Consider the following 140,549-nt stretch of genomic DNA (forward strand, 5'->3'; position numbering starts at 1 on the left):
GCCTAGAGTGTTTATGCTCCTTGGCCTCTTCTACGCGGGCCTCCTGCCCTTCGTTCCCCTCAAGGAGCAGTTTCTGGAGATCCCTATGCCTTCCATCATCACCAAGTATGGATGTGATTACATAAATAAACTACACACACACACACCTCCATGCGTGTCTGCATGTATGGAGTTGAATCAGCATACTGCTCAGAGCTAAGCAGCAGGCGACTGTCATTTGTTTGAGGTGTCCTTTAAAAGTGAAGTGGAGAGCAGAGAACACTGTGGTTTTAAATTAAACCACACTGTAAATGTTGATTTTAGATACAATCTACCTGCTATTTAACAATATTTTCCTTTCTATTCATTTGATGGATAATCAAAATCTGTTTGTTTTTTTAAACAAATAATCAGAGCCCATAATTAGAGCCATAATTAACTTTGGTAGTACTGTGCTATTTTACAACACCTGACAGAAATACTGGTATCTCATTGTCTCTCTCTGTCTGTCGGCTCAGTGCTTTGTTCAGCTTTGTGATTTTGAACAGGCTGTTGTTTGAAAAGTAATTTCTGGACATAACTGCCGTAAAGAATATGCACAATAGGTCACCAGGACAGTGGTGTGCTTTTTAGGAACCAGTTCACGAAGCAGAATTATGCATGGGCTCATTTATTATTGTTATAATTTATAAATACATATATAATTAGGCTACCTTCTCATGTCATATCTGCAGTGTTTGAATAATTATGTATTCAACAAGATTTAGAAGTCTTGTGATTAAAAGGTATTAACCTTTGTAATAACTCAACGTCCAGATGTCTGAAGCTTGTTTTTCTGTTTCCCAGACTGAAGGACAGTGACAGACTTTCAAGGAGCAAGCGTGTCATTATCTGGCTGGCTGATACGTACGTAGGCATCTCTCCCACGCTCTCCAACACTTTCAAACATCCACTTCATTGCTAAGTTATTGCATTTGTGCAACCATTTTTGCATATTTACAAGTATAGCTACTGTTAGACAATATTATAGTCATGTTAAAAAAAATGTGTCAGGCGCATTGGTAGTCAATGTGAATTATTTGATTTAATGTTTATTCCCCTTGCAGCTTGCTGATGAGGAAAGCTCTGTTTGACCACCTAACAGCAAGAGGAATACAGGTGGGCCCCCTGCTGCCAGCCCTGGTGCACCTGAGTGTCTCCTTTGTTGTTTCTCTGCTTTGTAAGTAACCAGTGGCTGTACTTGCAGGTGTATGTGTGGGTGTTGAATGACGAGGAGGACTTCAAGAGGGCATTCGACTTGGGTGCCACAGGGGTAATGACCGACTTCCCCACAAAGCTGAAAGACTTCATGGACAAAAATGCCATTGCAAAGTGACCTGCCAAACTCCCGTAGGCCTATCCTCAATCCCCTCCACCCCTAACAGAGACTCTGCTGCCAGGGCAGCCCAGCTGCTCCAGTACTGCAGGATCTCCAGCCTGGTATTTCAGGTGATGTGTACCTTCAGAACACGTTATCTTGAGCCATCCTCTATCAGAGTTGGGCCAGTATAGACACAGCACATCTGAAGCACCCTCAGACACTAGCTTTTAGCTCTGCTAATGATTGACTCATAGTGACTGACCAAAGTAATGTTTTGTTGGATATTGTAATGGCCAACTTTAGTGCAGTATTACTGGAAATCACACAAACAGGACAGGACAGTGGTGAAACAATCAGTATCTTCATCATTTGTTATTGGCCTCCTTCAACAGGGTCCAGTTTAACCGTTGATCTTAATCTATGGGTTATGAACCGACAGAGATACAAAGGTGGAGTCAATCAATTAATGAACATATATTACATAAATGTACATAAATACACGATTTTAATTTACATTTGTTGCATTATAAATTCAATTCTTGAAGTGTGGGTATTTTTTATTAATTATGAGAATAGACTGCATCCAAGTTGGTTATGGCACATAACAATTAAACACCTAACAATTGATTGTAAAAGACTATTCTAGAGAAACAGAGGGACACATTCTAATACTCAAGTTACAGGTGCAAGCAGCTACCATTGTCTACAGGAACATTTGTTTAGATTGATCAGACATCCTTAATCCTATCTCTGTAATAGGCCTTCAAAGTGATATGATGTTCTAGGAGGAAGAACCAAATACTTCTCTTCTGAAGTGTGATACATTTTATTGTTCTGTAACTATAATTTGTTTTCCTGACAATGTGTAGCACTTATCTGGATAGGACCAAAATAGTCTATCACAGCAGAGGGTGTCATTGCTCTAATTGATGTATGATTGATTGGTTGCCAACTGATACATTTGCAATGACAGAACATCACCTGTTATGTTGAACACTGAATTATTTTTGTATTTATGTATGAAGAGTGCAAGTTTTAGCTTTTGTAAAAAGAAAAATTGTGATTGAATAGATTGTGGACATTGTACTTTTCTGGGTGTTGTATAGCTTTTCTGGGTGTAATTCGTTTGTAAGTTAACATTCAGACCTTGCCTTGGTGTTTCACTGAATATTTGCCACATTGGAATTCAGTTTGTGTTCTCTTTGATTCACACCAATAAAATGCTGTAGTGTTATGAGAGAAAGCCACCATGTCATTCTTTAAACCGTGTTTTATTTTATATATGTAGCAAAAGTATTGTTACAGAAGGTCTCTGTGGCGGGAAAGTCACGCTTCGTAATGGATGCAGTTGATACGAGATGGCGCTGTTGACCACGTTCAGAGAACCAGAGCTTGTGTGTGAGACATGACATGTGCAGAGTTGTAAATTACGCACTTCGTTCTTAAAATATACATTTTGGATTGACTTGTTAGGAAAACACTTAACATTATAAAAATACTGATGCTTGTGGCTACATTATAAATAGGCTATGTGTAGGATGGTGAGTGAATGTTAAGCTGATACAGTTTACAGTTAGTGTTAAGACGTCATAGGCAGCCATCTGCAGTTCATTCAACTGATTACAACAAAATATTTCTCCAAATGAAATGATTCACGCAAGATGTCCTTTCATAAATTTCCAGGCACCTATTGTGCGTTTGCTTGTTTGATGACTATGTCTAATTACAGCCAATGGCGTTGTGTTGCTATGCCTTATCGCTTTGATGGTTGGTGGACACAGCTGTCAATTTGTCCCGTACAAGTACAGTGTGATTCAGAGCCCTTTCATCAAACCTGTTTGGGTAAAGCACTTCAAAACATTACGTCTGCACGACTTGCCAGGGCGCAGTAGACAATTCTTCTGGAGGAAAATGCATCGCAGGATTTAGAATTGGCGTTCTCACGAGTAAAAAGCTACTTTTCTTCCTGAAGAACGTATTTTTCTTTTTTTCAAAGGTAAAACTGATATATCTGAAATTTCTTGTCAACTTAATTGTTTTTAACAGTTCTTGTCAAACAACTCATGTAACTGCTGCCTTGCAAGGCTCTGTTATAAACTACAGTATTTGGTCGGTTTAATGTCTCGTCCAGGTGGTTTTAAACAGAGGCTACTGGCTGGTTGTTATTGTTTTGGAAATGTGATGGCGAGGTCTGCTGCAGAGCAGGTTTGTTATTAGACACCCTTCTTAAAGCGTGGCGTGATCCTGCGCCATATGCAGCATAGATTCAGGGGACCATCACGGTTCTGCGTGCGTCAATGTCTAATCTGTTGGATCTGAAATCAATACTGAATCATATGACCATGTAGACAGGGCTGAGGCACCGTTACGTCATATCATTATTACAATCGTGATACTTTTTGCTTTGATCAACTGCATTCAAATAATTCCCAAATCCCACAGTAAAAGTATTATAAGGTCTGGTTTCTGTGTGTTTGGGTTAGTGGCAACCCCACCATCTGTGTTCTGTAGTGTCTGAACATCTGGCCCAGAGAGGGTGCCTACTTCTGTTAGTGACCTAATTCATGTGTGCTGCTACACACACGCCCAAAATAAACATGTCTCACTTACATACCACTAACATGCATGTGCAGTCATACAGTCATGCTAGTGTGAACAAGTGGTGGTTGATATCAGGGGGAATCCCTTTCAACGACACTTGTTATGCATTATGTTTAAAAGTCAAGCGTTCACATGTGTACATTATTTAGGCAGTGGTTTTTACTTAATCTGTTGTATTCCATAAAGCTGTCAATTACATTTTGTAAGCCAAATCCAGTTCAGTAAGTAGTGAACATCACAGTAGGGGCAAAAAGCCCTATAGGGACAGTTGATTTGTTTTCCAAAAATTGTAGTGGACCAAATCAAAAGCATGGTTTGTGAGAGGCCAGAGCAAGCCACATGCAAACAGGTCTGGAGAACCCTACTCTGAGACAATGTCTCAAACAAGGTATGACGAGTGGGCTTGTGACGTGCCTGGTGTTGTCAGTTAGTGATGTAATGCCCCCCCCCTCCTACTCCCCCCTGAAAAATACTTAAGGACAGCATTCACCGTGAACAAGGCCTCTGGGTGGATCTTTGGGCAGTATGTTAGAAAGGACATGGTTACCACAAGGACACACACTCCCTCTTTCGGTTGCCACAACTATCCCTCATCTCCATGGTTGCAGCGTCAGCAGCAGCAGCGGTTATGTAACGGTGGTTGTTGTTGTGTGATAGCAGACCCTTTGGCTGATAGCGTTTTGGGGTATGTTTTCCTGCATGGGAGGAGAATGAGGAAGACGGGCCGTGGTACAAGCTCAGCCTGACGATCACTCTGTCTGTTGTGCTATACAAATCAAGTTGGATTTGAAAGGCCTGTTAGGAGATCAGTTACAATATGCTACCATCCTGTGATACGTTCTCGTATCCTATATTACCTACCAGATTATTTGTTGAGACCCAACAAATAGTCCAAGACAATGAAGGAGAATTTGTACACAGAAGTAGACTGGAGTTCCTGTCTGTGTCAGTGTATCAAGCTGGGAACACATACAATTTTTTTGTTCTTTGAAAATAATAATTCTTTTTGGAGTTGTTTGAAGAGTGGTTTGAAAACATAACCAGCCTGTCATTGAGGTAGTAGCAGATGAAACAGAAGTTGAAATACAACAGGTGATTTTCTAGTTATCTTATTTTATTCTTTGGCTATCCTGTACTCACTTCATTACACACAATCGTTGTTACACCAGCATGGAAGCTATATCGATCTGCTGTTCTCAAGCACCATGTAGGCTACTCGGCACTGGGCATGTTGCATAGGATTCAAACCTCACAGGCTAGGCTTCTAGAGATTATGCTTTTATTTGTGCAATTATGCATTAATGATGTAGCCTTGTGCAGTGATATGCTTTTGCCTAAATTTAATGGTTACATGCCAAGAAGACACAGATAATTGAATGGTCCATTATGGAGTGTGGTCAACTGTCAATGCATTAGGCCTAGGAGTGGGCTTGTGACAATGTCCCTATGTTTGTTGTCCAGCATGTGAAAGAATTGACCAGATCAGAACCTCTGGGCTGCTAAGCATGTTGAGCCTCACACAACTGGCAGCCCACTTGTAGTCATATCTGTTGAGATCACTTGGATCAAAGCTTACATCTTTTACTCTTGTTTGTCATTACAGTGCAACAGCTGTCAACGCGTGCGTGGGTCGATGTATGTGCTGTGTGTGTGTTTGTGCGCATTTGTGTCTCTGAGTGGTCTCTGAATGCCCCTAAACAACCCTGTTGGACGACAGTCATCAGAGAACTCAGGGTCATGCCTCACAGATGTATTTATATCTCTCTCTCTCTCTCTCTCTCTCTCTCTCTCTCTGTCTCTGTCTGTCTCTCTGTCTGTCTCTCTCTCTCTCTCTCTCTCTCTCTCTCTCTCTCTCTCTCTGTCTCTGTCTCTGTCTCTGTCTGTCTCTCTCTCTCTGTCTCTGTCTGTCTCTCTCTCTCTCTCTCTCTCTCTCTCTCTCTCTCTCTCTCTCTCTCTCTCTCTCTCTCTCTCTCTCTCTCTCTCTCTCTCTCTCTCTCTCTCTCTCTCTCTCACCCCCATGTGTGACATAGTACAAAACAGTCTGAAGCACTGCAGCACATTGTGCATTTGACTGTATACGAAAAGAATCCATCGATTGTGACTCTGCGATTTGTACCAACTCCCTTCCTGTCCCTGTATGCCCATGTCCCCGCCCCGCCCTCCCTCCAGGTGTGTGCCTCCCGCCCCGCCCCCCACCACGGCCCTCACCTGCGTGCTGCGGTGCTTCCCCTGCGAGCCGACCTGGGCTGGCAGCCCCTTCCTGCACCGTCCCCCGACCCCGCCCATGGTCAGGATGACGCGCTCCAAGACCTTCCAGGCCTACCTGCCCAGCTGCCACCGCACCTACAGCTGCATCCACTGCAGAGCTCACCTGGCCAACCACGACGAGCTCATCTCCAAGGTACGACCCGAGGGGCGTGTCGATGAACTTCCAAACCTAGCGCCTGTACTGTCGTCCAGACAGACAGACAGGCATACAGGTTCGACACACTCTAAGAGAGTTTGTAGAGCTGCCTTTACCAACTCCACCTCTGTACCTCGGCGGGCCTACTTGCACAGTTTGCATGGATGCTGAAAATCTGACGAGGGATTGAGATTACTTCCACAGTTTAAATGGATGCTAAAAATCGGCATTGAGGTGATGGTCCTTTTTTCCATGAGTTATGTACGTAAACCCACACTGTAGTCTCTCCGTCTGTCCGGCCTCAATGGGGGGGTGGTGTCTAACCCTGTCCTCTGCTCTCTCCTCCAGTCCTTCCAGGGTAGCCAAGGAAGAGCATATCTCTTCAACTCTGTGTGAGTATCAACAATATACCACACCACAACTCGAGTTAGTCCTAGCCTCTTCTCTCTTGCCAACACCACTATTACAGTCTCGCTAAACCTGGGTCGGAATGACAGGTTCCTTCCTGTCCTCTCCCAGGGTGAACGTGGGCTGTGGACCTGCTGAGGAGAGGGTGCTGCTCACTGGCCTGCACGCTGTGGCAGACATCTACTGTGAGAACTGCAAGACCACACTGGGGTGGAAATACGTGAGTATGGCTGTTCGGAACGGGCCAGGATTCAAACAATGGCCACACACAGATTGTGTTTAGATAAGAGAGACCTTAAAAGGCTCTTCTGATTGCAACGCCATGGTCTCTCGTTTTGACCCTAATTCTATTTTGGGCGCATTGTTCTCAATGAACTTGTCCTGTTACCATGGCACCTCGACCCAGTGGATGAAGGCTGTAATCCTTATTTTATAGGCAGGGCATCATTCTCAAATTCCTCCGCTAGACTTCTAGCAATTAACTCTTAGAATCTGAATGAAGTCTTATTCCCATATTAACTGAACCCCCTGACCACCTTCCCTCAGTTGAAAGCTGCCAGACTCCTGGAAGGTAGCTCTACCAAGACCAGAAGGAGTTGAGCTGCCCCACACAGCCTCTAGGAGGATTAGACTGTTTGAACCATATCAACTACAGCACAGGCTCGTTCTCATCACAAAAGTAAGATGGCGTCTGATCTGTGCGGGGCGTGCAGTACTTAGTCAAGGTGGTATGTGTGGCAGCGGTTTGTTGTCAGGATAACCAGCCGCCATCTGAGAGAGACGTTAGGGGACTGATATATACACTCTCACACACACACACACACACACACACACACACACGGCATAGTCATGAAAGCCCAGGTCTAAATGAACGAGGGCAGCCATTAATATCCACAGCGCAGATGTTTTTATGGCATGGTCACATATTTGGCAGATGCCTGACCCAGTGCGTTGCTAGGCCTGGGTCATGTGATCAGGGCTCTCTTCCTGGCCTCAGCCCAAACCCAGCCGGATGCTGTACAGTGACTGAACCTCCTGCTAGATGTAAGATGTGGAGATCAAGGTGTTATCCTGGCTCTCAATAATATAGCGGTGGATTTTTGTTCTCCACCCCCCCCCCCCCCTCCTGCTCCTCCCTACCTCCTTCTTTCTCCCTCCCTGGCTCCCTCCCTCTCCTTCTCACCCTCCTCTCCCTCTCTGCCTCCCCACTCTGCCCGTCACTGCAGGAGCATGCCTTTGAGAGCAGTCAGAAGTATAAGGAGGGCAAGTTCATCATCGAGCTGGCTCACATGATCAAGGACAACGGCTGGGACTGACAAACGAGCCGTGGAGACACATTGGGAAGGGTGACGGGGGCGGGGCGGGGGCGGGGGGGGGGGTTGTTAGGTTGCGGGAATAGAGAGAGGGAGGACGTCGATGAGTGTGTGATTTTGGTTGGGTTGGTTTACCATGACCTCTGTCCCCCACCCCTGCCCCCACCCGTCTGCCGCCTCGCCTCCTGACTGCCGGGGGGGGGGGGGGGGGTTGCATTAGGCGAGTGGTGCTAGGGGTGTGGTGTTGAGGGGGGGGGGGTGTAGGGCGTTGTCAGACCTCCCTCTCTGGGTGTTTTGTGTGTATGGAGGATGTCACTGGGGTTGAATACCATTAGACACACACCTCCTCACAGACACACACTCAAAACACACAACTACCACATCCCATGATCCCAGCCTGACAGGTAGCTGTTCAGATAGACCTGAGTAGCAGTGATAAGGGAGCTGGCTGGATGGTTGACCCCCTAACTGGTTCAATGGCTGTTGTGAGAAAGGCCAGGCTTTGGCGGGCAGCCCTTGTTAAGGAGCTGATTGGAGCTCTGTTGTTTGTGTGAATGAGAATGTTTAAGATGATTATCTCAAATCCAGCTGATCCAGTTCATGCCAGCTGGGTGAGGAATGAGGCCGGGGGGGGGGGGGGGCGGGCGCTGCCAGGGAAGGACAGGAGGGGAGCAGAGAGAGGGGAATGGGGGAGGGGAGATTGGGCAGACAAGGAAAGTGAAATAAAGGGCAGAGAGACAGCAAGGAGGGGCCATACAGCCTGGGGGGGGGGTCTGTCAAGTCAGCATGACAGCAGCAGTGGGGCCCGGGCCAGACTTCAGCAGCAGTAGACCTAGGCTGGGGCTAAACGGTAGCTGGTCGCGGCCAGGTCTGAGCAGAATCAGTACTCAGCAGTCCTGACTAAACAAACGTGTCAAGCACTTACTCACAGCTGGAGGCAGTTTGAGCTCACGGGGGTGATATCAGTTATGTGGTCGTCCCTTGTCCATCCTTACTTACATAATGTAAAACTGACATTCTCCATTTGGTTTTGTATGATGTTTAAAATGCATCCCAATGGAGTATCGAATTGGAAATGAAGTTGAGAGATTTAAATTAGAACGTGTTCTGACTTGGAACAGGTTTTTGGGTTATTTTTACTGGTGGTCCAGGTGACTGTTTACTGAACTGAGGTGAGGACCTGATCTGAAACTGTCTCAGTGTGGGATGGCTGTTTCTCTGTCACTAAGCACCCAACTGTGCAGTCCTGTCGGAGATCTTAGCTAACATGCGTAATCTTAATTCAGATTTAAATTTCCCTCTGGTAATTGAGTGGTAGTTCAGACCGCAAGTCCTTAGCTGTGCATCCTCAGCACCACCAAAGAACGCACCCATCTTCTATGACTCGACCAAACAAAAGATTTGCTTGGGCAAAATGTTGCAAAACATGGTTTTGCAAATAATGAAAGCCATGATTATTGATGGCTTTCTTGTGACGTAATTTCATAATTATTTTGTGAATAACAGATCTTAATATATAAATACTGATATTCATTTTGAGAAGGATAATATATGTCAACCTCTGTTACAAAGTGTAAATATTCCACTGTAATTTCTCTGTGTGTAGTATAATAATGGAGATTATTGAAGTTCATGCCAAGCTTTCTCTCTGGTGAACCTTGCGGGCTGTACGATAATAACTGTTTTTTTTACTGTCAGTGTTTAAATTTGACTGTATTTAATCATGTTCATGTGTACAACATAACTGTAAATTCCTCAATTAAAATCATCATATCTAAATGGATGTTGTTTTGTACAGAACTATTTTCAGTAGTAAACTGAATGTCGTGTTTGGATACTGTTTGGGGGTTTCTTCCATACAGGACGGGTGCTCAGTCCGGCAGGTCTATGGGCATGACGGAGCATTGTGCGCAGTCTTTTGATTGTTTCAAAGCTGGATCTTTCCATTGTAGATGGTTGTGGAAAAACAAAATGGCAGCTTGTTTTCCACCAGCTGCTTTCACCATCTAAAACACAAGGATGATCCCAAGGCCATATCACTTTCTTTTGCGGGTGGGGGTCGAGGGGGGATTAGGGGCTACATATCACACCTGTGATGTGTGTGTTTGTCTGTCCTCTAGCTGGCCCCTCCCACTTTCCAAGCTCTGGAGTTTTTTCTTTTTTTTCCAGGGAGCATTCCAGGTTGATAAGGCGTTGCTGCCATCCGGCTTCACATCACTGCTGCAGATGGTGCTGTGTTTGCATTGGACTGGGTCTCCTAGCAACCCGGCTCTCCTAGAGCAGTGGGCTGGTGCAGGGTTGTCTGGACGAGGTCTGAACCCACAGCCAGGACAGCACTACACATGACCGGACTCGCTCCTACAGCACCACACATCAGTGGACTTGCTCCTACAGCACCACACCTCACAGGACTCGCTCCTACAGCCAGGACAGCACCACACCCCACAGGACTCGCTCCTACAGCCAAGACAGTACTACACATCACAGGACTCGCTCCTACAGCCAGGACTGCACCACACCTCACAGGACTCGCTCCTACAGCCAGGACAGCACCACACCTCACAGGACTCGCTCCTACAGCCAGGACAGCACCACACCTCACAGGACTCGCTCCTACAGCCAGGACAGCACCACATCACAGGACTCGCTCCTACAGCCAGGACAGCACCACACCTCACAGGACTCGCTCCTACAGCCAGGACAGCACCACACATCACAGGACTCGCTCAGACCTACATTCATATCACACTCCCCCGGACCACTGCTGGTCCTACAGCATATCAATACATCAAAGGTGGAATGTCTGTGGATTGTTATCACCGTGTTCACTTCATTAGCTCATCGACTCCTTGGAGCAGCAGGCCTCAGATGACCTGAAGGGAAATGAGGACATGCATCCTGCCTTTGCACAGCGCCTACTGTCTCCCTGACCTCACTCGAGGCCAAGCTACACAGACTGCGTGGGCCTATGGAACAATACACAAGGCCAGCTATGCTTTCACCTCATTTTCCTGAATCTTTTCAAGTCTACTGCACGGGCTTCTACAGAGAGCACATGAAAGGCATCCCTCTCCATCACACTTGCGTGCCCTTAGTAAAGATCCGTGCCTTTCATTTTTGTCTTAAATTTGACTCGTGGCTTCTTCCCGTGCAGCACTTGCTTGGGACAGACTAGCAACCAAAAGCTGTCAGACAAACGGGAGCCATTCTGTTTGTGTGCCTGGTGGGGAAACACGAGCCTAGAGAAGAACAGTTTGTTTACTTAAACAGCCCAGCCCAAAGAGGAGTCTTTTCTGATCCAGTGACCTCATGTCTCCGTCAGGCACTTCAAATGGGGAGAAGAGGAGCACAATGTGTAAGACAAGCAAAAACAACGTAATCAAAGGCACCCAGTGAGGCGGGCGGAGTGATGTCGGTGTATTGTTCATATGGCTGACACCCATCTCCACACTGACAGAGAACACATTCATTTGGCTTCACAATAAAGGTCCCCTTTCTCTCTCTCTCAACACTGACTCTGTAGGACTAGAGGATTGATTCTTGTAGATGCTCAGTGTGGCAGGTTCAGTCTTTTCCTCATTTACAGAACCAAGAAAGATGCAAACCTGACATTTAATATTACCGATTGTCACAGAGGGCAATCTATTCCCTCCGAGCCACATAACTGAATGGGTTAGCTAACTGTAAATGTACACATGGCCTGCATAAAATAATTGTAGGAGAGAACACTACTGTATTTGTTGTGCAGTTTCCTGGTGACAGCCAAAGAGTTCCCCAGAAGTGATAAGTGGTTCTCTGAATGGGGGACAGACATTTCAAGACTATGGGCTGGCCAGGGAGTCTAGTCTAAGAACATGGGCTGGCAAGGGAGACTAGTCTAAGACTATGGGCTAGCCAGAGAGACTAGTCTTAGAACATGGGCTGTCCAGAGAGACTATAGTCTAAGTCAGTGCCCAGAGAGGCTGCTGCCAGGAGACCTACTGGAGCACCAGCTCCCTATTGCAGGAACTATTAATAGCCCATCCTCTCTCTGGGACAGGAATCTCCCCTCCCTAATGCCCTGCACAGACACACAGCACAGATCAGCTCTCTATGCAGCAGAGGCAAAATACAGGGCCAGATCTCCCTGCAGCACATACACAACACTGACCCAGCACTCCACAGAGCACACACAACTCAACTACAGCACTACATGATGACTTTATAGAATTTGTGAGTTTTGAGGCATTGCTGTAATCCCCACATTTGTCAGATTTGATCACCTGACTCATCCCAAAATCAAACTTTTTATATTAGATTCTCCTCTTTGGTACAGACATGACATTTGCAGAGCACATCCCATTGCCCAAAACAATACCTGGAAACAATGGATTTATGTGACAGGTATCATGGAAATGTATCAAGAAATCAATACAGTCCATTAGTCCCTATAGCTGCAGTATAAAGTGTTACTGGAAGGAATGCTACCCCTCCCTCCACCACCTCTAGTCCTTTTGTCTCAGAATTGAAGCAATGAACTAAATGGGATTAAGTAATCGTATTACCACTAACTGTAGGAGCTTGCAACGTTTAAAATGACTCAATCTTATGGATGAATCCTGTCCCCAGTCCCAAATAACCACTAGCCAGAGGCATCCAACCAAGAGCACTCTTCTTAATGCTCTTTACCCTGGACACCTTCCACTGGAAGCATGAAAACAGGACGACAAGGAGGGATAGACACAACAGAACATAATATTCCCTAACATTATTTAAATTATACATTTTCCAAGGCATTGGGTAAATATACATTCAACATTTACTATATATGGAAGAAATGTTTTGAGAAGGAGGCTGAACACAAGATCAAGTGGAAGACTATAACTTGAATGAGTCGAATATTTATTTAAAAACTGAAAAAAATAAAACAACCCCACATACACAGTTTTAGTATATCATCGTACAAAGACATATTTAAATGTTATTTGAGTGTTTTCTTGTTTCCTTGACTACAGTGCGAGGCAGTTGAAAGGCTGGCTGAGCTGGTACGACTACAGACACAAACCCAAGGTGAGAGGTTAATACTCAGGAAGTCACTGATGAACACTGCTAAACCATTAAATACCCAGTGTCACAACTTTAGAAAACACAGCCAAAGCGTCCAAACTAAAATGGTCATTAAAACACAAGAGGAACACAACCTCACACACACAAACACACGACCCACCTCTTCAGGGAAGAACATTGAAGCCCTCAAATATGCAGCACCTACACGTGGAGGAGGTGCAACCAAACATTGTGAAGCATTTCTTGCATCGCATCTTTTCTCTGTGAACCGTAAATCACCATTTGAGGTCAATTTGACATATGTATTGTTAAGGCGCTCGGCCCTTCATTCTAATCATGTGGTTTGGCTCTCATTGCTCTGCGATAGCAAAATAGGGTCCACAAACAAGGTTTCTGTGGTGGGTACCAAAAATACTACCAGTCTAACTCCTGGTTTATTTTACAACTCATATACAGGCATTTCATTCTTTTCAGAAAACTTTAATTGAGTCGTACTGTATTTGTAACTACAGACAAAAGAGGGACGAACAGGTCTCCAAGGAGCGCCGCGTTCCGCCTGGTGGCTGTAATGCACCAGTCATGGTTCCCCCTGGGCATGGGTAGTGTCGACAGGGTTCGATTATGAAAGGCGTTCAGCTACATAGTGTCACGGTCTGGGAGGTTGTATGTATGTACGTGTGAGTGTCTTCCTTCTCCCGATGCCAGAGCCCCAAACACGGGCCAGGCAGGCAGCCCACGGGTCTACTGACCAGGCAGCTGAAACTGGAGGATAAAACCGGCAGACCTCCAGAAGCCCACCCCCTCGGCCCCTGGGACGCCCCCCCGCCCCGGTACTGCCGCCCTGGCCGACCGGTCCAAACCCTGCGGAGGGGGCTCAGAGGGAGGTCCATCTGGTGAGTCCATGGAAGCTCTACAGTGATCGACGGCTGGTGTGACGTGGGGGACAGGAGGCGGTGATATACAGCCGTCTGGGAGAGGGAGACTCCTCCAGTTCTAGACTCACTACACTAGTGTTGGGCAATTCCACTCTACTCTTATTCTGAAAGGACGCCGACGCAGCTGGACTAACGGGAGCTCGTTGGAGAGCCCATGGCTGAATGCTAGTGAGCGAGGAGGGATTGCAAACAGTCAACAGCCACCTCACCTAACAGTCATGGTCATAAACACAAGAGGGGAAGGCAAGAATATAGGCATAGGTATTTATGTTGTGTTAAAGGGGTTAAGGAACTCACAGTGAGAGAGCAACCAAGACATTTGAGCTGGGGGAAGGGGAGTGAGTGGCGGGGGGGGCAGGGGTGAAAGTAGACAGGAGCTCTCACTGACGCACAACAAGTGGGTGCTGCGACATAGAACGTAGCACTAACGTTAGGAGAGGACATGCATGCCATCTATGATGTACAGAAGACACTGTTTGGGGTAGGGTTCTTGAAGGGCCGCCGTCACGGTTAAAAACATGTCTCCCTCTGGCGAAGGGACGGGCCCCTGTGCAGTGCATCCTGGGACGTCTCGTGAAGAACTTGTGCTCCCGGGTCCTGCTTGGGGACACGGGGTGCTCCCTTTTGGAATCATGGGGCAAATTCAATAAATAAATCAGAATAGATCGTCAGGCCATCGGCCCTGCTACACAGACAGGTCTGCAGCTGTCAATCACCGTGCCTCTTCTCTGGCCCTTATCAACACTGTCCTCGTGGAAGCATCCGGAAACTGGAGCAGGAGCATTTAGAAAAGCACCTTTTTATTTGGCTTGGATTTTTTACGATGAAGAGAAAAACTGAAGTGTGTTTGAATGTGGAGAGGCAGAAGGCGGCATTCAGGTCAGGTGACCAACGGCTGTGGGTCTTAACCTGTACCTAAGGGGGCGGGGGAGAGAAAGAGGGAATTTAACATGCTGGAAGATAAAACACACAGACACACACAGAGACACACCTGCTGGCTAACTCACCCTCCTCCTCCTCGCCCCAGCCCTCAGCTACGCCCGCCAGCTCGTAGTGTTTCTTCCTCAGCTCTCCCAGACGCTCTCTCTCCCTCTGCAGTCGAGTCTCCAACTCTAGAACCTGGACCTGAGCACACAAACACACACACTGTTGATACACACACACTAACACCTCCTTCTGCAGTACACACCTGTGAAACACACCAACACACACACGTATGTGAATGAGGGCCGTTTCCTACCTGGGAGTCCATCTCCTGGCGTTTGATCTGGGTGAGGGTCATGCTGGAGAAGTCCATGGTGTCTGGAGAGAGAAATACATCAACACCAGCCCTTTACAGAGGGACAGTGGACACGTTCACCAGCCCTTTACAGAGGGACAGTGGACACGTTCACCAGCCCTTTAAGGACAGTGGACACGTTCACCAGCCCTTTACAGAGGGACAGTGGACACGTTCACCAGCCCTTTAAGGACAGTGGACACGTTCACCAGCCCTTTACAGAGGGACAGTGGACACGTTCACCAGCCCTTTAAGGACAGTGGACACGTTCACCAGCCCCTTAAGGACAGTGGACACGTTCACCAGCCCTTTAAGGACAGTGGACACGTTCACCAGCCCTTTAAGGACAGTGGACACGTTCACCAGCCCTTTAAGGACAGTGGACACGTTCACCAGCCCTTTAAGGACAGTGGACACGTTCACCAGCCCTTTAAGGACAGTGGACACGTTCACCAGCCCCTTAAGGACAGTGGACACGTTCACCAGCCCTTTAAGGACAGTGGACACGTTCACCAGCCCTTTAAGGACAGTGGACACGTTCACCAGCCCTTTAAGGACAGTGGACACGTTCACCAGCCCCTTAAGGACAGTGGACACGTTCACCAGCCCTTTAAGGACAGTGGACACGTTCACCAGCCCCTTAAGGACAGTGGACACGTTCACCAGCCCTTTAAGGACAGTGGACACGTTCACCAGCCCTTTAAGGACAGTGGACACGTTCACCAGCCCTTTAAGGACAGTGGACACGTTCACCAGCCCTTTAAGGACAGTGGACACGTTCACCAGCCCTTTAAGGACAGTGGACACGTTCACCAGCCCTTTAAGGACAGTGGACACTTTCTGTAAACATGCAAGAACCGCAAGGACTGACGTCACTATATTGTCAATGGCGCGTATGATCAGATGACAGAGGAAGCGTCTGGGAAGCACTGTAGGGCATTGTTCTGGAGGCCCCGCCCTAGTGGTCAGATCTATCTGCGGTCTGGGAGTCTCCCGTCTCTCTCTCTCTCTCTCTCTGTCTCTCTCTCTCTCTCTCCCGTGTCTCTCTCTCTCTCCCGTGTCTCTCTCTCTCTCTCTCCCGTCTCTCTCTCTTTGATGAAAGCCTAACGCCTGCTTGTGGTGGTTTTCTGAAGGCCTGTTTCTAACAGGGATGGCGACGCAGTCTACTCTGGCTGCATCACTGCTCCGCCATGTGTCGACACTAGCCCGCTCACCCTTCTCCTCGATCTGGGACTTCCCAGACTTGGTGGAGGCGACCACCCCCGCGGTGGCCTGGGTCACCCCCCGGGACGCCTGCTGCAGTCGCACCAGGTTGGTGCTGTCCTTGTCTGCCTTCACCTGGAGGAAAGGGGGGGGGGGGGGGAGCCGTTAGGAATTTTGCGGGTCGGAGAGATGTGCATCGGACGGCGTTTGTGACTCCATCTTACTTTGGATGCAGCCACCAGCTGAGCGGTGCTGGCTGCTATCTCGTGGGAACACACCATCAGCTCCTCGTACTTGCCCTTCCCCTGCACCACCAGATCCGCGGCGTCCCTGAGACACGACCACAACAGCACCGTCACCACGCCACCCCCAACACAGCTCCGACCCAGCCTCGACACGGTCTACACACAGCCCCAACAGAACCACAGCTCACCGAGCCACAGGGGAGAGCGCTCAAGTGAACTTACACCATCACTGTGGCTCCCCAGCCCACCGCTTTAGAAGCTGAGATGAGGCCTTCCGTCCAGCGAGAGTTCTTGACATAGAACTCCTTCATGGAGGCTGCCCCCTGGTGGAGACAAGAGGGAACACATGCGTTTGAGTTATGTTTTGTACTTGTTATGCCTGGGTCAGCTCTTAAAAGTACAATAGGTAAGATTAGTTTCTGAGGTAAACAATGAAGCCCTCTGAGAATTGTTAAGCAACACAGCTCAGTGCCAGTGGAATGTTGTTTTCTTATTTTGGAGCGGTCCACTACTTTCCTGGCAATTATGTTCCAGCTATCCTGTTCCAGCCAATCACCTTTGGCGAGGTGGGAATTCCACCTTGGTTTCTTTTATGAAACCACTGTCAATTCGACTTAAGCGGGAGTAAAGGGTTGAAGTTTAAATGAGAATTCTGAGTGCTGTTTCTCATTTTTGAGATAGCTGCCTGCACCCGACCAAAATCTTTTCAAAGATGTGTTCTCAAAGCAGAGTTTCAAACTGACAATCATTTGGTTCTGCTTCTACCAAAAGTGGAGACATTGTCGAAAAGAAGTCTGTGCTGGTCTATTTCCAGACGTTCTCAGCTTTTGGGACGGTGCACAGTAGATAAGCTGCATTTGAAGGAAATTGTACGTTATAGCCCAGAATTTGGCCACACATGGATGATAATATGAAACTTTTTCAATTCATATTACACTCCCCCCCCCCACCTTGGCCCTCACCAGGGAACACATTCTTATATCCCTCCAGCCCACCATGTACACTTGGGGACGTTCTAATCTAACCTGGTGCATCACCAGAGTGTGTGTGTCCTCACCCTGCCGCTTTCCACAATGTCCCTCTGCAGATCTTTGGAAGACAGCACCAGCACCTTGATGGCCTGCATCAGCTCTGTACAGGACGCCAGGATCCTGCGGGGGGCGACAAAGAGCATTCTGGATCCCAGCTCACGTTTCATGGGCGGCGTTTCCGATTACATCCTGCGGCCGCAAACCGCAAGGCCTGCCAGTCAGAACACTCACTTCTCATTCACCTCCATCTTAATCCCGCTGTCCACCGCACGGGACTTGTTGAGCATTTCCTGCCGATGAGACAAAGAGACGGTCAACAAGACCCTGAGGTGTTTGGCATGGGCGTCATGGCGTGACGGTGGATTATCTACAGCTGCCCCGACGGACAGACCCACCTCAATCCTGGCGGCGGCCGACTCCACCGCGGCCGAGGTGGCGGCCATCTCCTGCTCCACCAGGTCTCCCAGCTCCCCCTGCTGCAGCTCCAGACCCTTGGGACGCAGCGTCTACACACCGGGGAGACAGGCGCCGTCACACCCGTGTCCACGCCTTCAAAACCTCAACCCCTCAAGTTTAACAACAACAGAAATAACGTTTTTTTTTTTGGGGGGGGGGTTCATATGAACGGAGAGGCTCACTTGAGCGGTGGCTAAGATGGCGTCCAGCGCTCCCCTCAGGGTGTTGCTGTCTGCAGCGGCCAGGCTGTCCTCCTGTTTCATCTGACCCAGCAAGGCCAGAGTCTCCGCCCCGCACGCCTTCACACTGTCCGACAGGGCTGGACCACACGGACAGGGTCAAGGGTCAGAGCAGATACAGGGACACGGGCAAACGGGGTCGGGGCTCAGACATTCACAGTTTTGGGGGACTAACACACATGCTTGGGGGGCTGGGATACACACACACACGGTCAGGGGATAGAAACAGGGACACTCACAGAGGGTGAAGCCAGACAGAGACATGCACACACAGAGCTAGGGCTGATTGTATGCACATGCCTGTAAACACATATACTGAGTGAGTCGTATGCTGTGTAGACCAGTGTGTGTGAACTGACCAGTGTGTGTGAACTGACCAGTGTGTGTGGACCAGTATGTATAGACCAGTGTGTGTGGACCAGTATGTATGGACCAGTCTGTATGGACCAGTATGTGTGGACCAGTCTGTATGGACCAGTATGTATAGACCAGTTTGTGTGGACCAGTATGTGTGGACCAGTCTGTATGGACCAGTATGTGTGGACCAGTATGTGTGGACCAGTATGTATAGACCAGTTTGTGTGGACCAGTATGTATGGACCAGTATGTATGGACCAGTATGTGTGGACCAGTATGTGTGGACCAGTATGTATGGACCATGAGAGGGTCTGGTAGTCAGACCAGGCCTGACTGTGTTGCTGGTCTGAAGGAGCAGGGTTTGCCAGCAGCGGAGACCCCCCCCCCCCCCTTACCGTCCGCCTGCTCCACCGGCACCATGTGGGAGGTGGCGCTGCCCTGGACGATGGTGTCCCCCACCAGGTGGGCCAGCTGGGTGAGGGCGCGCACCAGCTCAGACGCCCCTGCAGAGCCACAGGGAGACACGGGGGTCAGCACACACCAGCCGCCCAGAGTCTGGCCTCGTACCGTTAAAGAGATGGGACTGAGAATGAGGAAGACGTACTGTGGGAAGAGAAAGAGAGGCCGAGAAAGACAGAGAGAGAGAGAGATGGGGTGGGAGGGCACAGGGAGCTCATCTCACCCGTGTGGTCCGCTAGGTACCCGTCTCTGGCAGAGTGAAGTCTATCCACACAGACCAGGGAGGACTGACACCTGGACGCCAGGTAGTCTGCACAGAGAAGACATGCTGCAGGGTCAGAGCTACATGTTTTAGGGTGTGGACAACAACAAGAGAAATCAGATGACCACCACAGCCCTAACTCAAGCGATGCACAGCAGAGGTGTGCACCACGGCCCCTGGGCTCAGGGGCTACAGAGATCCAGGCTCCCGCGTTACCAGGGCAACAGCTGCCATCAACACAAACTGTATCCCTCTTCCTTCTGTTGTTGCAGTTTGTGATTTAACTTGACTCTACTTCTGGTTGGAACTGCTGCACTTTGTAAACTTGATGTTTGCTTTCACTAATGGTCTATAGTGTGTTTGTGGTGGTAGGTACAGCGTGTTTGTGTTGTGTTGTTTATGCTGCACCACCACTGCCCTCCGGGGACAGTATAGATTTGATTGACTAACGGACGGATGGATGGCATCGATCCATCCCACAGTGTGTCCGACCTGCAGAGCTGGTGCAGCTGATGTGCGCTGGGTCATCTATCTGGGTCAGGGAGTCCTGGACGATCCTCTCGGCCTCCTCCACGGCCCCCTGCAGGGCGGCCCAGCGCGTGGCCAGCAGCTGGCTCTCCAGAACCTGCTCCCTGCTCTCCTACACACACAGAGAGAGACAGAGACACAGAAAGAGAGAGAGGGGAGAGAGAGAGAGACAGCGGCACAGACAGAGAGAGAGGAGAGAGAGGGCTTTAGCAACAACACACAAACACACACCGGCCACGACCGACGCGGCCAGGTCTTTTATTCAGTTCCATTTCGAGGCACCGCCAGCAGCTGTCGGCTTGCCTCACACCGACAGCCTCGCCAGTGGAACAACAACAGCACCTTCTCGTTCAGCTGGTTCTGCAGGGCCTCGGCCGCCTTCACGCCGCTCTCCCTCTCATTGGTCAGCGCGCTCTGAGCGTGCTCCAGCTGTTCCCCCAGGCCGGTAAGCTCCACCTCTTTCTGGGGACAGCGTCTGCGCGAGCTCCGCCTTCTGGGCCTCCAGGCCCGACAGCTGAGAGGCTAGCTCCTCGCTCGACTGGCAGAAAGGGGGAGGAGGGAGAGAGGCACGGTCAGGTGACAGGCTGCGTGGGCAACATAAGCAGAGGTTTGACAGGGAAAGAGAGAGCGGTAGTTGCAGGTGGTTGGTAGAGGGTGAGAGGGTGTTAGGTGGTTGGTAGGGGGTGAGAGGGTGTTAGGTGGTTGGTAGGGGGTGATGAAGAAAGTGTTTTGTCCGTCTCTTCATAAACGGAGTGACTAAGTTCAGTTGAGTTCTGGATTTCAATAAGTATTATCAATCTGCAGATTGGGAGAGAAAATCGGACCTCTGACCATAAATGACAACACAACACCAGGCTTAGGTCTCAATCATGTCTCTCTCAGCCCTGAAGGCTGGAGGACCATCTTTTATAGGGCACAAGAATGTAAACATAGATAGTGACAGTCAGGCAGTAATGACGTTACAACAGTCTCAGAGGAAAAGATTCACAGCTCCCAACACATGACCACTCAGCCTAGAGAGTTCATAGTTGGAGCTCTCCTTGTAGCCATAACAAGGAACATTTAGCCAGCACTTTCTCCTGACCCCGAACATCTATTAACCCTGACACATAGACACAATCTACTCTTATTAATAGCAAGCTTACATGAGAACATACTAACTAGTATCCAATGACTAGTTCTATTGATTAGTGAATAATGTAAGCACACAGGAAATCGCAATTTCTTCCACAGGGGTGAGAGGGTGTTAGGTGGTTGGTAGAGGGTGAGAGGGTGTTAGGTGGTTGGTAGGGGGTGAGAGGGTGTTAGGTGGTTGGTAGAGGGTGAGAGGGTGTTAGGTGGTTGGTAGGGGGTGAGAGGGTGTTAGGTGGTTGGTAGGGGGTGAGAGGGTGTTAGGTGGTTGGTAGGGGGTGAGAGGGTGTTAGGTGGTTGGTAGAGGGTGAGAGGGTGTTAGGTGGTAGGTCGGGGGTTAAGGAGCGAGCGAGCCACCTTTTGGGAGGAGGTGACGGTGTTCCTGAGGCCGTCCAGCTCTGCTCTGCTGGACAGCAGCTCTCTCTGCAGCTCCTGAAGCTGCTGCACCTGATCCAGCTCCTGCAGGGTGGGATGGAAGGAGGACAGCAGGGAGACAGAGAGAGACAGAGACAGAGAGACAGAGAGACAGAGAGAGAGAGAGAGAGAGAGAGAGAGAGAGAGAGACATGGAGGGGGGGGGGGCATTAGGAGGGAGAGAGCGACTCTGACAGACCAAACCCCCCCTGGCAGAGAGGACACCCGTGACCCCCCATCCCCCCGCAGGTGCGTCTCTCCCTCACCTGTTTGTCGGCTGCCTCCTGAGTGGCCTTCACCTTCTCCTGCATCTCCCTCCGCACGGCCTCCACCTCGTCCTGCACCGCCTGCGCCACCGTCATCTGCCGGGTCACCTCGGCGTTCTGCACGGGCCACACAGACAACCATCACACACGCGGGGACACGCGGCCCAGCGTGGCAGGGCGTGCTGATTGGCTGGGGACGGCGGGGGGGGGGGGACGGCGGGGGGGGGGGGGGGACGGGGTGGAAGAGGCGGGGTGTGTGTGTGTGGAGAGATGGAGAGAGCTGTGCGGTACCTTCCTCAGCAGGTCGGCGTGACTCTGCACCAGCTCGGTGTACTTCTCCTTCAGCTTGGTGTAGCGCTGCTCGTTAGCTTGGGCCTTCCCTGGCGCACACAAACACACACACACGTGCACAAAGACACAGCGTCAAACTGGCTTTTCCCTTCCAAATCAAGTGCACAGTGGGACTTCATTCCTTCCTGTGAACCGGCCTGAAGACCGGTTCACGCCACAGCAGTAGCTGTGAATGGCAGAGGGGGGAGATGGGCCGAGTGCTCACTCTCGATCTCCGTCAGGCTGCGCTGCTCCTTCTCCGTGTCCTCCCTGACCCGGCGCAGGTCCTCCAGCTCGGCCCGCAGGAACTCGCTCTCCCCCAGGGCCTGCATCCTCAGGTGGCTCTGCTCCGCCAGCTCCGCCTCCAGCTCGCTGACGCGCCCGCGCAGCGCCTGGCACAGCCTGCCGCTCTGGTGGAGGAGGGGGGGGGGACGCACAGCAGAACACGTGACTATGCATTCCAGAAGCGTCTCTTTTAGTGTTTCAAGTGCACATTCACACCCACAGCCTGTGGGTTTGAATAACTCTCGGGTTCCCTACCTCCAGTTTGAAGGACTCCAGCTCCTCCTTCAAAGCCTGGATCTCTCTGGTCAGCTGCTCAATCACACGGTCCCTGAAGGAGACACACACACACACACACAACACTCATCGATACACCGCGCACACATCTAAACACGACACACATCTACGCGCCACAGTCCAGACACATCGGTGCCGGTACCGTCACGAATGGCACATTAATCTGAAAGTTGAAAGCAGGCTCCAGACGGCCTCCCAGCAGCCACCCTGCTGGGGAGAAAGGACGAGCATGTCGGAGGAAAACAGCTCGAGGTCGGGCCTCACTTGTCGTCCTTGCGCAGGCCGTTCTGGCTGTTGAAGTTGAAGGGGTCGGTAGCAGCCGAGGTGCCGAACAGGTCGTCAAACTGGGTCTCCACGGCAACCTGGGGCCATAAAGACAACATTCAGAGCGTCCTTTTAAAGACGCAGCACTACCAATGCTGCACAGAAATGCTTTCTCAATGATTCTCAACTATTCTATGGGTCACGGTTGCATGTGTAAGGCTGGGTGTCAAACCTGCCCCCACCTCTCATATGCTAAAGTCTGGAGTTTCTGGACGGTCTCAACTTGATGGCTCTCACACCCCATTCAAGATGTGGTCTGATTGGTTGTTCTTGTGTATAAAGGGAATTGTAATGCATTGTTCTTTGGATTCTTCATCTCCTGAGACCTTCTCCTCAGTTCTGCCTTGTCCTACTGTCCTACTCCTTCCTCACCTCTTGCTTTCTCTCTGATTTACAATGATCATGGTAGAGTAGGTAAGATTGAAAACTTTCATATTGTAACATGTTTGCCTTGTAATTGATTTCATTCATTTGCAAAGTTATTAAATACCTATTTCACTTAACCGTACTTTGACCATTCTTGCTCTGATTTAACCCATAGAGTCAAATACCTGGAATTCTATTGGTATTGGCATTATTTAGTTCATGCTAATACACTGTTCAGTTTCCCATCTTCCTTTAAACCATAGGGGAATTAGTTTTGGTTGTTTGGACAATATTTACCCCCCTACAGTTTTGGTGTACCCTTGCGACGTGATCCTGTGAGCTGGCTCCGGAATCAACGGAACTGGGAATTAATTGGATTATTGTATTTTCTATGTTGTCTCTCCTGGGGTAAGCATATTTCTACAATTCCTATCAGCAAAGGATTGAGGGATACTCAGGATACGTATAGAAATTTCTGTTTAGTATTGTTGTTTTCCATTTTATTCCATCTCAAGGACAAAGAACATGGTTTTTCAGGGACATGACAGTATGAGTGTAGGACAGGGACAAGACACCTTCCTAAACTTATGGTCACTCAGTGTGCACAAAACGCTAGTCCGTTTAACCGAAAAAGGTCATCACATTTATTCTGCGGATAATGATACACTCATGAAGTGGTTTGCGGAAACGGGCTGTAAACTTGACAAAAAACCCACATTCGAAAAACTAAAGATAAAGTCTGCCCTGGGATACTTAATGCATCGTAATATGTGCCAAACTGTCGATAGGATTCAAACTACTTTGACAAATATTCTACAGCTAGAAACAGCACGCTCTGTCGAAATGCAAAAACTACGACTAAAAGTTGAAGGATTTGATTATGACAAGCAAACGTGGGCTAGGCAAAGTATTGCATTCCACAAAGAGATAACCGAGCTGCAGAATCAGCTCCAAAACGACAAGGGCTATAAAACTAAGCTGGAAGAATGTTGCAACAATGTAGGTTTTCCGGTAGCCTCGCTGAAACAATCTATTTTGGATTCTATACGCCGTGAACAGGACAGTTCCGACGATGATATAGCTTCAGCAATCACCGCAGTCAGAAGGGCCAGGGGCAGACATGTCGAGGAACGGGAAGTCAGTGAACAGCCTAGTCTTGCCTCCAATGTTCGCGATCGTAGCCCAATGCGTAGGCCTACTAAATCAGTCAAGAAACAGACAACCAGCCATGCCTCTAATGTTCGCGATCGTAGCCCAATGCGTACTAGATCACTCGAGAAACAGACAACCTTTGATAATTCGGCTCAGGTATCTGTGATCAAAACCATAGTTGGGCCAAATGATACACGAACAACAGTCAGTCGTACACTAACTTGTGATGAATGTAATGCACACAAAAACGTTATAGGCAATCTACCTCGTAAGGAACCTTTTGAACCGTATTGGCACGCTCTACTAGCACAGACTAACACGTTCAACCTTGAATTGCGCGATGTATGGCAAATTGTTATGGTCACAATCCCAAGAGAGCTAAAATGCAAACTTTCGCCAGAATTAACTGATGGTACGATCATGAATAAAAGAGCATTCGAGGAGGACAGCGACGTTTTAGAACGGTTAAAACAGGCTCTTATTGCTGTTAGAGGGCCAACACACACCGCATGGGGCATGATACTTAACCTAAAACAGGAAAGCGAAGAACCGTTTGAAACATTTGCTAGGCGTTTATGGACCGTGTTTAATGAATATTCTGGAATCAATAACCCAGACCACGACAATGCAGTGTTACTTCAGCTTCTAAAAGAAAATGCAGGACCTCACGTCCAAAAGGCAATCGCAGTCGGGTCAGGCCCACCTCAAAATACATTTGACGCCATTGTTAGATGGGTAACAGACATGGAACGGTGCCAGATTAACATGCAGGGACGGGTTGCAGCCACTAACTGGGTAACTGAAGGGCAACAAACAGTGAGGACTTACAAGCCTACTCGGTCTGAAGTTAACCTTCCTTCATGCAGTTATTGTAAAAGACCAGGACATAAAACTGAAGATTGTTTTAAACTGCAAAACAAACCTAACTATAGACGAGAACTAAATTATACGCCTAGTAAGCCGTCTGCGCCAAAAGAGAATAGAGTTGAGTCGGATGAAATGCTCTATATTAGGAAAACCATATCGCAACTAACCAAAAGGATGCATGAGATCAGCAATGACAAAATGCATATAAGTCCGCAATAGGGGTGCGTGGCCTCCATTTCAATAGGGAGCGTGATTAACAGTGGGGACCGTATCAAAGTTAGAGCCAACCTCGGAGGCCGGTTATGTGATATGCTCGTAGATACTGGTACCGCTTGCTCCCGCACAGACATTCCTATACCCCTAACTAGCGAGACAATGGAAATAGTTGGTATAGGCGATACAAAAATGACTGCAACTCGCACAAAAAACGCACGTTTGGACTTAGGTCCAGTTGTGATCAACGAACCATTTTGGTATTTACCTAACAATAGCGAGGGAACAGTTATGGGTATGGACATGAAACATGGTGTGGACCAGAAACATGGTTTTGTTATAGATTGCCCAGAGAGGCAAATTGAAATCATGACAGACAAAACCACAAGGAGAGGCTCCTCCTCAAACAAAGCCAGTGTTGTGTCACTTTCCATTCCAGACCCTGTTCAAATGCTAATGCTTAGGCACGAAAACCTATGGGCCAAAGACAAAAACGACCACATCGTTGATCAACTTGGTAAACTAACAGCTTTGAAAAGCCAACTCTGGCATCGAAACATACCTTTGCCCACACATGTCAATGCGATCAAGACCGCCCCTGTGGATCTGAAAGAGTATCAGAAAGAACTCTGGACATCAGACAGGGAGTTGACACCACATTTACAGCACAATGCTCTCGTTACAGTGGTTGAAGGCCTTGTACTGCGAGTTGGGAAGTATGTATTTGACCCAGGGTCCGAGACACTCTTCACTGAAGGTGACATGATAATGATCCTTGTTAGACCCAAACAGGTGGTTCAACTCCACCAACATGAAAAATATTCATTACGCTGAGTAATTGTCCACTGTAATGATGTATGACAATAATGAATGTGAAGGTTGTATTGGTTTTTATGTGACTTTTTAATTTATACACCCCAACCAAGTTTTTCCAAATTCCACTACCATACGCTCCCTGGGCGTCATTGTTAAAGACCAAATTATTAAGTGGGACCATATTACCGGCTATATGACTGTTAAGGGTAATGTTTTTTTTTAAATTATTATTGTTTTTTTTTTTTTTTTTTTATACCACTCCTTGCTGTCATGAGACTTCAAGTTATGTTATTTGTACATGTAACACATTACTGCTTGTGTACCTTGTTCAAGTGTTGCTATTTTCAAGCATCTCATTAATTTTCTCCAAACAGCCATGGTCACTACTTTAATTTGTGTTCCCCTGAACTTTTCTGTGTTCCATGGGAACAAAAGGGGGAAACTGTAGGGCTGTTTTGGCAGCCCCTTTGTCACTGGTCACCCAGACACTCGTCTGGGACAGTTGTTGATTTGCATGAATGCTAAAATGACAATCACACCTTGATGACACACCTCTGGAGAGGTGGTCTCAACAGTTGAAGAGGAAGGTGGACAGAGGAAGACTCTGAAATTATCATTAAAAGTTGTGTTCTTGAAAATAAGGTTCTAAACAGCTTTAAATGTCATGTTTGATATGCTTTTGTTTCTTATTTTGTGTGTTACATTCTAGTAATAATTTTAACACTGTAACATGTACATGTACAGGGTTTACAGAGTTTGTGCCTGCAGCAGACCAACATATGTTTAACATATTCCCTTGTCTTGCAAGGGCACCACTTGGTCTACTGCAGTCTTGATTAATGATCCAATTTGAATTTGTATGCGTTCGACAACTTTTCTGTCACATGACCGGTGTCCCCATTTTAGTCAGGTTTGGGTGTATATAGGAAGAAGTTTTTACCAATCACTTCGAGTTCTGTTTACGATACAGCTCCGGTGCGTTAGGCGCCTAGTCCTCATTGTGAATACCTTTGTTAACCATTGCTCTGAAGGTATGTTTTGTACTTGATGATATTTCATTATCATTGTATTGATTATCTTGCTATTTAGATAATAAACTATTAATGTGTGCATTTTAAAGTTACTTGTTCTCCTTGAAACGTATCTATCAAGCTACGGCGGTGAAAACTTTGATCTAGCCTGGTTGATGCGGCTAACTGATTATAAACATAGACTTTTGGAGTAGGTTTTAACTTAAGGCCTCTGAGTCACTTACAGTGGATCTCCACGCTCCGAAGGAATTTACCGGAGCCTCTGAGTGATCGATTACATATCCTACTAGGTCTACTATGGTTAAAATCCATATTATAGTAGAGATAAACGACTGTTTAGTGAACACGCATACTTTAGGGTCGGTGCTCTGATCAAGCAGACGATTTTTACCTACGTCAGAGTTTCATGTCATTAACTGTTTAGCGCTCAAGGTTACAGGTAACGCACTTGTGCACATTGTCAAAAATTGGAGTCAGATATTAACGAGTCAATTATCTCCCTGAGAATCTAACTAAAGGTGACTTGTGGTTCCCAAGCCAGGGACAAACACCAAGCGCGTCTCTGGCCTTTCGATTCACAGCCTACACATGAAATGTGCATATGTTATCATTAGTGGTGGGCCGTTATCGGCGTTAATGTGCTGCGTTAACGTGAGACTCTTATTGGGCGATGGAAAAAATGGAAAAAATATTGCCGTTAATCTATTCTCAAAGTTGGGTTGGGAGCTGGATTGATACTACGCAAGCTAGGATGACTTTCACCTTGATATTTTAGCGCGGATGTATACCTAGCCGAATTGCACTGTAGGGGGCGAGAACGAGTCTTCGAACCTGTGTGTATGCCTTGTGTATGAAATTGTGACGTGACGTGCAAACATGACGTGCTAACACGGATGCAGCTATGAAGCCGCCGGGTTTGCTTCAGGGAAAATGTATTTTTAAGAAGCTTCCCAATTGAAACCTCGACAAGAGTAAGGTTGTGGAATTAGTTTACTGTACAAGTTCTTCCAGTCTCAAATACCACCTTATGCAAAGCATCCCTTAGCTAATGCGGAAGATGCCGGGCCAAGCACTGATGTAGTGCAGGGGAAGAGTCATTGTCAAACTACTATGTTTGAGTGCAACCGAGGCAAGCCCGTCAGCACAGCTCTATCAGCCAAGCTGACTGATCTCCTCGCTTACCTGGCTTGAGAAACCCTTTCTCAAAGACTTACTTTTAGTCATTATTGGGGTAGCACGCATTCTGAATGCCTTCGGCAGAATTCAAATGAGCCATTTTAATCTAGATTAATTCCAAGTTTACAGTGAGATGAATCTCGATTAAAACAATGAATCTATGCCCACCACTAGTTATAACCAATAGTTTACAGAGATTAGAAAGAGAGGCAACCTGAACCTGATTTGGCGCTACCTGGACGGGGATGTCTGTGTCCACCAGGTCCTCCGTTTCCACCATGTGCTCCGTCTCCGGGGACGACGCCTCGGCAGGGATCACCACCACCGGGCTGATGTGCTCCGACAGGGCCGAAGCTCGCAGGAAGTTTGGAGGATTCTGACAGGAAGGAGGAAGCAAGGACAGGGATGACAGGGAGCCCTTTAAATGGCAACTGCGGCGGAATGTTCCACAGCCTAGTCCGACCACAGCAGAAGGTACTGGAGGACAGGTGAACAGTTTCTCAGCCTTGGATAGGGCCGCCACTTCATGAGCAGAGGGAGTTATTTCAGCTGACTGAGAGACTTTAGAAGACGTTGGAGGGAACAGACTGCGAGCGACTCACCTCAGGAAGCTGTGGGATCTGGATCAGACGCTTGAAGTATTGCAGGTTACTGGAGCGATAAAACAGACTCTTCAACCTGGCAAGGTGGAACACACACGTCTACATTATTATACCTGACTGTTATAGCCACAGGTATACGTGTGTGGGGGTTTATATTGTATATAATACATGTCGTGTATAATAAATTGTTGTGTTGTCTTCCCTTCTGTTTCTCCCCGCACACTCATTCATACATTCAGCTGTCCCGTCTGTGATTGGTTGGTCTAGCTCCTTCATCATCATTAACACAACTGCGCCTGACCGATGCCCATCGACATCGTCTCCTGTTCGTCAGCCGACTGTGTGTGTCAGCCATTCTGTGCCACTTAGTGTTTGCCATAGTTACAGTATATTTACAGTTTAGCTTTGCATTGTTTTGAATGTGTTTTGTGCTCAGACATGGTATGGTGGTTTCTGTTCACTGTTGGTTCTTTATGCTGGGGCAAGAAGCTGCTTCCACCCAACCCTATTTCCCTCCTGCATTCTTGGAGTACATGTCAGGCTCTACTCTCCCTCCCTAAACGGAGGCAGCCCCTCTTAAGGGGGGTTGGCCACTCAACAACACACTCCTCCCAATAACCCTGGGATCTCCCATGTCCACCAGAGACCCAAGTCTCACTTTTTAAACTGCTCCTGGAAGCGGTCTCTGTGGCCCTGGAGGGTGTCAGCTGGAAGGCCTGGGAGGAGGACAGAGAGAGACAAAGACAGAGAGATAGATAGATAGAGAGAGAGAGACACACACAGTCAGTAACCAACTGACCTGGAGGATTCTGAAGTGTATTGATTGCAGTTTGTATAACCTTTGAGTGTGTCTATTACAGTGTGTTTGTGTCTGTAGTTGTGTGGTGGCTATGTGTCTGCATGCTGTGTGACCAGCAGAGGGAGCCACTCACAGGAGTGCAGCTTGAAGAGCAGCTTGACCGTGTAGTCGTACAGGTGGCTGCTGTCCAGGATCACCTGGATGAGAGGAGCAAGCCGACACTGCCCTGCAGCCGTCACCGACACTGACCGAGACATGTCCAGAGAGCTGAATACTGGAAGAAACACACACACACACACCTGTCACAAAGAGGCTATCGCACTTGTGCCAAGTCATAACTGAGAGTAATTACAACAACAACCATTTTTCTATCGCATGACATCACTTTTCCATGCCCCCCTCCCCCTCATCCCCCCCCTGCCCCCCCCCAGGTCCCGGTGGTTTCCTGTGCAGCCTGTCCCAATCCCCAGCCCCAGCCCCCGCCCAGCAACAGTAACCAAGGCCCAGTCCTTGGGGCTCCATGACGGGAGTGTTTCCAGAGTGGCCTACCGTTCAGGAACAGGTTCAGCTCACACTCCAGGTAATCAAACATCTCCACCGTCAACTGGAAGCTGGAGGGAACCACACACATGCACACAGCCGGGGGGTGAACACCAACACACACAGGCTTGGGGAGAGATTCCCATTTAGAGACGAACTTCAGCGACAGGAACAATCTGAAACCGACGCCTTGTTTTCTCTATGTGTACCCTTGGTGGCAGAGCCCTGAACTCCGTGAGTACAGCGGTCCTGCGAGGAAGCCCCTGCTCAGAGGACAAAGACGCACTCACAAGTTGTTGACGTCGCTCTCTCCTGCCTCGTCGAGCTGTCGGTTGGACATCTGAAGGTTGCCAGGGAAACGGGGATTCTGGGGAGACAGGAGAAGATCAGATGAGTGCTGGGTGCTCAGTAGGTATCACTGCTCAGAGACAGGAGGAATGCACACACACACACTTCCCAGTCCATCTCAGTAAGCCCAGTAGTCTATAAAGCACACTTGAACGCAGGCTGTTAGTGTCCCAGCGTCCTGGGTCTACACTCGTGAGGACATGAAGAGATGGTGAGAGATGGAGGACACCGGACGACTCGACGGGCCAGCATACTCACTTTGATGTGGAACTCCATCTTGGTGATGAGCAGTTTAAGGTAGATACTGCACAGCTTTCCATATCCCTCACTCAGGTGACCCTGGGGGTCAGAGGGAAGAAGGGTGGAAGAGAGGAGGAGTGGGAGACAGGGTGAGGAGGAGATCTAGATCCGGTAGCTGGAGAATATACACTGACATTTAAGAAGATGCTCTTGGCGAGGTCAACACGTCTACACTTCTGCTTTCTCAGCTCTGTGAGTGAGTGATGTCACAACAGGAAGGGCAGAGCACGGAGTGAGACCTGATCTTGGAAGTACACTGTTAGTTGGTGGAATCGGAACAATTGAGAATCATTTTTTTTTCAGCACACTTTTATCAAAAGCATCATACAGTGCGGGGGGGGGGGGGGGGGGGATTTTGATCTGCGTGATCTGCAGTCAATTTGTGTCGAAACACACTCGTTTCCAGATAAGCTGTGACCTCGGTGGAAACACGGCTGGCCTAAAACCCCTCGGCTGATAAAGAGGTGACCCAGCCAATGCCATTGTCAGTCGTGATGTCACACAGCAGTGTTGAGTCTGGCAGGGCTCGGGGCCTGTGTCTGTGTCTGGACAGGAGGCTGGCGAGAAGACACCAAGCTGTGATGAGGCCTGCGGGCACGGCCGCAACAACTTATTGCTTACCCACATCCTGCTCATGTCGCTGAGGTCGGATTTGTTCCTCATGGAGTCCTTTATCACCTGCAAGGAAGGACAGACGGGGGAGACAGAGAAGAGAGAAAACGGTGAGGAGAATTAGAGGAGAGGAGAGAGAGGAGAAAGAGAGAATGGCAACCAAACCAACCGCGACCAAACAATGGCAGCTACAGCCAACTAAACACTCATGTTAGCATGCTCAATTTCAGCAGGAGACCTGCTTAGAGCTGCCTCTGGGGATAGATGTTGACAGAACAAATTTACTGAACACCGTAACCGCAACGTAACACTAGCTCGATGCTATCGGACCACCAGACTGGGGTCCAGCGAGTCTTGAGGTTCCCAGAGGCTCCCAGGTTCCCTGTTACCCAGACCTTGAGGTTCTGGGTAACACAGTACTTGGTTGGAGGGCTTTCTGGGTCCAATACTCACGTTGGGATGTCCGTCTCGCAGGAGCTTGTGGAAGACGTGGCAGAACTTCCAGCAGAGCACTGCGTTGCTGGACAGGGGCAGACGGTTGACTGCTGCCCAGAACGTATGGGCCCCCTTCTCATGGTGGGTCCCCAAGATACAGGGTGAGAGAGTCAGTCAAGGAAATAACAGACAGGAGACAGCCATGTCATAACGGCACACTGGAGAGCTTAGGATGTGTAGACATCAAATAATATTTATACGCACACACACACACAGACATAACTACAAAAGGATATTCCTGGCATGCTTCTCTTTGACGGCCACTTCCTGTATGTTGATTGCCTTGTTGATGCTCACAGCCTGTGGAGGAAACAGAACAGAACCTATTCAGAGCAGGGCTAATCCAGGACCAAAGATATTCCACTGAAATGACAACAGAGAGCCTTAAAAATGGACAGTAGTGCAGCCAGGATGTGCTGTGGGAGCTTCGGCAGCTTGTTGATATTCAGAGGCGCAGCCTCGTGAGGAGAGAGCCCAGAGAGGCTCCTTGTTTGGTTGTGTGAGGGGGTCACCCCAAAGATGCTGAGGCAGTCCCACAGAAGGGGGGGAGGGGGCTAGAGGGGTCCCTTGTTTGGTGGTGGTGGTGTGTGTGTGTGTCACCACAGATGGGCTAAGGCAGTCCAACAGACAGGAGCAGCAAAAAGGGCCTGCTTGTACACAGATACAGGACTCTCAGTAACTCTCAGATGTATAACATTTGGTCGTAGATTTTCATTAGCTATAGAACATGAACATGAAGTCCTCCTTCGATCACAAACCCGTTGATTTAAAGTCAGAGTCCGAGAAAAAATTCCAGCGTGAATATGCAAACCGTTCACTTTTTATCCATGTTGCTCAACCCCATATCCATCAAACACCATTCCTGGAATGCTTCTTTTTCTTTCTTTCGCCCCCTCCTTTCAAAACCAAGGTGGGCACGTGACGTGCCGTCTCGCACGTCCAGTGTGCTGAGGAGCAGTGATACAGAGCCTGAGGTGAACCACTGGGGTCAATAGGGGACAGGCTCACTTCATAATCTCACTTCCCCCAGATGTCCCAAGTCCTCCATGGGAGCTTGGGAAAGGAAGGGGACGAGCGAAAATCTCCTGCAGTAAGGGAGTACGCATACATAAGAGAACAACATGCTGAGCGTGGCATGAACAGGAATGTCCACTGCACTTGGCATACTTGAGAGGCCAAGACTGAAAACACGGAAGACATTCCAGGCAGTCCATATAGGCCTTCGGCCTTGGTTTTAGAGTTTTGTCTTTGACAGTCAACAGTGCAAGCCTTTTCGGGCCCTCCCTAATTTAAATAACATACCAACAGCTCAAGGTGACAAAGACAGGCATTGTATCGACAAGATCGATTTTCGTACTGCCTGTCTAATTAAGTCACAGCTGTGCCTTCTCAGACGAGAGGAGGCCGAGGGAGTTGGAATGTCATGCTGGCCTGTGGCCTCACAACACCAGCCCTGGTTCCAATTCAACTCCACCCATGAATCTGGGCTTGACTCGTAGTCCTGCTACTGAGGAGCCATTCGATCCTCCTCGTGTCGGCGAGCCAAGCGACGCGGGATTAACTATCCATGGGGATGGAGGCGCTGTCGCATCACGCAGCGTGTGTAGCGGCTGCTCGCAAACCTGCTACCATTCAGCCTTCTGACAGTGCTCGTGTGCGTACGCTCAAGCCATGACGAGCGCCAGAGAACGAGCGGCCATCTTTAGGTGTCTCTGTTCCCAGATGAGAGTCCCCAGCAGGACGAAGGTATGCAACCCCAGCCCAGGAAGTTGGCCAGCCACAACACCTGGTATTACATCCCAACGTTTCAGTCAAACACTGTCAAAATTGTTTCGTGAAGCAATCTGAACACCCTGGAACCATCGCAAGACCGAGCACCTTGAGCAAGCCGTTCCCACACAGGAACGACCCAATGGGTTCGCTGTGAGACTGTGCGGTGCGTACAGTGCGTGTGAATGAGGAAGCCAGCTGCCCAGGACTGCTGGCAAGGCTGCTGCTGCTGCTCACTGGAATCAGCGAGCCACTAGCTCCTCTCAGCATGGACCTATGACGAAGTGAAATGACGACCGCTTGAGCAAATCCAATTAGAGGTGAGTATGTGGTGAAGAGGGAAGAGGCTAGGAGGGAGAGTGGGCGGGAGAAGGATCCATCTTCTCCCAGCTGGCCTGCTCCAATCACATGTAACCGGCGTGAATCGGTGAAACTCACTCCTCAGGTATGTTACGGGCCACCCGCGTCAACGAAGAGCCAGCTTTTTGTTGGCGTGGTTGGTAGTGGTGGCACTTGGGGACTCAGAGGTGGCAGGTTCGACTCCTGGTGGGAGAGGACAGTGGCCCACATGCCTCTGAAGGAGCTTGCAAGACCACGTCTGTTACACACGCACGCTCGACAAAGTCATTCAGGGGAAGGGTTACAGTCTGCATTGATATGCTGCTCCTTGCTCTACCGTCTACCACAGGGCCGGCATGGCCAGCCACTTAAAGGGATACGGAGAATTTGTAATGATTAAGCAATATAATCATTGTTGAGTCATATTTCGTTGGCTAGGCCTGGTTTTTGGAAATGTTTCACACTAACATGTGACTAATGCTTCATTTCTTGAAATTCATACGCATGTTTTTTTCCTGTTACAATATAAATGAATCGTTTTCTCTCCAAATGGAGCCCAAGTTCCCAGGGGGTTAAGGCATAGCTCTCCTGACATGACGTTATGGTTGAGTCATTAGAGCAGAGATCAATGTCAGACACTGCTGATGATGTGGTCATAAGGAGTGCTTCAGATGACGGCCTGTTGAAATCACACAACATACACCTCCCTGTTCTCTCCTTGCCAAGTCTTTCACTTGATTCCACACATTTTCATTTCTCCAAAGATTTGTAAATTTGATTTCAGTTAAGCATCTTAATAACACATTTATGTCCGACGTGTAGCGTCTGCATGAGATCACACGCTGTGATTACCTCAGAATGTACAACAGCCTGACCAGTTGTGTCTGTGGTGCTGCCGTCCCACAAGGGGAGCCAGTCATGGTGAAGGTGCTGGGCTGGGCTGGGACTTGCCATCCTACATAGGAATGGGTAAACACGGAGGACGGCGGGAGGAATGGAAACAGGAAACACGCGTGGCTGGCTATGAATGTGCCTGCTATGTATACCAAGGTACTTTGGTGGTGGGTCACTTAGACATGACTGGGGGGGGGGGGGCACTCAGTCAGGCTTCCTGTCTTGGCATACCCCGTCCTGCCCATTTCCTGCCTGCTGAAATCTGCCCAGCTCCGCCCTTCTTCCCCCTCAGCTTTGTAACCAGGCAACTCTACCTCTCGGGCCCAGCTCCTGCTCTCTCATTCACATGAACCACTTCCTCCAGGTGCCCTCAGCGCTAAGCTGAAAAAACCTAGATCACCATCGAATTACAGGCTTACATATCACTTAGTACACCCCCTTGTTCTGCTCTTGTAAGGATACTTGTAATTTCTAAACTTACTTCCCACTTCCTCAAAAGCTCTCATACATCTGTGACCAAACAGCTAAAACACAACACACTCCTCCATACCAACTCTGCTATTATTACTCAAGAAACCACATCTCCAAGTCCAAAGTCTTCAAATGGAAACAGTTAGCCAGTCTGTTTCTTCAGGTTCAACATCACGCTTCTCTAAAGGTCGCCCTGCTAGAAAGGAGCCTCTGTGCTGCTTGGCTAAGGACTATTTTAGAAATGTACTCACATCTGACTTACACATCCGCTTTAATGGAACACTCACTCCACACCTCTAAAAGAGCCAGACGAGGAGACCGCAATCTTTTCATCCCGGTCCCTCTCCCTGAGCGAGACCTGAACTATCACAAACAGGCAACATCCAGACAACACTCAACTCCAACAGGGAAACAACTTCAAAGGAAGGGAGAAATAACCTGCACAATGCATTCAGGATGATGTACATTCTGGATGAAGGGAAACAGCTGCTTCGGGGAATGATGATGTCTTTGAAGAGTCCATTGTAATAAGCATCCAAACGCGGCTGGTCAAAGCCTGGAACCTCAGACCAGCAGTAGCCTTTGTTCATGTGGTTGGGCTGGAGGTCAGCAGGTGGTTGAAAAGACTCACTGACCATTGAGTGGGCTCTAGGGGACAGGCCAAAAGACTATGCTAATAAAACCTTAAGAGCCCATGGCCAGTTTACAAGCCATTGAACAGGATGGCTTTAAGTAGATTCCTGTTAGGGAAAGGCCTTCTAAAAACCCAATAAGCTTAATGTGACGAGCAGACCTTCCTGAAGAGCTGTTGTTGTCATAAAGAAGTCGTAAAAACACATCTGCCGCCTAGTCTCCTTATCATGTCCATCCACTGAACATAGGAATAAATAGGCATAATGCCTACTGTCGGGACAAGGAATAGCCTTCTCCTGTCTTGAAAACCTGCCATGTTATTTTAAAGTAGCCTATAATGCAAGAATGTTCATACTTTGGCTCTTATGACAAATTACCAAATCCGTGTGCCGGGCAGCACAATCAAATTGCTTTTTCACATCTCCGAAAGAGTTAAGTAGCCAGTAGACACCGTTTTGGGGCAGATGTTCGGCCCACCTGCTGCTCAATACTCAAACCGTGTCCACAGTGATGTTAGCCTGTTATACATTTACAATTACAAACCCTATGTAATACACAGTAAACAATGACGATACAATGCGTTAGCAATATTTTGAAATTCACTAACTGGGTAGAAAGCATTACTTTGCCGTAGGCTACTGCCGAAGCCCTTGGCCAACAACAAGATGATGGGCTGCTACACCAACTTACTTCAAAACGCAATAATTCATCCGTCTGACAGAACTAATATAAAAACAATATATAGCCCACATATTACTTAACCTACTGCAAACCTTACTTTGTAGTTACTTGAGTTAATGCTCACACTTCCCAATAACCATATGCTCGATAATTGGCACCAGATTGTGTAAAGGAAGAGACGTGGGCGCCGACGTAACCTAAGCTGTTGATTTAATCGTGTCTATCTTGTTAAATGTATTGTGATGATAACTAAAAAACATTTGTCAATAGCGTCTTTATTAGATAAATTACAGCCCTGGAAAAAATTCAAGAATTTGTACCCACATTCCTCCTACACCGATATGCATATTGTATAGCTGTTGCACTTTCCCAGTATGTTTGCTGCAAAGGACGTCTGAAAACCTACCATTTTACCGAGATCCATGGTTGTCCCCGGGAAATGTAGCGGGTTTGTATAAAACCAAAGCGACTCGGTCGCTGGTAACAAAAAAAACCTTCGTCAGAATGGCTATAACGGAAAGAAGGAATCGCTTTCAGTGGAGTGTTAAAATGGGCCGTTAGCTCAACATGTGTCCAGATTTGGTATCAAATCCTCGCCAATTCCTTTCGTGTTGGTTCTCGTATTAGGCTATCTACTGGTCCTACGTGCTCAGTTCGTGGGGTCTAGCTGTATCTGACTAGTGAGACGCGGAACCGAAATATATAGAAAAGATAGGCCACGCCAGGCTACTCCAAAAAGTCAAATGTTTTTCTTTTTTAGAGTCGCACATTGTATCCCTTTTCGTTTGCCTATATGTAGCCTGTTTCTTGACTGATGTGTGAAGCTGAAGCTTATTTAGTGCAAAACTGCGCGCTCTCAAGAGTCAGACAATGGCTGCGGAGGGGGAAGGCACAACCCCCGCCCAAACTTTACCTAAATTAGTAGGATATAGCCTACCTCTACAAGTAACATAACAAAACAAAACAGCCTGCACTCAGTAGAACACAAATACATAAGCAGAGCGTCCAACGTTCGTCGAACTGTGACAATCTGTCGTTTACGTGTTATTCAGTAGTTGGTTAAATTGCTGACCAAATGTAGGCTATATTTAGCCCATGTTTAGTGGTCCATCTTAAAATACAATTTATTGCTGATCGTGAGATGAAAACAAACTAAATATAGTATTTTGGTTATCAGATCTGAATGATAGGCTACACTTTAGTAGGCCAGCCTACAGAAACCTTACAAATAGGCCTACGCTATAGCCTACAAGCAACCCATCTTGCCTACCCATCTGTTTACCTAACATGTTGGTTAGTCAACTTAAGTAGCCTGTAGGCTACAGATGCTGGGAAGTGGCTTGCCTCATGTTGGCAAATTGTTGTCAATAGTGCCCCCATCTGGTTTTTCTCTGAGGCACAGCCGAAACCATAACCGACTTGAGATTGAAACGACAGACAGAAACACGACTCAATTTCTAAGCTGGACGCACATTGACACCTTTGGCACGTTTAGGCGCTAGACTAAGGTGCCTAGGTGTGGGGGGTTTGAGCTGTCAGGACCTGCCTGGTCGTCGGTCTACCAACGCTGGACCAGGTTGTCAACCAGAATCCAATCTCCATGACGGCCGACAGCGAGTTTCCCGGTCCCATCCAACGTCTATAAAGCCGAACAATGGATTTTGGTGTTTCAAAACCCATTGACACTGTATGACTATGTTTAGCTTGTGTTCTGCTCCTCTCTCTTACCAACCGCCTCTGGAGGAGAAGATCCCTCTCTGAATTGCTCCTCTCAAGGTTTCTTCAATTTTTTCTCCCGTTGGGAGTTTTGCCTTGTCTTTCTTGAGGGTTTAGGTTGGTTGAGGGGCAGTTCTATGGGCGTATGTGAAGCCCTCTGTGACATGCTTGCGTGTAAAAAGGGCTACACAAATACATTTGATTTGAGACTCCCACAGACATGTCATTTAATGCATTTTTCCTTCGAAATATCCAGTAGGCTTTTACACATTTGAAATATAAAAAATAGACAGATTATTTTACTCCAATTAATGTGTCGAGCAAAAATGAAACTGCATGCCTCTTATACATGGGCGGTTGTACACGGGGGCCTACAGGGGCCAGTGCCCCTGTAAAAATGTCCCTGCCCCCCCCCCCCCCCCCCCGTGGCCCCCCTGAGCTGCCCAAGCCTTACAGTGGGCCTTATGTGTAACTCGAGATATATAATTGGCCAGCTATGAGTTGGAAGCAGAGGGCTCACTGATTGTGAAATTGTCCTTCTAGCGTTTCTATAGTATGTATACATCATAAGCTGATGCATTTGAACTGAGGCACAGTAATCAATCAGTGACTTATTATCCTGCTGACATACTGGATGCTCAAAACAAACAATCTCTCTACAGACAATGCCAGCTCTTTTCACAGAGTCCTTCCACTTCCTGGTACTGCATGGGTCCACTAAACACGGCTCGATGGACTAGCAACATTTTCTCACACAGGCCTACATTATTCCTACTCAGTCTCTCTGCCCCACAGCCTCCATATAGGTGCTGATAGGCCCAGAACACATGTCTGAGAATCATTTCTAACTGCCCACACCCCCTCCCGCCCTCCCCTTGCTGGTCGGAGTACATGGCCTTGTACAATGATTAGTACCAAGCCATGCAAAACGAAACACAGACAGTGGACTTTACGCCATGTCCTCATAACTTTCAATTCAATCAAGCTAGTGATGACAGTTCAATATCCCTATCAGTAATTCTCTGGAGGTCATAAATCAGTCTGTAATTACAGAAGTTCTAAAATGTAAAATTTACTTTTGAACTCCAACCATACTCCAACAGTATGGTTTTTGTTATGGTTAAAATCCCATATCATTATGTCCTCATTGTTGCACGTTAGCTGAATGAGTTGCTACTCATGTACAGGACTAATCCATAGCCAATGTAGAGTCCACGGGCCAGTGCCTGCTCTTTCTGCTGCCTCACTGCTTTTATTGGCCATCCCATTTGCATGGCCTCACTGTGTGTGAGTGTGTGTGTCTCGTTCATTTGGCTATTCATCTTTTGTGGCTGTTATTTGGTGATGATAACCACAAAGTTTTATGTTACAGGACGGTATAAAGTGGATGAGGAAAACAGCAATGCACAGTTATGGAGTTGGACAGAGACAAACAGGGGGGGGGGGGGGGGGTAGAGATTAAGAGTGCTAGTTTGGGTCCACCCTGTTATGTACTGCTTGTGCCCGAGGGACACAGCCCATGCTCCTCCCCCAAATTCCACAGCTGCCAGGGCACTGCAGGACTAAAGGGGGCACAGGCTGGGGGGCAGCACCAATTACCACAGGACCAGAGACACACACCTTGCCTGCCTGCAACAGCATGGGAAGGAGGACTGGAGACTGGCAGATGGGCTCTCTGAGTTTAAATTTAAGGTCTTAATTATGCAAGACATGTGGCTGAGTTGTGGAGGCACTCCGTATCCCTTACATAAACACCCCACTATGGGACTTGCATCCTCGGACTGGGTGTAACTAAAGCTATGTTTTTATTGTTGTTTCCTTCCAGACACGCTGACATAGTTAAAGATATTCTGATTTCTGGCCATAAAAGTAGTCTTTAATTAATACGTTGCAATCACATAAAAATACAAGTCTCTTGAGAGCATGAAATCTAAGAGTATGTTATTAGTTTGTTTGGCATTCTTTGCCAAACAAATCTTTATACAAGTTAATTGATGTCAAGAGACATCAGACAAAACAAGCGCAACATAGTAAATAATAAAAATAAATCCTCTAAACTGTTGATCAAAGAGGGAATTACCAGACCATAAGATGTAACATGTAATTACACATAAACAGTGTGTTATCTTGTCCCAGGCATACTATTTTTATAACCCTGTGGACAAATAGGGCTTTGAACACACCCTTGTTATTTATGCAACTTTCTCAAATAGGAACTCTGGTACATACTAGTTCACATAAAAACCTTGTTCAGTCGACAGCCTTGTTCAATGAACATTCAGTGCTATCAATGCACATTTCTCTGTATTGTAAAATCTATAGACCAGATGTAGCTGCTAGTGGAGTGCTTATGCCTGAATAGAGGACCCAGGTAGAGGTCTATAAGCACACAGACAAGCTGGTAGTTTCTCTCAGAGGTGAAAGGCAGCAGATTTAGGCAGCTCAGGGCACAACAGATCAGATCAGATTAACTCCCCCTGATCCCTGTAAACCACACACTGGTTTCATTGATTTTTTTCACCATATAGCTCTGGGTCTCTGTTAAAGATCCAAATCAGACAAAAACCACAAACATGAAATCTGTTTTCAGTGATACTACTAAAATTATTATCATAAATTCACAAAGATCTTACACAAGAAGCTCATGATGTTAATGACTAGTGACCCAACACACCTTCCTGAAAGCAGGATCTCTGGAGACTGACTTAGTGAGCAGGCCTGACACACACACACACACACATACGACCCAGTGGAGGGGTCAGATGGTTGAGCGGTTAGGGAATTGGGCTATTAATCCAAAGGTTGCTGGTTCGATTCCTGGCCGTGCAATGACGTTGTGTCCTTGGGCAAGGCACTTCACCCTACTTGCCTCGGGGGAATGTCCCTGTACTTACTTTAAGTCGCTTTGGATAAGAGCGTCTGCTAAATGACTAAATGTAAATGGGTGCTCTGAACCTGGACAGCCAAACTTGTCCTGTACCATAAGTACACAGTGAGGGGTGAGCTTTGTCTTGCTGCATTTAGCAGCAAATGTAGACTTAAAAGGCAGGTTGTAACCGCTCTGCTGCACACCTTCCAGAAGGACAATCTAGCCAGGCTTGATTTATCTGACCTACTTTACTTATTTTCTGGTCTGGGCAGACAGGAACAGCCCACCAGACAGGAAGTAGGCCTATCAATGTGAGCAGTCTTCTCTTACAACTGCATGTCTCAAGTCATGTAGAGTATGACAACATCTAAGATTTGTGGAATCCTTTATTATTGTGCAAACGTGACAATATCAGGAAGCCTTTAAAAAGACCCAGCTTTCACGCACCCTGTATTCCAGTAGCACTTTCCCGAACCCATCACTAACCACTCAGGCCATTTGCTAACGTAACTCCCACTAGTATCTAAAAGCCTTTTACTGCAGGTCAATACATGACGGTACAAATGGATATTTCAGACACAGCGCATTTCGTCCTCTGAAACCTACAATTCTATCATCTGAATTATTTCTAAATACATAAATCAGCTCGCTTAACTGACCCACATTTCACCAGTTCTTTTGTTGCACAGATTTGTGTCTGACTAGGGTGGTTGAAAGGTTGGGCAGATGTCTGTTACTGTCAGTGGTCCAGCCTATATTTAATTGTGCAGCAAACGAATTAATAATATACAATTTGAAGCCTATCTGTTGATAGTTTGTCTTGTACGAGAACGATCGACATCGTGTTTCAAGAGTGCAAAGACATCACAAGGCCTACTTTATAATACACAATCGTAACACAACTAGCTCTAACTTCATGGTAGACTACACTTCAAACATGAATTCCATGCCAATGTCAGTGCCTACCTGGCTGCGCTCAAAGTTCTCCTTTTCAACTTCCAAACTGTTGGCAGCACCAGTGGTACGTCGGATCAAAGCTTTAGGAATTGCGTTCGGTACTTGCTGCATGGAGCTTTTCACACGATCCATTGTTGTCTATTTTGAATACCCACGATGACAAATGTATAGATGCAGATATGTTAAATTAAATGTTTGAAGTAGAACTAAAAACAGAGTAGCAGTAACCCATGCCGTCAACCAATTCAGCAGGTCATCTGGCCTGTCCACCGCCCCAGCGCGCGTCTGTCCGTAGGCTCCTATCATGTTTTTAAGCCCTGCTGTAGCCTACAATAGCGCTGCTGCATCGGCTGATCTTTAGAAGGCAAACATACACACTCTGGCGACTTACATCCTATCCCTATGCACTCTATATCAGTGTGCCTGCCAGGATACCAAAGTTTGACGCTAATGAACAAGGCTGATATTTGCCTAGAGACGCAGCAACTGTCAAAGACTCCTCCCATCATTGTCAACTGCTGGCTGTAATCCTGCATGTGCCCGCCCATTTCACCGTTATTTTGCATGTTTGTTTTGTCACTGTTGTAAATATTTTTGATAACATCACAGTCCATAAAATTACAAATGTTGTTTATTTTGCTTCTGTTCGGTCCACAAGACAAAACAAGGATTTGGAACTACACGTTTAGGCTACGCTTAGCCTAATAATATCCCTAATACAGTACCTAATATCAAAATCATAATTCAGAAGTCACGACTATCCCTCTAATCGTGATTCTACAGCATCCTTTGTTTTCTTCTCCTGTCTGGGCAGTAGTTCCTTTGCCGTGTAGCCTACTACCCTCTGCTGGTCAGTTGCCAAATATAGTCTACTGTATGTGGACTGGTGTTGTTTAGGCTTTCTTTGTGTTTGAAAGTACAACCTATGACTGCTTCAGTTACATGATCCGAACCATTTACAAATTCGAGCCCAAAGTAATCCCCCATGTAGAGCAGGAGGGTTACAATGATGTAGTCTTTTCATCAGCATGTAGGGCGGTCGCCTATATCGAGAGCCATTTTGACTAAATGACATGATGATGGAACACTGTCCAATGAGTTTGGAGTCATGTGGTTGGGTCAGAGCAGACCAGATATAGCTCTGCACTTCAGCCTTCATTCTGCAGCAGATTTCACTGATTACATCATGTATGGACACAAAGGAATGGGTTGCTCTGGCACTGCCTGGCAGACACAGTCACACAAGTACCACAAGGATTTTTTTTGCTCCACGCAAGAAAATGTTTGCCACATCTTTCATCTGGAGACAACTGTTTTAGGTATTGAGGGTTTCCTGCTAACTATTGACCATTACTGTTGTTGAGAATCACTATCATCCAGGTGGCTGATAATGCTATAGGTCTCTAAATATGGCAGTATGTTACACTTCTCCATCATCCTGAAGAGTTTTGCTTGGAGTCATTTGGATTGCTGAGCTCTAAATTAGTCTCCTTGTATGTTTCTAAATGGGCTTATGTGCCCCAATTGCTGTACTGTTATGTCTCTATCTTATTTGTTATTATTAATATTTATAATGCTTAACAAATAAAATAGCCTACTAATTGTTTTTGCCTACATATAGGGCCTACATGTTGGCCATGTATGCTCAGATGGGTGGATAAACACTTACCATGTTATGGTTTGCAATCTGTGCAAAACACAGTAATTTATGTTGTCAACTTTCTAATCATGTATAGAAGATGTACCAGTCATTGACCATGTTAATCACTGGGTCTGTAGATCAGCTCTCTATCAAACACTGGAGATGTTTTCTTGTTCCATTGCATTGGAGAAAAAATGGCTCTAGACTCCCTAATAATGTTGTTCGTGAACAATTAGTTCCTTTTGAACAAATCTTTATTTTGACTAGGGAATAGAGTAGTCTCAGAGAGTGATTTGTTCATTTTCTCTTGGCCGTCTGTGAGTCTGCTATCGGTGGTGAGCCGGTTGCACAAAACACCTTATATGAAGATTTTCAAGTCAGAGAGGAAGGTTTACTTCAAATAAGTTGCATAAAAAACCCTTAAGTCTTCTCTTTACGGTTTTCTTAAATGTTCACCTGAGTATTTAAGGTTTTCTTGAAAGGAATCTCTCAAAATTGTTGCACAAAATACCTTATTAACCAGAGTATTTACTTAAGAGGTACCTCTTATGGGCTGATGTTGATGTTCTCTGCTCCCTCAGTAATGTAAAAGACTCAACCCTGACCACCAGGCTTCTCCCAGGTCCACCCGGCCATGGAGACAGAGAGGTGAAACTAGACTGTGTACCTGGTCCAACCACAGGGAGGGATGTGTACCAGTCCAGCCTCAGGGAGGGATGTGTACCAGTCCAGCCTCAGGAGGACAGCTTTCCCCCCAAGGGTTTGGAGCCCCTCAAGGTTTCTTACATTTAGCAGACGATCTTATCCAGAGCGACTTACCGTAAGTACAGGGACATTCCCCTGAGGCAAGTAGGGTGAAGTGCCTTGCCCAAGGACACAACGTCATTCTGCATGACCAGGAATCGAACCAGCAACCTTCTAATTACTCGCCCAATTCCCTAACGGCACAGCCACCTGACTCGATTGAATTCTTCCTCCAAGGGAGTTTTTCCTTGCCACTGTCGCCCTACTCTGGGCTTGCCCTTGGGGGGTTGGTGTTACACAATAATGGTTTCAACCTCACCGGTCTCATGTGGTAGGAATTGCTTACTGTGTACAGGAGGTTGTAAGTGAGGTTTTGGGTTAGTAAATGTCAGAGTTGGATGAAAGCTGATTTGCGGGGATGATGGCTAGGCTCGATATTGAGGTGTAAGTAATCCGAAACTTCTTGTCAAATCCGAGCGATTCCTATGCAAATGTTCAAAGTTTCAAATAGACTGGCTGACCTACAGGTTATTTGTACATAATACTGTTAGTAATAGTGTTTACATCGCAATTCATGGAGAAAGCAAACACAAAAACACCATGTTTTTATTATACAGATGAATGTCAGTCAAATATCTGCTTAATACAGCATAAAACAGGTTGGCGCACACAGCAAAAATTGTTTTGTTATGAAGGCAGGACAATTATAAAACATACAGTCGAAGTTATTCCTTCATGTCTATAATATTAGAAAATATTTTACAGAAAAAGGCAAAAATGCTGGCTATATGCTGGCAATGGTTTCAATGTTAGTTCATAAATGTGAACCCTAATTGTTTCTGTCTGTGTATCAGTTCGACTGTATGTTATGGCTGACTCTGATGACAGTCAGTCATCTTACAGTCGAAACACTATTATCACAATAGATCGACATATCCTCTGGCATAGCATTCATGATCTCTTCAGGATCTGTAAAAAGGGCTTTCATGTTGCTTGGAGTGAGAAGGGCAAGTTTCTCCTTACTGTTCCCCCTCAGCTATAAAACAGATGAAAAATAAACGATGTTACAAAGATTCTAAAAGAGAGCGCGGGTGAGAAATATCTTACGCAAGGGTGTAAAGCCTCGCGAGATTGCAACGGAGGAGAAGCTTCAACGCTTCAAGTTTATGAGTTGCAGGCAACGAATTGTCTCCACAGAGAAATAAGTATCGTATTATGTCTGGGAGGTCAGGGCGCGCAGAAACTCGTAGTCGCGCTAAAGATGACATTAAAAAGGTTCTGGCAGCAATTGAAAAAGTGCGTAAATGGTAAGTAAATGATGTTTAACATACATATTTGCAAAGCCTCACTACAAATGTACTCGGAAAAAGTTCTGTAAGGATTAGCCAATAGAGAGCGCTGCTATTGGCAAGGAGGGACTAGCGGATTTGTTGCAGATGAGCTGTCAAAATGGCTACAACTATCACATGTCGAAACAATGTAACATGCAGTGTGATTATTAGTTGTAGTTGAAAACACACCTTAATTAAGATGTGATTAGAATGTATGTAACAATTGACAATTATTTTTGTGTTTGCTATCCCATAAAATGTTGTATGTATAAAGGTTTAGTTTAGGTTAGTTCAGGTTTTGCCATTTGTCCCAAGTAGGCTGCATGTACATTGGAATTATTTGCCACCTTTTGGCAATCCCTAGTAACTAACCAGTAATTGCTAACCTATATATGAGTTATTACTTTACAACAATAGTAGTTGGAATACCTTACCAATGATTGCATATTTGTAAGATTTGGACAGACTTTGCAATCTCTAACTGTTAGGGAGAAGAAGTGGGTCACAGTGGGAGACACCTCCCTGCGTATTTTCAAGTGGGTCCCTGTAACAGATACCAAACAGGTAATAACAATGTTGATAGTTCATTGAATTGTACTTACCCAGTACTTCCAAGTACTTGGACTTGGTCCAGTGATTTTACTGTTGTATTATCCCTTAGATTTACCGCAGCAAATCAACAGGTGGAGAGGTTCAAGGCCTGAAAGATGTTGTCTTAGAGAACACCAGCTCTGCCTTACTAGATTTTCAAGGTAAGACAGCCTGGTATCCCTTCCCCGGTCAGAATCATGTTGTCTGCAGAGCCATTTGAAAGCCAAAATAAACAAATCAACAGAAACCTCATGAGAAGTTGCTTTGCATTTTGCCACCTACATCAATACACTCAGTTCTGACTGCTCTGAAACTCTGGTCTGCATTTCAGATGAGAACAGCAACCAGAGCTTCATGTCTGATGTGTACCAGCCTAAAGTGGACGGCAGCAGCTCCTCTAGTTCACAACATGCCAGCGATGCAGTCAGTCCTGTTTCCCACACTTTCACCATCCGTTCAGAGGACCCTCAGCCTCCAATGCTGGGTCAGGAGAGAGTGGATGGTAGAATACAGCGCAGCAACACTGATTACTGTGAAGTCCTAGAACAACTATACGAATGACTGTATTTTGCAATCTGTTTGAAAGTGCTGAACTCTGTGTTCCTTGCTGTGTGCAGAGCCACTGCAGTCCCAACAGGAAGGTGCAGATGAGCCTCCCACATTGATCAAGGAGGATCTGCTCTTGCCCTGCAGTGTTCGAGTGAGGGCCCCAAGCACAGAGGTATGTTGTTTCTCATTTTACCACTGTAACTTGAGGTTTATTGCCAGATTTTCCTTGCTGTACAAATATCACACCATGTGTATTAAAGTGTAAAAATTCTACGTGCCATCATTGGCCAAATAAATACAACTATGAATGGCTAAAGTTTAAGAAAGCCCAACACTTTCTTAATGGATATAGGCCTAGGCCTACATTATTTAGGTTAAATAATTATTGTTTATGGTGTTTAAATCTTTAAAACTGGCAAAACAGTGAAAATGTATATTTTGTTGTTTGTTTCAGGAAGAAGTGGAAGGATCAGGAGGAGCCCCCCCATTGAAAAAGATTTGCAGAGAGCAAAATGCCATTCTCAGATAGCTTTTCTATGATTCACTAAGCAACTAGGTGAACATGCATGACTCCTCTACTCAACTCTTTTTTATTGCTGCTTTGAAAAGCACATTCTTATGAAAAATATTATGCATTTATAAACCATATAAACAGTTCAACAGAAAATAATCACACCCAAGTTCTATTTACCTTATTTATTTTTTAAATTGATATCCATTCCTTAAATTCCATAATACATTTTGCTTACATTGGCCATTGGTCACTTTTTAGTTCCATGATGTTCACTGTTTTGCATACTCCCTTGTTCATTGGCTTTGTGCATACATTTTGGTTGTTGGAGTCAGGCCATGAAAAATACAGAAAAGGTTCAAAACCTATATTGTCTCTACTTCCTTTGTGTGTTGTTTAATTTTTGCCCCACTCCGTATTTATCACAATAAAGGTTATTTTTTATATTGATTATTTACATTTTTGTGACATTATTGTGTTCATTGTCCGTTCTTGCAATTGATTTGAATGTTGGTCACTGTAAAACTTGACTAATCCAATGAATAGGCCTACGTTACAAAACATTTTTAACGTTTTTTTTTTCTTTCAAAGTCTGCTCCATTTTCAAAATGGTGCTCTTCACGACTAGCTTTCATTTGACGTGAACTAAAGATTGTACTACAATAACAAGAAACGTCCTGTAAATGTCAACAAACATGATTGATCTTGTAGAAAATATAACAGGTTTTCATCATGTCAAGTATTGATTTTGGCTGTCACCACATGACCTCTAACGTAACACGTTTGGGGCGTAGTTTTACAAGAAGGGCTGTACAAATATGGCAAATGACAGCCTGTAATAACCAATCCGTGATCGCTACTGTCGGAACTGTACTTGAGAAACCAATCGAAAAGGGTGATGGGAGGGATAAATCTTACCGACGCGGTTTGCTGCCGGGGAAACGGGAGTTTTGGGGTTGTGCGGGATTGTGCCGGCGGAGTAAGAGCTCCCGCCATTTCTCTCAGCCAGGAATTAACCTCTTGTGTGTTGCTGTGTACTTTTTACAACCGTGTACTTTACTTGTTGCATTCGTAACTTTGAACTGCAAGAATAGCGAAAGAGAAAATTCAGTCTGTTAAAAGAGGCCTAGCCAGTTAAGAAGACCGGGGAGTAGAGAACGCGCCAGACCCCCTGACGGGAGCCTGTGCTTTGCAGCGAGTTCGTGAATCCTGCGAGGCGCGCATCTCCATCCTTTTTTCGGACTAGCAGAAGTTTACTCCAGATAATCATAGTAGTGTAATTTTATCAGGCATCTTATTTTTTACGTGATGCACAAACATGGCATAACCAGCGGCGAACAGAACTTTGATGCGATGTAGCTGATAGCAAAGAGTGCTGTGTTATTGTTTTGCAGCGAGGAATTATCTGGCTAGCAAACTACTACCCTGCTAGCTAGCTAGTTTGATGCTACACGTTGTGCTCGCCGGTAACGTGGACAGTCCTCGGTGACATTTGTTGTGTACTTGGATACATGCTAAGGCTATATTATCTTATTTTGAGTAGTTCTGTGCTAGGAGACTTATTTCTAAAGTCGACATTACTGACGTTTTGGACTTACGATGGCACCGCTTTTGGGCCGGAAACCCTACCCGCTGGTTAAGCCGCTAGCCGAGCCGCCAGGCCCAGCGGAGGAGGTCTACATCATCGAACACACCAAGGAGGCCTTCAGGAACAAAGAGTATCCTTCTACATGATGTCAGACTCGAATCTATCCGCCACACGTTAGCCACTTAGCTAAGCTACCCATAGAAGCACGTCACTATGTATTCAGAACAATTATACCTAGTTTCATTGATGATATTCGGTGTTTGTCGTTTTTGTTTTGCGAGGTCTTTACATATTGTTTCTCTTCGTAACACACTCGCATTCATAGACACGGGTTTCCAGCCTCGCTAGCGTTAGCGAGGCAGTGTTTCGATTCGTTGACTTGTTATTCCTGCACGTAACGCTCGTCTTGTTCATTATGTCTATTAGCCCACTCGCTTTTATATGCATTACATTTGTTGTTGTTACCCCTGTCATAGGGGTTTGAATACTGTTCATTTGTATACAGTATTAGCTGACTGACATGTTTAAATATGCTGTCCGGTACCCAGTGTGTGTGTAAGTTAAGCTTTGAGTTGGAAGCATTGTCTTTTATCAAGGTTGTCCGATATAGGGATCTAAAGTGACATAACTACTAATTTAATTAGTGACAGCGAAGCTGCAAGGATGATGTTAACGTGGTAGCCATGGTTGTTCACATGCTACTTTTCAAAACTTTAGTTTAGTTTTAGTGTGCTTTTGTAAAGTGGCATTTGATTTCGGCCTGGTGATTATAGTTTATGTTGGACATAGGACCTTAACCACAGCTTGCCTTTTTAATTATTGAGATAAATTGCTACATGGTTCATTAATAATAAATAAGGGGCCTCTTGTGGCTGGCTGAGGAAATGACAGTGAACCTCGTTTTGACTCGATGTGAAGAGGTAAACTTTTTTTTCTTCCTGTAAGCAACTTAGTTGTTGGTTTCCTGATATAATGGCTCCAGAGAGTACGAAGCCAGGCTGCAAAGGTACAGCGAGCGCATCTGGACCTGCAAGAGCACTGGCAGCGCCCAGCTCACTCACAAAGAGGCCTGGGAGGAGGAGCAAGAAGTCACAGAACTGTAATTATACACTTCATGTCACCCAGTTTTTCAACCATTTACTCTAGATTCTGCTATAGAGCAGTTGCTTACATGATTTTAAAAGCACATGACTTCTGTTTGGACATGTACTTTTTAAATAGTTTGTGAATGTCTGGTAGTGACCACTTGAAACCACAAGAAAATGTGGGGAAATCTGCGTTTTATAGCACTTTGATAATGAATGACCTGATCAGTGCCAAGGTTATTTACATTTTGTGAGTAGAATACATTTCCCTTCTCTTGTTCCTGCCCTCAGGAGAGATCAAGTCTCTTAGAGACAGACATGGTGACTTGCACACTTACACATGATTGATTCAGTTTTCCTATGATATATAACAAAACTCAAACTCAGATCAAGAAAGAATCTACAAACGTTTCTTTCACCCTGTGAAGGTCATGTGATGTACAGCTCCGTTGTGATTGGACTTGTTCAGTGCCCCTCCTTCCATTCTATTTACAGTGTCTACGATTGAGTCATCATTGAATCTAGTGTGGAATGGACAGTGTTTCTCTTGCTACCAAAGGACTGGGCAGAATAATTTTGTGTACATGCCCACTTGGAGGATACAAAAGGTTTCATAACAGCTTGTCTGCTTTCTGTAGATTGGCCCCTGGCACTGTCAGAGCGTAGGATTCAGCTAGCTGAGAATGTTGCACACAACTATCGGAAGCAAATCCCAGCAGTGCTGCAGCCAGCCTGAGCAGCCAGGCTGAGCTCTTGCCCTCAAAGCAGGCAGGATCAGCCAACGTATTTAAAACGGTCTATTAATACTGTGGCGTATTCGGAGCGGGTGGTCTCCCCCTACTGGACATCCTGAACTTCACTGTCAAGATGTTATGAAATCCTTTTGTCACCCGCTGCATAACAGTGCTGTGTGGTGGAATGCAGGGATGTGGTCCTTGGTATTTCTGGGTCTTTTTACAGGAAGTTGCATCTCAAAGCCTATTTTTGGTAAACTGAATAATAAATTAACCCTAACCGTAACTCCAGAAATTCACATATATATAAAAAAGTGTGTAATAGTAATAATAATAATGGACCAATACATTATAAGAAGTTCAAAATGTGTGCAAATTCCTTTAAAAACATGCACCAATACAGGAAATCAGACGGGGCGAAGGCAGCACGGTATATCTATACCACGAGGGTTAAGTGATGCGTGTTTGTCCCTTGGTTGTGTATAGCCTCCAGGAGGAGTATCCCCTGTGGTTCGAGAGGCCTGTTCTGGAGATGGTCCACCACAACACTGTGTCTTTGGACAAGCTAGTGGACCAGGCCTGGGTGGAGATCCTCACCAAGTACGCTGTGGATGAAGAGTGTGACTTCCTGGTGAGTCATCCCTTAAATGGGACGTGGTGAGATTTAAGGTTGGGTTGGGCGGTATGACAAATACATTGGCAATCTTCGGTGGAATGAATTACGGTGGTGGGGATTTTTTTTTGTCAGTATTTTGCGGATTTAAAGTCCTTTGTTATGGTTAATTAAATGTACATTATTGTGTTCTTTTGCAAAATCATTTAAACTTTTACCTACAGTACATGGTCGCAGAGCTAATTCACTGTAGTTGGCAATCAAATGAACATCTAGTGTTTCAGAGGTAAAACACAGCACACATCTGTCTAGTCTGTGTCTTTTCTCTGTAATTCTGCATCAAGATTACAGGGATCTTTATGGATCACAGATCAACTACAGTCTCTTACACAACTACCCACAAATTGCCAAATACATCAGTAATCGCTGCAACATCGCGTGGACATCGGGGACAGTGCCTCTGGACTGGCAGACCGGGGTGGTGGTTCCCCTCTTTAAAAAGGGGGACCGGAGGGTGTGCTCCAACTTTAGGGGGATCACACTCCTCAGCCTCCCTGGGAAAGTCTATTCGGGGGTCCTGGAGAGGAGGGTCCGCCGGATTGTCGAACCTCGGATTCAGGAGGAGCAATGTGGTTTTCGTCCTGGCCGTGGAACAGTGGACCAGCTCTATACCCTCCGCGGAGTCCTGGAGGGTACATGGGAGTTCGCCCAACCAGTCTACACATGTTTTGTGGATTTGGAAAAGGCGTTCGACCGTGTCCCTCGGGGGCTCATGTGGGGGGTGCTCCGAGAGTACGGGGTACCGGATTCCCTGATCGGGGCTGTCTGGTCCCTGTACGACCGGTGCCAGAGTTTGGTCCGCATTGCCGGTAGTAAGTCGAACTTGTTTCCGGTGAGGGTTGGACTCCGCCAGGGCTGCCCTATGTCACCGATTCTGTTCATTACCTATATGGACAGGATTTCTAGGCGCAGCCAGGGTGTTGAGGGGGTCCGGTTTGGTGACCTCAAGATCGGGTCGCTGCTTTTTGCAGATGATGTGGTCCTGTTGGCTTCATCGGGCCGTGACCTTCAGCTCTCACTGGAGCGGTTCGCAACCGAATGTGAAGCGGCTGGGATGCGAATCAGCACCTCCAAATCTGAGGCCATGGTTATCGACCGGAAAAGGGTGGAGTGCCATCTCCGGGTCGGGGAGGAGATCCTGAACCAAGTGGAGGAGTTCAAGTATCTCGGGGTCTTGTTCACGAGTGAGGGAAGAATGGAGCGCGAGGTCGACAGGCGGATCGGTGCGGCGTCCGCAGTGATGCGGGCTCTGCATCGGTCCGTCGTGGTGAAGAAGGAGCTGAGTCGAAAGGCGAAGCTCTCTATTTACCAGTCGATCTACGTTCCTACCCTCACCTATGGTCACGAACTATGGGTAGTGACCGAAAGAACGAGATCGCGAATACAAGCGGCCGAAATGAGCTTTCTCCGCAGGGTGTCCGGGCTCTCCCTTAGAGATAGGGTGAGAAGCTCGGTCATCCGGGAGGGGCTCAGAGTAGAACCGCTGCTCCTCCGCGTCGAGAGGAGCCAGCTGAGGTGGCTCGGGCATCTGATTAGGATGCCTCCTGGACGCCTCCCTGGTGAGGTGTTCCGGGCACGTCCCACTGGGAAGAGGCCCCGGGGAAGACCCAGGACACGCTGGAGGGACTATGTCACTCGGCTGGCCTGGGAACGCCTCGGGGTCCCCCAGGAAGAGGTGGTGGAAGTGGCCGGGGAGAGGGAAGCCTGGGCCTCCCTGCTTAGGTCGTTGCCCCCGCGACCCGATCCCCGGACAAGCGGAAGATGACGAGACGAGACGAGACATCAGTAATCACTGTGAAGTTCACTGTGCAGTGAAGTTTCAAAAGTGGTTAAATGTATAGGGTAAGGTACCAAAACCCGGTGCCAATATGACACCAGTTCCTTAACGAACGGTATATCTTGAAGAGCAAATAACGGTTGATATCAAGGGTGGGGAGCTTTCATACTTACGCATTTTGCGAGACTGGACCATCTCATTTGATGTGAATAGCCCTGATACACTGCGACTGACTTGGATAAGACTGTCGGTAAGACTTTTGGTATGAAGAAAGTAATGCTCTATCAATTGTTTTTGCGTTCAGCTGGGGAAGGATAAAAGTCTGCGTGTGAAGATCGTAAAGATCCACCCTCTGGAGAACCCCGAGGGGGAGACAGCAGAGAAGAAGCTAGAGGGAGCCTGCGATTCTCCCTCCAGTGACAAAGAGAATGCTAGCCAGGAGAACCAGAAGAAGGAGCTGCTGCCCAGGGAGGAGGAGAGCAGCCGGAGAGAGAGTCTCAGTGAGTACCTGGCACAGGGGGCACGGCCATGACAAATCCGCAACGATATCTAACAAGGATGGAATTTTGAATCTGTACTGAAAACCCCCACTAAGTGACATCACATGAGGCCTTCTTTTTGAGGCAGAATGCATCGCATGGTTTCTCTGCTGGGATGAGTTGTGTTTGTAAAGTGTTTGTTGTTGCTAGGTGACCGGGCACGTAGATCTCCCAGGAAACTGCCCACCAGTGTAAAAGAGGAGAAAAAGAGATGGGTTATGCCCAAATTCCTTCCACACAAGTATGATGTAAAGCTCATAAACGAGGATAAGGTTTGTGTCTTTCCATTTTCACTTTGACAATGTTATTTACTTAGAGATTACCATCAGAGTGGGAGCATGATGATGTCAGTAGCTGTTTTCATATCTAAATGTGTCATCTGCTCCCAGGTCATCAGTGACGTTCCTGTGGACAGCCTCTTCCGGAGCGAACGTCCCCCTACCAAGGAGATCATGCGCTACTTCATCAGACACTATGCACTGAGGCTGGGGACAGGGGAGAGCGCCCCCTGGGTGGTGGAGGACGAACTGGTGAAGAAGTTCAATCTGCCCAGCAAATTCAGTGACTTCCTGCTGGATCCATACAAGGTGACTGTTCACCTTTAACCCCGAAAACCTTAAAGAACGTAGTAAAAATGTTGTTTTGTGAGAGATGCCATTAATTGTTTGTCTCTTTAGTTCTTGGCTGAAAATTCCACCATCAAACGCAAGAGTTTGACCTCACCCGAAGGAAAACCCAGCAAAAAACTCAAGACTTCAGAGTCCAGCGAAGATCAAAACGAAAAAAGCGAGAAGAAGAAAAAGAAGAAGGACTCTGTGAACATGCCGCTGAGCCCCACGCTCTGGGGCCACATGCAGGTCAGGCTCACTATGGGGGGGGGGGGGGTTGTTTGTTGTTGACTTTATAATCTGGAGATTAAATACAAGAGTAGCACTGCTGGATTAATGAATCCAATAATTGTAATGGTATGTTTTTTTGTTGTTGTGCTTTTTAAAATTGTTATTCTTATTTTTAAGAAAATGAATGGCTCCCCTCTGAAAGTCAAAAATGGAACTCCGAAGAAAGCAGAAGGTAAAGGATCTGCCACTCCAAAGTCAGGCAAGAAGCCCGGAAACAAGAAGAGCAGCAAGAGCGGGAGCAACCCCAAAACCGATAAAGGTGGATCCAAGAAACCCAAGATGAAGCAAATGACCCTGCTGGACTTGGCCAAGAACGCTCCTGCCGGCAGCCCCAAGAAAAGAGCCCGCAGCTCTGGACCTGGGACGCCCAAGCTGGGCAAGCCCCTGCCCCCCATGGCCCTGCACCTCCTGCGCTACTACAAGGAGAACAAGGGTAAAGAGGACAAGAAGAATGCCCTGTCCTCCCTCATCTCCAAGGCAGCCAAGGCCCTGTCTCCGGATGACCGCAACCGCCTCCCCGAGGAGCTGAAGGACCTGGTGCTGAAACGCTGGGAGCTGCTGGAGCAAAAGCGGCTCTGGGCCGCCATGAGCGAGGAGGAGAAGCAAGACGTGATGCGCAAGAAGCGCGAGGAGATCAAGGAGAAGCTGAGGGAGAAGGCCAGGGAGCGCCGCGAGAAGGAGATGCTGGTGCGCCGTGAGCAGCAGCGCCGCTACGAGGACCAAGAGATCAAGGGCAAGAGCCTGCCCACCTTCAAGCTGGTGGACATGCCAGAGGGTCTGCCCAATGCCTTGTTTGGAGACGTCGCAATGGTGGCCGACTTCCTCAACTGCTACGCGGGCCTGTTGATGCCAGACGACCAGTATCCTATCACGGCCGTGGCGCTGATGGAAGCCCTGGCTGGAGAGAAGGCAGGTTTCCATTACCTGAACCGGGTGCTGGTGGTGCTGCTCCAGACCCTGCTCCAGGACGAACTGGCCGAGGGCTACAGCGAGCTGGACATGGCCCTGTCGGAGATCCCCCTCACCATGCACTCTGTGTCTGAGCTGGTGCGCCTGTGCCTGCGGCCGTGCGACGCCCATGGCGAGCAGAGCGGCCAGGGTTCGGACGACTGGGCCCTGGGAGGCTTCGATGACGTCGTAACCAGCGAGTTCCTGGAGCGCTTGGAGACGGTGGAGGTGTTTGAGCTGACGCCGCAGGACAAGACCAGCCTGCTGGTGGCGCTGTGCCACCGCATCCTCATGACCTACTCCGTGGAGGACCACGTGGAAGCCATGCACCAGCGCTCGGCCGAGCTCTGGAAGGAGCGCCTCGCCTCGCTCAAGGAGGTGAACGACCGCAAGAGGGCAGAGAAACAGCGGCGCAAGGAGCAGATGGAGGTCAAGGGGGACGGGCCCACGGCCACGGCCAAGCCCGAGAAGAAGGAGGGGACTGTCAAGAAGGAGGGCAAGGTGGAGGTGAAGAAGGAGGGCAAGGCAGAGGTGAAGAAGGAGGGGAAGGCGGAGCCAGACCTGGATGACATGATCAGCTCGGTGAAGAGCAGGAGGCTGATGTCCATCCAGGCCAAAAAGGACAAGGAGGAGCAGGACAGGCAGAACAAGGGTGAGAAGCAGCGTTTGGTCACAACCACTCTCTCACAAACATGTTCACACACCAAGTGACATGTACTCAACAACCCTTTTCATTTTTAAGATGGTGGCTCACTACGGCAATCTGAAATGGGACAGTCCCTGATTGGCCCTGGCTGTCACATCATGATCAAATTGAGCAGGTCACTAATAGCACCCATGGTAGAGCCCAACCAATAAAGGATTTTTAAGGCCGATACCGATACAAATATTTTCTGATTGAAAAAATCAGATATTCAGATATTGGTCAATATACATATATAAATAGAAAATCCAGAACCGTGTAACAAAACATACCGATTTCCCTAACACTCTTCCCGACTCTGGCTGGATCAGCTGGTTGTAGGGTTTGTGGCGTTCTATGGGGGGGCGGGGGGGGGGTGGGTTGCTAGTTTGTAACCCATAGTATAGTTGAAATATTTCTGATACACAAAGTAATGTCCCATAATAACTACGTTTCTGGTCCACAGCTGAATTGGAACAAAATGAAAAGTTTTAAGGTGAAGATATGGGGGTGTGGTGGGGGTAGGGATTGTGAGGTATGGTATACCTGGCGTTCGTGCCAGGGTGGGCTGTCAGGCAGGCCCCTCCCCCGTATCATTCTCATTGGCTCCTGGTCTGTTCTTCCCTGTGGGTAGAGCGCATGGAGAAGGAGGCAGAGGAGGAGCGCGTCCGCAAGCAGAAGGTCTCCGCCGAGAGGGCCTTCCAGGACGGCATCCTCAAGGCTAAGCTGGTCTTCAGGAGAATCCCCCTGGGAACTGACCGCAACCACAACAGGTCATAACATAGGACATCACCACATCAATGCTGCTGTTTTTTCCCCCCATGCGTGAACAGGGATTCTCCAGGCAGTTTGTGTAAATGCAAAGTGTGTGTGTGTGTGTGTTCAGGTACTGGCTGTTCTCAGACGTGGTGCCTGGCCTGTACATTGAGAAGGGCTGGGTGCATGAGAGCATCACCTACAGCTACACCCCCCCTGCTGAAGAGACCAGCGGCGAGGAGGAGGAGGAGGAGGAGGAAGAGGGTGAGTGTAGGGCTGCACGATTAATTGAATTTTAATCACGATCTCGTCTTCCCACGATCAAATTCACATGATCGAGCGATATTTAAAATGCGTCATTCCGCTAATAGAACGCTCCGTATCAAACTAATTTTTGGCAAAACCAATATAGCGCTCCGTAAACTAATAGGTGCGTTCAACATCGGCTGCGGCTGCATGAAACGACCAGCGAGAGCTGCCGCTTGGCAGTCGGGCAGGAGTTATAAATGGCTCTGTAAAGTCAGAAAATTTGACATTTTATGTATTGGGCTGTGATAAACTTTTTCTCCGATCTGCAGGCTGCTGCCGGCTGCGGCGCTGCATGGAGTTGAATACACCTAATGTCTGATCACGAGATGTTCCCTGCACCACGCAGCTTAGTTTCTAGATGTAGACGGTTACAGAGGACAGAGACCCCGTCCACACTAATACATATGTCTGCGTTTGCGCTTCCTGTCCACACTAATACATATGTCTGCGTTTGCGCTTCCTGTCCACACTAATACGGCGTATTCGGACACTGAAAACAGCTTTTTGAATACGCTCCCTTAGCCGGACACATTTGAAAATGCCGGGTTTGCGCAGTAGGAGTCAGATGGCTGTGCGGTGAGTGAGTCGGGCTAGTAATTAGAAGGTTGCCGGATCAACTCCCCGCCGTGCCAAATGACGTTGTGTCCTTGGGCAAGGCACTTCACCCTACTTGCCTCGGGGGGAATGTCCCTGTACTTACTGTCACTCTGGATAAGAGCGTCTGCTAAATGACTAAGTGTAGTAGTGTGGACGGGGTCCACGGAGCTTTTCAGATACGATGACGTTCAGTTGCCATGGCATTGGGGGTAGCTTTCGCTCTATAGCTATAATGTCAAGATGAACATGGAAGGTGAAAGAAATTTGCTGCTCCATCTCTATAATTTATTTACCAGTTTATTTAGTGTACTTCAGGTACAAGTATTATCACTTATAGATACACGTTACTCCTACGCAGAAGGTGAGCGTTGTCCTCGGCGTGCCTGAACGATAGGGGGACAAGGCAGAGAAGACGGTTTAAACCAAACAGAGCGGTGATTCTGGGTGAGACCTGGCTGAACAGCTAGCTGGTGGGACCATTTTAAAACGCCAAATTGTATTGCCAGAGGAGTACGTAAACAGAGCACCGTGGAGGGAGGGAGGGGTAGTGGCGTAACCATGACAACACGTACCCGTGTTAGTGTGGACGGCAAACATTTGGAAAACGCTAGTGTGGATGGAGATCGTTTTCAATTTGAATACGCCTATTTGTATTTACTTGTATGTAGAAATTCCACAACAGATAGCAGTCGGTCACAAGGCTACTATCTGAACAAAGAAAACCACAAAACCTACCTGTGACCTGCCTTTGCTCATCCCTCAAGCCAGAAAGTGTTGACAGGCTACTGTTTCTTTCCAAAAACGTGTAAACTAGTTCTCATTTGGTTACATTCTGTTATGTAATATTTGTTTTTTATTGATTGTATATTTTGAGTTTTATTCACATCCATTCTGCAGGTGCAATGCATTGTGACAATAACATTTGATTAGGTTAAAATCAACAATTAATTGTGATCTCAATCACAATTATTTTGATCAATATGATCATTTTGGCCATAATCGTGCAGCCCTAGGTGAGTGTCACATGCTACAACCGTCTGTCATCGTGCTGTTGTCCTCAATGTAACGTTCAGCACTGTGGGTAACGCCTGCCCCTTCGTTCCAGCAGGTGGCGACAAGGAGGAGGAAGAGGAGGAGGAGGAGGAAGAGGAGGAAGACAGCATCGATGGTGCTGAGGCGGCCCAGTCTGGAGCGCTGGCTGACGTCTGCAGAGAGACCACGGTCCCCAAACAGGGACAGAACCTCTGGTAGGAGCCACCGGCCCCAGGACATCTACCAGTGTGTCTGCACCCCTACAGCAGATCTGGATTAGCAGCCATGTTTAGTCCATGTTCTCGTTTAAACCTGCACCCTCCCCTCCTCTCCCCCGCCTGTGTTGTGGCAGGTTTGTGTGCGACACGCCTACGGAACTAGAGGAGCTGGTGGAGAACCTCCATCCTCAGGGAGTCCGAGAGAGTGAGCTGAAGAGTAAGCTGCAACTTAGGTGAGAAGATTGGATGCTCGCTTATATACTCACTGACTGACACTCACCCACCAACACACACACTCACACACTCACTCCCTCCAACTGTATCCTATTTGTCTTGCAGGTACCAGGATGTCCTCCACTCAATCTACCTGACCCGCAAGAACCGGATAGGCCTCCGGAGCTGTGACGGCCACCAGGAGCTCCTCAAGTACCTCCGCAGTGACATCATGGAGGTGGCCTCGCGTCTGCACAAGGGGGGCCTGGGCTACCTGGAGGACAACACTCTCTTCGAAAACAAGGTCCCTTACACTCCCCGCTCATGGTAGAAACGGATGCAGTCTATGGGCTGGGATAGCGTTGTTTTGACCTTTTTTGTGTGTTCCTGTTGTACTTCCTGTACTGTGATCCCTCTGACCAGGGTGTTATTGTGTCCCGTCCTCAGTTGCGGGACATGGAGAAGCTGAAGGAGTTTGGAGAGTGCATCATCACCGTCCAAGACTGCGTGATCAAGAAGTTCCTCCAGGGCTTCATGGCTCCCAAGCAGAAGAAGAGGCGGAAGCAGGCTGGCGGGGAGGAGAGCAGCAAGGCCGAGGAGGTGGACGAAGACAAGAAGCTGGCGGAGGAGGCCAGGGTGAGCCACGCTTCCTCCTGTCCTCCTGTCGGTCCCCACTGGCGACGGCCTCTGTAACCGGTCTGCCCACCTCTCCCTCTCCCTTCCTGCAGGTGGCGACAGCGGTGGAGAAATGGAAGACGGCCATCCGCGAGGCCCAGACCTTCTCCCGCATGCATGTGCTTCTGGGCATGCTGGACTCGTGCATCAAGTGGGACATGTCGGCGGAGAACGCTCGGTGCAAGGTGTGCAGGAAGAAAGGTGGGTGTCCCGACGTCACGCTGCAGTCTGACGCTCTGCATGGCCACAGGAAGAGCTGAGCGCCTTGCCTAATCCTAGAGGGTTCTGTTTCCTGTGAACCAACACCGGTTCCTCTTTCCATGAAAACAATTCTCAACCATGTCATTCCACAAGTGGCCAGTAGATGGTAGCAGAGCTCTGTATATCTGAGCACCAGTATGGAAACTTGGTACAGTTCATTTGGTAAACCACTCATTTATAGTGCTATGTACAGTTGGAAGTTTGATGCCTGACTCTCTGATTGGTCCCTTCGTTAGAGGATGACAAGCTGATCCTGTGTGACGAGTGTAACAAGGCCTTCCACCTGTACTGCCTGCGTCCTGTGCTGTACCGGATCCCTGCTGGGGAGTGGCTGTGCCCTGCCTGCCAGCCCACGGTGGCACGCCGCTACTCCCGCGCCAGGTACCCTCATCACCCCCACCCCACCCCGCAAGCCTCACCACAGCACAGTCACCTGACACCCCCCCCCCCCCCCCCCCCCCCAGCACGGTCACCTGACCCCCCCAGCACGGTCTCCACAGTCACCTTACCCTAACACAGTCACCTGTCTCCCCAGCACAGTCACCACACTCAACTCACCCCAGCACAGTCACCTCCCCTTACCGCACCCCAAAATACCTTACCTCTCCCCACACGAATACATCTGACATTACCTCGCCACACCTCCGCCCACCCTACTTCAAAATGTGGTGGTGTGTGGCATGGTAAAGGCTGAGCTCATCTCCTACCGTTCCCTGTGTTACAGAAACTACAATGAGGATACGGAGGAAGAGGAGGACAGGGAGTCTGAGGAGGAGTCGGAGGAAGAGGAGGACGATGAAGAGGAGGACAACGATTACAAAGCCATGGGGCACAGCTGTGAGTGGAGCCTTCCTCAGAACCAACCCCTTCTGCGACGGGAGGGGGGGGGTCCTCACTGCTTCAGCCCTGTGTAGTGTGAGGAAAGGGCTTTGGGCTGTTTCAACAGCCGGGACAATGGGACTAGCCGGAGAGGGATGGGAATGACTGGAATGCTGGAGCCACTCTGGCCCCTATTCTCCTCCTGACCATTGTCCCAGGGTGCTTGTCCGAGTCGTGCCAGGCAGCCCTCTTGATGTGTGGGGCTTGTCCCCCTGGCTAGACTGAGCTGATGTGGCAGGCTGATCCTCTGAGTTGAGCCCTGCACGGTAGCTGAACACACAGACCACAGTGGGCCTGTGGGTGGAGCCCTGCACGGTAGCTGAACACACAGACCACAGTGGGCCTGTGAGTTGAGCCCTGCACGGTAGCTGAACACACAGACCACAGTGGGCCTGTGAGTTGAGCCCTGCACGGTAGCTGAACACACAGACCACAGTGGGCCTGTGAGTTGAGCCCTGCACGGTAGCTGAACACACAGACCACAGTGGGCCTGTGAGTTGAGCCCTGCACGGTAGCTGAACACACAGACCACAGTGGGCCTGTGAGTTGAGCCCTGCACGGTAGCTGAACACACAGACCACAGTGGGCCTGTGAGTTGAGCCCTGCACGGTAGCTGAACACACAGACCACAGTGGGCCTGTGAGTTGAGCCCTGCACGGTAGCTGAACACACAGACCACAGTGGGCCTGTGAGTTGAGCCCTGCACGGTAGCCGAACACACAGACCACAGTGGGCCTGTGAGTTGAGCCCTGCACGGTAGCCGAACACACAGACTACAGTGGGCCTGTGAGTTGAGCCCTGCACGGTAGCCGAACACACAGACCACAGTGGGCCTGTGAGTTGAGCCCTGCACGGTAGCTGAACACACAGACCACAGTGGGCCTGTGAGTTGAGCCCTGCACGGTAGCCGAACACACAGACCACAGTGGGCCTGTGAGTTGAGCCCTGCACGGTAGCTGAACACACAGACCACAGTGGGCCTGTGAGTTGAGCCCTGCACGGTAGCCGAACACACAGACCACAGTGGGCCTGTGGGTTGAGCCCTGCACGGTAGCTGAACACACAGACTACAGTGGGCCTGTGAGTTGAGCCCTGCACGGTAGCTGAACACACAGACCACAGTGGGCCTGTGGGTGGAGGCCTGTGGAGCTTACGAGTGTCTCATCCACTCAGCAGGAGATTCTGCTCATTTAACACCACCCCAGCAAAAACAATCTGGATGGTTTTGACTGAAGAACCGTTTAAAGATGATAAATTAGCAATGGTTGACAACATTTCCTCTCTGGTTTTGGCGTTGTCATAAATGTTTTTCATCAAGTAAAATTGATCTGTAACTAGTGCATTTCCCCCCCCCCCCCTCCTCCCCCCACACAGTAAGACCACGGAAGAAGAACAAAAAACAGCTGTCGTCGCGCTCCAAAGGGTCCAGTAAGCTTAAGTCCAAGAAACACTCTCCCCCTAGTGGTCGGGGCAGCAAACAGCGGGCCCGGCCCAGCAGCCCTGCGGACATAGATGAGCTGGTGAGGACCAACATACACAAACTCACTCTGAGGAAACAACAGCGTCTTTGTCTTTAGTTAACTTGTGACCGTGTGATTAATGGGATAGGGTGTTTCAGTTGTTTTATATTATATATTCATTATTTGACTTGTCATTGTTCTTTATTGAGCTTGGAGTGACAGCGGCAGCAGTTGGAGTAAAAGGTGTGTTTCTGCAGGTACGACAGAGCACCAGGACAGGAGTGAGCCGGCAGGTTCTGGAACTGGAGCGCTGTGAGGAGATCCTCCAGAAAATGATCAAGTTCCGCTACAGCTGGCCCTTCAGGTGAGAGCGCAGGCTTGAGACCCCCGTCACCTGTTCCCTTTTTAACCATGTCCGAGAAGACTGCGTGCAGCGACACACATCTTAATGTCTGACACGTTGCTGCCCTGCAGAGAGCCTGTGTCCACTGACGAGGCGGAGGACTACCTGGACATCATCACCAGCCCCATGGACTTCCACACCATGCTGGCCAAGTTCTCCAAGGGCCAGTACCGCCATGCGCAGGACTTCCTGGAGGACATCAAGCTGGTGTTCTCCAATGCCGAGGAGTACAACCAGGCCGGCAGCTCGGTGCTCTCCTGCATGACCAAGACGGAGCAGGCCTTCAGCGAGCTGCTGCACAAGCTGCTGCCCGGCCTCAGCTACCTGCGCCGGCGCCAGCGCAAACGCCTCAGTCGCACCCCGGCCCACTCAGAGGACCGCAGCGAGGAGGAGGATGAGGAGGAGGAGGAGGAAGAGGAGGAGGACGAGCCGAAGGGGAGGAAAAGGCAGAACGGCAAGGTGGGCCGGCCCAGGAGAGTGGTGGTGGAGCAGGCGAGGAAAACCAAGCGTGGCAGACGACAGGAGGAGGAAAGCGAGAGCGAAGGGCATGCTGGGGTGAGGAGGAAGACCAAGCGTGGCAGACGACAGGAGGAGGAGGAGGAGGAGGAGGAGAGCGAGAGCGAAGGGCACGCTGGCGTGATTCGGAAGAGCAAGCGGGCGGCTGTAAGCACCAGCAGGAGAAACTACCAGGAGCAGGAGAGTGACAGCGAGCGTGACAGGAGAACTGGCCGGCGGGGGGGCCAGGGGGGCGGTGGGGCTGGCAGCAGTGACGAGGACAGGCCCAGCCAGCGACATTCCAAGAGGAGGAAACGCTCCTCGTGAAGTCCAGAGGGCTTCAGCGGCTCTTGAATTCTTCTGGCCCTTCTAAAAGGACCCACTCCCACAGAAATGGGACTCAGCTCTCAGATGGAGTTTTCCTTTTTTCTTTTTTGGTGTTCAGATTTATGTTCATATTTTGAAATTGATAGAAAACTGATTTATATTTGTAACGCAATTTAATATTGGTGATTTTTTTCAACCGGGAAAACAACAAATTGACATATGATGTTGAGGGTTTGTGACACCCCTTTAAGAGTCTTTCATTTGACTTGATCCCCATTCCTGCCTTCTCTTGCCCTGGTAATCCTCCCAAGAACAGCAGAATCTGCCTCCAAGAAGCAGGATGGACACTTGGGCCATGGGGAAGGGGCTTCATGTGTGTTGCCCACATGATCCTAAGACGCTGACCATCTCATGTTTCTTAAGATATGTCACCCACTTGTGCTAAGCAATCCCCACTGGTATAGATTGATTACTTTTTAACACATTCAGTTCAGTTCCTCCTTTTTCTGTGCAGAGTCCTGCCCAGGTGTCAGGCATGTGATTTGCAGGACTGGTCATGGTCCCCAGGTTACCACAGTCGTAAAATGTTGTGACCTCTCACCTCTCCCAATCCTCCAGGCTAAGGTGAGGCCCCTTCCTCCTCCACAGACCTGTCGACTCCAGAGACAGTGTCGGGGCCAGGTCACTGCTGGTATACAGTGTATTTGTATGCTAAAAGCGCTAATCTGCCTGGGAACATATATAGACAAATGCATTCACATATGAAAACATTAGTTTGTTTATTCCCCCACCCACCCACTTACATTCTGCTAAATATAATTGGAAAGAATTATATGAAATACCTCCTAGACGCATCTCATAGTCCAGTCAGGCTCCAGAAGTTTATCATTTTGTATCCTATGGCCACCAGGTGGTGCTGTTAAGTTGCACAGAGGACTGTGCTGCTTTAACATGCTGAGCGATCAATCCCACACTGTCAGTGTGGTGCAGGCTGGTTGGAGAGTGTTAAACACCTCCCTCCTGCTGCATGAGGTCTGCCTCCATCCCCATCCTGGACACATGACACCTTCAGTAGGGTGGTGTGATACTGGCAGGTCATGACATACACAGCTCCTGGTTTTCACATTGTAACGTTGCACTCTTATATGCAGTGTTCCAACAAGTATTAGCATCATCCCATTGCTCTATTAGGATCATTTGGCCAGTTGTATAAATGCTTTTATCTGTCTTTGTTGGTTTTGTTTCTGTTTTAAATCATTCTTGTGTAATGATTGGGGAATCATTACTGACTGTTATATCACCTTGACAAATCCTATTTTGATCCGACTGATCTGTTAATCCAATCTACAACATGCAAAAGTGACTGCCCTCTCGACAGTTCCTGACTGTAAATGCTTTCTTTATTTCTGCAGGAACAACCAAGTCTTTTACACTTAACTGTTTATATTTATAGTCTGAGCTGGAGTTGGAATTGGGCAGAGTTTGGGCCTCCTGTGTAAAGAACTTCCAATAAAGATTATGAACACGAAGCGTAGCTCTTTCGTGTTTGTACTTGTAGTTTCCCCAGTCATCACTGCCAATCGCCAACTGGCCACAGGGTGCAGGTTACCACGAGAAAGGAGGCTGATGTGTTTTCTTTACTTTTTAATAAAACTTGATTGTCCTGTTCTCTAGAGTGGACTCGTATTTTGTTCAAGTATCAAGGAGTGCCGACACAATGTTGACGGGAAGGTTAAGCACCTAATGCAGAAGGTGGACAGAGCTTCTTAATCCTACTGGTCATGTCCTACTGTGGTTTAATGCACTTGTACACTGCAGGGTTAGTTGGCCTACAGTAGGAAAATGTGACAGGGTAGGATAAATGGGCAGAACATGGGCTGAGGGGAGAGAGCCTGGCAGCGGATGTGTAGGAGAGGTGTGTTGGCTTCAGCCATCCAGCCTGTCATTCTCTTTAATTATGCTCTGGTGTTTGTGTTGGACATCTCGGGTGGCTCCAGGTAATGACTTCTCCTCACTGAAGGGAAGACGGGCTAGACTTTCCAACAGCAGACTGGAGGTGTTCTACATTGAGGGGGGGAGGCATGTGGTGCAGAGCAGAAGGCATGCAGGACGAGAGGAAAGGGTAGGATCAGACCTAGGCACTTTCTACTCTAGAAACGACACAGGCCTCAATCCTTGCGGGGTGACATTGTATTTGCTTCTTGATATGTCTTCATTCCCTACATCCTCATTCCCATGGCTGTGTTCACTAACCTGGATGAGCAGCACCATGTTGTGGTTTTAGTTTGGGTGCCGTCATGACAGACGCTCAAACAAGCCAGGGATGAGACCACCATTCGATAAGCAAACCATTGCCACGCGCAGACTAGCCTTTGAACCAGAGCAGACTGCCAGTGGGTAAGCTGCGCATGCCGGACAGAGTTCATACACATGGACCAGGCTTGGCCTCCTAGCAAATATTGACACACAACTGGGTTCCAATGCATTGCTCACTGCAGAGAACATTTGGCAGGGGCAACGTGTGTCAAAGTCTTTTGCCAACTGGTTTGATTGTGGAAGAGGATTTGGATTTTGGCAACAACATTTTTGTAATAATCAGTCATTTACATGCACATCTCTACCTTTGCCATGACCAGAGTGCAGGGGAGTAGGATGAGCACAAGAGAACCAGAGACAGACAGCAGAAGGACAGTGTCTTCCAAACATGAACAAACCTGAAAGTGACCTGGAAATGAGTGACAGAGCCGTCTGATACGACCTCGGCAGCGACGTGCCCTAAATTTCTCCCTCCGTCTGAATGCGTGCAAAGATGATTATTAATGCATTATTCACACTGCCACCCCACTCATCTCTCTACCCCACCCCTCTCTATCTCTCTACAGAAGTGTGTTTGCTCCCTTTGATCATAAACCAAAGTAGAAGGGAGAAAAAAACGGAATGCAGAAATAGAGAGAGTTCTGAGGCTTGGTTTTCTCTAGAGGGAGCACGGAGTTCATTCCTCGGGGAGCCAGCTCCTTTCTAGAACACAGAAATCCAGCCTCGACTCCAGACTCCAAACCCTCCAGCAACGACACATCCCTCATGTAAGCACTTCTGAACCAGACGCTCAGAGCCCAAGTCACACACGGCCTGCTTGGTGTTTAAGAAGCAGAGGTTTCTCACCTGAGAGGTAAATGCAAGGATGCTCCTCTCTCTGCCCTGGTCGAACAGGATCTGCATCAATAGACTGGATTTTATAGTGAACGAGTTGCAAGTGAGTTGATAAATGAGAAAGACCACATCCAGGAGACAACAGTTAATAAAGCACCCAGGAACCAGTTCAAAACAAAGAAAATCCAGAATTCTATCAATGATAACCCAAAGGCTATCATTCCATATCCTCGTCATGACAACTTCACCTCAATCTGATAGTCTTGTGGTATCAGGTTGTGTATTTGAGTGCAGAGGCAGGGAAGGGTCAGGGTGTCAGGAATAAATACATTAAACTGTGTAATGGTGCAGGACTCCAGGACTCGACCCTCCTACACAGTAGAACCAACACATTGGTGATTCATTAAAGGCAGAAAAAACGTGGTTGCAGCTGTTGTGTCCTGCAGGAGGGCAGATTCCAGTTACAGAAAGTCTTTTTTTTTTGGTTTGAGTTTGGATAACAGAGCCCCCTGAAGTGTTTGTGTGTGTAAATGAGTGTCTGTGTGTGTGAGAGAAAAACAGGAAGCAGTACAGTACACAATGTTTGTGTCGTAGAAAAGCCTATGCGAGAGTTTTTGCTTGTTTGAGTGCAAGGGAGCATTTGGGAAGGTGCACAGTATGTGTGTGTGTGTGTGTGTGTGTGTGTGTGCGTGTGTGTGTGTGAGTGCAACTGTTTTAATGGGAAGCAGTCGCAAGACTGTTGATGGCTCCATAAAGGACCCTTTGAATGGCTGTTTCTGGTAAATGCATAACAGATGTAGAGGAAAGAATCTGGTCTCAGGTTGAGTGGTCCTCCCCAGCCAGGCGACAGGAGCCAGGCCGAGGAGGCCGACAGCGGGCAGCCGGGCCAGGCAGGACACACACCAGGGCGTCTGTTCTGGAGGACGAGGCTCAGGCTGGGAGCCACCTCTCCTGGCTCTGACGCCAGCCGGGCCAGGGGGAGAGACTGGCGCCTCACGGCTAATTACCGTCCTCTCACACTGGCGGACCAGCCAGGTAACACATGATACCTGCTCCTCGAGTCGAACCTTCCACAATGAGAGAGCCATCAGAGACAGATGAGGTCACCTGTACCACTCGGTCATTGTCACGGCTCATTTCAATACCATACCTGACTACCAACAAACACAGCCTTTCTCTCTACAGCTGAATCGGCGAACTTAATGTACGTGTACAATTAAGGCTTCTGATGCCATCTGTCCAGATCTCAAATTGTTCTGTGAACCTTCACCAAGAGGAGAGGCTGCCGTTTTAGGAACAAAGGGAAATCCTGTCAGCAGACATGTAACAAACAGCAAAAACTCATCTGGACAGAAATCCTCTCCTCACAGTTATTTCTGTGAAAGAGAAGGGAGGATGACAGGCCCGTCTGGTTTAATTATACACGATATTAAGAAGCTTTGCTGTGAGCCATCCTTCCATCCTTCTCCCCCTCCGTCGGTGTGTGGGGGCAGCGGGCACTCATCTGCGACCCAGGGTGTTCCGTCTGACTGCAAACCAAAACAAACAACGAAAAGAGAACATTTCACACTATCAGCAGTCCTCTGTTACACCCTCTCCTCCACCCCCCTCTGCCTCCCTTTGTGTCCCTATCTTGCCCTTCCCTCCTCCCAGACAGGGCTCAGGCCGGCCCCCGGGGGCCCCGGTGCACCACCCTCTCGGGGCATCACTTTCACTTTTAATTAAAACTTCACACCCAAAATAAATGTGGCCATGGATTACATCCCTTTGGCCGGCTGCAGAGAAAGAGAAGCCGGCTGGCCAGATGTTCGCCTCGGCGAGGATAAATATCCAAGTGGCAGCTCTCTCTGTAAGGGAATCCGCTCTCTGTGTCATTTGTCGGATTAGCGAGGGTAAGGCAAACACGGAGATCGTGTTGCGTTTGTTTCCCGCTCTCTGGCTGCTCTGCATAAACACCCTGCGCCTGGCCTCCCTCCAGGCTGCCCTCACCATTGTACTTTGTTTTAGTAGCCGTGCCTCAGAGTTCTGTTTGGTGTGTGACACCGTGTGAGTGTTTGATTATGTAGTGGCTGACACCAGTCCCCAGGAGAACCAGTCCCCTTGGTGGAGATCTATGATTCAGGTTGGATATCGAAGAAAACGTTGGTGGGGATCTCAGGGGATCTCACTGGAAGCTTTGTGGTCCTCTCTGGACAGTAGTCTGAGGTGTCTGTAGTGGTTCAGTCCACAAACACACAAACGCACAGCGTTGTGCTGCAAGAGTTTGTCTGACCTTTGAATAGTCCCTCAACAGACACCTTCGCCCAGCAGTGCACCCTTCAAACAAGGCCTGTGCCTTTAAACAAGCACAGATGGAGACCTAAGATGTTTTGTGGCTCTAACAACACTGCAGGTGACTCCTGCTTCACTGGCTGAGGTGACATTCAGGTTTAAACTTCCACAGTCACTCATCTGTGGCAGTAGTGTGGTGCTGGCTCCATGGGGTGTCGGGCAAATCATTTCTCATGGCAAATTATATCAGAACTGTATCTCAGACTGTCTTCCAAACCAAAGTCAGTTCAGTTCCACATGCAACCCAGCATGAGATGGTTTACACACCACAATAGGAGCTGTGTCCATCTTGAACAGGAGCATAAATAAATCTGTCATGCAACACTTTTCTTTTTCAGTTTTTGCAGATTGAGCCCTTTATTTGTGGTGCACAAAAGGTCTAGTGTGTGTCTGTGGGCCAGATGGTTCCTCTTACGGCTGGACGGTGTAATGCGCGCTGCAGTGATCAGGCTGTGTCAACACCCCTGGCCGGAAAACTGCTTAATTGATGATAGGAAATTTTAAAACAAATTTATTTGAACTGCCGAGAACTGTCTCATTGAATTCTCTGTTCTATTTTGCTCACAAAACGGAAAGAATGTGCAGTGGACAGAATAGCAACGCAGGGAACACAATATAACAGGCCTACATGTTCATATGTATAGGAAGGTAAACTATAGGTACTTTAATAAAAACAAAGTAGTTCCACAAGACTGAAAGTACGTGGCCTTGAAAAGGGACATCCTTTCTGTCTGATGTATAACTGGTATAACATCATAAGGCAGGGGGATCAACAAAAAGGTGAACTCAGCTTTAACCAAGTCACTGTTAATTTGATTCTGAGATTCTAGCACCAAGCACCAAGGAAAAGAGAGTGATTCTTTCTTGTAAATGCATGAAATGATAAATAGATCAATACTTTTTAAACAAACTCCCAGCTGGTTTGGTTCAGGAAGGTTAACCTAAACCCAATAGTAAACTCACACAAGAACAGTATGGACATGTGATATATTTGATTAGATTCAAACCCATACTGGTGTCCTTCCTGTCCCTACTCCAATTCCTCCTCTCCACTTGGGGGGCTCCTTCATTAGGCCGGCCCTTTATGGGGGTGGGGGTGGGCCGTCACTCTCATCACACCCCTATCAGCTGCCTCACAATGGGTGGGGGAATACAATGGACCTGAGAGCCCTCAGGTCTGGTGATCGCAGTCCATCCTGTGTGAGTGCTAGAGCTTGGTGGGGTGAGGGGACATCTAAACACGAAGAACCCACTCCACCCTCTCAGTCGGCGCTCAATTTTTTGCCCACATACTCATCTCCTCACTTCAATTCATGTTCAAGCAGTGGTCCATGGCGGTAAAATGTGTTAGAAGGCACTAGAAGGGATTCCAGTTGCTTCAATGCCAATAAGAAGAAACCTTTGTTGATCACAATCATTCGTGGCACACACACACACGCGTGCAGGGAACGGCAGACCACACACACGCCAGAGCTTCCGCCGGTGAAATTTGGCTCTGTAACCCATCCTGCTATCCTTCCTCCTGGGGCAGCCAGGGGCGAACCTGAGTGCTCACCCATGTCATGGCCAGGAGAGCAATCTGATGTTTTTATACTGGAGTTCACTGCAGAAGAAACCCATGTGAGAGCTGGGAGACCTTTTAAACTCCACACAGAAAGGCCTGGAATCTCACCTGTGCACTAACAGGCACCAAGCAGCCCCAAGCAGGAATCGAACCCGGGACCTTCTTTCTCCAAGAAGCAGTGCAAGGTAGTGCAGTCCCGACAGGGAGCTGTAAGCCTACCAGCAGAACCACAGCAGCCCCCATCCTCCTCCTGCCAACGCCTCACCTGGTTAGGAGCCACAACATTAGGGGAAACAGAGATCTGATGAGTCATTTCCTTTCCTAGGAAAAGCGCCATGGTGGTTGCAAGGTGGTGTTTGGAAGACCTAGAAAGAGGAGCAAATCGCAGACACACAGAGAAGAGGCAAAGAGGGGAGGGGGTGTTTAATATCCTGCAACCCCCACCACCCCTCACACTCCTCTGACCTCAAACATAGTTTTGGGGGTCTTTGTTGATGTTTTTGTCTACTATGGTTCCTGCTCCTTTTGTAGTTGTCCCCTCCCTACTTTCTCTGGGGAGGGAGTCTTTAGTACAAGAGATTAGAGCAGATGCTGCCTAGCAACTGAATAAAAATGGAAGCCACAAAAGGGGTGCTCTCACTCACTGAAACGGCTGACCTACATAATCCCGTGCCTCTGATCGTGCAACGCAACAACGCCATGAAAGGGCTCGAGTATTATCGACCCTCTCCCAAATCCTTGTCCTTGCCGACCCTGACTCAAAGGGAAATGTCCTTTGGTGAAGAGCACCAACAAGTGACTTTTAAATCTGGTCCCCATCTGCATTAGAGAGGAAGACAACAAACACAAACGCAATCCGGCAGATCCCCATGAAGAAGAGTGGCAGGGACGATAGGCAACGATCACAGCAATGCTGTAGCGTCAGAGGGAGAAAAGCAAAACTTTCCTCTGCGCTGTGATCCATCCATCCACAGGCTTGGAGAGAGGGATGAAAGGGAGAGAAGTAGAAGGGGGGAGAAGGGATGAGAGGGGGTTTCACCTCTGTAATCAAAGTATCTGGGGCAAACAGGCTGAGGAAACATCTCAAAGCTCCATGCATTTCAAACTATCTGCAACAATGAACTTCTCTATAGCTCTTATTCGTTCCACTTCTTATCTAAACTGGTCCTGCTTGGAATGACATCATTTCTGATGTTTGGATCTCAGTATTCAAGAGCTTTATAAGGATGTTCTCATGCTTGAGTCCTCAACTAAGATGTTGAATGAGTCTAAAAATAAATATTTGACAAATATTTGAACAGCTTTGACAAATCTTAGACATTGGAGAGGTTTTGTTTACAATTAATTCTGAAAATCTTATGACAATTTTATAATAGGGTTCATTTTCAGACATTCTTTCATAGTTGTCTGCACATTAGAAGTTTGGCTTGGATGGTCTTGAACTTGTAAGTCAACATGTAGATGTTTATGCTTTGCACAAGTAAATGAGTATGTGTGTACTCTTTTTAAATGTGTGGATGTGTATACATGTGTGAGTAATATAAATGTCTCAGAGTGTGTGTGTGTGTGTGTGTGTGTGTTTGTGTGCTCGGAGAGTAGGTAGGGCCTGGCAGACCAGTGGGAGGCCAGCAGTGAAGGGCCGAGCTGTGTGAACTCTTCCGCTCTTAGACTGGAGCATTTTCATGGAAATCATCTCTTTGGGGCCGGCAGGTTTTCAATGCACTAATTTACACATCAAAACAGCCCAGGAAAGGGATAGTGCTGGGGGTGGGGTGGAGGGAGAGCTGGGTAATGAAGGATGCTTTCTTTTCTATTTTCCCTGAGGGGGCTGGCAAGGCTTAGGGTCAGGAGGGAGGGGCTTCAGGAGTGTAATGATGGCCTTTAATCAAACACATGACCAGACTGAGGGTTTCCATTCACACCACTGGTACACCACAGAGAGAGGGCCAGACACACACAGCCTCTCAGTGGGTAACAAACCCACCGGTAATGAATAAAACATATTCTTCCTGACAACATAGTTAAAGAAACGCATACTGCATAAAGACAAAGCCATACAATTCAGTCTGCAACACCAATGAATTGTAACAGTCTCAGAATAAGTACATTTTATGCTCCAGAGGTACTTTTAACCAAAACAGAGGAAAAACTATGTATGTTCAGTATCAGATATCTGCAGATAGAAAGGCTCAGCCAGGGGTTCCCAGCCTAACCAACCCCCTCAATCTAGCAGCCCAACATAGTATGAAAATGGTGTGGGGTGCAGTTTATAAGACTTGGTGCTATTGGTTGGTGCAGGCTTCAAGGACTGGTTTTATTGATTGACGTGGAGGGGAACCAATCAAGTATGTATGGAGGGCAGGTGCTCATGTGGCGTCTGTATCCTGCCACCAATCTGAGGCCAAATGTCACACTATACAAACAAACCTTGTGATTGGTTCTTGGAATCAGGAATTACACAACAGTGTGTTGAATGTACTGAAAACAGATCAAACGAAACGATACAAAAATCACCCTCATTTACCTACGTGTCTAGGTATGATGTCTCTGACAGATCCCTGTCGTTCTAACCACTCATGTTGTTTTTTCCTTCTCCACTTGTCACCAGGCCATGAACACCACCATGTCTTCAACACTGTTGCAGCTATTTTTCCTATCTGTACAAGCTACCACAAGTGGGACATGCTGTCAGTCATTGTGAGCCTTCGGCCTTGTTGAGTCACAACATCCCCGGAGTTTCAACTACAGAGGAAGCACCTTGTTAACAGACAGCAAACTGTGTCTGTGCTCCACACTTCACTTGGCAGCGTCCAGCTCCAAGCGATAATGTTTAAAACGATGCAAGGTTGAAGTCTTTACATCATTCCATAACGTCATTCCACATATGTTGCTGGAGTTAGCACAATTACAGACATAATAAACCATTTCTGTCTCTCTCACATTCCACACTCTTTGGTAGACCCAGTAATCTACCTGTACAGGAAAATACATTGGTACGTTTGGGGCTGACGCGGAGAATTTAAGTTGTTGTTTAATTCATTTAAATAAAAATCTTGTAAAGAGAAAAAAAAGAAAGTATTTAGATATCAAAGTTATTCTATCCTACATATGCCCAATAAAGACAAACCTAAAATTAGAACTGTAATCCAGTAGCAGACAGTGAGTTGCTGGGCTGAAGCTGAGATCCTCCACAAATTGGTCCAAGATCAAAGTGCAGAGTATTTGCATGGGGATCAAACAGTAGGGAAAGCGAGAGGCCACAATACTGAGTCTGCGAGGATTAAAAAACGCATTAATTAAATATCTTCTTCTGTGCACAGCTTCCATGTTTAAGAGATGATGGCACGTAACAGCTCTTACCATGGTTTGTCACTCTATTCATTGAATATTCTCTTTGAGGATTATTGCAAAGCATGCCTCCAGGTAACCACAAGTGCACTGGAACAGGAAACATCCATGTCCATGTTCAATTTGCCTTAACACTCACACATTTAGAAAAAAGCAAAACCATATTTTAAAGCATTTTGTTCAACAACTTTGATAACAGGCACTTACTTTTCCTAGATCCTTTGTTTTCAGGCTTTAGTGGATGCATGTCTACTCAGATCAAACTGTTAAAGTCCCAAAGCAAACTTAAGTTAAATATATATTTATATACATTAAATAGAACATTTAAACTTGTGTAGGGGCTTCCCTGTGGCTGGTTCAACAGATACATGTGTCCATGCAAAGTCTTGTACCTTTTTGCAATAGTTCATTGCAATTATTACGAAGTTCACATTTGAAGGAACTGTCAACCGAGAACAATACTGAACAATTCCCCTTGAATCGAATACTGATTTAAGATGCTCCCTCAGCGGCCTGTGATGTGTCCCTTTAGCAAGGTGGAGCATTGACTGACAGCTCAATAACACCCATCCTTTCATCAAGTCAGTTTAGCAGCTGCACACTCCCCCACGAGCACCCCTCCCCGAGCCGTGCGGCGAGTCTCACACGTGTGTGGGGCTGTCCGAGTAAGGGTCCGCCTTGGCCATGTGGAGGACCACAGCAGGGGCTTTGTAGTAACAGTGGGTGCTGCTGCAGCTCACACTGCTGCACGGCTTCCTGTTAGTCCTGTCTGCCAGCTTCCTGCTGCACAGGCCCTGCCAGGTCTGCAGGGTCTTGGAGCTCCACACCCACACCACGCTGGTGATGCCCACCACCAGGGACATGAAGATCTTCAGCATGAACACGGCCACGGTGGGCACAGACTCCTCCAGGGAGCAGTCCTCGTTCTTGCGGCCGGGGAAGGACAAACACTTACCCTCGAGGCCCCGGAACTTCCAGTAGTCCATGTTGAGCCCCTCGTAGAAGTAGCAGATGATGACGCAGGTGGCGGGGACGGTGTAGAGGATGGAGTAGATGCCGATCTTCACCATGAGCTTCTCCAGCTTCTCCGTGTTGGTGCCCTCCGTCTTCATCACCCTGCGGATGTGGAAGAGGGCCACGAAGCCGGTGAGGATGAAGGAGGTGCCGATGACCAGGTAGCAGGACAGAGGGACCAGGACGAAGCCAGTGAGCGCGCCCAGGTCCATGCTGCCCACGTAGCACAGCCCCGTCAGCTCGTCGCCCGCCACCTTCCTCATGGTGAGGATGACGATGGTCTTCAGCGCGGGGATGCCCCAGGCCGCCATGTGGAAGTAGTTGCTGTGGGCCTCGATGGCCTCGTGGCCCCACTTCTTCCCGGCCGCCAGGAACCAGGTGAGGGTGAGGACCACCCACCAGATGGACGAGGCCATGCCGAAGTAGTAGAGGATGAGGAAGACGATGGTGCAGCCGGTGGACTCCAGGCCCTCCTGGATGATGTACAGCTCGCCGTTCTCCCGGTCGCAGGCGATGTTCTCCGCGCCGGCCACGGAGCGGATGACGAAAGCCACCGAGTAGACGTTGTAGCACATGGAGAGGAAGATGATGGGCCTCTCGGGGTACTGGAAGCGGTGGGGGTCCAGGAGGAAGGTGAGGACGGTGAAAGCGGTGGAGACGAAGCACAGGGTGGACCAGAACGTCATCCAGATGAAGGCAAAGTCCTTGTCTCCTCTGGACCAGAACACGTCCACGGCCGAGGAGCAGCGCGGGGCGCAGGACTGGCTCTTCTCCACGTACTGGAACTTCTCCGGGTTCTGACAGGACCCCAGGCCGCCCGTGGATCGCCCGTTTCCGCCCGGCTGTCTGGGGCGAGGGGCCACCGGAAGCATGCCCTCTCCTTTCTTCGTCTCCATTTTAGTGTCATTCTCGGGCGCCTCCATGCACAGAGCATTGGGGTCGTTCCTCGTGGGGAGTTTGGAACAGTCCAGGGAGTCTGGCCAGGGGTAGTTAAACTTCTCCATGATGGGGGAGCACTTCTGTCTGGCCTGTTCACACATGGGTCTGCAGGCAGGGATGGAGGTAGACACCTTGTCAGTGCACATGGGGGCGTAGAGGGAGCAGAGGAAGAAGCGGAGGTGCACATCGCACCCATACTCCACGAGCGGGGCAAACTCATTCAGTTTGATTTCAGCCTCCTTTTGGTTATCATGGTCCATAAAATTGGGCATTCGTGTCAAGTTGTAGCCAATGCCTTGGCACATGGGAATGACGATGGGTTCACATTTTGCTGGTCTGCCGCGTTCCAGCTCATAGGCTCCAATATCCATGCTGGATGCAGTGATTGCCAGTTGGCACCACAGAAAAATAACTATCTTCAACGAAGAGCCATCCATACTCATGTTCTCTCAAATATTTTGTAGAAGTGAAAAAAAAAAAAGTTTTGTGATAGAATCAAAAAAATTAAGGCTGGTGACCAACACGCTACTTGGACATCACACTTCACACATTTCTTGGTCCGTGGCGCATCCAAAAGCATTCAGGACGAGAACTTTGCGAGGTGCCGAACATCAACAAAAACAGATACCTTTGGTCCCACAAGTATTTGCTGTGAAAATTCATTGAACTAGTTGAGAGGAAAATTATAGGCGTTATCGAACTTTTTGCTTACGGAAAAATATTAGTGGAATTCAAATATATATTGCAGGCGAATAGACGTAGTCGGTGTTTTGCCTTCACTTCTGCGGGTACCATCTCCATCCAATGCTTGTAAATGTGGGTCTGAAATTTCTCTTCCCTTCTCAGTGGCTGCATCGCAAGGGGAGGCACTTCGTGACGCGCTAACGTTGACTCGCTCCTCCCACCTCTTACTGGCGATTTTTTTTTTATATGCCTAATTTACTCCTTACCTATGTCTCTCTTCATAGGCAGCACACTTCACACAACCTATGATGTCAGCCCAAATCTGGATCAACTCAACTTGCTTGGATTAAATGGCACATTATGCTTTCTTTCTGACACTCTGAAGTAAAAATAGTCTTAAATCAATAAGCCATGAGTGTGCTTTATCAGATTTGGCATTTGGTAAAAGAACCTTTTAACATACACTCCAAACTCCACAAAAGCCACATAGCCAGAGAAGGTAAGCTTTCCAGACACTAAGATGTTATTCTATGTCATGACATCCAGCTCCAGATTAACAAACTACAGTATAATACAGGTCAGTATTGCTATCACATTACCTTTTAGTTAATGCACTCAGATACTGTCATTTTGGTCCCCAGAGGTCACATTTGAAAGCCACATGGCAACATCAGAGAGCATAACGTCATGGCTGTGTTCTGGAGGCTAGGAGGCCAAAGGTACCTGCTGAAAAGAAAACGACCCAAGAAGAGAGTGGATACCCAGCGCTCCAGGAGTGCTCTTGGATGGATATATATGGATGGTCACTCTGTCGGATTTGTTTTTTCATGTGGCTGCAGGAGGACAGGAGACAGTTGTACACACACATACGTCCGAACAAACACACAGGCACTATTCCAACAAGACTGATATGATAATCCTCTGCCTGGTCTTTGTAATAAATACACGCCAACTGCCCCCCCCCCTCCACCCCCCATCTTTTATTTCATCCAGCGTGTGGGCCTTGTAATTATTAATCCTTACTTATTGGTTATCATATATCAGACACACAGCTATAAACTCCACAGAGGAAAACAATGGTGGAGCTTGCCACAGCTCAGCGTGACACGACTCTCTCAGAGAAGCAGGCTGTCTGAGGTTATTATGGCTGTAACAAGACACACCTCTCACTTCAGCAGTACATCTGGACCGGCAGACTGCTTTTGACAGGGAGCACAATGGCATATTGTTTGAGCCTGGATCATGCAATTACTTCTTTGTTGACGCTGTAATGCCTCTGCCCTGATGCCCTCAATTTACTCACGGTGTAAGGGGACAATTTGTCGTCCCGTTTGAGTGAAAGTTGGGTCGAGTTACGTGGATTTATGATGGTGTTATTGTCACACAGGACTGTGATATCCAAATCAGGACTCTTTGAACTATTTGGCAAGCCGTGCTTTCTTCAAAAAACACGTTTTGTTGAGTTAAGATGGGCTACTTTATTGTAATGTACTATTTCACTGTATGTCTGTACTCTGGTTTATTAGAACAAATGGGACGGATTCAAATTCTTTTATCATTAGGAACCCATCTGTACACTCCATCTGCTCACAATGTGGAGAGATAATGTCCTTCACAGCCTCAGTGGCAGGTAGACAAAATGAGCAAATGACTGAATGTCCCTAACGCACCCCTTCCCCCCTCCCCCCACCCCCCCACCCCCCACCCCCCACCCCCCACCACCCCCTCCCCATCCGAAGTGAAGTGGAAGTGATCCACAGGGACGGCAGAAGGCACAGCCTCCAAATCCAGCTCTTCTGCAAGACAGGGGACCGGAGCAGCAGTGACCAGCTTTTCACAACTGTGAGCAGAATGGCAGGTCAGACTATACAGTCCACAGTATGAAACTGTGAAAGACATCTGAAGGGACTGGATGCCACCAGGACTTCTAATTCACAACCGTGGACTTTCTGGACCATGTCCAAAATCACAGGAACTGTATGTGTGAGTGTACGTATGTGTGTGGGTGTGTGCCGGGGAGAGAGAGAGACTGTGTCAGTGACAGAGTACGGAAGGAACTGATGCTGAACAGCTCAGTTTGCTGAGTTAACCTTCTGCCCCTGGGTTCTGAAAGCTGCACTTTCTGGGCACACAGGCTTCTATTTTCCTCTGGCCTTACAAAGCAATGCACTGAAAAGCAATCCAGCTGTGTGGTCAATGGTCCCAGAAGTAGATGGGGAGGGATGTTTAGAGGGACTGAGGAGGTCACAAGGAGAGAAAAGGAGAGAAAAGGAGGATTTGGAAGAGAGTATCGATAACTCTTCCAGGGTTCGGGTTCGGGGAGTGGGTGCATACAAATCATTTACGATGTTTATTATGACCGTAAATTATTCACATCTCTGTTGAGGAGTGACGACAAATAATGCCAGCTAACTAAGGCTGTGTAACTGAAGAGCATTTCTTATTCAGCTTTTCCAGAATTTAGGTTCTCGGTAGGCGTCCTGCTGGAATGCTTCAGAGCCGGATCATAGCAGAGGGACAGGGAAGGTCTTCCATAAGGCTAAAGGTTAAACCTTGGATAGACAAGTTCCATATCTACCTCTCTAAAATGTACAAAAACTCACATTGTTGGCATGTCATTGCTCCTCGCAAAATCATTCTACTAAACTACTAAACTCAAATTACGTTCAAGTACTTTCTTTACATCCCTCTGTTTTGGAAATCAAACCCAGAGAAAGAGAGAGAGAGAGAGAGAGAGAGAGAGAGAGAGAGACATCAAGAATATACTACTTGGAATGACTAAGTTAGGTCTCAGTTTTTTCCAGTCCCATCCATCCAGTCCTTTCAGACATGCCTGCTCCATCACACTATCTCTCTGGTCAGTAAATAACCCTCATGTCAAGGTTGTGAATAGCAGACCAATAAGCTCAATTAACACCCAAATACTCTGAATCCGTGCCCTTCTGCCAGCCGTCAGCACCTCCGGAGACAGCCCTCTCAGATCTCCCCACATGAGAGAGCACCGCCAGTCCCTCCCTCCCTCCCTCCCTCCCTCCCTCCCTCCCTCCCTCCCTCCCTCCCTCCCTCCCTCCCTCCCTCCCTCCCTCCCTCCCTCCCTCCCTCCCTCCCTCCCTCCCTCCCTCCCTCCCTCCCTCCCTCCCTCCCTCCCTCCCGCCACCCCCACCTTCCCAAACACACCCACCCACCCATCAACCCACACAAACACCCCGGCACCCCCCCCCCCCCACCCCCACACACACACACACAGATTGCTTATTTATTCCTCGTAATTGTGCAGCGTTGGAACAGCAATGCCTTCCGCCTACTCTACTACGTGTGGATCCTGTTCTCTCACTGTCACTGTCACAATGTGCCCGGCTGATCAGATAGCTCCAGTGGAGGACGAGCAGCAGGAACAGCAGCTATCTTTGTCAACCTCCCCCAGACCTCCTCCCCTGGCCGCCCAGGATTACCAGCTGGTTAGAAGGGCCAAACAAGTCCTATTAATAACCTGTAGATGTCCACTCTTCTCAGGCACAGGTCCACTGGAGGGTGTGTGTGTGTGAGAGAGTGAATGGAGAGGTGTGTGTTGCCCTGATGTATTTATGCAACATTTGTATGTGAGCTGCAAGTTCCATTTATGTGGACATTCCGACATATCTAGCTACTATTTTTCATGTGTCATGCATCAAAACATTCAAGTCATAATGAAATGCATGAGACACCAGCATGGCCTGGCTGAAGGTCACCAAACTGAACATCTTTCATGATGTGAGCACCAGCCTTTTTGCAATGCGTACACTTTCACTTTTAATCAGAAGGTTGTAGGTTCGATTCCTGGCCGTGCCAAATGCCGTTGTGTCCTTGGGCAAGGCACTTCACCTTACTTGCCTCGGGGAAAATGTCCCTGTACTTACTGTAAGTCGCTCTGGATAAGAGCGTCTGCTGAATGACAAAATGTAATGTAAAATGTACTTTCAGAGTTCTTCTCTCTCCCTTGCTTCGATCAACAGTGAGTCTGCCACACTGCTCCGAGTCCAGAGGTACCAAGCCTGAAGCAGGTCTCACACAAGCCAGCCAATAGGATTCTTCTACACGGCTAAACGAAACAGACTCCCTGGCTGTGTGTCCTCTTTGCTGCAAGCTCCAGCGTGAGGCAGAACCAGCCAGCTACCCTGCCCAGACCTCTCCGCTCAAGGGCTCCGGTCGGGGGCAGATTTATTTGGAGGTCCTATACCAGGGTATCCTTTATTTATTATTCCAAGTGAACAAGCTGGCCTTCATGCTGTAGGTAATTCATCGTGGGTCTCATTTCGGAATAAGAAGGCTGGAATGAGAGAGAGGAGAAAGAAGGTCAATGTGGTTGGAAGCCTCCAAACCTCAGGCCTCCCTCAGCGCAATACATGGTGCCTGGCCAGAGGGTCATGAGGGGACGCATTCATTCCTGTCTCTGCTTCAGCGGGGGTTAAACACACAAATCCATCCGAGCAGCTATTAAAGAAAAGTGTGGCCCTTACACATTGTTCCCCTTTCAATCATTGGTAGGCTGCGGTGAAGGAACATTCTTATTTGTTTCTTTTAAGGTGGTTATCGCTGTCTATGAGATTGTGCCAGGTTGTAAGACATAATTCAATGTAGGCCGCATTAGTGGACTAGACCTCAAATATTATAAGTTACTCAAATGCAGGCACTGTTCTGGTCCTGGCCCTGGAAAAAGATGGAGGATGACGTTGTAAGCCAACAGTTCAACTGAGAACTCTGGTTCTGGATGTAAAACGTCTGGTCCTGCAGAGAAGATTACCTGTTGTGGGACCTGTAGTGTATGGCCCGTAGTGGAACTTGTAGTTTAGGATATGTCAGTGATTCCAGAATAATTTACAACAACAGCAGTACTGTACAGTCCTAGATTTTGGTGTGTTGTCTCTAGGCCTCGTTTGGATTTGAAATAAAATACCATTCATGTGTGATTGTACTGTAAGACACTGATCATCAGACTCTCTCTCTCTCACACTCACACACACAGACACACACACACACACACACACACACACACACACACACACAGACAGACACACAGACACAGAGACACACAATAAACCCAATCATTGACATGCACACCTTGTGTGTGAGGGGAAAAAAGACCACAAGCCCTTTGCCCAGAGAGCTCTATATTAAAAGTCGGTCTGTTTTCCTTAAGTTGAGAAAATGAAAAAAAGCCCACGTTCCTAAATTGCTATCATTCAAAGGACTTCTTTCTCTACCACTCCCCCCTCCTCCCCCTCTCCTGCCCTCCCCTTCCTCCTCCTTCCACAGGCAGCAGTGGGGGCCCTCTTGTTCCTGGTGCTGGCGCTGTTGTATAAACACAAAACCTCCCTCGTATAAAGGCTCAATTCTTCTCTGTCATGTTTAAAAATGGACACAAAGGGAAACTTGTATGATAATTTTTGGCATATGCTGGTGGGTGCAAAGAGAAACAGTGTCGGGCCTTGTTCTTGTACTTGTGTCAGATTTCAGAGACATTTATGTTTTATTCAAGACCAGGCATTTTACCATCTGATAGAGTCTGAGTGGCAGTTTGTGTTTGAGCGTGCCTGAAAACAGCAGGTTTAGCCAACCTGCAGCACCTTGGAGTCACATTCTGACCTGTGTCTGGAGGGAAAGCAGTATAGAGCAGACCAGTGTTTGGGTGGCATTTGGAAACCTTTGAGCAATCAGTAATGAAAAATGAATAGAGCCCCTCTTCATGGATGTTGTCAAGTACGATTTCCAGTTTATTGGAACGATGCTACAGAGGATGTATAAATGTATACATAAATACAAACATACCTACCCTGAAAAGCTCACCTCATCATGGAGATGGAACTATGCTAGAGCCAGCACACATGCCCAGGTCTGTGTGATCACTGACTGATATCCTCTGGGTCCCCTCAGTGCTGCAAGGCCAGGATGAGCCCAGGCCTGCAGCTTGATCTGGGGTTCAGTGTTGTCTGTGAGCTCCATGGTTGGGGAATGTAGCCATGGGAGAGATCTGGTTTTTATAGGTCGAGGCATACGCAGATTTAATAGGGACTTGCAGGGCTGTGTTGGGAATGACCCAGGAGGTGGGTCAGCAGGGGTCTGGATGGACAAGAAGGCTAAATGTCGTGCTAACTTGCTCATTTAAGTACAAATGTACATAGAAGAGAGGGGCCCATGAACCAGAAATACTGTGCTTGAGAATGTAGGTATACTGAATTTTGCAAGCACCCCAATAAGCATACAAAAGAGTTTCGCTACTCCTGATAAAAAAGATGTGAGAGCGTGAGTGGTGTTTAAGTAAACGTTTAAAGAAAAGGATAACAGGAAAATTCTTTCTGGCGGAACAACAGCTGTTGATGAATCACAAGTCCTGTTAAAGATTTACATTTAGTCATTTAGCAGACATTCATATCCAGAGCGACTTACGTTAAGTACAGGGACATTCCCCCAGAGGCAAGTAGGGTGAAGTGCCTTGCCAAAGGACACAACGTCAATTCGCACTGCCGGGAATTGAACCGGCAACCATCTGATTAAAAGCCTATTTCCCTAACCACTCAGCCATCTGACGCCCTATCACTTAAACACTGAATATTAAATTACTGAAGAATGAACTCCAACATGTTCCTGGATATTCGGTAGTAGAAGTTAAACCTTCATATGCCTGTGATTGGCAGCATGCTTCAAGATTAATAAGCAGTGGAGGTGTGAACCTTGAAGTACATGTTCAGTAACAGGCAACAGATACATGGTAGTTCCCCTGAGAAAAGGATTATGAGGTTTTGACATTAGCCCCAAAACGTCATCCATATACCTCACCCTTTTGGGAAACCAGCACACCTACACTTGTGTGTCTTCTGATCTCCTTCATATAATTGATGGAAGCTTAAATCTGCATTCGTTAGAATGTTTCATGTCCACACAAACATGGAGCTAAAACCCTTCTGTTTACAGTAATGCCCCCATTGAGAGCTGATGATGACATTTACAGACCAGGCCACCACACAGACACCGCAAAACACTGACAGTGCCTTCATTAAGGAATGGATGTTTTCCTTTCACTGGAACTTTGGCTGTAGGCTACTGTTGATGCACTTGACCCTATTGCCAGTTAGCATACACAAAACAGCCTCTTGAGCTTATGGAAGACTTAACAGCCCACCATCCCTGGAGAGAGAAGAGAAACAGCATGAAACTCAAATGGAGTTGTTACTCTGCGGCATGTTTCCGAACATAGATCCATCATGAGAAACAAGGAACCAGGAGTGTTTTCATGCTATGAGTCTGCAGTGATGCTTTACTTAGAAATCCCTGACTTGTTCAATCTGGTTGTAATTATGTGGCCTCACACAGAACAGGACTTTTCGTTTTGTGTGTTAGTGCCTGTGTGTGTGTGTGTGTGTGTGTGTGTGCACGTGTGTTTGTGTGCATGTGTATGTGTGTATGTGTGCATGGTGTGTTTGAAGGTTGGAGCGAGGAGGGGGTAAAGTGTGTCCCTTACCCTCATCAAGCCCTCATCCTCCTCTTTCATCCCACACCTCCGTATGGGGAGGAGGATGAGGGGAGAGTACCCCTATGACACGCTGAACCACAGAGGAAACGGATATCTGAGATAACAAGGTGTTCACTCTGCTTTTCCAGTGGCCTTTAAAGCCCCGGTCACAACATCCTGGGCAACACAGAGGACAAGAGATGACAGCCTGGATAGAGAGTGTGAGAGCAACCCTGAAGGAGAATTTGAGATGACAAAGTCATAGGGTAGGAAATGACAAATCCTTCCTTGAATTACCGCTTTGTTTGGTTCTGGTCGGACTGTCAGAAAAAAAACATTTCCTGTCTAAGAGACGGCATGTCTTGACCAGGTTACAATCATATAGCTATCGTGTTTATTCTGTTTCGCGTTCTGAGTACATGACCAGATGCATACCCAATAGAGAAGTTATGTTGTTTACACGTCTTGCTGTGCTAGGTACTAATGAGTCAGGACTCAGCCTGTCAACAGTACAGACCAACATATTACTGGATGGACTCTAGTCTGGTGAGTGATAAAGAGTGAAATAAAGAGCAGAGTAGCACTTTGTTGATCTCTGGGGAGAAATTGACCTGCTACTGTAGCAGAAGTAATCGTAACATACTAAATGTATAAAACAGTGAAGACAAATATACACACAGCCTATACAGTAATATTTATTAGCATGTCTACTAGGTGCAAATGCCTAAAGGGTACAAAACAGAATCAGGTATGTTGTGGTATGAACTGTTTAGTCTGGGCACCATTCTGGCTTCCAGCCTGTCCAGCTTCCTGCCAAATGTATGGAAGAGTCTGATAGTGGTTGATAAGAAAGACCTCCCAAACGTTCAGTTAAGCACTGTGATACTGTCTGATCAGTCTGTCACTGAAAGTGCTTTTCTACAAGACCAGGGAGTGATGTGGAGAGGGACACACTGACACACATAACTAGGAATCCCTTTAGCGTCTTTATCTGATTCCAGCAGAGGTGAGTCACTGCTCCTGGGGCTCTCTGCTCAGATGGGAGGTCCAGTTAGGCCGGGTGATTTACCACACCTGTCTCACCCATTTCCTCTGCCGTGAGACACCTCCACCCACAGCCAGAACGAGCCCAGCCAATCAAAGGGCTGCATGGAGCGCGCCACGCTGGTGCTTGTGGTTTGGAAGGGGGAAGGAATCCAGGTTTTAACGACGCTCCGCTTGTCTGGAAGACGTGAGCGATGGCTCCAGAGGGGGACTGAACCTGTCACGGTGCATCGGCAGGCCTGTAAAACACGGCCACGGCCCTCATGGCTCACAGAGGTGACGGTTGTGCGCTCACAGAGATGGTCGACAGAGCTCACATGAGGAGAGAGCTGCTGCTGCCTCGGAGGGGCCTGGTCACCAGGTTACCAGGGGGAGGGGCCTGGTCACCAGGTTACCAGGGGGAGGGGCCTGGTCACCAGGGGGAGGGGCCTGGTCACCAGGGATGCCTGCTTGGAGGCTTCTCCGCCCAACGCGAAGCTCAAAGACGTGTCAACGCTGACGCCCAAACCTGGTGTGACTTTGGTGACTTGTCTGATTAATCCCAGATCCGGAGACTAGAGGATCGGAAGACTGGAGTGGACGGCCAACCTATCAACATCTGTAACATGCTAAATCAAAGACTGCGTACGCCTTTTCATTCATCGCTGACACTAAGGTCATGGGACAGGCTCTCCATTGATAACACCTCACTCAACGCATGAAAACCTCCAATGTACTCGAACACCTCCAGTGTACACGTATCTCCAGAATAGCCTTGTTTGTTTACCCAAGTGAGACATAGTTCTGCAAACTCTCTGAAAACCAAACAGATACAAGTGATGAAACAGTTTGACCTTACAATCTTACCGTACAATTCTAACTATGAAGTGAATGGAGTTTGCCTGACCTAACTGCCTTTCTGTCAGGCACTTGTGCAACCCCATCACGGAGTGTATTTATACAGGATTACCAAGATGATCTGTGATAGTGCTCAACTGTACGGCACATTCCCACAAGGACATTAGAAGAGGACAGACAGAATGGGAGAGAGAGACAAAGAAAAAGAGAGAAAGGGAGAGCGAGAGGGAGAAATAGAGAAAGCCGAGAGAAACAGTGCAAGAGCAAGACGGCAAAAGACCTGGAGTGAAAGAAGGGAACAAGCAGCATATTGTCGGGGGTGCTAATCATCTCTCCCCAGACTGCCAGAGACAACAGGTGAGAGCTGTGTGCCTGCCTGCCTGCCTGCCTGCCTGCCTGCCTGCCTGCCTGCCTGCCTGCCCACTCCACATCTCTCAGACTGGGCCTGGGGGCGAGAGGGCCACATGGTGGGGTTCTGCCAATGACAACCCAAACAGTAAGTGAGAACAGAGTGCCGGGCCATCAAAGGCCTGACTGGACCACAGTATGTGTGTGTGTGTTCATGTGTGTGTTCATGTATGTGTGTTCATGTATGTGTCTCTTTTGAGAGCTCAGCCAGTCGTGAGTTCCTTTTGGAAAAGAGATGTCATGGAAAAGTGCACACTGTGAAGTAATGTTCTCCAGTACGAGGAGAAGCAAATATGCATGCATGGACACTGGCTGCCAACAGGCCAAAGCCAATGACATGTGGGGGCATTCTATCAATGTTTTTCATGCACGTGTGTGAGTGTGTGTGCCAGTGTTACTGACACAAGGCCCATTTTATGATTCCATAGTAACCCTGGAGTTGAAAATGTCATCCAACAAAGCTATTAATACAACAGATAGAGTTACTGGGAGTTCCACATGTGAGACTGTATGCTGCCATCCAGAGAATTCTCAACAGGCCCATGGGGACAGGGACCGGACCAGTAACTTGAGCTTGTCTGGATCCTAAATATCAAGAGACGTTCTGTTTCAAGAAAGTGGGAGCCCAAAGTACTGATCCATTCCAAATTGTCTGTCAAAACAAGACTGAGTGACTCTAAGGGCACTGGAAGCACTGGTTGCAGTCTGGTCTGTATTTCCAGATATAAGGGGAATTTGTTTTATATCTCAATAAGGATTCTGAGCTCCCTAATTCAATTTCAGTTCATTTCCTGTAGTGTCTGGGAATTGAATGAAACTGACACCTGCGTTTCCACAATGTCTGTGGAAATTACAGGTAGACACCCAAATACAGTATTCCCCCCCACCCCCACACACACACAGACACACAAACATACTCACATACCGATTAACTTGGTCAAGATTGCCCGATGGGCCAACAGCAACAAATAATGCAGGAAGTACCACATCATTGAATTAAATTGGATACCTTCTTGGAGGCCTATAGTATTTTGTTACTCTCATTTCTCTCTGTTCTGGTTACGTGAGAGAGACACATGAGGAATCTTGCCTGTTTTCTAGCTGCTCTCCCTTTCCCTGTGACGTGCATTCACACCCACCCATGCTAAAGAAAGTGCCATGCAAGTGGAGGCAGCATGTTGTAGGCTAAGTACATTAGCACATGCACCATTATTTCTCAATGCACAGGAAAAGCTGGTGTGCGTCGTAAACTGCTTCCCCCGTAATACAGTGTCCATGTCGTCATATCCCCCCCCCCCACCACCACCACCTCTTTTGATGTGCTGCTCCTCCACCAGGCTCCACTCTGAGACTCAGACACGGAACACACCACCGCAGACTCAAGTTCCTGGAGCTGCAGACTCAGGTTTCAGGACGTTTGATGAGCTCCAAGCTGTTTCCTAGGGATTTGTCTTGAGTGGGAAGTCTTCATGGGAAGTGACAGGTGAGGATCCAGCCTGCCGGGCGAGGGGCGAGGGGCGAGGGGCGAGGAGGAGCCAGGGCTTTCTCTCAGGCCTCAGTCTCTGGGAGAGGTCTGGCTCCATGAAGACGGCACAGTGGGCCTCACGGGGGAAGCATGTCAAACACACACTGTGTTTCTGTTGGACTGCACAGAGGAGGAACTGACTTAGTTGTGGAAATGTCAGGAATTCAAGCAATGGAGCTCAGAAATTGAATGTACCCCCCCCCACCCTCCCCCTCCCCTCTCAAAAAAAAACCCAGAAACTTCCTTTGTGGCTAAATAAACTGATGGAGTGTGAGACACACTGGCAGGATTGACTGTCCTCCTCTGCTTCCTCTCCTCTCTCTGGGTGTCTGCTGTCAGACAGTTTCTCACCTATTCTAAACACCCGGCCTAACAGGGTGGTATGGTCTTGCCACACACATACACACACGCACATAGAAGCATTCAGGCACATGGATGCACACACACACACACACATACACACATGCTTTTCCCTAAAGAGTGAGAAGAGGTTGGCATCCCTTGTGTGATTCCGTCCTGAAATTGCCAGGACAGAGTGGAGAAGGACAGAGCCTTTTGAACTTGATCCAGCAGCATGCAACAAACACCCTGGCCAGCTTTGATCTCTCATACCTAACCTTCATCTGGGGCAGTAAGATTATTTGTGCGTTTGTGATTGTGTGTTTAAGTGTTTGAGTGTGTGTGTGTGTGTGTGTGTGTTTATGTAACCCATGTGAGCCCATGAGGACAGGGTGTGCAGGAATGCGTTGGAGGGCCAATGTGGTTGAGTGACTTCTGAAGCTACAGGACTCATCCTTGGTAGCCACTTGCAAGCAGCTGCTGGGAACATGCTCCAGAAGACCTTTTGCTGGGTCTGTGTTGTCGTCAAGTTGTTTCCAGATGACTCCCTTGTCTACCATTACATGTGATGATGGTCAGATTGCATCTTGTATTTCCATCTGACCAGCCTCTAATCTTCCGACAGACACATGTGGAAGGAAGGACTTCTCAGTCCTGTTGAGTCGTCCCTCTCAGGAACCTGCGCTGGACAGGTTTCTGTTTCTTATTAGTAAAAATGTCTGAAGCTGCCTGATGGGGAAAGACAGATACTGGGACAGGCTGAGAATCAATGAATGAATAACATTTATTGGAACTGAACATAACTCAAGGTGGTAAAATGTCAGGAAGTAAGATGCAAAATAATGTGCTGCATGAATAGTTAACTGTAATCAAGATTCTGACTTGTATCGACAGATCAGTATTATGAAAATCTAAGCTGAATAAATGGTTTCTTCCTTATAATGACGCCGCAAAACACAATGCAATTTTTACCTTTACAAATGTTTTTAACTAAATCAAAATGTGAAAACATGGGAGTCTTCATAAAATGACAGATGATGATGTATCATTGGAAGAAACTAATAAACTGTATAAGGCATTCTCAATTTTTATCCAGATTCAAGTCAACTTGGATTTCTCCTTTGTACAATATTCACATGCAATGTATAAAGACATTAATTATGAAAGCAACAGTGGAAAGCAAATACAAGATTCATATTTATAGCAGAACAAGCATAGAAAACAACAGGCATGTAAAATCACATTAGAAGTTATATCTCACTTTGAAATGTCAATTTAGTGTTACTCAACAGAGTTCCAACATTTTATCAAATGACATAATTTCACAATTATATCATAATCAATTAATTAAATATAGTCTGGTTTCAATTAAATATAGTTTAGTGAGTCTATCCATTCAGATGAAAAATGTACTTCCTATCATATGTAAACACGTACACATTGGCTTGCAAGAAACAGCAATAAATGTCATGTACATGAGATTAATGAGATCCATTTTTATCATACATTTGGAACAAGCAACATAAGAGACAGTTACATAATATTTAATGCATTTTAATCCATGCTTGCACTTCAGTCAATGAAATGACTGAGGTGCAGCATATTTAAGACATTACATATTTAAGACATGAACATTATGAGATCCATACTTACAGAGAACCGTCGGGCTCTATTTTAGGATTTCATTGTGTTCAGAGTGGTTTGGGGCCAAAAACACATGGGTCATAGAATAACTGCTAGTGTCAATGTTGGAATCTCACCTGGGATGTGTTAGTATGTTATCCACACCAACACATACATCAGATCCTTCCAAACATTTAATGTAATTCCAGACAACTCGATGGATAGTGTGGGACCATCCACTTCTACTAGCTTGAGGATCTGTAGCACCACCATGTGGTCGTAAGCTGCTAGTTCAGCAGCCGACAGCAAAGCCCTCCTGCGAATCTTGTCCTAGTGCCTTCATACATGAACGAACAGGCACATCTTGATCCTCAAAACATCAATAAAGTGCAGTTGTGATTAATATTTAGCAATCTTATTGTTAAATATTGATCCTATTGCGCCCCATCTCTTTTATTTTGCACTAACTTGTATAGATTGGCTTTTACAAAAGTGTGCACGATTTGGATTTCTTCCCATCGGCATTGTCAAATTCAGCTGATGACTCCTTCCTGTTTGGGTCATTCAGTTCATCAAACAGTTTGCTGTCCAGCATCTCCTGTTGCCAGGGAATAGACACAGCCCCTGTGCTGAACTCTCTGAAGAATTTCTCATCTTTGGCTTCAAACTCAATGCCCTTGACTTGGGAGAAGTCCCTGATGGTTGTGCTGTCCTTGGCGTAGACCACGTTGGGCTTGGGCACCCAAGGAGGGTTGATCAGTCCTGCTTCCAGGCGGGGGAAGTTGATGGACTTGAAGAACTCGTGCTTCCGTGGGTCGTCACCTCTGAATGACAAGGAAACACACTGTGTATAAGTCCATGTCGTTGTTGCAGAAATATATTCAGACTGGGTATGACAAAGGACGATGAGTTACACTATTGATATTGGTAGAACTATTTGGGAAGTACAAACACAGCCTGTGACTTTGTATGCGGCCCACATGAAGAGAATGGAGGTGAAAATAACTCCTCTTCTCCTCATAGTTTGTTTGTCTTCCCTCAGGGAAAGAGAAGAGAAGAATACCAAGAGACTCAAAATATGTGTATTAGAACTCACACTCAAATAATTCAGGCAGGTGGCTTGCAGAAGCGATGAATATGAATGTTTTTGAGATGCAATAATTACATTGCATCATTTCAATCTCATCATTGAAATGTACATTTCCAGTTGTAACATGCATTCTATTCCACTGTATTCTGTTTAATTGACAAAAAATCGGATACAATAACTGTCTGAAACTGGGTCTCACCTGCACCCAAGTCGCTCTTCAACTTTTTTCTTGAGGAAGAGATCAATGATGTTTTTGGTTGGAGGGTCAAAGTGTTTGTGGTTGTACTTGCACTGGTCCTCCAGAGTGCGGCGAGTCACCTCCTCCATTTGCACCTTCTCCTTGTAGTCCTTGAAGGGCAGACGGGCAGCCACCATCTCATAGATACTGCAGCCCAGCGCCCACCAGTCCACAGAGGTGCGGTAGGACTCCTGCTTTAGAATCTCTGGAGCCATATAGCCACTGGTGCCAGCCTACAGAGAGAGAGAGAGAGAGAGAGAGAGAGAGAGAGAGAGAGAGAGAGAGAGAGAGAGAGAGAGAGAGACAGACAGACAGACAGACAGACAGACAGACAGACAGACAGACAGACAGACAGACAGACAGACAGACAGAGAGAGAGAGAGAGAGACAGACAGAGAGAGAGAGAGAGACAGAGAGAGAGAGAGAGACAGAGAGAGAGAGAGAGAGAGAGAGAGAGAGAGAGAGAGAGAGAGAGAGAGAGAGAGAGACAGAGAGAGAGAGAGGGAGAGAGAGAGAGACGAGATGGCAACTTCTGAACGCTACTAGGTTTCTATTCCTTGTCAGCCAGTGAGGACATGACCTTATGAAGGTAGAGGTTATGCCCCCCATGGCTGGAGCACTCTCCCTTGAGTAAAGGCCTACTGTGACTCAGCTCCCTTCAGCAGACAGATCCCAGATGCAGCTGAGTAATGCTACGATTAGCAAGATGAAGCTAACTCAATCCAGGTCCAATCCCTTACCTGACAATGCAGCAATTAATGAGATTAATTGGGGTCTAAAGTTTTACTTTACTTGATGTTGAGTCTTAGTGGAACAGACATCTCATCTTGATAAATGCAAGTTCTTTGAAAGGAGGTAAACTTCCTCCAGAATGCAATTATACTGCAAAAGTACCAACCAAGATGTTCTACTTTCACACATTGTTCATGGCACATGATTTAATTTTGGTGCACAGTGAATGCCAGTCATGACCCTGGTGGTCACAGTCCCATGTCGGGATACCACCAAGCCCCAACAGGGTCTTACCTTCTGGCAGATGGTCTTCTTTCCAGGCAGCTCTACAGCCAGACCCAGGTCAGACAGACGACACTGTCCAAAGCTGTCCAGAAGCACATTCTCTGGCTTCATGTCTCTGTACACTATGTGCATGGCATGCAGGTGCATGATGCCCATGGTAATCTGAGCCGTGTAGTAGATGACGCGCTCCATCTGGATGCCCTTCTCACCCATGTTGTAGATGTGGTACTTGAGGTCTCCTCCAGTCATCAGATTCATGACCAAGCACAGGTGAGTGTCTGTCTCATAAGCGTAGGCCAAGTTGACGATGAACAAGCTGTTGACCTTCTCCAGGATCTGCTTCTCCAGCAGGGCCATGCCTTGTCCGTTCTTCTTTTTCAAGCGCTTCTTGTCCAGCTTCTTGCAGGCGTACATCTGGCCTGTGTTTTTAACCTGGACTGCACACACCTGGATGGAACAGAGGGAGGGCGAACCAATGCATAGCACATAATGGTCAGCCCACATCATGGTTTTGATAAATGTATGGTGTTAATTGGAGTATGGTTTTACAAAAGTCTCTAAGGAGATATATATGTTTACCGGAAGCTTCAATAAAATAATGTTTTCGCTAATTGCTAAAATCATGCTAATTGTTATTATTTACCTGTGTTATTAACAAAGTGGAATTAAAAGGAAACCAGCCTTTTAATACTATCTAGTAAACAAATGTACTTTATAACTGATTAGGATTATTATTTGGGGACTTACCTCGCCAAAGCCTCCCTTCCCTAGGGTCCTGAACTCATAGAAATACCTTTCTGTGATTTTTTGTTTTTCATACTCCTTCCATTGTAAGAACTTTTCAAAAAAGGGACTGGTCTGGTACTCTGTAAAGGGCTTTGCCTTCAGGAACTCCCGTGTGGCATCTCTCACCTTATCCACCATGACTTCCTCAAAGTCCTTGTCTGAAACAGCCTTACACCTCTCGGCCACATCCCTGGTCAGATAGGAAAGGAAGCTTTTGGAGTCAGCCTTACAGAACTTGTTGATGATGTTCTGACGGTTCTTGTCTTTGGCTCCCCCCACTGCCAGTTCCCAGTCCTGAAGCTCATCCAGAAACTCTGCTGCTGCCACATACTCGGGCTTGGAGGCCAGGAGAAACTGACGGAAGAATGTCTTACCCAATGGTTGTTTCTCACAGAGCGACTCAAAGTCCTTCTCTATTGACTTGCGGATGGAACTGCTCTGCTCTAGCTTGGGCAGTGACAGGCTGCGCCTTCTCTTTTTCATCTCCTTGTCATCTCCTTCCTGGGCCTTCAGGTAGGCTGTGTTGGCCACCAGGTTGTCCAGCCCCCCCATGTCGCACATGCTGGCAGTGTGGTATATGGGCTATTCCCTGCACAGTGTGACCAAGTATGCTGCCTGTGTCCACTTCTCTACAGTCCCAGGAGAGACTGAAACAGCTTACACTTGCTCCTCCGCAGAAGACACTCCACCACTCACTTAATAGCATGTAGAATTAAAAAGAAAAACTCACAAGGGATTTTCTCTTAGGTAAGTGTATCTGTGTGCTTATTCATGGACACTGCTCACGGAAAGGAACTTACTTGGACTCTGACTTAAGAAGCTTTGGGCCATCTATATTTAGGATGACGCCATGTGTCAGTGTAGGTGGACACAGTGAGGTTAGCAGGTAACCAGCACCAGTGCCATTAAAGGGAACAAAAGACTGCAAGTAACAACATTGAGGTTGAGGGGGATCAATCAACAAATGAAATATAAAGTTTTCTTTGATGTGCTTGAACGAATTTGTCTTTCTCCAGGATTATTTATTAATTAAATGATAAATTAATAAAATGTCCCTAATTTAAGCAGCCACATTTTCATATTGTTTCCTACAAATGCTTGTGATAATAATAATGCACCTTAAAGCAAACCATTCTTAAGTTGCTAACCATTGTTCTTGCCAATCTCACAAGTTAAGATGCTGCAATCAATCTAATACACAGTAATCTCTGGTTCATGAACAGTCCAGTATGTGTGTCAAGTCCTAGCCAGGAGACTAAACATGGATTATCTTTGCTGTGGTGAGCAGACAGATTGTGGGGAATGGGCATTCTAGCATGCATCTGTGCTAAGAGCAAACGTTGCGCTCGGTAGCTTACTCATCATCACCATGGCTGTTTATAGTGTGTGTATGTTCTGTATACGGTTTGCATGGTGACACTCAAGTCAGTGTCACTGTGCAAATGTCAAAAGAACAAATGTCATTAGAGCTCTGGGTCAAACCAGAACCAGTAGTAAATCATAGGTAGGTATCACGCTTAGCTTTTTAACACTTAATAAGTGAACGAAACAGACCCAACTAAACACAAATCAAGGTCAACTAATCAAGTTTACTCCCTTCTCCATAGGGCCGCCAGCCTGCACGATGCAGCCATTACAACTCATCTGGAAAGCAGCTGCCGCCTTCTCTGCTGAGGTTGCTTCACCGGCTGACGCACCCCTTCAGGACATCCTTAGGCCCTACTCTCACATCCTTAGGTCCTACTCTCACATCCTTAGGCCCTACTCTCACATCCTTAGGCCCTACTCTCACATCCTTAGGTCCTACTCTCACATCCTTAGGCCCTACTCTCACATCCTTAGGCCCTACTCTCACATCCTTAGGCCCTACTCTCACATCCTTAGGCCCTACTCTCACATCCTTAGGCCCTACTCTCACATCCTTAGGCCCTACTCTCACATCCTTAGGCCCTACTCTCACATCCTTAGGCCCTACTCTCACATCCTTAGGTCCTACTCTCACATCCTTAGGCCCTACTCTCACATCCTTATGCCCTACTCCCTCACCCTGTGCTGCTTCTCCATCCTCCCTAGTGGTGGGATGAACCGCCTGCTCACCATGGCACCTTTCCGTCACACCCCCACCTTCTGGTGAGGTCTGAAGACACACACACTCAACATGGGAACTGGACTTAGCTCTCGATATAAAGGCACCTTACTCAGTACTTATCTTTACTTTTAATATCAGTGGAATGGACCTTTTTGTTTTGTATGTATTTGCAACGTTCTTGTCTGTGAATGTCTCTGGGTGATTATACAGTATTTAGATGCATGGTCTTGTAAAATAGATCATTACTTGGCAATAACCACTAAAATACAGTTAGACAGAAATATAGTTACTATACAAACTATTTGTATGTCGTTTTTGGATAAAAGCACCTTAACTTTTAACATTTGTAAAGCTAAGCTCTCCAATTCAGGCTTTACTTTACGAACTGAACCCATTATAATTTTTCTTTCACAAATGTGAGGAACCCAGGGTAGCAAACAAGGGAACTTAGGGTGACCAGATCCAGAAGCTCTTGTAAAGGCTGTCTAAATAATACTAAATTCCTTAAACACTTAATTTGATTACACATTTTTATTTACAATACACAAAAAACAATGACAACACAAAATCTATCTAGCTAACCCAGGAAAAGACATACTGCTGCCATCCCCCACAGACCTGTTTTCTTTCCCAGTTCAAAATCCCACAATTTTGGAGGGCATTGTAGATTTGACCAGATTATAAACCATCACACTTGAATGTGGTACAGGAAGCTGAACATCAGTGTAGTCCACCTTGTCCTCAGACAGACAGCAAGTAGAACATTTAGGATTTGTTCATTTGCCAATTCTCTGTACAACCCAGTCCTGTTGGCACAGTGGGCAGCGATTGTTCTGTTTCACCCACAGTGACATGCAGCAATTGTGAAAAGAGTGGTTGCACTCTCCCCAAACCACTGTAATGACAAACAGACAAAGAAACAATGAGAATTACACCTTGCAAAAATATTCAACCGTAAATTAAATTAAAGTACATCTCATCTTCACCGTTCACTTTTCTGACAGTAACTGTCAGTGACGAAGTAAGTAGGCTAGCTGATTCAGTTATACCTAGCGTACACGTAAAAATGTGATATTTACAGAAATCGAATTCACATGAAGAAAGAAGCTTACCAACACAGTCCTCTTGTTTGTTTTCAGCTTGACACCGCAGGCACGCATCTGTGGGTAAAGGAAAATGTCAGTGTGTTTGTGGTAGACATTGGATGGGTTGAGGACAAGTCGCTAATCTCTACATAGTACAGTACTACTAGAGCTATACTTTGGAACTACAACTACTTGGCAGACACTGAATGTAATACCAACTAGCTAGAAGAGATGCTAGTGAATTAACTAACCTTGCAACAGCACGTTAGCTACGACACTGAAATGTAGAGTCATTATGTGGGAATAAAGCTAGACAAGCTAGCACTTGCTATCTAAAACGTCAGTCACAGTGATTGAGCCATGCTATGTAACCCCAAGCTTAAAACGGAGGCGCGTCAGCCGCTAGCGTAGCGCTAGAGCTAGCTAGTCTAGACACTAGCTAGTAGTACTACTAGTCGAACTTACCCATTACTTGGACTCTGCAGATGGCACATGTATCGCATTCAACATCCCAGCTCCACATTGCTACAGCATTCCATTTCTTCAGAGAAAACATCTTGTCGCCACCCGATTTCGACACGGTTGAAGTGTTGTGAGAGTGGACTAAACCCGACTCGTCACCCTCATCCATCTCTGCAATGAAAACACGAATCAAAATGGACGAGCTAGCATGATGCTAACGTTTAATACTACTGATTAGCCACAGGGGGCGCCCATTTCGTTAATCTTGCTACAATGTTTCATCAAATCAAAAATCGTCATAGCAGTGCCGTTTGGTGGCGCTGGAGTTCAACAATTGTGGGGGTGGCAGGGATTTTAATGGACTTCACAACAATTCTTGGATTGTAGGCCTATTGTCAAGTAAAACAGCACTCTGACGTTTCTAAATTGAGTCCATGACTTTGCATACATTTTCAATATGTAAAGCGCCAGCTACTTAAGCCTGGAGCTCAAACAAGCCTCAGCTAGGCCCGGGTAGGGATGATACTCAGCAATGAAAGTGCATGGGTAGCTTTCAACCATGATCCGTTAATCGCAGTAGTGCCCTTTTTTGATTTCTAGCCCACTAGGCTACTTCTCATTGACAAGCAGTAACATGAGCATGAGCAATACGTTCTTTTTAACAGCACTGAAAGCACGTCATTCTAAATCAGGCTATGTCGAATCATTTAATCTCAGTGAGTGATGAACAAATGAAGAGGCAGCGTGAACGCCCTACAGCAGCTGTTCAAATACGTGTTAAATCTATACCTCTTTTAAAACTGAATGAAAAAATAATAAACGTGGTAGGTCTAACCTAAATCACAAAGAAGTACCTCACACCAACAGTAGATTCATGTTTAGGGCTGGGGTGGAGTGATTAAACCCCCCTGCCCGTCTCCTGTTTGGGAGTCTTCAAAGAGGCTCAGGCAGTGATCATCTGTGCAGGAGCAACGGATGATCCCGCTGTTTCCCGGAGATGTACAGGGAACAGGATGCTGAGGCTATCTGATTCAGAAAAATGTTTTTTTCAGGCCTTGGCAAACATTTCCTATGTAGCTTTCACACTCAATTTACAGACAAACCTGTTCCCATGCTGATGTGCATAAGTGTTACTTATGTCCAGGGACATGAAAAGATCTCTGAGTCCAGGGACATGAAAGATCTCTGAGTCCAGAGACATGAAAGAGCCAAGGTCTCTGCCTTGCCCAGAGAGGAAGCATCCCATCTCTCCCACCTCTCGCTAACTCCCCTCTCTCACTAAACATCTGTCTCTCATCTATTCTTCCTTCACTGTAGGATGCTCCAGATCTGCGGCCGTGCCTAGCAGAGATAGCTGAGGTGGAGGTCAGAGAGATGGCCCAATAGTTCCAATGGATTGTAAGGTCACTGTGGTGAAGACATGGAAGTCATAACATCAATGAGAAAGCTTAATTTAAAAGTGAACCAGTATTCCCAGACATGGTATCTGTGTCACGTTAAAAGTAAATCAAGTCAGGGTTTGTGACATAATAAGGACTGTAAAATTGATGTTGTTCCTGTTTCATACTGTGTGTTAAGGATAGCATTATGTGTGTGTGTGTGTTTATATACTTAATAAGCACATTAGCCCTCTTAAGAGCTATGGGTTTAAACAAATGTTTAAAGAAGTCTCATGCAGAGAAGTTCCAGTCATATTACAAAAACATTGTCTATACTTCTTTCTTTACTAGCACACATGCACAAATAACTGAGTCGTGGCTTTAATCTATGACTAAGTTGACCAGAATGCACTGCTACGGGCTCTTGAGAAACTCTTCAGGACACATAATGTAACATAACAAATCTGACTACAAAGAATGTGAATATGATCTGGGTCCCCAGGGACCGCCATTACTGTGAAAGCATCTGTTTTCAGGATTTCTTAGGAAAGAGTCTATGCTGTCTATTTTATGTGTAGCTTTTGCTTGTATAGCTTTTGAGGAAACGGGTCTCCATCTTCAGCTGCACACAGAGAGCAGATACAAACTTAAAGTTACCAAACACATCCCAGACCACACACATACACACAGACACGCAGACACACAAACACGCAAACACTTGTATGGTTAGTTCTCTCCAATTTATGGTGTACAGTATATTTATGATGTCTCTGAGAGTAGGATACTAAATTCAGAGAAAGGAGGGACTGGAATTTGCTATTTGACTTTTGCACATGTGGTTTACTGACCACCAGAAAAAAGAATGTCACAAAGCTGTTTGAAATGATGATATACAAGAACAAATAACATATCAAGATACCTTTTATTTAACATAGAGAATCATGACGTTTTATTATGCTGCAATCTATCACTATCACCAGATAGATACAAACCTTTTATCTTTCAGTGTATCTAATTTCATTGCTTATCATCCTGGACTCTTACAATGTGGTGAGTAAATCACGGCTCGCAGTTTCAGCAAAGAAAAATAGGACTTTGGCACTCTTCTCAAGTGTCCCAAATGTCGGACCAATATGATTTGCACCTCCACTGAACTGAAAGAAGGGGTGATGTTTTTGACAGGAGGGGCCTAACTTATAAAACCAGACATATATCTTCTACAGTAGTAGCATAGGTATAATAGCACAATCTTATGAATGCAACAAAAGTAACACGTCAAAAGTCACAAAATCCTTAATCAGCTGATCCTTTAGAGGACAAATAGAAAGGTGTTGTGACACACACCATTAATGCCCACAAATAACCACAAAACACTAATTTACACCTAGTAATTTGCCAAGAAAGCACAATTGACCAGCCTACCTAATGTTGTGCAAGGCACTCTGAACACCCACATATAGCCTACGCCCTACGGAGAGTATTCTGACCCCTTCTTGTGTGCCATTGGCATTTTAAAATAGATGCAAAATGTTTCCATCAATGTGCATACCCCCACACCAATTATTGAAAACATGTTTAATTTTTGTTGATGGTGTATTATACATTGAACTTCCTATTTACATATCAAATGAATGTATATAAACTGTATGCAAATATAAGTAATTGATATATTATATACTGTAAATGTATATCCTTTGCTACTCAAAACTGAGCTTCTTTACAATGTAAATATGCTGCTAAATATGTGTCAAATATTGCACATATAAATGATGCATACTTATAGACTGTTCCACAATATACTTATATATGAAGCACTTAATGAGTTGCATTGTCTATTGCACAGTACTTAACAGTAAGAGGAACACTGTCATGTAACGTGTAACCCAGATATCTGTGAAGAAAACTTGCTCCAGAGTGCATATAACCTCAGATTGAGGTTTCACATTTCACAAATACACAGCTCAAACAACATTGGAGTGATTTCGGCACAAGTCTTGGAATGTCCTTGTGGCTCAGCCAGTCTGAACTTGAATCTCATATAAAACTTGCATCAAGTTGAATATGACAGTTAATTGACATTTCCCAATCTGACATAATTTGAGGATCTGTGAAAAAGAATGGGAAAAACTGTCCAATTGTAGGTGGAAGGCTGCAAAGTAGCCTGCTGAACAAATATTATTTCTATTTTTTGTTTAGAATGCATTTATGTATAAATGTGTACACTTTTCTGGGGAAAATTAAGTTCACAAAAATAGATCACGTATTAATTGAATTATTTAGTGTGTCAGAGAGATGTCAAAACATTAAAAAGGTTATTGCATGTATCAATAATTTGGTGCTAGCTTGGGGTGTTTATGTTAAACATTGAAAAGTTACTGTGGTTTTTAAGATTAAACATAATTTGGATGAGATGTTTGATGTTTTTCAATGTCAACCGTTGAAAAGGTGACAAAATAAACAAATGTTCCTGATTATAATGGATCTTTTGTCTCCATCCCATCTCGATCATCCACTGTTTGGGTTTCTGAAGGTCAAATGAATGTATTTTAAACATGAATCGAATTTAACCGACTTTAACCTGCCTGGTTAAAAAGCATCAAAGGTTTCTGTAAACATATTTTTTAAACTCTATAGTGAAAGTGTTCATCAGCACAAATACTGCCCTTCTGCCAAGTCAGAAAGACAGAAACAGGCAGAGATCCTAGTAAGATCCTGCTAGAAAACAGATTTTTTATTTGACTGCATTTAACCCTGGCTTGTAAAAACTGCTGATGCATTGTGTTTTATGAAATGTGCAATGAAATGGCTCCCTATGACTCATAATAAAGGAAATATTTGAAATAATTATATTAGACATCTTAGAAATTTTGCATTAAAGTTATTATTTCACTAACTCAAAAAATACAACTTTCCAGAGATTTTAACTTTGTAACTTTTTCAAGGTTGTGAATACTAATGTATGACATTCAGACATAGTTCTAAAACATAGGAGGGTTTATCTGTGTTTGTGACTCGCATGGACCCAGCCTACCTAAGAGAACTCCACTGGTGGTCTTCTGCAAATAGCAGTGATCTACAGCAGGACAAAAAGGCTGCCCTACCGGTTCTTGGCCCATCCATCCTGGTCCCCCCTCGCTAATCACTCTGCAACCACTTTTCTAGTTTATCAGGATTTATAGGTCTACAATACAGAATAATACATTTGCTTTCACAAACCACAGAATACAGCCATAGAGAACCAATGGCTGGATCTGTCTGTCTATCCTTAGAATCCCCTGCGTCTTAAATGATTGCATAGCACTGTATAAATACTGCCAAAGATAGAAATAGACATTTCATAAGCCAAGCTGTTTCTTTTACAGTGAGAAAGTATGATCTAGTTTGACAGATGTTATATTTTTCTTAATTTAATGCAATGTGTAAGTGTATGAGGCCAAGAACTCCATGTGTTGTTGTTTACAGTACATACAGACTCAGGATCATGTAGAGCTGTTTTCTTGTGTCTGAAGGGATATATTGTTTCATTGGGATGCTCCAGGCAAAGGTTTGAAGAGTTTGGCAGTGGGATCTATCTGATTGTTTTTGGCTCTTGAGACCTCATTAGCTGCACTTATATGGTCTGAATGCCTAAATCAAAATACATATATGGAATAACTTGGGTACTCTCCGGAGTGTGTGCTGTTTAAGGGAGTGTGTTGTCTGGACCACCGCTTCAACCATGGCTCTGGGCTCTAGAGGTAAAAACGTTCTTTCACTTCTACTTTAATTTGTCCCTAATACAAAACTGCATCAATTAAAAACTGTCATCACAGCCATCTGAAAAGGGAACAAACCAAACTGACAGGCTTCAGCTATCAACACTGACACAATGATATATGTCAGAATGAAACACATTTGTTTGGAATAGGCTACAATTTCATATTAATGTGGTGTCTTTTACATACTGATCCTGACTGCCACTAAAAAGCAAAAAAAAAGGGAGTGTATGTCTTAGACTCAGATAAAAACTAGGATCATGTTCTTGGAGCAAACGTATCATGCAACTTGACAGCTAAACAACTTAAAGGGACACGCCTGCCTCCTGTGAAGATTGCAGCCAATCGCACAAAACACTACATAAGATTCTCAACGGGCGCTAACCTGTTGAATTATTGCCTCTAAACGACAGAGGAGTTGAGATAATCCGTGGTGTTTGCGATTGACTGGATTAATTTGAATTGAAGAGAACATGAAAACTAAGATCATTGCAGACGTTACGGACTGGGACAAAACCGCTTCCATGCGCATTCAAAAAGGTAGTTTTAACTGATGGGGTGATGACATCACTATTTTTTTTTGTTTAGGCTAACTGTAAAGTAGGCTACATCTTTTTTGTGTTGTTTGATCATAATGCTTGAAAACTATTTTAATACAATGTCATCAACCAAAACAGTTTGATGTATGTCCATTACACCGAACGGCAAACTCTTTATGTTAGAAACTAAAATATTGGAGAATTTTGATCTTTTAATGAATTTGGTTGACAAGTAACAAGATTTTCTCGCGGTTGGATGACAATTAGCAGCATTATACTCTATGACTACGATTATTAAATAAAATAAAAATCGTAGTTTGGTCTTGCTTCAACCTTAATTTTATTCATTAATAATTAGGTCATACAATAAGTATAATAAGCTGTATGCACTAGTGCAATAGTGTCTGTGTCTTTGGAATGACAGAGACGATGATGAGGAGAAGAAGATGTCTCTTGCTGGTACTGGGCATGCTCTGTCTCTCTCTCCTCCTGGTTGTCCTCGGGATCTACACAACCACACGCACAGAAAGTTTGAGCATCATCGGTTACTCCTCCGGAGTCATTGTGAGTGTCTGCATCTTCACAATTAAGTTGTCTAGGTGCCTGTAAACAGCCAGGACTGTATTATATACGGACCATGAAAGAAACAGCAAGATGGAAACTTTAACTCCACTTTGAATTTCACTTTCTTGTAAAATAATAAATAAATGTGATGTGGTTAGCCTCAAAGTACGTTACAGTGTTGTGCTGATCTTGTTTAAGATGTTTTGGGGGGTTTGGCAGGTGACGAAAATGAAAGCATTTTATGACAGTTATTAAAATTGTAATTTACAATTTTAAAGGTTTACTATAGAATGGGCCAGAAATTGTGTTTGTGAAAGTTTTGTGGTTATCATGTTCTGAGACTGTATGCTGTTTTATGCAGTTGGCTTTTGGATCCTTCTTGGGTGTTCTTGGACTCTGTCTTGAGGAAAACCGCAAGCAGCTGGTATATTCTCCTTTTTTGTGTCTCATTCCTTACCTCCTAATTTCCCCTCCTCTCCCAGCTCTCTCTCTCTCTCTCTCTCTCTCTCTCTCTCTCTCTCTCTCTCTCTCTCTCTCTCTCTCTCTCTCTCTCTCTCTCTCTCTCTCTCTCTCTCTCTCTCTCTCTCTCTCTCTCTCTCTCTCTCTCTCTCTCTCTCTCTCTCTCTCTCTCTCTCTCTCTCTCTCTCTCTCTCTCTCTCTCTCTCTCTCTCTCTCTCTCTCTCTCTCTCTCTCTCTCTCTCTCTCTCTCTCTCTCTCTCTCTCTCTCTCTCTCTGATGCCACCTGCTCATTATTTCACACTTTGTTTTGCATGGTCTGGAAACCCTCTATCAGAAACATGTTTGTCTCTCTTGCAGATTGTGGCAGCCATTGTTTTTCTCAGCCTTGGGGTCATGACCTCTTTCTTCTGCTTGGTGGTGGATGGTGTCTTCATTGTCTTCAACATGGTGAGTTGGCAGAGGCATGGTGCCCTTTTCGCAAAAAAAGTAATTTAATCATTTAGTATTCCAGGTATTCCTCAATTAACTTGTTTTTAGTCATCACATAATATAATAATTTCATATTTTCTTTCTTACTTTTTAAATAAAAAGAATTGTTGTATCACTATCCCTATAATGCACAACTCATGTATATGAGTTCCACATTCATTTACATGACATTTCATGTATGGCGTCTTTGCCATATCTTTTAAAATCAATTTATTTCGTAATTTAATATTCCAAGTATTCATTAAGTATCTTGTTTTTGATTGCCACAAATACTTATTTTTGTTTTCCTTTTCCTACTTTATAAACAACCATTGTTTTTGTGTTACTACCCTCAGTTTACAGACATGGGTAAAAAATGTATTCCTATTGAGTTTGATAGGAATTTTGGATATTTACTTATTTTAGCAATTTGGAACATATTTACTTTGGATAACCATTCACATGCCACACATTTCACAACTCAACATGACTGCTTTTAGGCTGGGAGATGTTCATCAGTGACAACATCATTGAGGAGGTTCTGAAATGCAACAACTTAGCCCTTTCATACATGAATTATGACAACCTTAGTTTGGATTTTTTCCCCATGCGTTTTTAGTCCTCTTCAGGCATACAAAAATGAAGTTGAACATTAGTTATTTTATACACACATTTTTATACACAATAGTTTTTGTCCACTCAGGTGGACAGCATGCGTTTGGGTTGTAAAGAAATAAGAAACAATAGAAGAAGAAAGAAGAAATATGGATTAACCAAACCAATGAGAAAAATCATATATTATGCTGTTAAAACTACTGTGTCAAGTATTTTACCATCTTTCTCAATGAAATCTGAAGAATCCTCTGCCTCCTCAGCCTCTTCCCTCTCCCTTTTTACTGACACTGTTTTCTCCTCCCTTCCAACCTTATTCGACTCACTCCTTTCTCTTCTCTCCCACCCTTATTTTAGGATTCTCATATATTTTAAGTGGTTCTCAACCCTAGTCCTTAGGGACATCCCTGCCCAACACACCTGATTCAAATGAATGGTCGTTATCAGGCTTCTGCTGAGCTAGATAACAACTCAATCATTTGAATCAGGTGTGGGAAACATCTAAAACAGGGGTCTCCAAACCCTGCTCCTGGGGAGCTACCTGCCTGTAGTTTTTAGCTCCAGCAATCTAGCACACCTAATAATTAGCTGGTTGATCAGGTAACTAGTGTAGAATAAAGTCAAATGAGTGTTGTTGGAGCAAAAACCAACAGGCAGGTAAAAAAAACATAAATTAAATTATAACAGCTCAAAATGTTGCAGATTAAGTGTTTTCAAGATCAAAGTTGCGGTACTAGAATACATTGTGGTTACCTTAAAGCCAGTGACACATGATGACAAGAAACACATCTCATAGCACCATTAGGGTATGTGTATGACTTTCTTAGCTAATTGCAGAAGACGGTTCATTCCCAGTAACTTTGTCACCAGAGAAGAGCATACGTGCCCAACAAGTCTGTAAAATGTGGATTTAAAATATGCTGAATGTGCGATGTGAGGGTCCCCTAAGTGGTAGACTGAGTGTTCTACCCTTCCAATGTCCCTCTGAGTGAGAAGCTTCTTGAGAAGAACCTGAACATTGTGAGGACTCTTTGCCAGAACAAGCCGAACATACAAGTCACAAAGGCATCCAAATCAAGTTCCGAATATTTCCATGGTCATGTTGCCATTCAATTTGGATTCAATGGCAACATGACTATGGTGAGCCTGCTGAAGAAGGGAAAATCAGTTGTCCTCCTGATGCATGATGACAAAGCAGTGGATGACAACAATGTTGGGATTCAGTACTGTAACATAAGAAAAGCAGGATCAGATAGTTCACACTTACTCATGTAAGTGGAGAACACAGAGGTGTCTGGCACAATGTGCTGGATGTTGTGACCCTCAATCCTACACTAACTTCTTCACCAACACCCTGATTACCTGGGTGGTGTGACCAAGCGACAGTTCATCAAGGAGCTAGGCAAGGAGCTTGTCATGCCACATAAGAGGCGCATGAAGGCCAAATCACTGCTCCAAAAGTATATTACAGAGGTGATGGAAAGGGTAAAAATAAAATGCAACTACCACAGAGCCACAAGAGGAGCTCTTATCATCAAACTTTATGAAGCTGAGAATATCCTCAAATCTCTTTAGCCCCATTGTGGCTTTATACATTGGATTTTGCAATTAGATCAAAAAACGCTCCCGTAAGGCCACATCTAGGCTCTTGTCCTCCCCTGCAAGGTGGGTCAAACAGATAGTCCATGAATTCCTTTTTGTCGATGCTTCTTTACTCTTTCCCTTTTGCTGCTGCAGCTCTTCATCTCTAAGTTGTTGCATTTCAGAACCTCCTCAATGATGTTGTCACTGATAAACATCTCCCAAGCAAAGCAGCCGTGTTGAGTTCTGAAATGTGTGGCATGTGAATAGTTATTCACAGTAAATATGTTCCAAATTGCAAATATCAAAGGTTTTTATCAATTTCCATAGTGAATATATATGGGTAATTTTTGACCCATGTCTGTAAACTGGATGTAGTAACACAAAAATATTTTTTATTCAGAAAGTAAGAAAGACACAAATTCAAATTATGATTTGAGATATTCAAAAACAATATACTTAATGAATAATTGTAATTTTTAATAGTGAAATGAATTGATTAAAAAATATACTGTAAATAAACACTCAGCCATACATGTGTAGGGGGTTAAATATTGTCCAAACAAGCAAAGCTAATTCCCTTAGGAAGATGGGAAACTGTACAGTGTATTAACATGAACCAAATAATGCCAATACAAATATAATTATGGTTATTTGACTCTATGGGTTAAATCAGAGCAAGAATGGTCAAAGTAAGGTTACAATTAGAGGCATTCAATAACATTGTAAATCAATTACAAGGCAAACATGTTACAAAATGAAAGTTAATTCTTACCTACGCTACCATGATTATTGTAAACCAGAGATAGAAAGCCACAGGTGAGCAAGGAGAATGAGTACAAGGACAAGCCAGAGCTGAGGAGACGGTCTCAGGAGATCAAGAATCCACAGAACAATCGCTTTGCAATTCCTTAAATACACAAGAACAACCAATCACACCAAATCAATGGGGTGTTAGAGCCTTCAAGTTGAGAGTCCGTCCAGAAACTCCAGACTTTAGCATATGAGAGGTGGGGGCAGGATGACCCAACCTTACACATGAAATGTTATAGGAAATAAATGCGGGTCATTTTTGATCCATGCTGTGCATTAGAAGGTGTAAGCATAGGTTGTCTATCAAAGGGTTAAGAAAAGCATACATAGCTTGCTTGTTTGTTGTTTTTTTTACAATGCAATTAAAACACCAGTGTGTTTTACATCATGGCTACAATTGGAGCCTTGTCTGGAATTAAAAGCGTTATGAGAGAGTTTAACCCTTGTGCTGCTTTCTGGTCACATGACCCAAAGATTCCTAACGAACCATTGTTGTGTTTACCCAATTTTACCCAATACAAAAACAAATACAAACAATTTTATTTTAACCTTCGCAATGTGGGGGGTCTGAGACAGCCCAACGGTTAAAAGAAAATGCTTCACTTTGTTTTTTTATGCAGTAAAGTTGTCGCAATACAACGGTGGGTCACAATGACTGATGGGTCAGAAGACCCAAAGATAACACAAGGTTTAATATTTGTCATCAACTTCATTGTTGATGCAGATCATATATCTGTTACTGAAGAACTGGATCTGAAATGTGCAAGAGATAAGTTGGTATATGTTGAACTGTTTGGCTATATTTGATTTTGTCTTATGCTTTAGCTCACAGGAACAACATGCCTGCAGCTCGCAACGTCTAATACCAAAGGCATTTTTATAAGCAGCTGTAGAATCAGACTCCATGTATTCTGTTGTCAAATTAACATCATCATTATGTTTTACTGGAACGACCTTTGCCAAAATGAAAACAAATCTGTCTGTCCCCCCCCAGGATGTGCGCCCCCTGAAGGCTGGGAGATGTCAATTCTACACCAGCGGAAGCAGCTACATCTATGAAAACTATTACGCTGCTGTACGTACAGATGTAAAGGTCATCATTTAAACTTAGAATGAAGAGCCACTTATGTATGGATGTCATGGGTCAATAGTTTCAAGTAAGTCAGATGTCTGAGCGGTGAGGGAATCAGGCTAGTAATCTGAAGGTTGCCAGTTAGATTCCCGGCCGTGCCAAACGACGTTGTGTCCTTGGGCCACTTCACCCATACTTGCCTCAGGGGAATGTCCCTGTACTTACTGTAAGTCGCTCTTGATAAGAGCGTCTGCTAAATGACTAAATGTAAATGTAATGTAAGACTAAATGGTGCCTGAAGTTTACGCTGAGTAACTGTGACTGGCTTCTTTCCGTGGCAGGTGCCCTGCCGTGGTCTAGTAGAGTCCTGTACCATGAATGTACGCAGCGGGACCTGCTACTGCTGTGACCTCTACGACTGTGCCAAGTGAGCTTGAGCCCTCAACTCTCTCTTTTTGTGACTCCTCATTGGTTATTGTATATCAAGATAGACGCACAAGCATTCACCTGTGTTTGCATTCTGTCATCCTGTTCTACAGTGGAGGATACATGAACAACTACTATGAGTTTGTGGGTGTCCAGAGCTGCCAGGATGTGATGTCATTGTACTTGATGATCTGGCTCATGACCAGCCTTAACCTAGTGGCCTTCTTCACGGGCATCCTCACCACCGCTGTGCTGGGCAGCGTTAAGGACCTGGTGAGACAAATACATACGCACGTGCACACACACAGACACACATGTACACACCCAGAGCCAGAGCCTCACTTTGCATTCGTTCTGTTCCGTAGATTCACATATCTGCCTTCTTCTCGGAAGGTCTGTACAATTGCAGACTAAGCAGTTAGGTCAGTGTGCAGAAAAGCTATAACATAAAATGTAGAGAATTTGTAGATGTAAATGTTTCTAGCAGCTTTTCCCAAGACATGTGTTCTCAAGATGTAGCTGTGTGGTGCTCTGAATCTAGGTAACTAACGCATCGGAATTTCACGTCCATGTTTTATTGCTATCAAGTATTTTATACAAAGGGAAGCCTTCTTTCACATCCAAATGTGAAATACCACAGTAAGGAATAGCTTTCATCACATGTCTAATGTCTGAGCAGAAACAAGTTAACGAACTCAGATTGCATTATAGTCCCTGCAGGGTGGGGGAAGGGGGATATTTATGGGACACAGCATGGAGTCCCGTAAAAAAAGCATGAGTGATAGTTTCCCAGAATAACCCTCTTTCCATTCCTACTCTCACTCACACCCACGTGCACACACCACAATTTTCTTTTGTTTTACTCATCTCAAGGGGACTTCTGGTCCCCACAAGAACAGCTAAACAAGTCCACACACACACACACACACACACACGGTCAGTGGGGCTGGTGTAACCTGATCTAGGTATTGGGGTGTGTGTGTCTGCAATATAGAAGCACTTCCCCTCCCAGTTGTCCTCGGAAGGGGGAGATGTGTCCTGTCCTACAGCCCCCCTGCTGACAGAGTCCAACACACATGCTGGGAACCAGGTCAGTCACGCACACCTGAACCCCACTGTGAAAGAACACCGTCTTATGCCCGCTCATCCTAATCTCCCTAAATCCAAACCTCCTGTTCCCACCCTCATCCAAAGAAATGTACCAACCAGTTGTGGAGGGTAGAGGACCCTGTACATTTACATTAATCATTTAGCAGACGCTCTTATCCAGAGCGACTTACAGTAACAGTCCCTGTGAGGCAAGTAGGGTGAAGTGCCTTGCCCAAGGACACAACGTCATGTGGCACAGCCGGGAATCGAACTGGCGACCTTCTGATTACTAGCCCGACTCCCTCACCGTTCAGCCACCTGACTCTGTAGACATGAGAAGCTATCCTGACCCTCTCTGGCTGTGCTGTGTCTTTACACCCTGTCCTGATGTTCCCTGCTCTGGCAGGGAGCGCTGCCCATTGAGATTCCATCTCCCTCCTGACTCGTTTATTTATTTGCTAAACACCCAGTTGTTGTTAGTGTTGGAACTGACAACACTTACCGACCCAGTACCAAGGAAAACAAACACATTAGCGGTGCAGCACGATAAAAATGCAATAAATCATCATCATCATTTCCATGTAAAACAGAAAATATGGTCCATCTCATGTTTGCCCTCCAAGATCAACATTCTACAGTAGTTAATGTTGTGATGTTGTGTACTTACGTTGTAGAAGTAATCTGTAGAAGTGCGAGATGTGGATTTGATGTCTGTGTCCTCAAGAAGCCAGACTTCTCTCTCTTGGTAGACCCTCATTTAAGAGCAGCCACAACAACCAAAATCTCCAGTGGTTCTACTGCTAGCAGAACAGGAAGTATATCCTGAAAAACCAACCACCCATATTGGGAGTGTATTGACATGGGTGTTTGTTTTACTGCTCCTATCTAATGGGGTGATCTAAGCATTTGAGGGTGTCTGGTCTATTTCACTGCACTGTGTGTGAGAGAAAACTGAATGACTACAATCCTCCTCCTGACTGATCTTTTCTTTCCTCCTGTTCCATCAGAGACAGTCCCCGTATTTCTCACCAGGCATTGTCTCCGGCAGCCAGACTGACTCACTAGAGACCTCCGCTCCAGATCCTAACCCCCCTCCTTTTGCACCCCTCTATAACCTTCTGCCCTTCAAGTCCCAAGGATTCTCCGTCTGATGTCCACTGCTGGTCACCACTACCCACCTCCACCGGACATATCACTTGCAGTATCATCATCCCACCACATCACCACCCCGACAATCATCACACTGATACATAACCACTTCCACTCATCGCAACCCCAAAATACCCCCATCACCCATCACATGACACATCACTATCTAACACATCACAACAAGATGCATCACCATCTAACACATCACAACTTGATACATCTCTATCTAACACATCACAACAAGATGCATCACCATCTAACACATCACAACTTGATACATCACTATCTAACACATCACAACTAGATACATCACCATCTAACACATCACAACTAGATACATCACCATCTAACACATCACAACTAGATACATCACCATCTAACACATCACCACACCAACATCATCCTCGTCAGCCAACAAATCTGTATAATATTTGTTTCTAGGAACAGTAAACACGACAAACATGATGTGACAGACCATGTGAAGAGAAGCATTCGCAACACAAGGAGACTAATCTATGGAAGAATGTACTGCACTCAATTGTAATGTATCCCAATAATCAGTAACCCTTAATTCGAGGAAAATGTGACATTTGTTAGATATGGTGTCAAATGTACATGAAATGTAAATATCTCATTTAGATTGAGTTGTCTATCATGTTTTGAATGCATAACACAACCGTTAAGACTCACTAAGACAACAACTGTTAAAACTCATAAAAACCTTTGTGAAATGTATACTGTAGGTTTACATATACAATATATACCTTGTATACTACATTGTGACTATAGGGTTGCATAATAAAAACTTAGGTACTGTTTGATCCAACCTTTCTTCTTCTTTCCCATTTTTAGCAGTGGTCTTTATGGCAACAGTATCTAGATCTACCAAATGTGGGTCAGTGATTTTGTTAAGCAAACTTTGTCCTCGCTCTCTCTGAACCTTCTAGATTTGAGAGAAGGACACTGAGGCGAAAAAGAGCTCTGGTCAGACAGGACATGGTTTATAAAACCAAAAATTGTTTGGTGGACTCTGTTTTCCCTCTGTAAATGTGGTTTGCAACGGTAGTGTTTGTGTTCCATCATGAACCCAACGATACTCCGAGACAGGAATGTGGACAGACGCACAGTCTGGAGTTTGGATGCTGTGTGACTATAAACCCAATGTCATCAAATGACCTATATCAAATCCAATTTGCTTACAAATGTAGACAACAACAATTAGTAACAGAAGTTGTGTTCTTTTTTGGCCACTACACTCCCAGGGGTCACACATGACAAGTAAAATAAAAGTAAAGTCTAGTTTATGCAATTGTGAAAGTTTAAACTGAGGGAATGAAGGGCTTTGTCTATGGGAGTTTCAATATTCCTATATGTTTAATGTAGGCACCTCCTTGCCAAAGTAAATTCCTTGTTTGTGCAAACACTCATGGCGAATAAAATCCCTTCTGATTCTGATGATATGTATGTTTACTTGCTATTCTCTCATTACAACAGGGATTTGTGGCTCTAAACCATTCTGTCTTGCATTTGTTGAAACAATACATTGCAATTCTATGTTGAAACCACTCACTGTGGAATGGTTCTAGAACTTATAAGTGTAAGAAAACTAAGTTAATGTTGGCAAAGGTACACAACAGCATATTTTCATAACCCACATAGGTCAACAGGCATCTCAATCCTGATCTAGCAGCCTGTGGAAGACGGGGGCGGAGCATTTACATGACATATCTACAGCTCTTGCTATTTGCATTTATATTGAATCTTTATCTGTAATATAAAGGATAAGACATCCTGTGGTGTGTGTGTATAAGTACTAAATATGGGGAAGAGGTGCTTCACTGCAAGAAGGTCCAGAGTTTGCACAGTTTGGTGTTCTGGCTGGACCATCTCCCAGGCCATTCTGTGTGGAGTTAACATGCTCTACACATGCTCTCATGGATTTCTTCTGTAAAGAACCCCAAATGAAAATGTTCTAAAACATGTAGAACAGATCGTTCTCTTACCCATGTCCTTTGGAGCACTTGGACTTGTGCCGCAGTTGCCTGGCTGATCATTGCTACTGGCTGGCCTTGGAGGAATTACAAGCCGAAGGGAGAAAAGCAGAAGGAATGTTATAAGTGGGAACTCAAGGACGTGTTTGTTGGTGTTGCCTCCCTGCAGGCGTTTGCATGTCATCACATGATCATTTAGGGTTTCTTCTTTCTTCATCTTCTTCTTTTGTTGCGTAGTTTCCTGTACCTTGTCTCTCCTCACCTCGGTAGATGCTTTTTCTAGGAGGCCAGTTCAAAAATCTCAATGGCTTCGTAGGGCAGGAAGATTGATATGAGGCTTGTGAGAGTAACAGCCATAAATCTAATTTGTGAAAAGAACGTGTTTGGTTTACTCTATTTACCGGGATGTGCTTTTTGGAATTTCTTCTATTCATTTTTATACATTGATATATGTATGTGCTCCGAAACTGGCACTGGGTTACTACGCCAACCACTCAGGCTCTGACAAAGGATCACACCATTCCTTTTAATAAGGGTGACACCAACAGCACCACATACCTTTTATTTTCAATAAAGGTTTTACAGAAACATTTGTCCAATGTTTACCTTGTCTATGACACAACTGTTATCACTGTAATAGTGCAATTGTGTCTTTCGTTCAGAAAGAGATTTCTCTAATTCCTCTAACCATAATAGATAAAAAAAAAAAAGAAAAACAAGGCAGACATTGTTGCTTTTGTAGACCTAATTACAATATATCATATTGTACTACATAACCTTGTCTATGTCAGGCTCAACTCCAACCTGGAAGCACCCATAGAAACAGGACACGCTCACTACCCCCCAAGCCCCCCTCAAACACACACACACACACACACACATCCTTCTGCCCAGTTAACTGTCTGGTTAGGGGGAGAGACTCAGCTGTCTAGGATCAGGTCTCTTAAGGACATTCCCAGGGGTGTCAAACGCATTTTCACCAAGGGCCACATCAGCATCATGGTTGCCCTCAAAGGGCCAGTTGTAACTACGATGTAACTATGTTTTGTGATATTCGGCAGCCATTGCAGTCCGCCTTTAAATTCTTGGACAATCTGCTGTTTTTCTTGGAAGCTAAATTTGGCATATGTATCCACGTGTTTGGTGTCCAAATGCAGACGGAGATTATATTCTTTAACGACTGACATCGCCTCATAACACAAAATAAATACCGTTTTTTATCCTTGAAGCACAAACATAACTTTACACAAACTACCATCTTTCTTGAAACTGCCTTCCATCCAGGGCCGGATGCAGCCTTTTGACTGGGGGTGCAGTGAACATTTCTGGGGCGTGTCATAATTACGGAGAGTATTATTATTTTCAAATTGATAACATTTTTGAGACTCGTGTTAATCTAACACAACCAAACCTGAGACGTATTCTGGGTTTGATATGATGCTAGATAGCGACTTTCAAAGTCAAAATGTTTTGGCCTTCAATTGAGCGCAAAATAGCTTTTTGAAAGATGTACTTATCATTTATGGCTCCAAATTGTCGACATGGAAGCAAACATGCATCTAGATTTGCTGAGTACTCTAACCAAGTTCGACAGCGACACCAACTTGGGTTGAATGCCCGAGGACCTTGGCTGAAAATCTGCATGGGGTAGGCCTACGTTTGCAGAACCGGCTGCATTGGAGTGCTGTCATTCAAATCATGCTCGCCTTCACCCACAGTTAAACTTGGAACTTTGCTGCTGTTTCCGACTTCTGCCTGAAGTCTCCCTGCATTCTCATATAGACACAGCACCCTTGCTTCACACGGATACAGACAACTTTGGCACGACTGAAATTGTAATTTATTAAAGGCATCTTCCCAGCACAGCTGTTTCGAGTGTTTAGCAGAAACAACAATGGAATAAAGATGGGATGTTGTGAAGGTTGTGAACTACAAGATGATTTGAAAACCAAAACTATTGCTGATAGCTCTTGTGTGAGTTTCATGTGTAGTATGAACACACTCCAGCTGTCAAGCAGACCACAAATCCTCCACAAGCAAACCTGCAGTCCAGTCAAGTCCAATATTCCACTGGCCTTCCTTTAAGTTGGAAGTTTGAAGCATAACTTGTGGTTTGAGGTGCTGTATCCGGTCCATACATTCTCTCCAGAACTGATTGCCAAAAGGATGTCATGATGAGCCAGATCTGAATAGTGAAATCAGTGTAATTCTCAAATGTTGTCTAAACCTACCATTTTCCACTTTGAAGTGTTGAAAGTCATCAAAAAACATCCTTCTGCACTTGCGGTTGATTTATAGTAATAATGTGTGACATAGCTGTCAGATGTTGATCCATCATTACTGTAGGTTTAAGGAGAATAGATCAGTCTAGCTAGCAGATGGATTGGAGCTGTGAGGACTCTGGGTCGTTATCCAGCTCTGCGGACGCCTGTTAACGACCATTCAATTGAATCAGGTGTGTTGGAGCAGGGAAACCTCTAAAACATGCAGGAAAGGGGGTCCCAAGGACCAGGGTTGGGAACCACTGCCTTAACTAACAATATTGTAGTTACCTAGGAAGTTCTATGTAGGTACGCATCATGTGGGCTCAGCAGTAATTGAAACTTGTTATGGGGGTCTTGCCAGCGGTAAGTGGATCACTGATCTTGTTTTGGCAACACAATCCTCCATACATCAAAGTATCACAACAACAAAAAACATTGGCAAAGGTTTTATTGTAAATTATTTTCAATGGACAAATAAAAAACCCTGAAATCTTGAGAAAATATTTATAAAACATTTAAATAACAGAGGAAAACAAATCCATGTCCTACAGTCCTGATATAGACACAAGAACATAATGGTGCATTCATCATGTGGTGGTATCTTGTCATGTACATATAACCAAAGACCGTTTTTAAATCATCCAATTCACACCAGATTGTATGCAAAATGTTGATATCATTTCAGCATCTTCTATTCAAAAAAGCCATTTTGTGGATTTGTCATCTTACAAGGATAGTCCAGTTCCTTGTAGCCAGTACCGTAAATGTACCTTCCTTAATGCCAAGTCAGGCATGAGAATTAAGTACAGATGTACATACAGTTGGGAGATCCTAACTCATTGGGTGACTAAGGCTGGGGCATGTCTGGTTGTCTGCTGGTGCAATGATAACATTCCCAACAGGGAGAGGATGTGGGCTGGAGAAAATGTTTCCCTTGTCACGATCAAAAAGGTATGACTGTTAGAAATCAAAACGAAAAGACCATGACATCTTAACCTTCATTAAACATGCAACAGGTAACACCACCATGACAAGAACAGGGAGGTTGTGAGTCTTGGACTAGGACGTGCACAGGGAGCACAGTGGAACAGAGCTTGGGGGGTTGCTTTGAGCAGGTTCATCTCAGTAACACCGCAAAATCCACAAACTCTCCTGTTCTCTCTCATCTGAGACAGATAACTAGCCAGCTTCCTAGTACCACTGAAGAAAAACATTGAGACATTAAATAAACAGTTATGAAAGATCAAGGTCAGATCACAGTGTTTGAAAAATAGACATAGAAAGCACACGTAAAAAAAAAAAACATTCTGTTAAATATATGGGACATGCATGTTAGAAATATGATGGACCAAAGACAAGATTTCTGACAGCAAATATTCCCAAAAGAAAAAATATGCAACGCTAATAACTCTGTTCTGACGGCAACATATCTCAACCAAAGTTCAAGTTGGTAGGTATTTGTTCTACATATTGACTTTCAAACTGGTAGACTGAGACAAATGATTGACAACAAACAATTGTGCAGGCCTGATCCTCCTAAAACACAAACCAATGCATGATTGAATTAAAGTCTTTGATTATAGATTGTCAAATCACAAATTCTGGAACTTTCTGTCAACTGGGAGGTTCTCCTGTAACCAGGGGTTGGGCTCAGCGAGGAAAGGTCTTCTCAAGACAGATTTCAATGCGTGCTCGGTTGGGATCATCTTCAAATGGACAACGTGTCAACGGACGTTGATTTGTGCCGATTGTGACAACAATATGCCACAACAGGATTTCAAATAGAAAGGAGGTGAACTATGATACCACAATATCATACTACCAGTCATTCACTTGACTAATGTTATGACCATAACATCATTCGATCCTCTACTTTTTCAGAAAATATTAGAGGTTACATGATCAAATTGTCTGTCATAAAAAAGAGAAAATATAGGTTACCAAAATGTACACATGAACTAAATATATATTTCTTTCCATTTTAAAACATCTGTATTCCAAATACAATAATACCCTTTTCAAGTCAACCCTGCGAAATAGTCTTTGGCTTCAGAAAAATAGTCATAAGAAAGGTTATCGTACAAGAATGAGATAAAAACGTACACAAGATCATTTAACTGATCGATATGGGGTTCTCTGATACCACGTATCTAAATTATTACATCTGGATTATTCCAAATATTTAAAGTGCTTCAGCATTGTTCCCTTACTTTAGGGTGTTTAAGAGATTAGTAGCCACAACTGTTGGAAAAAAAATAAAAAAATAAGGCAGATTGGTTTTATCCACTTGACTTGTACTCTGAAATCCATATTTGTTCAAAGCACAAAAGAGCTGAAAAACAGGAGGAGCAGAGGGAGCTCGGGAACATTCCCTTTACATAAAAAAAGATGACAAACTATACCTGCTGTTGGCCCAAAACTGGGCACAGAACCAAACTAAGGACTGTGAGGGACTGTAAAGGATTATGGTTAAGAACAGTACAACATTTTGAGTGAATACAAAAATTTGGACTTAGCAGCCTATTCACGCACACCAATTAACTATGCTGGTTTCACATGAGTGTAGGAACAAAACAGAGGACAGGAGGTGGAGAGCATTCTCTTCAGGTGGAGATCAGACGTGTTTGGGGGAGGGGCTCTTCGGGGATCAATCATCAGCCCCCGGTGAGGGTCAGGTGACGACACGCTCTACTCTGATTGGCCTTTGGATGGCGCTGCATTGCCTCAGAGTTGCCTTGTTGTCTCTCTGCGGTGGCAGGCCGCCTTCTCGCTTGTTGACGTTTGGAGGCTCCAGTGTTGAACTGTAGCAGGTGGCATTGTGCCGTCACTGGTGTGGCCATCTAAGGTCAGACGCCTCCATGCTGGTTAGGATGTCTTCCCCACTATTGGGTTATCCCTGGAAAACAAGACCCAAAACCTCTGTTGAGATGTGTGTGTGTGTGTGTGAGAGGCAGGGTATGAGTGTGTGTGAGGAGGCAGGGTGTGAGTGTGTGTGTGAGAGAGGTAGAGTGTAGGTGTGTGTGTGGGTGTGTGTGTGTGTGTGTGAGAGGCAGGATATAGGTGGGTGTGTGAGTGAGAGAGGCAGGGTGTAAGTGTGTGTGTGTGAGAGGCAGGATGTAGGTGTGTGTGTGGGTGTGTGAGAGGCAGGATATAGGTGTGTGTGTGGGTGTGTGTGTGTGTGTGTGAGAGGCAGGATATAGGTGGGTGTGTGAGTGAGAGAGGCAGGGTGTGAGTGTGTGTCTGAGAGAGGCAAGGTGTAGGTGTGTGTGTGTGAGAGGCAGGATGTAGGTGTGTGTGTGTGAGAGGAGGCAGGGTGTGAGTGCTGACGTACTGGCTGCCGTACTGGGCGGTGAGGGTGCTGCGGGTGTGGTGCTGCTCCTGCAGATCCTTCAGGACCAGGCCGATCTGCTTGAGGCTGTGGAACGTCTCCTTGGGGTCCTGGATGGTGAAGAGGGAGTAGTCATCCTGCTCCCTCTGAGGACCCTGGTACACCGCTATGCTGGCACAGGCGTCTGGGGGCAGACACACACACACACACACACACACACACACACACACAGAGTTAAGCCCTGAAAGGCCAGCCTTATCCACTTGCAGGGTAACTGACTAGCCAGGTGGGCCTCACCCTCCATCTTCTGGAGCTTGGAGTAGTTGGAGGAGAGGAGAAAGTAGATGCGCTCCGTCTCCCTGTCACAGTCGATGTCCAGCTGGAGATTGGCCAGCGTGGTCCTGGGGGAGGGAAGACACATGACACATGACAAACGATGTCCCTCGAGAGGAACATGTCGACACCCAAATGAAAAGCACATCTAATGTACACAACGCAGCTCTTAACAGAGAGAGAGGGTCACTTACGGGGTGCAGGGTTTGCAGCCCGGCTGGCTGTCGCTCCCCTGGCAACACAGCCACACGCCCCCCGAGTAGGTGGAGGGGTGGTACGTGACCTGTCGCCCCGGGTTACAGCGGCACACCTGGCTTAGCACCTCAATCCACTCGCTGGCCTCCACACAGTTACCGGCCTGCACATATAGGGGCTTCTCACTGTGGATCACCTGGAACATCTGGGGACAGGAGTCCTGATTACCACAAGTCTCACGCAAACATGGGGGTCCACCACGGCATCATGGGTATTGTAGTTATAAATCCAATATCAAGTGTTAAAAGATCTGTTTACATTTTTGCGGTTGAAAGCACTCTCGTCCAGTTTCTCCACAGCCCGAATATTCTTTACAGGGATGACACACAATGCCTCTTTACCTGGGGAGGACAAACACGTATGCTCACAATGGAATGTTGATACCAGGTAAAAGGAAACTGTAGGATCAGCTCCAAACCTTTCACCTGGATTTTTGATTTGAGGTCACTGTGCCTTTTTAATAAAAAACGAAAGAATGTCAAGTCAAGTAATGTCGGCCAAATTCCAAACGGGAATACTTTATTGTCAATGTAATCAGAGGTCTTGATGAAAGTGCAATTTCATGTGCAAACATTCAATGTTTCAATATTTGTATAAAATAGGCTAAGATTTCCTTTTCTGTCAATAATTGTGTGCAGATGCTAACGTTTATGTTAATGTTTGGGCCGAGAACAAAAACCATATGTCTACATATGGTTCATACAATCAGTCAGAGGCCAGAACACAAAACGTGTGTGCTCAAGCTGCACTACTGGTGATCATCAGCTCATACCCAAAGCCCTGACAAGCATCCCTTTGAACACAGCCAGCCAACAACTGCATTTCACCATCTCCCATCTCCTTCCAACAAACAGAGATTCCGCTCCATCTCCACACACACACACACACACACACAAGGCATTCTTGCCCCTCAACATGACCATTATTCCTGGCTCTGAAAACAGAGAGGGTGGTGAGCTCCAGGGGGTGAGAGAGGGGCCGTCCCATCTGCACCTGCCTGTGGTCTCTCTGCGCCAGGCCCCGTGCCCTCGCCTGGAGTCCAACACAAGCACGTTCAGCCTCAGTGAAGCTTGCACAACCACCCCCCTCCCCCCCCCCCGAGCATCTGTGAAGTTGTCCCCTAACCCCACCACACACACACACACACACATTCTCCAGTGGAATCGCACACATGCACCCTCAGTTTCTCCTCTGCACAGCGTCAGGGCTTATCGTGGCCTCTCATGCAACAGGCTACAAATCAAGGCCCTCGTAAACCCAGAGTTGATACATGATCCTCCCAGCACAGCGGGGCTCCTGAACAGGGCCAGGGCCTCCGCCTCACTCCAACTGGGTTGCAGCAATCCCACCGTGTGCTGCTTCAGAGCAACACGGTGGAGTCAGCCAGACTAATACAGACTCTTCCCAGGAGCTTGTTTTTTGACGTGCAGAACCACCCAGGAATGGGCAACTTCTAAAGTCCATTGACACTGATGAGGAACTGCCTGCCCTACTGACGGTCCACACGTACATGTTCTTTCTGACCGTCACAAGTCTCCGCTCCTCGACTGTCTGGATTGGACCACATTCTGGGATCCAGTAACTTAATGTGTCTGATTTAAAACATTGACATGGCCTGAGTCAACCCTTAGCTTCTTTATTGGGTCCACAGGGACCGACATTGAATCATGATAATGTTGCATAACACTTCAAGACAAATAGACATGAGAGGCCCTTACTGCAAACTGGACAATGCGGACAGTTAAGGTTGGGCTATGACTGGGCTACAGGGCTTGTGGTCCAAAAATGTTTTAAAAGATAATAATTATTTGGATGTTGGGAATTGCTATTGGCAAAAAAAATGAAATAGTGTTTGCGTATGGAAGTCTGACTGGAAAGCAGAGGGGAGAGAGCAGAAAGCCAGGAGGAGATGGAAAGGGAAAGACAGAAAAGGGGGAGAGAGATAAATAACAGAGAGAGAGGGAGAGACAGAGGGGCGAGTGTGTTTGCAGAAGAGAAGCACACCTGCTCTGGGACTTGGGTGTCTGTCAGGACTCCTGTCTGTGGGCTGGGTCAGGGGCAGGGCCGGGGTCAGGCAGAGTGCAGGCCTCTCCCAGCCCCCTTCCTCACTCCCCGCCTGCTCTGGCCTGCCTTGAAAGCAACAGACAGGAAGCGCAACGAAAACCAGAACCAGCCAGCAGAGTCCGGGCCTGTCCACACACCACAGCGCACGCAGAGCCCCAGTTAACACTCGCACGAACCCTGAGAAACCCCAGCAAGCAAACCATGGTATGTGCTGGGACTGCGGACCCTGCAGGAGGATCCAGTGTGTGGACACAGGACACCATCAGACACAATGACAACAGCCCAAGTTATGAGTGCTGTATGTACAAATGCAAGCACGCAAACGCGTGTAAACTGCAGAGCGTCAACCTCCGAAACATTTTCTCTGGGAAAATTCATCAAAAACGATTGTTCTGAGGAACATGCCAGGGAATTCTGACGTGCAGTAAATTAAGTAAAGGCCACATTTGGCTATCACCACTTGCCAAATAATTCACGACTGCTTAAAAAAACAGCCTCGACTTCGAAAATCTTCCAATAAGGAACGCACTGCTACACAATTTGCTTTTGTTTTATTCATCTTCTACTCAAGTCCAGCATTCCATGCTAAATATGGCAGCTAGCTCTCAGAGGAGGTGGATGATCTGATACTGTCCTGGCTGGAGTGACGAGGATGTGCTAGCTCTCCTTTGTAGATTGCCTGGATTAAAAGCTATTCTGGCCATACCTTTTGTAGAAGAACCATGAAGGGTAACTCGGGGGCTAGCATTTCCTGCTACCATTTACCAGACACCCTGACCCTCACACTGGGCCCTCACTGGGCCCTCACACCCTGACCCTCACACCCTGACCCTCACACCCCGACCCTCACACTGGGCCCTCACACTGGGCCCTCACACCCTGACCCTCACACTGGGCCCTCACACCCTGACCCTCACACTGGGCCCTCACACCCTGACCCTCACACTGGGCCCTCACACTGGGCCCTCACACTGGGCCCTCACACCCTGACCCTCACACTGGGCCCTCACACCCTGACCCTTACACTGGGCCCTCACACCCTGACCCTCACACTGGGCCCTCACACTGGGCCCTCACACCCTGACCCTCACACTGGGCCCTCACACCCTGACCCTCACACTGGGCCCTCACACTGTGCCCTCACACCCTGACCCTCACACTGGGCCCTCACACTGGGCCCTCACACCCTGACCCTTACACTGGGCCCTCACACCCTGACCCTCACACTGGGCCCTCACACCCTGACCCTCACACCCTGACCCTCACACTGGGCCCTCACACCCTGACCCTCACACTGGGCCCTCACACTGGGCCCTCACACCCTGACCCTCACACTGGGCCCTCACACCCTGACCCTCACACTGGGCCCTAACACCCTAACCCAGGGTGCAGTAGCAGGATACTGGACAGGTCGAGGCAGGTCTCTCCCTCCCTCGAGGCTGGGCAGGGCAAGGCAGCAGGGGCCTCAGTGCAGCACAGTGGATGTGAGATGAGGTTTAGAGTTGGGCTCCGGCCGAGTTTGAGAGAATGGGAACCCGGGAACCCAGCCTGAACCTGACAGGCATTCTGTTTTTCATGTAATTGAACCTGATGCAGTTCATTTAAGCTGAAGCACTGAGTTTGTTACCCTGTCATGCAATTAGTGTTACCACGGTTACAGCTTGCCTGTAATTACCATGCCAAAAGCTGAATTACCATGCCAAGAAGACTCGCCCAGCCCACGTCGCCGAACATGACCCCGACATCATTTCGACATATTTGTTTCTACCGTCTAATGAGGTGAAACCCTGCCCCCCCCCCCCCCTCCCATCTAGGAAGCTGGCTGGCCACGGAAGACGTTTTCATCGTCCCCAGGCGGCCATGCCCATGAGGAGACAGGAGACCAGCTGGAGGGAGTTGGTGAAGATGACAATCTGTGTGTTGTTGCTGTTGACGTGGTGGATGTCTCACCTCTGTGCTTGTGGTAGGAGAGCTCTCTGCTGGTCACTCTCAGCCATCTCTTCTTGAAGTTCTTCTTACCAATGCGTCTTCTTCCCTGGGCCCTCTTCTGCACCTCCCTGGACACACACACGTTGCTAAACCGGACGTATCACAAGCTACATAGCACTGCAGAGCCATGTCAAAGTATGGTTTGAGCAGGCAGTCCCACATACCCTTCCTTCAGAACAACGGAATCCTCCACTCCACTAGACTCCTTACTCACGTTGGAGGAGATCTCATCTAGGAACTGGACAGGCAGAGAACACGCTCAACCAACACACATGGCAACACCAGAAAAGGCTCACTCTAACAAGCTTTGTATGGTCTACAACAGTAATATAGATATATATATATAGAGATATTTTTACCTTTTTGACTTTTTCAATACATTTATCTTCTTGGAATGATTTGAAGAAATCATACATGTAGGACTCCTTAAAACTGGACTGAGGAGAAAACAGAAAGGGAGGAGTTCATGCTCCGAAACAGTCAGGGAACACGTATCCCAGTCGCCCGTCCTAACCAGCCCTGCCAGCCTTACCAGCTTGTTCTTGGACAGGCTGCCCCAGCTGCCCAGGGTCTGGATGGTTTTGGAGATGAGGGTGAGGGTGCGGGACACCTCGGGGTCCTGGGAAGGAGGCAGACGGGACATCACACCACATACTATGTCCACTTCCTTTTCTCTCTCTCTCACACGTGCGCGCACACGGACCTCCATTACCACAGAGTACAAATCATGTGAAATATTTAAATAATATAAAAACATGAAATCACATTTAGGACTTAAATATGTTTGACTAAATCATAAATAAATGACTAAAAACTGGAGCCCAAACGGCGGTTCTTTCCTCCTGCCCTGCTGGCAGGACAGGGGGCGTCGACGGGGGCGACTCACGGGGTGGTGGGGCCGCAGCTGGAAGGTGTGTGGCGAGAGCACGGCCACGGCGAAGAAACGCAGGAACACAAAGCTGCTGACGGCAGAGTACTGCACGTGGGGGTCGGCTGTGGAGGAGACGGCACACGACACAAGGCCCTCGCTCGTTACCCAGACACACTCGGACCCTTCCAGACCCCTTAGATGCATGAGAACTAGGCACGTCTGACCAATGACCGGGCTTCTAGTCTACTGACAGGTCCTCTCAGTGTGGTGGGTGGTCACGTAACATACATACAGACTGCATCAAACATCTCCCAGCAACTTAGAAATGGGGAAAACATGTTTTTGATTTGGGATCTGTTTTATGTACTTCATATTGTAATGGACAACTGTGTGGAAATACAGTTACACTAGGTCAGGGCTGTCCAATCCCAGCCCTCAGGGTCCGCTGTTCAGCATGTTTTAGATGTTTCCCTGCTGCAGCACACCTGATTCAAATGGGTGGGGGACATGCAGGACAGTGGACCCTGAGGGCTGGGATTGGACAGCCCTGCTCTAGAGGATGGGCAAGCTTGTAGCTCCACCTTGTGGTGGACACACTCTTTACAAGCTGCTGCTGTTGGGCAGTAATCTTGTCTGTTTGTGGCTTGATTATTTCGAGAAGTGGGCACTTTTTGAAAATGTAATTTGGAAGGTGTCTGGATCGGGACCCGAGGACATGTAGTGCTGTTCTGAGGAGTGTTTTCGGATCATTTAAACGCATTCATTGAACTGGAATGAGATAGCATCGGTCGCCATGTTGAACGCTCTCTCCAGGCTCAAAGGCTACTTTAGCACCAGTAGGTGGGGCTCTTGGGTCTCAAACAAATGGGTCTCACTTTTGTCATGCCCTACATCTCTTTCTGTCACTTTGTTGAATAAAGTGATGCTCATATCCAGACATTATCATTGTGCAAACCCCAGTTAAACACCAAATCAACGACCCAACATGGTCGGCTGCATCACGGGCTAGTGCATGAACGATGGCTCCCAGTGGGAGTCCAGTAGCAAGCTGGAGCCCTGAGAGGGGCGGGTCTAGGCGCTCGGCCTTGGCTGGCCTCACCTGGGAAACGCTTGGACGCCATCTGGCGCAGGGACCTGAACACGTCACACATGAGGGGGGGGCAGCTGGAGCTGGACTGGGTGATGGAGGAGAACACCTTCTGAACGTAGCCCTGGAGGTTCTCCTGCAGACAACACAGCCGTTTCAACACGGGCGCACCCCCTCATCGTACACGCTCTACCGTGATAGGCTGGCACATGGCGTGACAAGCAGGAAGAGGTGTACTGTACCTTGTTCACCTCCACGTTGTCCCCTTCCTTCAGTTTAATCGGGTCAATTTCACATGTTTTGTTGGATTCACAAATCTAGGTGGAACATCAGATATAAGACAGCAGTTAGACAGTGTACACTTTACAGTGTAAAGGAACATGTTTGTTTTTGTCAGAGGTGCAGTGTAAAGGAGCATGCGTGTATTTGTCAGGGGTGCAGTGTAAAGGAGCATGCGTGTATGTCAGGGGTGCAGTGTAAAGGAGCATGCGTGTATGTCAAGGGTGCAGTGTAAAGGAGCATGCGTGTATGTCAGGGGTGCAGTGTAAAGGAGCATGCGTGTATGTCAGGGGTGCAGTGTAAAGGAGCATGCGTGTATGTCAGGGGTGCAGTGTAAAGGAGCATGCGTGTATGTCAGGGGTGCAGTGTAAAGGAGCATGCGTGTATGTCAGGGGTGCAGTGTAAAGGAGCATGCGTGTATGTCAGGGGTGCAGTGTAAAGGAGCATGCGTGTATGTCAGGGGTGCAGTGTAAAAGAGCATGCGTGTATGTCAGGGGTGCAGTGTAAAGGAGCATGAGTGTATGTCAGGGGTGCAGTGTAAAGGAGCATGCGTGTATGTCAGGGGTGCAGTGTAAAGGAGCATGAGTGTATGTCAGGGGTGCAGTGTAAAGGAGCATGCGTGTATGTCAGGGGTGCAGTGTAAAGGAGCATGAGTGTATGTCAGGGGTGCAGTGTAAAGGAGCATGCGTGTATGTCAGGGGTGCAGTGTAAAGGAGCATGCGTGTATGTCAGGGGTGCAGTGTAAAGGAGCATGCGTGTATGTCAGGGGTGCAGTGTAAAGGAGCATGAGTGTATGTCAGGGGTGCAGTGTAAAGGAGCATGAGTGTATGTCAGGGGTGCAGTGGCGTGATGGAGCACCTCGTCCAGCACGGGCTTCAAGGTCACCGTCAGGTAGCTCCTCCCCACTATCTTCATCATGTCGTCGATGCAGCGCGTCGCCAGTGAATTCCCTCTGAATATGGTGTTGGCCTCCCTGAACGAGCAGAGATTTTGGAGGGGGGGGGGGGGTCAGAGGTCGGGAGGACACACAGGTTCGACTACGTCACGAGTCGTCCACACACAAGTTCAAACTAGATTGCGACTGCAATGTGAATGAAATTCCACAATGTGAAGATTTCGGTACGTCTGCATGTAAACATTATGTGTGAGTGTATATGTGTGTGAGATCAGTGTTTGGACAGTATTGATGTCAGTAGATCTTCAGTGTGTGTACAGTCATGGCCATAAGTTTTGGCAATGACAAATGTGTTTTGCAAAGATTGATGGTTCAGTATTTGAGGAAAAAAATTAACATTTCTGTAGAATACTGGAATACAATAAGGCACATTTTGTATTTTGAAAAGCTTTTTTGAAAAAATAAATACAATAAATTTATGCAAATAGTTCCCTCTTTTACAGCAGTCAATCTTCTGCATCAGAAAGATATGGTGATGTCACCTGGCTAGAACTAGTTCACACTTTCCCCTGTGCTGATATGACTTACTGAAATCATGTTAGCAGTCATGTTATGCCAAGGGCCAGCAAGTTTGCAAACACAAAATGTACGTCGCTCCCAATACTTTTGGCCACGGCTGTACAGTATAGAGGTGTGTGCTCACTGGGTGTTGTCCAGCTCCAGGGCAGCGATGGCAGAGACGAAGGGCACCAGGCGGTTGTGATGGAGCAGCAGCCGCACCACGGGCAGGACAGCCTCGTACCGCTCCCTGCAGATGTCCCCCAGGATGTGAGCCGGGGACGCAGAGATGGGCTAGAGCAGAGAGGGACACCCAGAGGGAGACAGAGACATGAAGGGAGGCACAGAGATAAGACAGAGGGGCCAGGAGGGAGACAGAGAGAGACATGAAGGGAGACACAGAGATAAGACAGAGGGGCCAGGAGGGAGACATGAAGGGAGGCACAGAGATAAGACAGAGGGGCCAGGAGGGAGACAGAGAGAGACATGAAGGGAGACACAGAGATAAGACAGAGGGGCCAGGAGGGAGACAGAGAGAGACATGAAGGGAGACACAGAGATAAGACAGAGGGGCCAGGAGGGAGACAGAGAGAGACATGAAGGGAGGCACAGAGATAAGACAGAGGGGCCAGGAGGGAGACAGAGAGAGACATGAAGGGAGACACAGAGATAAGACAGAGGGGCCAGGAGGGAGACAGAGAGAGACATGAAGGGAGACACAGAGATAAGACAGAGGGGCCAGGAGGGAGACAGAGAGAGACATGAAGGGAGACACAGAGATAAGACAGAGGGGCCAGGAGGGAGACAGAGAGAGACATGAAGGGAGGCACAGAGATAAGACAGAGGGGCCAGGAGGGAGACAGAGAGAGACATGAAGGGAGACACAGAGATAAGACAGAAGGGCCAGGAGGGAGACAGAGAGAGACATGAAGGGAGATAAGACAGATGTAGGAGGACAGCAGGCCAGGCAGCAGCTGGATGGTAGTCACCTTGACGTCGGGGGACTTGAGGAGCAGGGTGCGGAGGGGTGTGTAACAGGCAGAGGGCAGCACATTGTCCTCGGTGTAGGTCACATTCAGACGCAGGGAGCCCAGGTCATCATTCTTAGACTTGCTTCCATTCCCCTTGGGCTGGAGGAGGTACCTGGAAACCCCAGGTCAACACACACACACACACACACACACTCAGTCTACGGAAACAACAGACCAATGGTCAATGCAATCACACACACAATTCACTGAATTGGCTGTGGTGTGCCTGCATAGCCTGTGACTGACCACCAGGGGGAGCAGCAGCCTGGGTCAGATCCAGGCAGAGACGAACCCACTGCTGCTACTGAGCCACAAGCGCTCTGGACAGCCGTCACCAGACACAGACCAAATGGCCGGGCCGAGCACTGTTTACCGTGTGTGTGTTTACGCTACAGAGCGTGTGTGGCTGTCACTGGCAGAGGACACGGGCGGCCGTGTTCGTGCAAATGGACGCCCACACACTCCTCTCACAGCACCACACGCAAAAACACCGATTGGAATCTACACCATGTTTTATCTCTTACACACAATGTTTACTGGACGCCGCTAGCATGAGGCCGAGTTCAGCCGAAGAAAATGACTGAAAGCTTCTATATCATTTGTATGACTTACAATTTTATTGATACACCGTTTAGACTAGGTCTAGGTCCACCACAGAGCCAAATATCACATATTTACCACATACCAAATATCACATTTATCATATATCAAATATCTTTTGACACTAACACGTATTTACCAATCTGGAGAAAAGGGTTCGAGGAAGGTCACTGTGGTGACATCACCACGGCAGCCCCACGCCTGAGAGAAACACAGCCAGCCTTGCTTGTGCCTAACCCAGCGTGTCCCCTTATCTGCCCTGCTCATCTCTTAATCAGCCTTCCTTTCCAGTTACTCTTGCACACCACATTCTCTGAGTGTTCCGCTCCAGACGTGTAGGTGCAGGCACTTCATTACAGAGTGTGTGAATGTGTTCTGCAGCAGTTCATAGCACGTATGCACAGCAGGGGCATGTTGCTGAGCACTGCCATGCGCTGGAGGACTGGACGGCTGCTGCGTTCGCACCACATTAAAATGGCACGTAAGCAGATTTGAGTTTTGGGGTTGTTCATTCTCACGTTGCTTATTTGGGTTAGTTCAGAACGCAACTCATGTTGGGCAAGACATGGATATTGTGTGGATTCTATGAGAGGTTGTGTGTGTGAGTGTGTGTGTGAGTGTGTGTGTGTGTGTGTGAGTGTGTCCCCTCACCAGGCCCTGTGAATATGGTCATTTCTCAGGATCTTGACAGATACTCGCGTCTCCCCCAGGAAAATGTCCTGAGCCAAATTCCCATTGTTCCATAAATCAACTCTACAGATGGACAGAGGGAGAGAGGGGGGACAGAGGGGTCAAACAGGTGTGCACGTCAGTAATAAGGACACAAAAAACCTCAGGCATCATTACAATCCAAGCGACATTGTCCACAGTCTAATCAAAACACAAAACACCTCAGGCTCAACTCATAGAGCACTCGTGAGTTAGTCTCGCTCACCTGGGGGGGGGGGGGGGGGGGGGGGGGAGGTCCGTGTTCACATACACACACACGCGCCCACACACACACACACATATACAGGTACAGTATATGCATGTAAGAGTCAGTACACTTGGTAGAAATGCATGCAATGAAACCTCCAATTCAGCTGTGAACAGCAGCCATGCATGTTTACCTGTGTGGCTCGGCCTAGCCCGGGCTCTCACTCTGCTGGAGAACAGAGGGACACAAGCCCCTCACATCAAAAGGCTCAGTCAGTTCACCCTACTGTGCTACTTTGGGAAATGACTGTTCTCTCAAATACACATCTAGGGTATGAACTACAAGTCTGCGTACAGTATGATGGAGAAACAAGGTGTTCTGTCAGGGCACAGAGGAAAGGAGGGATAGGCTGAGAGAGAGAGAGAGAGAGAGAGAGAGACAGAGAAAGGAGGCAAACAGAGGCATCCTTACTTGATCTCGAGCTTTTCAATGTCCTCCTCCTCCACTTGAAAGTGAGATTTTTTGGTGTAACTGCTGGACCTGGTGACCTGGGGGGGGGGGGGGGGAGAGACACAAGCATGTCTGTCTCCTCTACTAACATGTCACCAGACACCCTGCTACCAGACCCATATCAGACAGGAGGAAGGTACCTCGAAGTGGAAGGTCTCCTCAAACTGAGGGTCACTGGTCTTCTTCTTCACCTTGGTCTTCTTCTGGTCTACCCTGCAGAGAGGGAGAAGGGACAGCTTTGAACACACAGCACTGTTGAGTAGTGCCGGGCTGAGGAGTATATATAGTCCTTATTTTCAAAAGAAAGAATATCACATTTTCACAGTTTGTGTTGATGTCACATTGTCATGTGAATATGATATTATCAGATCATCAATATGATGTATGGATTCTGGGGTTCAATCCACTTGTTCCTGGCTGTTTTCCCCCTGTCATTAAATGGCTGACTAGGAACAGCAGGACTTACCTTGCAGGTCCCACCAGCGAAACAGTGGCGTACGCGTCACAGTTCTGACCACTTATCAAAGGCAAACCTTGGCATTCAATTATCCTGCGGGGGGGGGGGGGACACACACACAAACATACTAAAGTAAGACACAACACTGACTATAACCACACTGTCAAGTGTTTTGACACAACATCCTGTATGGTAAACAGGATGTAAATGAGACCACAGAAGGGGTGAATGACCATGTCAGAAGCTCCAACAGTGAGCCTGGCTGAGGTCACAGAGAGTGAGCGAGAGATTCAGCGACAGAGATTCAGCACGAGAGAGAGAGAGAGAGTGTGAAGGAGATATGAAGGTGTTGTCTGGGCTGTGGTGTCTTCTCAGCCAAATGACTGAGGTACAGTTGTTTTTCATTTTGTCATAGAAGAGGTGCAAAAGACGAGGCGAGACTAAAGCTCAAACAGGTGGACTGCTGCATTGCCGTTCCAGCGACAATTGCATTTTGCACATGAGGAATGCATGCCATGGTCGTTTTGGACACAGGTGGAGATCTCACTTGAGCATAGCCAAAAAGCCTTTTCGTCTGATCCGGTTACAGAGATAAGGTTGATGAAACATTGAGACGAGTGACATTGACGACATGAACACTGCTCGGCTGTGGCTGGTGACATCAGGAGGGTGACAGTGTGACAGTGTGGTTGGGTGCAGAGGGAGAACAGGTCCCTCGGCCGGTGTAGTGTGACGCTGGTAGCTAACCACAGCGGCCTCATGGCGGACAGCACTGGCTTCCTGTCGAGATGCCATCATTTCCTCCTCATTGACAATGAATCTACTGCATTCGTATGAATGGAAGCTCGAAACCAACAAAACCACCTTGGCGCATTTCTCTTCGCACTTCATTGCTCAGCGCACGTTTCTCTCTCCTACACTCTCTGTGTCACAATAGGGGCTGGGCAATATATCAAATATTAGCGATGAGATTGCAATAATTTTGACGACGATGTAAAATGTGAAAATATTGTGAATATCAAATATAAAAAAACTCAACTAAATGTGGTCCTGGTGTTTTAAGATCATTGTCTGGCTCCTCTGTGTTCACACACACACTAACTGAAAATTGCACTCGCACAGGCACTCTCTTCAGCTATCCTTTTGTCCTGTCATATAAGGACCTCTGCATGAATTGACCTCTGCAAGTATCATGTTATGGCAACTGCTTAAATTTGCACTACACATGTTGTTGTTTTAGTTGTTTTCTAATGGAGGCAAAAGAAAATCATGTTTTTTGTATTATTTAAAGGCAAACGTATTCGATATATGTATATATATCGAATATCGTGAGATGTGAAGATATCAATTTTTGTATATACAGTACCAGTCAAAAGTTTGTAATGTGTCCAAACTTTTGAATGGTACTGTTTATCGCCCAGCACTAGTTAAAATGTGTCTCTATTTCCATCCCATCCCTCACACCTGTTGGAAACAATGCATTATTAGCAATGTACAAACATCCTTTCAATGTCATTGGGGAGTCCTTAAACAAGGTGAAGACAATGCACACACACACACACACACACACAAGGGACACACTCGGGTGTTGGAAGTAAACGGAATAGAGGTAGACACATCAAAGGAAGAGCGTCTGCTCTGGGGGGAGCCGGGCCTGGGGGTAGGGGAACCAATGGTAACCTGTGGTAACCCCAGGCAACCCACTGTGGCAGCTCAGCGCTGTGGCTCCTGGGTGCCTGTGCTGAAGGGGGAGGGATGCTGAACTGAACCTGTAAAGCCTTCATATACTAAGATACAACTTCATGATGGATCTGATCACTTGTGGTCCAATCTCATACATAACTTACTTAGGCCAGACTCTCCACGTGCGATTTTACGACTATTCCGAGTGAAAAATACTTTTGAAAACCAGTGACTGTGGTGTTCAGGCTCCATTGTGTTCAGCAGGGAGGAGCAGAGAGGAGCAGAGAGGAGCAGAGAGGAGCAGAGAGGAGCAGAGAGGAGCAGGGAGGAGCAGAGAGGAGCAGAGGTAGACTGTACTCACCGCACCAGCAGTTGCTGACACACAGAGCCATTTTCTGTGATCAGCTCATTCAGACGCATCTCCAGGTGGACCTTGCCCTGTCAGAGGAGAAGCAGGCGTCACGTATCTACACCCAGGGTAGCCCATCACCCATTGACACCAAATCTGGTCATGCATGAGTCCGTTTCTGTCTTGCTTAACCATACAGTTGATTTCTTATCCGCTTTATTGCAGCGTTATCACATTACCATAAAGCTTTACATGCTGTTGGTGTAACATTGTGTAAGATTCTGTGGTTTTACTGGCCTATAGTGCATATCATTTTGTGGAGGAGGTAGTGAATAAGGCCTGTGACCCAGTGCTCTCTTAGACATGCTGAATGGGGGAGTGAGTGAGAGAGACACGGGCAGTGGCGGCTAGCTGTCATGTTGAACACTCAGAGTCCTTATCAGGTCGGATGTGGTGAATGCTTCCTCGCCTTCGGAAGTGTCAGCACACGGCCGGAAAGAAAACACACACACACAAAAACACATGACCTCCCACCCACACACTCAGAACACCCACACTCGCTCTCCCTGTCTCTTTAACTCCCTCCCCCTTCTCCCTATCCACAACCCAGCAGGTGCTGAGTTCTGGTTCATGAAGCACCTTAGCCTTCATTAGGAAGAATTAGCGCAGGCGACTGAGGTACAGTCACGCACTCAGCGCCTTTTACCTCCACACAGTCCTCTCCATTCACCTGCCTCACCATGTGTGCCGTCCCCCCCCCCCCCCAGCTCTGTTCTCACCGCGCGACATGGGTTCCATTCCCCTCTCATAGAGCACTATTACAATTGAGATGGAACTGGAGTTGGAGAGTGTACCCTTCAGAGTGAATCACTGTAGCAGAGATGGGCTTAAAATAGCCCAGGGAGTGGGCAACAGTTGCAGTGAGGGCTGCTGGGAGGTTTTGGAGGAGGTTGTTGTGCAACGAGGCGCGGCCCAGGTCCCGGCCCCTGGCTGAGCTCGTGGCCGGGTAGAAGGATGCTGAGGGGATCAGGGTGCTGGTAGAAGGATGCTGAGGGGATCAGGGTGCTGGTAGAAGGATGCTGAGGGGATCAGGGCGCTGGTAGAAGGATGCTGAGGGGATCAGGGTGCTGGTAGAAGGATGCTGAGGGGGATCAGGGTGCTGGTAGAAGGATGCTGAGGGGATCAGGGTGCTGGTAGAAGGATGCTGAGGGGATCAGGATGCTGGTAGAAGGCTGCTGAGGGGATCAGGGTGCTGGTAGAAGGATGCTGAGGGGATCAGGGTGCTGGTAGAAGGATGCTGAGGGGGATCAGGGTGCTGGTAGAAGGATGCTGAGGGGATCAGGGTGCTGGTAGAAGGATGCTGAGGGGATCAGGGTGCTGGTAGAAGGATGCTGAGGGGGATCAGGGTGCTGGTAGAAGGATGCTGAGGGGATCAGGGTGCTGGTAGAAGGATGCTGAGGGGGATCAGGGTGCTGGTAGAAGGATGCTGAGGGGATCAGGGTGCTGGTAGAAGGATGCTGAGGGGATCAGGGTGCTGGTAGAAGGATGCTGAGGGGATCAGGGTGCTGGTAGAAGGATGCTGAGGGGATCAGGGTGCTGGTAGAAGGATGCTGAGGGGATCAGGGTGCTGGTAGAAGGATGCTGAGGGGATCAGGGTGCTGGTAGAAGGATGCTGAGGGGATCAGGGCGCTAGGTCCTGACGGCTCGTTCTCCACTAGACCTCTCAGAGTCCTACAGCACGCCTCATCATAAGCAAGAGAGTTCCTGTCACCTGCCGGGTCTCTCTCCCCGTCGCGCGGGATGCCACATCCATCTGGCTCGCCTCTCTCCCCCAGGGGGGTTAAGGAGCACACACTTCCTTTGTGTGGGTTTACACACCGACACACGTCACCAGGCAGCACCTGGGGAACTGCGACTAGCTGTGGGGAGGGGGGGTGAGGAAACATCTAGGCTGACAATGACATCCTGGAGGACACGTTCATCCCTTCTTTCTTTGAGAAGCGGGTTCTACCGAGCCAATTAGAATACACAGAATCATAAACAGGAAGCAAAGACAACACTGTCAGACACTGGTAGACCCTGTTCTACCATACTATTTAGTTTTAGTTTGCCACAGAATTATTGAGTGTGTCCCGATACATATTATGTCAAACGCAGTATGCCAAAAATACCAAGATGTCCTACCGCATTCGGTCACAATTTGCATTCTGCTTGCACTTTTCTAGCTATTCTGACCTGCACTCCTTTGTGACTGAACTGCATACCGGCACATTACAATGTAACAGCAGAGCTCTCCTGGATGTCCACCAACAGCTATTAGATTTTCTTTGTATCTCCAAGGTAAAAATGAAGCACCAACCAACATTCACATTTTGCGCTATGAATTGTGCCAAATGTATGTAGATAAAGTAGTATGTCCTAATTGTATGCATACTGCATGCAACAGCGTACTTGTAAGGGCAGCTGCAGTATGTAGCAAAAGTAAAAAGAAAAAGCAAGTGATGTGTGCTGTGGGGAGAGCTGCCAGACTGACCTGCTGAGTAACAGAACCCCATGTGATACTGCAGCACTACACCACGGTAGGGCTGACTAACAGAACCCCATGTGATACTGCAGCACTACACCACGGTAGGGCTGACTAACAGAACCCCATGTGATACTGCAGCACTACACCACGGTAGGGCTGACTAACAGAACCCCATGTGATACTGCAGCACTACACCACGGTAGGGCTGACTAACAGAACCCCATGTGATACTGCAGCACTACACCACGGTAGGGCTGACTAACAGAACCCCATGTGATACTGCAGCACTACACCACGGTAGGGCTGACTAACAGAACCCCATGTGATACTGCAGCACTACACCACGGTAGGGCTGACTAACAGAACCCCATGTGATACTGCAGCACTACACCACGGTAGGGCTGACTAACAGAACCCCATGTGATACTGCAGCACTACACCACGGTAGGGCTGACTAACAGAACCCCATGTGATACTGCAGCACTACACCACGGTAGGGCTGACTAACAGAACCCCATGTGATACTGCAGCACTACACCACGGTAGGGCTGACTAACAGAACCCCATGTGATACTGCAGCACTACACCACGGTAGGGCTGACTAACAGAACCCCATGTGATACTGCAGCACTACACCACGGTAGGGCTGACTAACAGAACCCCATGTGATACTGCAGCACTACACCACGGTAGGGCTGAGTAACAGAACCCCATGTGATACTGCAGCACTACACCACGGTAGGGCTGAGTAACAGAACCCCATGTGATACTGCAGCACTACACCACGGTAGGAAGCAGCCTCCAGAAATGAAGCCCTTACCAGTGTGTGTGTGGGTGTGTGTGTGTGTGTGTGTGTGTGTGTGTGTGTGTGTGTGTGTGTGTGTGTGTGTGTGTGTGGGTGTGTGTGTGTGTGTGTGTGAAGGGACCACTCACCTGGACTTCAGAGTTGGGGTCCACAGGTTGCAAGCCAAACCAGTGCTCCTTTCCACTGTGTTTACATAGGTCCTCTTTACGGATGGATATCTTCCCTGTGCACACACACAGATGCACACAGAAACACAACAATTAATATACAATGCCTTGCACAAGTACTTTTAACTTGAAGTTGAATGCGTGTGCACAAACATTTTTGGGGGAATATTTGAATTTCTGTCATATTTGCTTGCAAATCTAGACAACATACCAACAGGTAGATCCCTTTGGAAAACACTCTTGGCATAGACGTAAAAGGACAAACACTGAAATGGTCGTGGAATCTCAAAGTAGAAGTCCTCTCCGTAGAAGGGGCTGTAAAAGCAGGTAGGAGATTTGTGAATGAGCTGCTCTGGAACCAAACAGCCAATCATTTAAATAGCCAACAGAGTTCAGCTAAATCTATTTGTTTACAAACTAAATAAATTCAATTAGAGATAATCAGATAAAACGCAGTGGATCCCAGGAGAAGATTTCTGTTTTGGCCAAAGCAAGCCTAACTTATTTTTCCTGCCTCTAAGGAGGCATACGGGTTAACCTGCTTCCAGGGTCAGAACACGACCAGGACTGCAGCAGCAATCATTAAACATTGGCAGCTATATATAGCCGTATGTGGTGGCAGGCCCTCCTCTGAGCAGCATATGGCTGACCTGTGGAGCTGGCTCAGGGCCTCCTCTGGCTCACAGGCCTCAGGTTTGGGCACCTTCCACACGGGACAGGCCTCTGCCGGCTCACCAGCCGTCCACCACCACCAAACACAGCAGGCTTAGCAGCAGGCCCTACTGAAGCCCTACAGCCTGGGCCTTGAGGGAGAGAACAGCCCCTTCCTCTGGCTCCACAGGTCTACTTCACATGGGCTTTTGCAACCAGCGAACCGAGTGGACGAGAAAGTCTCTTTTACAAACCAGGCTGCCCTGTGGACGCTTCTTACACATCCGTAGAAACAATTTGGCAACACTTCCACGTTGTGAAAACCAACCACGCGTCCTCCAGTTGGTGAACACATTCACATGCACTTAAAACACTTGTAACCTACACACGCACGCATATAAACATGCAAATACACACACACACACACATCTGGGCTTATCCCACAGTATAAACATGTATTATGGTCTGAATTTGAAAAGATTGAATGTGCCCATGTTATGACACAGAAGCAGTCTCTCTGCTGTCGAGACGTTTCCAGCAGCTCCTGTGAGGCTTGTCCCTGAGGCCGGCGTAGCGACATCCCAGAGACGTCCTGGCGTAGCGACACCCCATCCAGCACAGCTCATTACCCTGACACTACCTTCCACACCCAGGGCGTAGCGACACCCCATCCAGCACAGCTCATTACCCTGACGCTACCTTCCACACCCAGGGCGTAGCGACACCCCATCCAGCACAGCTCATTACCCTGACGCTACCTTCCACACCCAGGGCGTAGCGACACCCCATCCAGCACAGCTCATTACCCTGACGCTACCTTCCACACCCAGGGCGTAGCGACACCCCATCCAGCACAGCTCATTACCCTGACGCTACCTTCCACACCCAGGGCGTAGCGACACCCCATCCAGCACAGCTCATTACCCTGACGCTACCTTCCACACCCAGGGGGAGAACGACCGCTGGTGCACAGCTGTTTCCCCCCTTTAGGTTTGATGCATTTGATGTTCAGGCAGGACATGGGTTTAGTGTGCCACCGTAGGTCAGAATAAAAAGGTGACCTGAAGAAAGCTGATCAGCCTCTGTATTGGGGGAATATAACACTGCTCAGGGCCGTTAAGAGTGACATGATGAGCTACTGATGCTGCTATGGGTCTGGTGTCTAGAAGGTTCCATTTATTGGTTAAATTGATACAAAAGTTGAATTCCTTAAGTGGCTCCACAAGTGTAAGAGCCAGAAGCAATATCTGTTCATATTAGAAAGAAAAATACTGAACTATGAAACAATAATGTTTATGATCATTGAAAACATACATTAATCCATGAAATAATTCTGCAACAGAGTATGTTTGACAGGTCTCTGAAACTCTGAGACTGTAGTATTACGGGTCACTTTGACATTTTAATCCAGCAAGGTCAGGTATGAGGGAATAGAGATAGTTAGCAGAGAAAGAAACTGAATAAGACAGAGAAATTGAGAAGAAAAAGAAAGAGAATAAGAGAGAGAGACAGAGAGAGACTGCAGTGCAGCGAGAGAGAGATTGCGTGGGAGGACATACTTCTTCAGAAACTGTAAATCGAGCCCTTCTAACATGTCAGAAATCAAGAGAAAATACATGGTTGTGAAATACTTAGAGGAGGCAAGCCCGTGTTTACAGTGAGTGGAACTGGACTTAGAAACACACAGGGTTCCTTGAAATCCATCTCAAATCATTACTATGAGCTCGACACTTACTGGAATACAAGTACACTATAGTTGTATCAAATATGCCTGTAGCCTAATTCAGAGAGTTTTGCAGATTAATGAGTCAGTTGTGGATGTTTCCCCATAGACAGCTCATAAACTCTAACATGCCCTTGCTTAGAAGTCATCAGAAAGTTCCACGAACAGCAAAGGGACACGTTTCAATTACAATGAATATGAGATCCCCATCGATTAACAGAACACATTTCAACATCCACGAGATGGTGGATTCTATACTGGTCAAGCTTCATGACATCTGACACAAGCTGATCAATGAGATTGAGAGAGATCGCCCCGGCAGGAACAGGATGTTACACATCATATGATATCACCTCTCGTCAGCAATCGTGGCAATTGCGCAACCCAACGCAGCAGGGACTCGAAAAGCAAATGTGGGCGATTAAAGAGGATTTTGGACCCATATCAACAGATCATTGGCCGAGACGCAATGTTATTCTGTGGTGTGTGTGTGTTTTACCTCAGGCTTTTCTCAAACACCTTAGTGCGGAACACCTCCTCCTGGTCCAGATTGATGGTGCAGAAGGTGCAGAGGTCTCGCTGGCGGTTTGGACCTGAGGTTGGACCCAGGTTCTTAGCTTCACCTGAAGGAGTGAGAGGGAAGCAGGCAACTCTGATGACAGGACAGCCAGTAGTAGTTATCATACAAAGAAAATGAGCAAGTTGGGCCCATAGGGCACAATCTGTCGGTAACACCTGAGTTTAAGGGCAAGGAATAATAGGAATAAAAAAAGATAAGACGACACTCATTTAAGCCTTGGCCAACTGCCAAGGCAACTCAAGGCCTTGTTTGTCCCCAATCAATGGGGACAAACAATCACCTACAATCCACTCACTGCCTTTCAGGTGCAGTTACAGCTCCACACTTTTCCATACAAACAAGGTTTGTTTTGATAAACCACATCCTCATGAGCTATGGTGGTGGTGTGACGAGAGCCTGGCTGTGTGCAGAACAGCACAGTGCGGATGTGGCAGAGCAGAGGTGCAGTGTGTCAGATGTGGCTGAAGACAAAATAACGAGAGCTTCCTCCCAGCATTCTCCTGGATGTCAGTGGAGCGCTGATTCACACATGACAAACTCAGCAGAAAACTTGGTAGGCCTACCTCCAGCATGACTACCCTACAGTACACACACAGATACCAACCGCACAAAACACATCCCTACACCCAATGGGTTTGTTAGGACCAATACGTTAGCCTTATGGCTAGCTTTCAAAGGATTACTCAGCAAGTTTACAGCGATCTAAATTGGTCAGAGGTCGGGATATGTAAGGCCAGGCAAACGGAGTGGGAAAAGCCGTAGTAAGGATCAGCCCTTTAAAAAGGCTATTAATATGACTAATCCAAGAAAAGGGCTGTGAAAACCAAAGTGAACACTGAGCCCCACTAAGCCTGACCTGGATCAAGTTCAGACGTTAACTAGCAATCTCCATCCTCCACATCATCCTCACTATAAATGACGATGGCAGCTCTTGAGACTCAAAGGGCATAGGCCAGAA

General features: G+C 46.8%; 10 protein-coding genes across 15 annotated transcripts in view; 5 read left to right on the top strand and 5 right to left on the bottom strand.

Moving 5' to 3' along the window:
* Window positions 1–2,576, top strand: part of gdpd1 (glycerophosphodiester phosphodiesterase domain containing 1) — a 4,563-nt gene extending 1,987 nt beyond the window's left edge. Inside the window, exons 8-11 of the mRNA XM_084675192.1 lie at window positions 1–105; window positions 826–885; window positions 1,086–1,137; window positions 1,226–2,576. The exon at window positions 1–105 is cut by the window's left edge and continues 29 nt beyond it. Coding sequence (XP_084531318.1) covers window positions 1–105; window positions 826–885; window positions 1,086–1,137; window positions 1,226–1,354 — 346 coding nt within the window. The 3' untranslated portion in view covers window positions 1,355–2,576. The remainder of the gene's footprint in view (window positions 106–825; window positions 886–1,085; window positions 1,138–1,225) is intronic.
* Window positions 2,577–6,130: 3,554 nt separating this feature from the next.
* Window positions 6,131–8,099, top strand: LOC146257125 (protein yippee-like 2). Of its 2 annotated transcripts, XR_014729953.1 has the most exons (5): window positions 6,137–6,341; window positions 6,693–6,736; window positions 6,864–6,972; window positions 7,299–7,431; window positions 7,979–8,079. XR_014729953.1 is itself a non-coding variant. In XM_084674469.1 (4 exons), the coding sequence occupies exons 1-4, from the start codon at window positions 6,225–6,227 to the stop codon at window positions 8,066–8,068; spliced, it is 360 nt and encodes a 119-aa protein (XP_084530595.1). In that variant the 5' UTR covers window positions 6,131–6,224; the 3' UTR covers window positions 8,069–8,099. The 2 variants fall into 2 exon arrangements, 1 of the variants encoding a protein (XP_084530595.1); XM_084674469.1 differs by lacking the exon at window positions 7,299–7,431 and having other exon boundaries at window positions 6,131–6,341; window positions 7,979–8,099.
* Window positions 8,100–12,929: 4,830 nt separating this feature from the next.
* hip1 (huntingtin interacting protein 1) lies at window positions 12,930–43,101 on the bottom strand. Its single transcript, XM_084674049.1, is given in 32 exon segments — window positions 12,930–14,961; window positions 15,054–15,171; window positions 15,287–15,348; window positions 16,540–16,663; window positions 16,753–16,858; window positions 16,996–17,096; window positions 17,831–17,924; window positions 18,036–18,094; window positions 18,200–18,310; window positions 18,443–18,579; window positions 19,252–19,359; window positions 19,539–19,625; window positions 20,070–20,217; window positions 20,448–20,570; window positions 20,572–20,643; window positions 21,594–21,695; window positions 21,916–22,032; window positions 22,207–22,295; window positions 22,472–22,655; window positions 22,786–22,858; window positions 23,089–23,186; window positions 29,005–29,145; window positions 29,372–29,447; window positions 30,030–30,087; window positions 30,304–30,444; window positions 30,720–30,781; window positions 31,001–31,077; window positions 31,317–31,397; window positions 31,980–32,036; window positions 32,424–32,566; window positions 32,702–32,765; window positions 42,805–43,101. Coding segments are annotated over 32 exon segments (3,147 nt in total). The 5' UTR covers window positions 42,928–43,101; the 3' UTR covers window positions 12,930–14,950.
* Window positions 43,102–45,499: 2,398 nt separating this feature from the next.
* bcl7bb (BAF chromatin remodeling complex subunit BCL7B b) lies at window positions 45,500–48,613 on the top strand. Of its 3 annotated transcripts, none has more exons than XM_084674364.1 (6): window positions 45,500–45,625; window positions 47,001–47,076; window positions 47,174–47,264; window positions 47,435–47,605; window positions 47,721–47,824; window positions 48,107–48,613. In XM_084674364.1, the coding sequence occupies exons 1-6, from the start codon at window positions 45,600–45,602 to the stop codon at window positions 48,179–48,181; spliced, it is 543 nt and encodes a 180-aa protein (XP_084530490.1). In that variant the 5' UTR covers window positions 45,500–45,599; the 3' UTR covers window positions 48,182–48,613. The 3 variants fall into 3 exon arrangements, with proteins under 3 accessions (XP_084530490.1, XP_084530489.1, XP_084530488.1); XM_084674363.1 differs by lacking the exon at window positions 45,500–45,625 and adding an exon at window positions 46,266–46,488 and having other exon boundaries at window positions 47,435–47,587; XM_084674362.1 differs by lacking the exon at window positions 45,500–45,625 and adding an exon at window positions 46,275–46,488.
* Window positions 48,614–49,079: 466 nt separating this feature from the next.
* On the top strand, window positions 49,080–66,381 carry baz1b (bromodomain adjacent to zinc finger domain, 1B). The gene is made up of 20 exons (XM_084674462.1): window positions 49,080–49,881; window positions 50,734–50,850; window positions 52,057–52,201; window positions 54,325–54,520; window positions 54,710–54,831; window positions 54,949–55,146; window positions 55,237–55,416; window positions 55,576–57,058; window positions 57,723–57,861; window positions 57,975–58,108; window positions 59,859–59,997; window positions 60,135–60,233; window positions 60,340–60,517; window positions 60,661–60,849; window positions 60,942–61,089; window positions 61,386–61,530; window positions 61,874–61,986; window positions 63,403–63,548; window positions 63,746–63,852; window positions 63,963–66,381. Exons 1-20 carry the CDS (start codon window positions 49,763–49,765, stop codon window positions 64,711–64,713), a joined length of 4,848 nt encoding a protein of 1,615 aa, XP_084530588.1. The 5' UTR covers window positions 49,080–49,762; the 3' UTR covers window positions 64,714–66,381.
* Window positions 66,382–75,266: 8,885 nt separating this feature from the next.
* Window positions 75,267–77,868, bottom strand: fzd9b (frizzled class receptor 9b). The gene has a single exon (XM_084674994.1). The coding sequence runs from the start codon at window positions 77,500–77,502 to the stop codon at window positions 75,748–75,750; it is 1,755 nt and encodes a 584-aa protein (XP_084531120.1). The 5' UTR covers window positions 77,503–77,868; the 3' UTR covers window positions 75,267–75,747.
* A 13,621-nt stretch (window positions 77,869–91,489) lies between these two features.
* LOC146257130 (rhodopsin kinase grk7a-like) lies at window positions 91,490–94,697 on the bottom strand. The gene is made up of 4 exons (XM_084674036.1): window positions 94,098–94,697; window positions 93,360–93,797; window positions 92,295–92,566; window positions 91,490–91,829 (listed from the first exon to the last, which is right to left on the bottom strand). Exons 1-4 carry the CDS (start codon window positions 94,695–94,697, stop codon window positions 91,490–91,492), a joined length of 1,650 nt encoding a protein of 549 aa, XP_084530162.1.
* A 2,044-nt stretch (window positions 94,698–96,741) lies between these two features.
* rnf7 (ring finger protein 7) lies at window positions 96,742–97,974 on the bottom strand. Its single transcript, XM_084674358.1, has 3 exons — window positions 97,776–97,974; window positions 97,338–97,385; window positions 96,742–97,120 (listed from the first exon to the last, which is right to left on the bottom strand). Exons 1-3 carry the CDS (start codon window positions 97,939–97,941, stop codon window positions 97,002–97,004), a joined length of 333 nt encoding a protein of 110 aa, XP_084530484.1. The 5' UTR covers window positions 97,942–97,974; the 3' UTR covers window positions 96,742–97,001.
* Window positions 97,975–102,789: 4,815 nt separating this feature from the next.
* Window positions 102,790–113,106, top strand: LOC146257132 (transmembrane protein 255B). 3 transcript variants are annotated; one of them, XM_084673402.1, is made up of 9 exons: window positions 102,790–102,888; window positions 103,870–104,009; window positions 104,371–104,433; window positions 104,826–104,915; window positions 108,937–109,017; window positions 109,356–109,441; window positions 109,554–109,713; window positions 110,435–110,530; window positions 111,537–113,106. In XM_084673402.1, the coding sequence occupies exons 1-9, from the start codon at window positions 102,870–102,872 to the stop codon at window positions 111,678–111,680; spliced, it is 879 nt and encodes a 292-aa protein (XP_084529528.1). In that variant the 5' UTR covers window positions 102,790–102,869; the 3' UTR covers window positions 111,681–113,106. The 3 variants fall into 3 exon arrangements, with proteins under 3 accessions (XP_084529528.1, XP_084529527.1, XP_084529529.1); XM_084673401.1 differs by lacking the exon at window positions 102,790–102,888 and adding an exon at window positions 103,196–103,446; XM_084673403.1 differs by lacking the exons at window positions 102,790–102,888; window positions 110,435–110,530; window positions 111,537–113,106 and adding exons at window positions 103,196–103,446; window positions 109,806–110,417.
* A 3,258-nt stretch (window positions 113,107–116,364) lies between these two features.
* rasa2 (RAS p21 protein activator 2) overlaps window positions 116,365–140,549 on the bottom strand; it is a 25,864-nt gene continuing 1,679 nt past the window's right edge. The window contains exons 2-24 of the mRNA XM_084674276.1: window positions 139,511–139,634; window positions 136,849–136,952; window positions 136,599–136,693; window positions 133,151–133,227; window positions 131,116–131,199; window positions 130,790–130,862; window positions 130,611–130,687; window positions 129,875–129,976; window positions 128,582–128,735; window positions 127,738–127,886; window positions 126,998–127,112; window positions 126,103–126,177; window positions 125,873–125,996; window positions 124,789–124,895; window positions 124,435–124,521; window positions 124,262–124,339; window positions 124,067–124,140; window positions 123,864–123,970; window positions 120,108–120,190; window positions 119,789–119,994; window positions 119,559–119,662; window positions 119,265–119,445; window positions 116,365–118,829 (exon numbers count right to left, since the gene is read on the bottom strand). Coding sequence (XP_084530402.1) covers window positions 118,799–118,829; window positions 119,265–119,445; window positions 119,559–119,662; window positions 119,789–119,994; window positions 120,108–120,190; window positions 123,864–123,970; window positions 124,067–124,140; window positions 124,262–124,339; window positions 124,435–124,521; window positions 124,789–124,895; window positions 125,873–125,996; window positions 126,103–126,177; window positions 126,998–127,112; window positions 127,738–127,886; window positions 128,582–128,735; window positions 129,875–129,976; window positions 130,611–130,687; window positions 130,790–130,862; window positions 131,116–131,199; window positions 133,151–133,227; window positions 136,599–136,693; window positions 136,849–136,952; window positions 139,511–139,634 — 2,411 coding nt within the window. The 3' untranslated portion in view covers window positions 116,365–118,798. The remainder of the gene's footprint in view (window positions 118,830–119,264; window positions 119,446–119,558; window positions 119,663–119,788; window positions 119,995–120,107; window positions 120,191–123,863; window positions 123,971–124,066; window positions 124,141–124,261; window positions 124,340–124,434; window positions 124,522–124,788; window positions 124,896–125,872; window positions 125,997–126,102; window positions 126,178–126,997; window positions 127,113–127,737; window positions 127,887–128,581; window positions 128,736–129,874; window positions 129,977–130,610; window positions 130,688–130,789; window positions 130,863–131,115; window positions 131,200–133,150; window positions 133,228–136,598; window positions 136,694–136,848; window positions 136,953–139,510; window positions 139,635–140,549) is intronic.

This window comes from Hypomesus nipponensis, chromosome 15 (assembly GCF_054491055.1).
Source record: "Hypomesus nipponensis isolate SF chromosome 15, ASM5449105v1, whole genome shotgun sequence".
NCBI lineage: Eukaryota > Metazoa > Chordata > Actinopteri > Osmeriformes > Osmeridae > Hypomesus > Hypomesus nipponensis.

Bases quoted from the DNA above. Each gene is read 5' to 3' on its own strand.
- LOC146257132 (XM_084673401.1), top strand. From the start codon at position 103,380: ATGAAAACTAAGATCATTGCAGACGTTACGGACTGGGACAAAACCGCT. The intron at 104,916-108,936 runs GTGAGTTGGCAG...GTCCCCCCCCAG, and splicing joins TCTTCATTGTCTTCAACATG to GATGTGCGCCCCCTGAAGGC. The intron at 109,442-109,553 runs GTGAGCTTGAGC...CCTGTTCTACAG, and splicing joins GACCTCTACGACTGTGCCAA to TGGAGGATACATGAACAACT.
- rnf7 (XM_084674358.1), bottom strand. From the start codon at position 97,941: ATGGATGAGGGTGACGAGTCGGGTTTAGTCCACTCTCACAACACTTCA. The intron at 97,386-97,775 runs GTAAGTTCGACT...CTTTACCCACAG, and splicing joins CTGCAGAGTCCAAGTAATGG to ATGCGTGCCTGCGGTGTCAA. The intron at 97,121-97,337 runs GTAAGCTTCTTT...TTGTCATTACAG, and splicing joins CAAACAAGAGGACTGTGTTG to TGGTTTGGGGAGAGTGCAAC.
- LOC146257125 (XM_084674469.1), top strand. From the start codon at position 6,225: ATGGTCAGGATGACGCGCTCCAAGACCTTCCAGGCCTACCTGCCCAGC. The intron at 6,342-6,692 runs GTACGACCCGAG...TCTCTCCTCCAG, and splicing joins ACGACGAGCTCATCTCCAAG to TCCTTCCAGGGTAGCCAAGG. The intron at 6,973-7,978 runs GTGAGTATGGCT...CCGTCACTGCAG, and splicing joins CCACACTGGGGTGGAAATAC to GAGCATGCCTTTGAGAGCAG.
- bcl7bb (XM_084674362.1), top strand. From the start codon at position 46,397: ATGTCTGGGAGGTCAGGGCGCGCAGAAACTCGTAGTCGCGCTAAAGAT. The intron at 46,489-47,000 runs GTAAGTAAATGA...TCTAACTGTTAG, and splicing joins ATTGAAAAAGTGCGTAAATG to GGAGAAGAAGTGGGTCACAG. The intron at 47,825-48,106 runs GTATGTTGTTTC...TGTTTGTTTCAG, and splicing joins TGAGGGCCCCAAGCACAGAG to GAAGAAGTGGAAGGATCAGG.
- LOC146257130 (XM_084674036.1), bottom strand. From the start codon at position 94,697: ATGTGCGACATGGGGGGGCTGGACAACCTGGTGGCCAACACAGCCTAC. The intron at 92,567-93,359 runs GTAAGACCCTGT...CTCTCTCTGTAG, and splicing joins AGAAGACCATCTGCCAGAAG to GCTGGCACCAGTGGCTATAT. The intron at 91,830-92,294 runs GTGAGACCCAGT...CTTGTCATTCAG, and splicing joins GAAGAGCGACTTGGGTGCAG to AGGTGACGACCCACGGAAGC.
- baz1b (XM_084674462.1), top strand. From the start codon at position 49,763: ATGGCACCGCTTTTGGGCCGGAAACCCTACCCGCTGGTTAAGCCGCTA. The intron at 59,998-60,134 runs GTAGGAGCCACC...GTGTTGTGGCAG, and splicing joins AAACAGGGACAGAACCTCTG to GTTTGTGTGCGACACGCCTA. The intron at 63,549-63,745 runs GTGAGGACCAAC...GTGTTTCTGCAG, and splicing joins CTGCGGACATAGATGAGCTG to GTACGACAGAGCACCAGGAC.
- fzd9b (XM_084674994.1), bottom strand. From the start codon at position 77,502: ATGAGTATGGATGGCTCTTCGTTGAAGATAGTTATTTTTCTGTGGTGC.